Here is a 144,179-nt window from a genome sequence, read left to right as displayed (position 1 = left end):
ATACTGCGGGGAAGCTTTCTGTCTTCTTCTCTGTTGTTAGTGTTTCTGTGTGGCAACGCTACAGCGTCACACACGCTCCACGCAGGCCTGGAGGATGTACTACAGCTGGATGTCTACTGAGCGCACCAGCCAGCTGTGAGGTTTTTTTTTTTTTTTTTTAAATCTACGCCGTAGTGACTTTGTGACATTGTATATGTTTTATAACGTTATCCACCGCTCCATTTATTGATTATCCGCCGGCTTCATTGTAAACAAATGCACATGGCCAGATAGCCATGGCTTTGAATTGCAATCTGTCAAAATGACGGATGGCCTCAAAAATTTTCCGTCACCGTTTTAAAAAAACGGTCAATGACGGAAAATATCCGGTTAACGCGACCCCTGCTCTAAAGTATTTCTCAATAACACTAAAATAACAACAATTCTTGAAGTTTCACCATTAGGCCTACTACTTATGCTACAACTTCCATTGAATTTTTGACCAGTATGAGGTAGCCTGACTGTGCGTTCACACCAAAAGCTTCCAAAGCGTCAAAAACGCCGGAAGTCAATTCATTTTCAATGAGCGCCCGGCGACACTGAGCGTCCAAAGCGTCAACAGAAGTCGCTGCGCTTCCAAAGCGTCCAAAGCTTCCAAAGCGTCCAAAGCTTCCAAAGCGTCACCAGATGAGAAGTTGAGCCGTGGTTAACTTGACTAACTGATCTATGACGCGGTTAAGGGGCAACCGGCGGCAGCCTGTCAGAATAGAGATGTCCGTCGGCTGCCTTTTTTTCCCCCTTTTTTTTGTATTTCGGCTCCCCAATGACCAGCGCGATCGAACTTTGACGTCAGTCACCTGACGAGCGGCCAAAGCGGCTGAAAATAGTTGCCATTTTGGGAGCTGTCTTGTCTGACGCCCAGCCTCGAGCGTTTTTGACGCTTTGGAAGCTTTTGGTGTGAACGCAGAGTAGGCCTAATGTTTTACTATGATTTATGAGTCCAATTTTGTCTGCATTGTACATGCACACAGAGGTACACAATATACATTGCTGCTGCTTTCATGCTATTTCACTTGTTGGCAGTAACAACCCAAAAAACACAGCAAGGCCCCAACAAAGGCGGGAAGAGAATAAGTAAGCAAGTTAACATGACTGCATGATTTAAAAATATATATATATTTTACAGGATGAAATAAAACACATTTGTCTCCTTATTATGTAATAATTCATGTCTAATTTGTATTTCTGTGAATTTTCAGTTTGTGGTTATTTTGATTTTGAGACTCTCTATTTGTAACTAAAAGCACAGCCACAACACTACGGAATAGCAAGTCCAATGTCCACTGCATGACGTAAAGGACTATACTGAACATTTTTAACATAATAAAAATATTATATTCATGCTTCAAATCAACCTCTTTTCAGCATTTGGAAATGTTCCTTAATATGATTTCTGTGAACTATGAAATAAAGCTGATGGAAAATCAAGTGCAAGCCTCTCCTGATGTGTTCGTTCAGATAACTTTCCTTGAAGGTTAGCCAAATTATTAACTGAAATGTACTGGTGCATTGATGGGCAGAGGCATAACATTTAACAATACTACTTCCCTTGATAAATGAGACAACCAGATGTGATTAAGACATCTCTGATTGTGCTGTCAGTCTTCCAAATGGACAGGCCCTCAGTGTTCACCCCTCTGCCACTCCAGTCCAAATGGCTGGGTGTGTAGATGTGTCTCCACATTTCCAGCACTCACTCATTTAAAAGACCCCTTCGCTCATCACTAAATCTTCCTCGGCCCATCTGGAGATAGGGCTTTATACAGGACAGAAGTCCACTCAGGCTAGCCATCACCTTTACTGTCCCCACTGATACGGCATGCCATTAGCATTAACACCCGCCTGCATGCAGAGAAATCGAAGATGAGCTTGAGATAGCCCAACACTATCTCATGCATCTTAGTGTAACTAACAGATTTAAATTAATATTTTTATTGTCATATATTTATACTATGTATTTTGTTATATCAGTCTTCAGACATTCTGCTATTCCCAGAATGTATCATTTCAATTTCTTTAAAAAAATGCTGACAAAGCATTCTTACAGGCTGATTAAATAAACCAACACAGATAAGAGGCATAAAACTATGGTCTACAAAGTCAACTAATAATTCTCTAAACACAAACATGTACTGATGGTTTCATCACTCGCCAGTCATATTATGTCTCATGCAAGTATGGTTACGGTAAATAATAGTTCAAAAATTCACTTTCTGGTTCGATTTTTGTGCACCTAAAACCTATGACCACATGTTTGTTGGAAAAATGTTCTAGGATTGAATGATGTAGATATTAAGAAGCACAGCATGTACATTATATACGTACCAAGATGCTCTACATAAACTACATTTTGCCCAAAGGATATACATCAGTGCCTTTGTGTTTGTATGCATGTGCATCACACTTAAGGGGGGCGTGTGTAAATGACAGCAGCCTTTTTTTCTTGGTTTATTTTAGAAATTGTGTGACTTATTGCACAATGCTGGCATCATTTATTATTTGCACACTGTTGTTATTTGAACTTTAATACCCACAGCAGATTTTGTTGATAAATGGCATGCCCATATGTTGTTTGTTCACATACAAACTCTGCAGAAGAGCCATTATTCAAATTAAGCCGAACAAGCTAAGCTGATTAATTATTATGACATTATGTTAGGTAAGAAAATCAAATGAAAAACAACCGACGTTGCCAAGTTGGTCAGATGAAACAATACCAAATTCAATACAATGAAAATGATCTGTATGGTCAAAACATGTGGCTGGCATAAAATTGCCTAATACACAAATGAGAACATGTCCTCCTTTCCTCCATCTTTCTTTGTAAGGCTTTAATATAATCATGCTATTATTATCCTATTTTATATGTCAGTAACTTTAAAAATAGCTTGCCAGTGGTCTGTTTCGCTCAGGTTTAGCTGTTTCAATACAATTAGGGATGCCTTAATAGATATTCTATTCTATGATGTTGGCAGCATTCAGTTGACAGTTATTTCATAATGTCTGTCTGATTAAACAGATGCAACACCAGCACTTCAACTTGTCTCAGCAGGGGACAGTGAGTGGTTGCCAACCTAGAAAGCACACCTGGACAGCAAACTGTTACAGTCAAACCCTGATTTACAGTTGTTTAATGAAATATCATATTCAAAATAATTATTTTAAATATTACACTACAACGGGTCAGAAAGTGCTCCAAAACAAATTTAAGAAAGAACAAGCGGAATCGCCTAGCTAGCAGACTGCAGTGGAGAGATCTTTGCACAGTGGATTACAAAACTGATCGCAATGGCTTTTTAAAATCAAGCATTAGAAGGACACATCTTTTATAGTCAGATGAAATAATACAAAATTCAGTCTGATAAAAAGATCATGCACAGTCACAGCCCATAAAACTTATAGAAAGGACTAGTGCATGAGGACTTGTTATTAATTGCTGTGTCAGCGAGTTATGTTAAGCCATTTACAATTTCCCCACCGTGTGGTGTCACATCACATACCCACCAGGAGCTTTTATGATTTCTTGCCAGCAGCCAGTTGTTCAGGTCCTGCTGTTTCAATAGTATTAACAACATTAATTAATTAATTAATTGATTTATTTATTTAACCATAACACCAATGAATTTGAAACTGGGTGTGGCTTATCCCATAAATAGCCATGGCGCTGCCAGTGACCAAATGTAAATTGTACTGTGTAATGGCATGTCATGCCGTGTACAGACTAATTAGTGATGATTACCTCCTGTAAAACTATAAGTATAAACCATTACAGTAGAAATGAGACGAGAAGAGTTTTCTGTATGAGATGGATGAAAGAATACAAATGAGACAGATGAGTACTTTACAACGATCCGGTATGTTGGAAAGACAAGTGGCCAAGCAGGCAGCAACATGATTAACCCTGTACTGGTGATGGGAGTCAGTGAGTAAGTGAGAAGGTGAAGGACGGGAGAAAGAGTGACAGCGGAGGAGTAGAGGATAGGGACCGAGAAAGTGTCAGCGTTGCTTTAGAAGGCAAAGAGAAACACAGGCTGACAGGTGAACCCGTGAGGATTGACCGGCCTACATCCAGCTGTCAGTGAGAGCTCATCTGGCACCAGCAGAGCTTATGTGTCAAACAGGAGAAAGGACAGGAGGATCCCTGCATATGGCCACGCATGTACAGCTGTGGCCCGGCCCCACACTAAGCAGCTTTAATGAGCAACATGTAACAACAACAGAGGACACAAGGACACAAGAGTGATTATCATCTCACACATGGTGGTATTCAAGTGGTTGCTATGCCAGCGCTGTGAATCCTTTTTGAGAATGAACACTGCTTGAAATCTTCATGCAGTTTCCATTAACGGGGTCTCACAGAAAGGATTGTCATCAAAAAGTATTGATTTCAATTTTAAACCAAAATAATCTTTTGTGAATTGTAGATAGATGGAAAGGGGAATGAAAATCTCCCCCAAAGCTGTAAAATTACTTTATCTGGGGTTAGAGGTTTTTTGTTTGGGGATGCTTTTTTGCCATTAATTGACAGGAGAGTTACAAGAGAGAGGAAATGGTGAGATAGAGAGAGGGAATGACATGCAGCAAAGGACCTATGGGGGAATCGAACCAGGTGCAGTGAGGACTACAGCATCTTTAGTGGCTATGAGCTATACGATGCTCCAAGGTTAGATTATTTTTTAAGACAACTGTTTCGACATGTTTACAGACTTAAAAGAGGAGGTGGGTTTAGCTGTGGCAGTAGCTGCCTGAATGCCTATCCATTGCTAGAAAAAGCTGGTTTCGTTCAAAACTGTTAAGCCTTCAACTTGCACCTAAGAATGTGTGCCAAGCCATTCACTCATGTTTTAAGTTGAGTTAAATGTATAAGAAACACTATCAGTTAAGTCATCTGGTGTGGATGAAGGTTACCATGAACAAATAAAGCAGAGAAAAGTGTTATAGCAGTGCACAAAAATTTGTTAACATGTTATAGTCTTCTTTCTGTATAACGGTTAACAACATATTATATTCAAACCGGCGGCCCCGGTTCAAATCCCGCGTCGAGCGGCCCTATCCTGTGTGTCATTCCCCCCTCTCTGCCTCCCATTTCCTGTCTCTCTCTCAACTCTCCTGTCCATTAACTCTTTCGCGACCATTGACGAGTAAACTCGTCAAAACCGTTTTTTTACAGATTACGATAATAGACACTCTCAGGTACCCTGTGTGTGAATATGGTAGTCCTCTGATATGTAAAACTGTTTTAAACTAAAATCAAAACATAATGTTTTTTATAAACTGTGTGATCTTGGTTTTGTTTGAGTAATCGGTCTCCTTGAATGCTGCTCTGGGGACAGCGTGCAGCGCTGTGCGGCTGTCGGCTACAGTGTTGCGACTTTCTCGCTGAATCTGGCGACTTTCCAAACCCTCTTTTGACAAAAGCGACCGATGACAAATCTGGCGAGTGTTTCCGGTGCTTTTACAAACGTTTCTGGTTTGGAGACTCGGATCTGAAAGCCCGTTATCTCTGCTGTTTTCACGGTGCAGCGGAGCGGGCGCTCTGCAGCGGGGGCTGTGACCGGCCGCCCCCGCCCCAGAGCACTCAGCGCCGGCCAGTCACACAGCAGTGTCACGGAGCTGCTGCGCTGCGGCCAGAGACCCACACCGCTGCACCGCTGCTCTCCAGGCTGCCACACCCCCCAGATTTGCCTACAAATATATTTATTTAGCCATAGAAATGATTTGGGAGACATGCCACACTGCAGATTACCGGTAAAATGAGCAGATTGCCACTTGACACAAAAGTGCGTTTTTCTCTGAAACTAGAGCGGGAGCTCCGTTTTTGGAGAAACCCAGCTCTCTTCTTCTACTTCGTACTCACGAACGAAACGGCGGAAAAACTCGCCGTTTTTTCGAGGAGCACGTTGGAAAGTCACTCTTCAACCACGTGAAGACCGTTTGTTTCTAGGTGATGTAGGAGAGTTCGGTTCGAAAAAGGTAAACAAATAGCCAAAAACACGTGGTCCTGAGCGGATGTGCTGAGGAATTAGTGTGGTCGCGAAAGAGTTAAAGGCGAAAAAGCCCCCAAAAAATATAAAAAAAATTAGATTAATCTATTATGTTTCTCCTGTGGTGTGGGGTGTATTAAGAGTCAAATTCTCCCGACAACTGGCTCGTAAAATGGTTGGGGGTGACGATCGTAAATATTAAACATGTTCCGTTTCGATAAAAAGTCTGAGGGGCGGAGGGGAGACAATCCTGAGTCACCGACTCGGCGGAATGTGACATGAAATTGAATGTAACCAATAAAGAAGCGAGCTGACTGAAGAACACAGCACAACAAATCAGTGTGGCTCCATCAACAAATAAAAAGTAAAAGAAAAGTACTGTACGTCAGATCACGTTTGATTTGATCACACAAGATTTTTTTCACATTCATGGATCACCAGTTTTGGTGTTTTTGAAAGATCAATAACCTCTGCACTACAAGTTTGTTCATACAGACCGAAGAATGTTTGTCTTTACAAAGTCTCCCACTCATTTTAAAACAACAACTTCATATGTTCATCATGGTTGATTAATTATTATAGTTTTACAAAGACAGTGCTTGAGCTGCAAGTTTCCTGTTGAATGAAAGAGACAATGACCAAGTCTTTCTAAAACAGGTGTCTGTAATATGCATTTCCTCAATACCATGATTTGTTCCCATTTCTGTGTGTCACTGCTTTCTCAATTAAAAGCTATGGAGATAGTGTGGTATATCTGGGCAGAAGTGTGCAAATTACTCATCAAACAGCACTGCAAATTTATAGAGTTGGTGCTTCATTGTCTATGGTCAATATGGAGGCTATAGTTTGATGTGCTGTTTGACTTCACCAACGATGCCTACAATAATACCATGCTCACATTTCTTGAGTAAATATACTCTACTGCATTCTGGAAAAAAAACGCTGCTGCAGTTATGATGACTTGAATGGACTTCTAATGCCACCAAGTTCATAACATTACTGTGACAAAGGATTAATAGGTTGTTTTCAAACAGCCAGCTGGGAGACTTGCCCTCTTGGTCAGTAAGCCATCATTTGAAACAACGACAGTTGGGAGGCAATTAGGCAATTAATGAACAATGAAAATGGTGTTTTAAGGTCACAAAGAATCCAGTTGAAAACCTTGGCAGGCAAAATGTACATTTCTTTTGTCCATATACTATGAAGCACCTTACTGTAGCTGGGGGTAATAGTAATGCATGAACAACAATGTGATTATACACGAAACAATACCGATCTAGCTGCTCTTTCTACACAAACTCAGATAGATAGATAGATAGATAGATAGATAGATAGATAGATAGATAGATAGATAGATAGATAGATAGATAGATAGATAGATAGATAGATAGATAGATAGATAGATAGATAGACATCCCAAAGGAAATTCAGTAACTCTGTTTCACCTTTTTGGTTTTACACCAAGACATATGAGAGCTTTTCCATACGAATGATTTGGATTTAGCCTACTTTTATTGCTAAATCTATAGCAAAAACAAATGGCAATATGGAGCTTTAATGCAGGGGAAGCAAGTACAAGCACAAACTACAAAGGCCACAATTTGGGTGATTATTAGTGAGAGCAGTATCTGCTGCCAGCTTGGATTTTGTCTGTTATGATGCAATCCAGGGGACAGAAAAGTATTGATACACCAAAACAGTCCAGACATAATAAGTGACTTCAACACTGTGAGCAAAGAGAAGGAGATTGTGCTGCAAGAGTGGTTTAAGAAAATTGTATGACCATTTCAATTGTTTTCCTCTCTGCCATGAAAACCTGTCATCACTTGCATCTATTACTGTCTGAATTCAAACTGATGGAACTCGCTATTCTCCCTCAATAGGAAAACTACACTTTACGGGACAGGTCTTTCAGACTCATAAGATAGAAAATTAGACTTGTACCAGAGGTATTTATTGTGGCCAAATAAATGTTCCTGTTATACATCACTGTCTAAAAATGTTTTGAAATTCAGATCAAGTGAGGACACTGACACGATCTTTCTCCCCATCTGAAAATAATACTACTTCTAACAATAGGCACTAGCCTCTTTTCCAATTTGCACCTTAGTGTGTCAGGGTTCCCGTTGTGCATTAGTTCACCAAAGCTGACAAAAGAAAATTGATCACAAGTGTAAGCCCTATACATAAACTAGTTTAAACAAATGGTAAGACAAGATCAACAGACCGGTGTTAAAATGCTCATTTAGTCCAACTTCAAACATAAGAGTAATATTTAACTCAGCTGCACTAAACTACTAAAGAAAATCTGATTTAAATTACATTTAAAGGCAATTGTCACAAGTGCATTATTACTTTCAATATATTGTTGTAATAAAAAGTCAAGTCAGAATCCATGTCTGATGGGGGGCATTTTGGAAACTGTAACCAACCAAAACAGATTAAAGGGATAGTTCACCCAAAATTCAAATTTCACTCATTATCTACTCACCCTCATGTCAACTAAGAGCTGTGAGAATTTTCAGAGTCCTCCGTTCCTTCTCTGAGTTACGGGGGGGTCTGCGCAGCAGTATTTGTCCATATAATGGTTGTGAATGGACACCAGAGCTCTTCGTCCAAAAAGACACACCAAAAAACATCCAAATACCTCCATACTGCTCGTCTGTAATGTCCCTCTTGTATTGAAGCCCCGACATGAGAAATTGTTCCGCCGGTCAGTGCAAATCACGTGAGATTTGCACTTACACAGGCAGAGCAGTGAACTGAGACACTGGGAGCTTCTGCTACAAACAAGCTTAAAATATAGACTTATTTAATTTTTTTCGGAACAATTTCTCATGTCGGGGCTTCAATACAAGAGGGACATTACAGACGAGCAGTATGGAGGTATTTGGATGTTTTTTGGTGTGTCTTTTTGGACGAAGAGCTCTGGTGTCCATTCACAACCATTATATGGACAAATACTGCTGCGCAGACCCCCCCGTAACTCAGAGAAGGAACGGAGGACTCTGAAAATTCTCACAGCTCTTAGTTGACATGAGGGTGAGTAGATAATGAGTGAAATTTGAATTTTGGGTGAACTATCCCTTTAACTTAACAAAATGCTGCAAAGTTTCTCTTTCTCACACACACACACACACACACACACAGCACAGCACAAATGTATGATAGCCTAAAAACGAAAGCCATGGTGACATCTTAGTGTTAAAAAAAAACACATGTCTTACCTGTGGCAGGCACATGTTGGTGCTGAACCTCCTAAGAGCAGTTGTCTTCAGTTGTGCATTTTCTAGCTGAACCAACGGGGCCTTCCTATGGAGGATTGTGCGTCTGTGGTCGAGAGATCCACGTTTCTCAGGGTGTAGACTGGCGTCCTGATGTTGTTGTGGACGCTCCAAATATTGAGGTATGTTTGAGAGCAGACGCACTGCGATCAGATGTGAGAGGATGCGCTGTACTGTCCACATCCCCTGGCTTGGCTGTCAGCTGAAAAACTCTTTGGCAACTCAGTACTCTGTCTCAATTATAGGCGATCGTGACAGGCCCATAATATGGTCCACAGCTTTCACGTCAAGAAATGCATCACTCTCTGGATTCAGTGCAACAAGTGCGCCGGTGGACTGCTTGAATCCACCGCGCTCCCCAAACATCAGAGCAAACCCATCGTTGACCCGACTTTTACGACTTGCTCCATCCGACTCGGTTTAGCTCCAACACAGTGGCCCAATTCCATTCTGCCCCCTAAAGACTCAGGCTCTGAACCATAGAGTAGCCTAGACGTCGCATCGGCTGCTGGGACGCAAGAAATGCGGCCGCCATCTTGAACCGGTCAGTTGAGGATGAGATTGAACATTGGGTTGTATTTTGTGAATCAAATATTTATTTATTCTCTCTCACCTGATATGAATTGATATATATTTTCATTTTCTCTGATATATAGCTTTTATCTCTATATAGGCTATTTATTTATTTATTACAGTCCGTTATTTCTGTTTAGAACCATAGACTGTAAAAAGAATGGACGTAGCACCCGTGACGTCACCCATTGGTTTGGGGGAGTCTGTTTTGTGCCGCTACTACGGGGGTTTGAACCGCGCCATGTTGGATTCTACTTGCCATATTTGGAGCGGTGCGGCCGTTGGCCGGCCGAGAGCCCGCCCACTGGCCTCGAAGCAGCGGTCGCCGGACCTGTCACTCAACGGTTCTGCGCCCTGATTGGCCAGAACTTAAACCCTAATAATAGTAAAACGGTAGAGTTTAAAAAAAATTCTCCCCCCTCAGAGTGTGTGCGGGGGTAGAAACTATCGATTGAGACCAAAAAAATAAAATGTACCAGGCTGTAAATATGTTTTTTTAAGCTGTAAAATCGGCTATTTTAACATGGGGCTCGATTGGAGTTGCTCCCTTCTGGAGCCAGCCCCCAGCGACAGCCGGGGGGATTGCAGCTTTTTGAATGCGGAAGTGAGCTTCACTTCTCAGACCGACAACTGCCCCCTTGTTTAGAACACGGCTCTCTTGAATACTCGATTCTGATTGGTCAATCACCAATATTCTGCGGTGTTTATTTCTCGATAGACCGTCCGCTGAGCGGACCGTTGCTAAGGACAACATAGCAACGGCCGACTCTGCATGTCCGGTCACGGCCGCTGTTTCGCTGAGCCTCCTCCCGTTCGTGCCATTTGAAGCCTTTGATAATCAATCAGTGGATCGATGGATTACCATACACGTTACGATGTATTTTGTGTAGTCGTATCTGTCATAAACAAGAGATTATGGGGTGCGTTTGTGTCGCGGAGCTACAGAGAGGAGAGGAGCTGTGACACCGGGTCAGAGGTTCTGATGCAAGTTTACTTTTCAGCCACGATGTGGAAATAAGGAGCCTCCACTCTCCCTGTAACAGGTTACAAGTCATTTGTCTAACATCACAATTAGTCCGAAGCTGTTTAATGACGGTAAAAATGAAACATAAAGTAAATATCCTGCATACTTTCTCTTTTCTGTGCTGCGCTGGTCAGAGCGGCGTCCCGAGCAACGGTCTAATTTTACATGAATAAAATCTATTTTTATCATTATTTTGTGTTACATTATTGAATGATTTAGTTGTAGGCCGTGTTCTAAGCGGGATAATGTATAGTTGGTCGGTTGTTATGGAGAAATAAACCCCGACAGGTTGAACCGACCAACTATACATTATCCCTTACATAATGACCGTTGTCAAGTCTAACAGACTGTTGCTAGGCACGCCGCTCTGATCAGCGGAGCACAGAAAACAGAAACTATGCAGGATATTTACCTTATGTTTCATTTTTACCTTCAAAACAGCTTCGGACTAATTGTGATGTTAGATAAATGACTTACAGGGAGAGTGGAGGGACACAAACACGCCCCGTAAACCTATAATATCTTGTTTATGACAGATAGGACTACACTAGCCTAATAATCCATTGATCCAGTGATTGATTATTAAAGGCTTTGTTGAAAACAAATGGGAGCGAGGCTCAGCAACACAGTGGAGAAGAGACCAGACATGCAGATGTGCTAATGATCAAATTTATAAATCGATAAAAGTAGTATTTTGATCTACGTTATGTTTCAAATTAATTATTTCACTCGTAAGCCGTGTAATAGGCGGGATAATGTTTAGTTAGTTATTGATTAAATGCACTTAATTGCACCTGCCAAACAGACTACGGTAGGGGGGCAGTAGGCTAAGCTTAGCTCACTGACTTGATGATCTGACAATGGAACAGCCCCATATTATATTAGATCCATGAACAGCCCTCACACACTCACGGACTCGGATTGGAACTGGGCCAGTGTCTGTTCATCGCTTTGCGGTCCTGTAACTGGCGCTAACCAGCACACAGCAAAAACAAAATGCTGCGTCCCCGTGTTCAAGCCGCCTTGTGTTACCGTTGTGTTACCGCTAGCCTGTTACTGCTGGGGCTAGCTGCGCAGTCCGGTGTTATCTTCCTGTTGTCCTCCACAGCTAGCAGCAGGTGCATCATCACGGCTAATCAGAGAGAGCAGCTTTTAGCTCCTTGCAACGTTGTCGGGCGCACTCCCTCCCTGTTCCGCGGAGGCCTCGAAAGCAGCATTTCTGTCCGGCCGGTATTTTCGTAGTTGCTGGCTATCACTGAAACATACCGGCCCCTATGACCCCAAGAACTGCTGCACACTGTGTAGCCTACATTACGCGCTCACTCTTGACGTAACGTAAATCCTGCCGGTAGGTCATAGGTCAGTGAGCGTACAACCTAAACAAATATGATTTACTGGGCAGGTTCGATTTTTTTTTTTTTTTTCGTTTTAATTTTGAATTAAGTTTCATCTTTGATTTTTTTTTTTTTTTTTTTATGAATTAATAATGCAGAGTTTGGCTTAGGTTGCAGGTTGGTGGGAGGTCAGTGAGCGTACAACCTAAACAAATATGATTTACTGGGCAGGTTCGATTTTTTTTTTTTTTTTTTCGTTTTAATTTTGAATTAAGTTTCATCTTTGATTTTTTTTTTTTTTATGAATAAATAATGCAGAGTTTGGTTTAGGTTGCAGGTTGGTGGGAGGGCCAAGGGGGGCAGCATAAGTCACTGCCAGTGATGGGAATAGCAGCCTTATAAAATATCGGCTACTTTTTTCAGTAACGAGTAGGCTAATTAAAGAAGTTACTGAAGTCACATCACAAAATGTAATATACGTCCGTTTAAGTCTACATTGTATAGCTACACATTTTTTTTCAGTCCATCAACTAGTCGGGAAAAAAAGCCATTTATCTAGAACTAACCAACTCCTCGTGACGCTGTGGCAAGAGTGAGTTTGTTAGTTCAAGATAAACGGGAGGGCGGGTTATGGTTCAAAGTTCAAGGTTCAAGGTTTTTATTTGTGTCCCAGTAGCCTAGGTCAATTATTGTTGCAGCGAGTAGAAAAAAAAACAACCCAGAAAATGATGGGACACAGGGGTCTAAGATGTTTGTGTGACAATCACCAACTTTTCAGAATTGAAAACAGATAGACTCAGGTATTGCTTCTTCATCTTCTAGACATTTTCTTACAAAAAGCCCTCTTAATCACAAATGTGACAGTCCAAACACAAGACAAGAAAACTGTGACTGGCCATGCAACTGCAGATGATTAGTTAGCCTAGAACATACAGTTTCACATGTCTCTTATTTGTATCATACACGCTTGGTGGAAAAGACATGCTTTCTTTTTAACCAACATGGCTGTTTCCAGGCCATGTAGCCTAACAGCTTGCATTCCACTCCCAGTGTAGCCTTTGTGTTTACCCGGAAGGAGGCATATTTCTTTTTAACATTTCATCATTATTTTCTTCCCTTTTGTGTGCAGTGATTGTGTATTAAGCTGAGTTGGGTGACCAACACTCAATACCTGTGTATCACACACAGACTTTACAAAGGCAACCCAATCAAATTCTGCAGAAAACACTGAATACTGGCACCTCAATGCATCCTATGTAGACATACTAGACAAGTAGGCTACTGAAGCCTCAGCCACTGTTCTGCTTACAGTAGCTGCTCATTGTATGCGTCCTGTGTCACACAGTGTTGGGCTTAGAACATTTTTTATTTACTTTCATTTACTCTACATATTATAGACATTCATTCTGTTTATTGTGCTACAGATTAAACACCTTATCCCACAGATTTAATATCATGACAAATCCCACCCCCTTTAATGCAGGTTAACACCCATGCCACAGATCAAATACACAATTTTCTTTCCTGCCAGCTGTGTCTCAGTGGGCCCTCACACCAGGAAAACACAATCAGACTCAGCAAATCTGTTTACCCGGGTGAATCCACCATCTGGCAAATAGATGTGTGCCAGCGGGTAGTTCATGCTAACTTGTTAACTTCTGCCTTGCATTAAACCATTATTTACATGAAAGACATTGAATTGTATCAAGTCGGAAGATCTCAGGTTTGACAAGTTTGAGTGTTGCCCATCATGGTCAGCAATGTAAGTGCTACAAGGTGTAGCAAACACCTCCAACAAGCAGTTTCTAAAATTCAAACACAGCTGAAAAGACCGCACCGCATCTCTAGCAGTGTCATAGACCTTAATTGTTGTCCAAATAATGCAGTAGCCTACAGTGCCAAAAGTTGTGTGTGTGTGTGTGTGTGTGTGTGTGTGTGTGTGTGTGTGTGTGTGTGTGTGTGTGTGTGTGTGTGTGTGTGTGTGTGTGTGTGTGTGTGTGTGTGTGTGTGTGTGTGTGTGTGTGTGTGTGTGAGTGTGAAAGAGAAACTTTGCAGCATTTTGTTAAGTTAATCTGTTTTGGTTGGTTACAGTTTCCAAAATGCCCCCCATCAGACATGGATTCTGACTTGACTTTTTATTACAACAATATATTGAAAATAATAATGCACTTGTGACAATTGCCTTTAAATGTAATTTAAATCAGATTTTCTTTAGTAGTTTAGTGCAGCTGAGTATATTACTCTTATGTTTGAAGTTGGACTAAATGAGCATTTTAACACCGGTCTGTTGATCTTGTCTTACCATTTGTTTAAACTAGTTTATGTATAGGGCTTACACTTGTGATCAATTTTCTTTTGTCAGCTTTGGTACACTAATGCACAACGGGAACCCTGACACACTAAGGTGCAAATTGGAAAAGAGGCTAGTGCCTATTGTTAGAAGTAGTATTATTTTCAGATGGGGAGAAAGATCGTGTCAGTGTCCTCACTTGATCTGAATTTCAAAACATTTTTAGACAGTGATGTATAACGGGAACATTTATTTGGCCACAATAAATACCTCTGGTACAAGTCTAATTTTCTATCTTATGAGTCTGAAAGACCTGTCCCGTATAGTGTAGTTTTCCTATTGAGGGAGAATAGCGAGTTCCATCAGTTTGAATTCAGACAGTAATAGATGCATGTGATGACAGGTTTTCATGGCAGAGAGGAAAACAATTGAAATGGTCATACAATTTTCTTAAACCACTCTTGCAGCACAATCTCCTTCTCTTTGCTCACAGTGTTGAAGTCACTTATTATGTCTGGACTGTTTTGGTGTATCAATACTTTTCTGTCCCCTGGATTGCATCATAACAGACAAAATCCAAGCTGGCAGCAGATACTGCTCTCACTAATAATCACCCAAATTGTGGCCTTTGTAGTTTGTGCTTGTACTTGCTTCCCCTGCATTAAAGCTCCATATTGCCATTTGTTTTTGCTATAGATTTAGCAATAAAAGTAGGCTAAATCCAAGTCATTCGTATGGAAAAGCTCTCATATGTCTTGGTGTAAAACCAAAAAGGTGAAACAGAGTTACTGAATTTCCTTCGGGATGTCTATCTATCCATCCATCCATCCATCCATCATCTATCTATCTATCTATCTATCTATCTATCTATCTATCTATCTATCTATCTATCTATCTGAGTTTGTGTAGAAAGAGCAGCTAGATCGGTATTGTTTCGTGTATAATCACATTGTTGTTCATGCATTACTATTACCCCCAGCTACAGTAAGGTGCTTCATAGTATATGGACAGAAGAAATGTACATTTTGCCTGCCAAGGTTTTCAACTGGATTCTTTGTGACCTTAAAACACCATTTTCATTGTTCATTAATTGCCTAATTGCCTCCCAACTGTCGTTGTTTCAAATGATGGCTTACTGACCAAGAGGGCAAGTCTGTGTGTGTGTGTGTTTTGATTTTGCTCTTCAGTTGGACAAATGGGTTTACGGCTGAATGTCAGAGAAAGGGAGGTCGGGATGAATTCGGAAGGGAGGCAGTGAAGAACGGACTAAGATAGCCTATTGTTGACAATACAGAATAAAAAACCTTATCTTTTCATTTATGTTCATGTGCTGACTGTGTTTGAGGCACCTATACCTGGATTAACTCAGATCCTGTTCCTGTGGATCAGCATTGGACATCAATGATTTCTTGTCTTTCTTTCCGATTGGGTTATCACCTACTGTAACAGGTTGCAGGAAAAAAACAATCTGAGTTTCTATGCTGAGCTACTAGACTGCTTCTGCTTTCAGTGCTACAAGATTATATAGTAGGCTTGGGAGCAATGAGGGAAAGATGTCATATGGGAAATAAGCTGCAAAAGTGAGCTATGCCTGAAGTCAACTTAACAAGGAGCTGTACAGAATTTTCTTCCTACAAATTTATGAGCACAGCAGACAGGATCTTGTATTACTTCCCAAAATCAGATCTTTCAAACAGCACAGTTTTCTGTGTAGCCAGGGACAGAAGATTTGTAGCAGTCACCTTACAAGAAAAGGACAATTATAATAGTTATTTTGAAATATGAGAAAACAACACCTCTATTGAGATATAATTAAGGGAACAGCTTCATTGTTGTTTTATATAACTGATGACGAAAGAGGCTGACAACAAAATTAAACTTAAAAAATGCAGCTGCAAGATGCTGACTCTACCAAGCTAACATCCTGAGTAAGGAAATGCTTCCAACCAGCTCACTGGTGATCAAGCTCATGCAATTTTCCAGTGAAATATCATTATGAATCACAGAGCTGAAATGCAGTACAAAATCATTGTTTTGTCAAACAGATACAAAGTTGATACTATTTCTACTGTACAGTATTGTGCAAAAGTTTTAGGCAGGTCTGAAAAAAATGCTTTAAAAATGGAAGCGTTAGGCCTACTAGTTTATTTTCATCAATTAGCCTAATAAAATGCTGTGAATGAACATAACAGAAATCTAAATCAAATTAATATTTGGTTTGACAACCCATTGTCTTTAAAATAGCATCAATTCTTTTAGGTACACTTACACAAAGTTTTTGAAGGAACACGCCTGGAAGCTTGTTCCAAACGTCTTTGAGAATAACCTCAGATCTTCTGTGGATGTAGGCCTCCTCAAATCCTTCTGCCTCTTAAGTGTAATACCAGACAGAGATCGGGGCTGTGTGGGGGCCATACCATCACTTACAGAACTTCTTGTTCTTCTTTTCAAGAAGATAGTTCTTTGGCTGTATGTTTGGGGTCTTTGAGAATAAATCTGGGGCCGATCAGACCTGCATGATAGATAAGCAGTCTTACTTTACAGCATTTTTTCACACTAAAACCTTTGTACAGTACAGCATGTATAGTTCATAATATATTATGATAATGTTTGGAATTTTTAAGTTTTCAGATGTAAAAGCATAAAAAACACAACTTATATACAGGTGTTCCTTTTTTACATTTAACAAGGCAGCTCATCAAAGATTATTGACACATGTCACAGACCCAACAAACTCAACAACAACAAAAAAGAGGCATCATGACAAAAGCATGTTACAAACAAAACAACAGCAGACACAATTTCAGTATTGCTGCTTTCACTCTGCTCAGAACCAACAGGCGTACAAAGCTGGAGAGGCAGCATAGAAACTGCAGCCCGAGAAATGGCACTATAATCAATAGCTTCCCAGGCCACTTGTTAAAAATGCCATTTCCATCTCCAAGTCGCTGAGAGGGCCCTTTACCAGGAAAGAGCCACATATCATTCTCTCTAGACAACTGGCGGGATGAAAAATAGGGGACCACTGTCACTGACCAATATTGATTATGAGTGAAAATGTGATCATTTCGTATTAACTCACCCCTAGGAGCCCTGTTCTGTCAGGTTTGCTGGTGAAAATTAATGCTTTCATATCATGCTTAACAAAAATATGGGTCCTCGCTCATTTCAGCCTCCAGACAAAGAGCCAATCAGAAGAATTTAATAGCTTCCACAAGAGAACATGATGATATGAATTAGATTTAAGCCATTATTTAAAACATTTGTTCCTACTTTAAAGATATTTATTATTGCCCCTGACACCACTTTAATGAAGCTCCAGACTTGGCATTTAAAATATCAATTTCGGATGATTAGAGTTGTCATTGTTAAAAAGAGGAAATGTGGAAGCGGAGGGGGCTTTGCTGTGCAATTGAAATGTCTATAAGGACTAGATGAGGATAATGGTGCCCATATGAAACAATTTGTTAATGTGTGACAGTGAATTGAAGCCCAGCTATCAGGGTGAACTGTTAAAACAACGGCATTTAGAAATTCTAGTACAGAAGCTCAATTACATGTTAATTTTACAGGCTAATTTAAACATTCCCCTTGAGTGCTTTCACAACTAAGTTAGCACATTTCAATCAAACTTTGGTTCATTTGCCGGTTTGGTTAAATTTCTTTATGGGTGTGTAGACTCTTCTATGGACTGGGTCTGATTTTACATGCGCTTCACTGCCATTAGTTTGTGTGTGAAAACACAACAGAGCACCAGGATCTCATAATTCATATGAGTATTAAGCACAAATTCAAAACCACAACTACTATTAAATCCACGTGTTGAGAATCCTAAAGGAACCAGTTTAAGGAATAATATTAATTTATCATGGGCTAAAAATCCTTCCTCAACCTACACTTATTACAAAAACACCATTCTAGTGAACTATGAGAAAAACAGTCTGGTTAAAGGTGTACAGAAAAGAAAATTGAATTTGAGTCCACTCTGGATCATAGAATTAATGTGATAACTCATCTTTCAGACGTTGTAGGCCAAACTTTGTGAAAAATTCTATTTTTGAGTAAATCCGGGATGAAAGTGTGTATTTTTTTTTTCGCATTGGATAATGCAGGCGCACGGATTATACGTCAGCCTGTACACGATTCACCAGCCACTGATATTGGATCCGTCATTCAAACGTCTGAGACACGCACACACACACACACGGAGCTCGGGCTCGCCCCAAGCTTTGAATATCCCGCCCGCTCGATAACGACCAATCAAATTCGTTTTCCTTACTCGGGTAAACTCGTGTTGCAGCTCGTGACAACTCGGCGCGACAAACAGGACAAACGGCCATTTCTGTACACCTTTAACATGTCCTTTCTTCTTCAAGTTTGATGTCAGCAAATAACAGCAGGCCAGTGTTACGAACTAACAGCTACTGTGACCTTGCATGACAAAGGTTACAGCAAAATACATTTAATAAACAAATAATAAACCTAGAAACCTTAAATATATTATAAAATCTAAAAGGGCAGATCACAGATGTAATACAGTACACATTATAAGGAACTTCATTCCTTTGTTTCTCCAAAGTGCAGCATATGAAAATCAGACTGCAACAAAGAGAAGCAAATGAAAAGGACTGAATATTACAGTGTCAGCATGACAGGAGAATAAAGGCAGCATCAAGTCATTTTGGAAGCAGTCTGACTGGCCCTCTCTCAGCCCCTATTAAGCAGGGCAATGGGGGTTCATAATTACAACATAGCCTAGGGACAAATGCACAAACCATGTACCACACTTATTATTGTTCTTATTGAGGGCACATTTCCACAAAAGCAAAAATAAAAAAAAGTCATAAACATTGCCCTATAGGAAAATGGCCTGTGGTGTTTTATTAGTTTAGAGTGTTTTTTCTCCCATTTCCTATTGAAAATTCAATAAATCTGTATAAATTCACACACCGTCACACTCAAACTGCCTTGTGTAGCTTATCCTTGCAGGCGTTTTGTCCCAATCTCAGACACTGGCTAGTCAAGAGATGGCCACAGCAGTGATATTGCACTCTGTGTCATTATCACAGACCTTATCAGGCTTCATAAGCACTTATATTCAAGAAGTAATGCATTAAACATAGAAAAAAAAACACAAAGTAATATCTTTTTGTTTGTCTCAGAGCAGAAACCATATGAAAAATGTAATATAATGGTCCTTCTTGAAGACAGAAATACTGTGTATACCAGTCAACAAAAGCACAAATTAATTAAATTGAATGCCAAAGTCAACATTTTGTGTCATTTTTCTCTCTTTCTCACAAAATAAGTATGCATGTTCACTGAATACAGATTGAGAATTAGTTTGTTGTTGATGAATGACGAAATGATGAAAAACAGCTATAGATGATGAAGACTGAAAAAAGGAAGGACACAAGAAGGACTCACTTGAGTCCTCTTCAGCCTAAGATGGCTTGGTAAAAATGTGCTGAAGTGTGTGTGGGTAGATGTGCCAGCTCTGACAATAGTCAGGTACATCAACTATGCAGTCATAATCCCTCTCAGGCTGCTGGGGACCCACTGCAGTTATGAAGGTGCTGCTCCATACAAATGCAGTCGATTGCAGAGTACCTGGCAACAACAAACAGATGTCACAGAACACCGTACTGTCAATTTCTCAAGACAGGTGGGAATCGCTCTTCAATCGGTGGCACCACTAATCAGGCCTGCCAGTGTATTATAGTATACTGAGACAAGCCAGTGAGAAATATCTTTTCATACTGTAATGTTTAGGGAAGGGACGAAAGCCCTGTTACTATCAATAAACAACTTTACCAATCCTGCGAAACTGTTTTGGTTCAAAATTTCAAGTCGGCATGTAAAATACTCAGACCCACTTCAGGGCTTTTAGGAGATATTATGCCCCTTTCCACAAATTAAAAGAGTTCCCAGGTGTCTTAAAGACATGCCTGTGACATGCTTCAGTCAAAATACCCCAAGGATCAAACATCACAGCTCTTTTCATCCAGTCAAAAAGCCTTGTTCAAAACTGCTGGTTTCAGTGCCTGTCCCTTTAAATCCAAATGAGCCACTGCTCACTCCGGCCGCCGGGTACAGGTACTCACAGGTAGGGGTTGTGTTATGCAAATTCAAAAATTAATGACATCATTGGATTGGATCATTGGATGGAAGGCAAGTCAAACACCCAAATATATGTTAAAGAGTAGAGTTGTCACGATACCAAAATGAGTAACCACGGTACTATACCAGACAAAGTATCACGGTTCCGGGTAATATCACGATACTGCAACCTTTTTTTATTATTATTATTTTTATGAACTGCAATGTATTTGTACAAGTTATAAATACTTATTAATTACTTATAATGTTGTTTGGTGCATGATAAACATAATACTGGTGAAGTAGGAATTAGACTGAAACAAATATTTTTAAATAAGCAATAAAAAACTAATAAATGAAGTTAGAATTTATATGGTTGAAAATAAATAACCATTCAGTCTCTTGCACATTAATTTATGTTTAACAAATATAAATAATCAACTTAGGATAAAAACAAATCCACTGTCTTTTAAAAAAAATCTATTTGACAATAATGCTTCTTCTCCAACATAATAAATCATAGAGGACAGAATATAATGAACAGGAATTCATTCCCTGTGAAAACTATATTTTTATGCATTTTCTAGGTGATTTATACTTGGAAATCCTTTCACTCTTTATTCCTCAGCCTGTACACGGAGCATATAGCCTGATATTAGCCAATGAGAAAATAAACAGAGCTAAATTAATTTAGTGCCACTGACGACGACGACGACGACGCCACGGCAGACCCGCCGCTCGCGCCCGGTGCTTCTGCCGTGGTCAGTGTGTTGTCTCGTGCCGTGCGCGCGTCTGGGCGAGACAGAACTTTAGCTCGTTGTTTGTTTTGAAGCGAATTTCTATCGAAGCGGAGCTGTCTCAGCTGTCTTCGTGGAGTCCGTTCTTGCCGGCATGAACCACGAACAGCCAATCAGATAACAGACGGGCGGACCCAGCGTGCGGAAACGTCTATCATATCCCCGGACATCACCAGTAACAGGCAAACAGCCAATCATTCAGCAGCTGTGTAGTTAGGTTGCAGTGGGTGCATGTGGGTTTTGTTTACAAGGAGTGCGTGCAGTGAGAAGCCGGGAGGAGAGGAGAGGCGGCCGCTATGGCGGAAACTGGCACCGGTAGTAGTAATCCACGGTAGTACCGTCGTGTAGAATTTCTAGTATAGTAGTAACCGTTACGTTTTGGCACCGCGGGGTACCGTGGCTACCGTGGGTATCGTGCAACTCTATTAAAGAGCCTTCAAAAAGTGATACTTCCATAATACTGCATGTCCCCTTTAAAGCTGTAAACCATAACCATCCACACCATATCACCCAACATCTCCTAGCCTTCCCCCCCAACTCTTGTTCTTCCAAATGGACAGCAGAATAAAACAGCCATGGTGATGATGTGGACAGTTTAGCTGACCCTCTTTGGTTACTGTACAGATCTCTTTATCTGCAGCAAGCATGTAAAATTGAACCACTGAAAGTCAGCAAAAATGAAACATTCAGCTTATGTTAACTCACACTTGATTTTCCCCAACAGACATTTAGAAACAGTTTTCACTCTACCTTTTAATCAATCAGTATCACCCCTAAAACCATGTACACATCCTTTTAAAGGAACCAACCATGCTGCATGGTCAAAAGTCAAAAGTTTGGGTCTCTATCAGGGCTTACCTTTTTTATTTATTTTTTTATTTTTAATAAAGCACTGGGCCATTTTACCCCCCAAATTACATCAGAGTCAGTACACTGCCAATGAGAAATATTTCTGAAGTGGACGAGAGGCAAAAGTACTTACAGCCAATTAAGTGCTCACTTCAATGCTGCATAACTCCAGTAGTAGGTTTAAAATAAATCATCACCATAAAATTAAATTTGAAATTTTGTCGTTGTTTGTGTGCAAAGCCTTGGCTTTGAGCAGAAGTGCAAACTCCACAATGACAACACTATCAGCAGTTCACCAGAATCTCATGAGCCCATCACAATCTGTGACAATGAGTTTTGGCCAAGAATGTCAGGATTTTTTTCCCCAATCCTTTTTTCTCTTTTTTCATTTAGCTTGGCATGCCATGAAGTAAAGTCTAATTAAACAATCAAGCCCATGCAGTCTAATTCCCCCTCTGTCCTATTGACTTTGTCACAGCACTCATCCTCTCCCCAGTATAAAGTCCCATGTCTAATGCCAGCCAGGGAGAAGGGCTGTTGTCACACACTGTTTGTTCTCCTATCTCTCTTCGTCTCTGTGAGTACAGAGTCAGCATCAAAGCAGCAGTCGTTGAGCTCTGAGAGAGCAAACTAAAGCTTTGAGTGTTGAGTTTAAGCTAAATTGCTGAGCACAAATATGACTGAAGTTGTACTGCAGACTTGCATCTCTAAAGTGTCTTATAATGACTTTCTCTTTATGTAGAGGATGCAAGAAATGAACCATTTGACACAGTGCTCACTCTTCACAAGGTGCAAGGATACACTGGCACATTTATGCAAAGAAACACACTAAAGCTATTCACTATGTTGCCCACAGTTAATATCAATCCAAACAAAGTTACATAAAGTTAACCAAAAAAGAATCCAAGTCCATTATTTGACCTGCAAGTTGTATCACAAATCAATATGATTATATCACATAAATGGTGCTGTTGATCCTGATCCTCTGAACCTGTTTTAATGTATTTTTTCTAAAACTGTCTCTTATTTACTGGGAAATATTTAACTCTTTTTATTATCAATTGAACCAAGTAAAGTTGTAAAAGTTTTACGGTGGAGGGATTTCATGTGAGGTACCTTGTAACCATAATACACATGTTTAGAAAATCAACACCTGAAGACAGAATGAGAAGCCTGTCAAGTGGTGAGTGAAAGTAAATCACATGGGGATAATGGTGCAGTCTCTCCTGGAACAAGGCATTCGTAGTGTTGCTGTCAATTGTACCCATGAAAATTGACAGGGGTGGTTGTGAAAAGAATCTAAAAAAGAGCTACAGACTGAAACTAAAACCTTGCCTACTTTCTAACCTCCTCACATCCGGCTGAGTATTACATAAGGGTGGGTAAAAAATTCCAATTGTGGGTTTCAGTAAGTCACAATACTTTTTGGCCCCTACATCCAATATCAGAACAGTTCAGCTGAAAGGGGTTCCAGGCACTGTTCATCCACCCAGCAAGCACTTTGGTTGGAGCACCATATAGTACATACAGACTGAAATACTGCTTATGCTGCCATCTAGCAGTTATGGTGTGCTCCTTACTTTGAGACACCAGAACCACCCAGATTTAAACCAAATATTAACCACACCACTAACAGGGTTTCTGCTCATAATCATCACAATGCATTACAATGCAATGTACCAATACTAGTCAGTAGGGCAACAGACACGGATGGGTTTCAGCCCTAACTGAGGGTTTGTACAGTGTCTTGATGCTTTAAGATCATGGTACCCAGGAGCTCATCCAGTCTTGTAAACACTCTTGGCATCTGTTTCTCATGGGAAATCATCAGGCAACTCCAGGCAGTTCAGAGAGTTGTCCCTAAAAAGGTTGCTCAAGTTGACAAGTTCCAAAAGAATTTCTGACACCTACCCCAGGTAAACAGTCCAGTGTCCTGAACCACAGCTGCTAAACTTCAGATATCTTTAAATGGGGTCAAATTGAGTCACTGGTGACATTCATACAATGTACTGTACAAGGACTTGCATGCAACTTTGATGGGCACTTTTGGTCACTGATAGACTTGGTTTGCAAATACTGTCTCATGTCTCTCAAAGTCAAATATTTAACAATAGCCTAGATAAATAAAATATGTCATTTTGTTGTGCTCTGTGGTGGTTATATTGAAAAAAGTCTACAAAAATGTGTCAGCGTCTATTGATCTGATGTAATAATTCAAATAACATATCTGTTTTATTCAATATCCTTTTCGTTGTTTAGGCAACACTATTTACAGTTGTGTTAACAGTTCATTGATGCACTGATGAAAAACTTGTCATCTGCCAAAAAAAAAGGCTTTATAGAAAACCTATAAATTAAGTTTTTGACAAAGACAGTGGGTTGACTAGTTAGTAATTTATAATTAGTAATTAGTTTCAATAGATGTACAACATACATTAGCATCAGTTCTGGGAAAAACGCCTACACTCGCCTTTTATATGAAACTGCCTGGTCTGTATCTGTTTACCTGTGAAATGCTCACATTACTATATTTCAAGTCCTACAAACTTGATAACACATTTTGCACTTACAGTAGTTTAGCAAATCAGTCACTTCTGATTCAAGAGCAGTAGCTGTTGTTAGTGTTGTTTATGTAACACTGCTGGTGATCCTTGTTTTCCTGCGAGCTGTCGTGGTTTCTGCTTCAGCATGCAGCGGCTGCAGACCACACCCTGCCTCTCTCAGCAGTGGCATTGAGTATGCACATATGCCAGCCCTGGGCATCAGCAGAGAGATGGGGTAGAGGGCTGAGAACACTCAGTTGTACTACTCAGGATGGATGTTTCCCATCATGCAGCTCAATCAGCCGCCCAATGATTCATTTCACAGACACTTGGGTAATTATAGGAGTCTGCTCTTCACCTCTAGGGATGAAACTGCATGAGCGCAGCCAGGGTGGGTGGTGGTTGGTGGAAGAAGCAAAGATAGAGTGTTAAGTGAGTGAGTGAAAACAAAGAGACAGAAAAGATGAGGGTGAAGACGGAGTAGGAGACATAGTGAAATTAACTGAACTGATGTCAGTGGTCTTGCTCAGGAAAAAACTATATTTTCATTGACTCCAAAATGATGCAAACTGATCACTCCTGTGTGAGCCCTGAAAACCATTTAACAGCTAATTTGACAGAACAAACAAAAGCAATGAAAACATACTGCACATGACCCTTTAGGCTGGAAAGTAAAACAAAGGCTGTAAAAAGGGCTATACGGTCGGGCAGGAATACAGATGCATGATGAAAGATTAAAAATATCTTGTGAAGAACACAGGTGATGGCAAGTGTGCAAGCTCCCCCTACTGATGAAACCAGGGAAGCACTTTTACACCACATACCCTCAGCACAAGTCATACATGGATTATAGCATTTTGGCCTCCAGCATCCAATCTGTAAATCATAATGGTATGCTCAGAATATGTGGCACGTTTTTGGAATCATGCAGCAAACCAACGGAACAATCAGCAGGTAAAAAAAGAAGAAGATACATTTCCAAGATTTTCATTAACTCAATAGTCTTTAGTGAGTTCAATGGAGTCTACAGTGGATTGATTTGGATGACAATAATTGCATGGAATAAGTGTGCGGGAGACTGGTTCCAAAAAAAAAAAAAAAAACAAGGTTGTGGGAGCAATCGTTACACAGCACTGAGAATGTAAAGGGAGCCCATTGATTCTTTTGTGTTTGTTTCCAAATGTGAGATATTCATAGTATATGTGTATTTAAGCGTATCAGATTGAGCTGGCTGTCTAATTCTGCTCAGTGGACTGTTTATAGTTGTTAATGGCCCAATGTTTTCCTGCCAACTGAATTGTTTGAGGCAACTGTAGTCGCACTGCCCAGTGTACTGTATGTAGGAGTCTGTGTAACATCTCTTACATTCAGTTCCAACAGCATCCAATGTTGATATGTCTTGAAGCAGATACTAAAATGCAGTCCTACAGTACCTTTCATTGTCAGATACTTTGGATAAGGTAAAAAAAAAAAAAAAAAATAGCCTTTATTATTTGTAATAAAGTAATCATCAGTAGCTCTGTGACAGACACTCACCTTATCCATTTTAGTAAAAACTAAGTTGTACCTCCACAGTTAATAACCAAACGTTATTTATTGTATCACACTTAACAGCACTATTTCAGTGCTGAAGTTTAAAATAGTTTGTTTTAGCTTAGATGGGGAATAATTAAATGTGCATGTTCTTGGTACTGTATGTCTAATGAGATATTTCTGAACTCAAAAGGTAATTTTAAGATCAAGTAACCTGAACAGTTGTCTCAAAATAGTAACATGTATTTTCATGGCATGTGTTTGCATAGCCTAAGGTATGCCATAAATGTAAAGCAACAACTAGGATGATATACGTCTCTTTCCTGTGTTTCTCTCTACCCCTCCTCCCCATACCCCTTCCCATCCTCCTCAAGCGTTTTCTATCCATGTTGTGACGATTTTTTTATAGCCTCCAGTGCTGTGTTCAGAAATGTGATGCTTTGTTAGAAATTCCAAGGCTATGGAGAGCAGGTGCAGGGCCATTGTGACAAGCACAATTTATCGGCTGCTCCCAAGCAAGGGAACACATTCAATAATGTGCTGGGAAGATTAATCCATCCCCCACACCGGGCTGGGCTCACAGGGTGCGGCTACAGAGTAATTTACACATGCAGGTAGCTCAACTCAGCAGTTGAGGCCTTTAGAGTTGTAAAATACCTGTATATTAGCAGTTCCAATCCATTTAATGACACTTTAAACTTTCTGGTCTGACATCATCATAAATTAAAACTACAAGGCACAAGCCACATAGACTAGCCTATACATTATTTCACATTTTTTAAGCATTATTGGTACTAGGACATTATAGGTCTATATGACTTCTAAAATATGCTCCTTATGCACACTGTGTCTCAGCATAGTTCATTATTATGAGGTTTGTGTTTGTGTATGAACAAAGACCAAGGGAAAGGAAAATTGCTTTACAAGCAAGTAGACTATTCAAGACAGTGGGATGTTTCACCAAAGCTCTACTTTTATCCAGAGATAAATAACAAACTGCTCGTCCACATCATATTGCATAAGTCTGAGGGTAAGCCGCAGGAGTCCTCCTTGCTGAGGGCGACAGTGCTACTTTTTGCTTTCTTCCATCGAGGGAAAGGATAGAGGAGGGTGGATCATTGACAGGCAGTGAGAGCAGCATGCAGTTAGACAGACATGATGTACAGCTCTGCATAATCAGCTCTCAGCCCCATTAATCTGGGCAGACTGCAACACTTGATGAGACCGTGATGCATTTGGTGAAAGGTCCCTCCCTCAGATGTCATTTTGAAGAACAGCGTCAGTGCTACCGCCAAAGCAGGAGCCATAGTGACGCGGCCACACCCCTTACCACAACACCCTCATGCTCACAAACAAAAATGTTATAACACAGCTAGGACATCTCGAGCATTACCACTCCAACACCACTGCTAAATTTATAATTTAACTGGGGAGCATGAAAAAAAAACTCACATGCACAGTCAGCATTAAGAAACTGAGTTTCATTTCAGATATCAAACAAATCTCCTTAATGACTGTATCTCCAAGGTCATTCAGTGATAAGCACAGGATCCCAATGAGATAATGTGCTCTGGTGTATTGAGGTGTAGGGGAGAACAGGGTCGAAAGTAACATTTTTCTAATAAATGTAATTTAAAAAGCTAGCGTTACAGAGAGATACTTTTTAGTTGTTGTGATCACTAGCTCATATTAGTTCTCTATCAATACCAGGTGTTATTTTGTAAAAATGTGAATGGACGTCGGTGTAATTTGACTTTGAAGAGAAGTCTTTGTTACTTTCGTCCCTTATGGGGGGGGGGGTCTGGAAAGACCAATTAACCAAATATTGTGTTGGTCAAAATATAGGCTAGAACTAGTTACTGCTTGTGTATGTTGATTTTAAAAAGTTGAATTTACACTTATGACCCATTCTGGGTAAGTCTGGCTAAGATCCCCTCCCAAAGTAATGCTGAGAAACTGGTAAGCTTCATTATTTTGGTAGATTTTTACTTTTGTGAATGCTTATTAATGCTCATCTTATCAAGCTCATGATGTTACAGCGTCTTCATTTCTTATTTCAAATTAGCCATAATGGAATGTCATGACTGGACTTTATGCTTCGTATGTCAGTCCACAGATTGAAAAACATTAGGTCCCTGTTCATCATTCAAACTGAGAAACAATCCTGAAATATTGAAATCATGTTACAAAGAAGCTGTAGATAACATCCAGGAGCTGAAGGCATTATATATATATATATTTATATATATTATATATATTATATATAAAGGTGATAGCTACAAGTTTAATTCCTTCTGGTGAGTAGGTGTTCCACTTTTCTGGAAGTGCTGGAAGTGACGTAGCCTACCTTCATGACTGAGAATCTGCCGAATGCCTACATTTTGTGTAGTTTACGACTGCTCCAATTGTTCTAACCGAAAAAAAGGAAGGGGGGTTTTACAGAGTAGGCAAGAATTGTTGCCGTAAAAAGTGGATTTTAAACCTACGTCTGCGGTCGGGAGGAGCAGAGTCTGCAATGCCTGTGTCTGTAGCGACCACAGATCGTCAGAGGTATGTTAGCTAGCTATTTTTGTGCCTGTGTTTATAGCATTAGTTTGTCGTCATGCTCATTAACATATGACATTCTCTGTCCCACATTTGGATTGCTAAGAATGTGTCACCCTATCTTTTTTTACATGTGATGGCATCAGCCACTTGCATTGCTGTTTGTGCAGGAAGCTGTATCTTGCATCTTTACCCCAGCTTCAATGGGAAAAGAACTGCCCCTAAGAACACGATTCTGAGAAATTATTTTTTTAAACCTCAAATGCAGTTTACACCATGGGAAACGTGCAATCTATATCAACACATTTTGATGATGTTCAATATAGCCTTCTAATATGGAGTAGCACTTTACATTAATTAACATGTTTATCCCTTAAAGCTCTCTCCCCGCTGGTTCTGAAGTAAACTGGCAGTATGCTAGCAGTCGCCTGTGTGTGTGTGTGTGATCTTGTGGTAAACATCCTAGCCTACATACTAAATTACTTACCCTGCCATGCAATTGCAATGAGCTGTTTCACTTGATCTCTGAGAGTGGTTTACCTTGAAACATAAACGACTGTCAGGCTAACTTCGTGGTTAAGATGTGTTGCATGTTTGTTGACATTATAGTCGCTGCTGCTAGCTGCTAGCATCTTAACACAAAACAATATAAGAACAAACACTCAACCTGGCGAAGATCCAATGATCATCGTGAAACCGTGTGGTACCGAGGTTGTGGACCCACTCGCTGACAAAAAAGTTATATGCCTCCAGACTATTGTAGACTTTCGTCTGCTGTTTGGTGTACTGTAGTAGGATGTCTGAAGGAACAGAGAGTTTGTGATATCAACAGCCTCGATTGTCGGCAAATATTTAAGTTCTGTCGAAAACTCACTCATCTTCATGAGATAGGTGCACGTCCAATATTTAATTAATCAATTGCTTGTATCTTTGTCTCGAAACTGGATCTGAATCTGTACAATACGGTTTCCTCCATAGATGTATTTTTTTTTTCATTCTGAGGTAAGTACATGCCTGTTTCAGCTCAGGGTGTTTCCCAGCATCTCCAAAGCACGCTATAGTACATCCACTTATTGACCCCACTGTTCTCTCTAACTTTCCACCCATTTCCAAACTTTAATTTTTATCAAAAGTATTGGAGAAGGTAATGACTTGTTTGTTTTGTTTTTCCACAATGTCGTTAAGATTTTATGCTCTGTAAGGTGACCTTGGGTGTCAAGAAAGGCGCCTCTAAATTAAAGCAGAAGTAAGCGATCCGGTCGTTTTGGCTAATGCTGCGTTCCAGGCAGGCTTTTGAAACCGTAAATTACAGCTTCAAGTCACAACTTACGATTTTGTAGCGTTCCAGGCAACCCACTCGTGTTTTTCCGACCTGTTTTACCTGTGAAAGTCACTATAACTGCCACTCGTAACTTCCGACCCGTGAACTCGTACCAGATCGAACTGGTACAACTTCACAGGTCGGAAAAACACGAGTTACGAGTTTCCTTGAACGCACCATAACAGTCCTCGTCCCTACGTCACCACATTCACGGCGTCCCTTGGCTGCACACACAGCCCTGCATGCCGTTCTCTCTCCTCATTGGATAAAAACTGTAGGATACAATAAATGTTTTCTCCTCGGCTCAGAGCAGAGCAGAGGGACTGACAGACCCGTGTTTCGGTCCAAACGCTCTATGTAAGTGATTGCTGTCGGAAGATATAACTATTTAAGACTTATATTAACACAAATATATCACTTACTTCTGCTTTAAATGTATTATTATTGTTATGTTTGACACATAATACATTACAATTATTATTATTATTATTATTATTATTATTATTATTATTATTATTAATCAGTAGTTATTGTTTTTAGAGGACAAAATAATATTTTTCAGAAATTTTAGTCTGGCTTCAGGCCACGTCATAGTTGTGAATCTGTCCTAAGTTTTCAATGACATTGCTTTAACTGTAGACTCAGGATGGTACTGACCGTGGACCTGACAGCATTGAATTTGACACTGTAGAGTATTGGACCCTGTTGTCACATTTAGAAGTGTGTATAAAAAGTACGGCCCTCATGCTGATCCAGTCCTATCCGACAGATAGGAGTTTTTCTGTTCAGATGGGCTTCTCTTCTACTGTGGTTCTCGCTCTCTTGTTTCTCTCCTCTCATCAGCTCCTTCACTCACACAGCAGTCAGTGAACTCAGGTGACAGAACAACAACAGTCTCTGTACAGATCAGTTGGCGATGCTGCTGCTGGGTTTTTAAAATTAGCGAGTTTGATTCTCGTGTTGGACGTCGCGCTTGAGTAGCCTACTATTTTTTGTACCAGATGAAGCGTAGTTATTATGTAGTCCCTAGGTGTGCCATTCACAATAACACACCACCTGTACAGTGAGAAACAATTGTTGCCTGATGTGATATTAAAAAAGTTGATTAATTGGGATACGAACATGATTTGTGACACCACAGTTTAGAAGCCAATCCTGGTCCAAAATTTAATAAGTGTGATGTGTGATGTGTAAACCTGAAGTGTACAATACAAATGCCTACGATTGACCATAGTGAAGTAGATTAGGATACACATTGTCCAGCAGGTAAACTTATAGGCTATGTGAACAATGTTTGTTCAAACAATAACATTGATGAAATGGATTCAAGATAAATTATCGCGTGGTTATTTGCTTTGCAGTGAATCGTGCAATAGAAATACTTTTTACTTTTAATAATACTTTTGAGTAAATTTCAAAGCCTGTACTTTTTACTTTTACTTGAGTAGATATTTGGATCAGTACTTTCACTTTTACTTAAGTCGTTTTTTACACAGGTACTTTTACTTCTACTCAAGTAAAGAAATTTTAACTTTTGCCATCTCTGATTGTTATGCAGATAATGTGCAGGTCTATCTCCCTCTTCGAATGAACTATGAGGACTCATTGAAACCTTTATAAGCCTGTCTTCTTGACAGGCTTGAGTTGGATGAGCCAGAGCTACCTTAATCAAAATGAAAATAAAACGGAGGTTACTGTGATTAAAGGTTCAGTTCACCAAATCCGTACTCTGGCAAAAGTAAAGCCTTATTTAACTTTTAAGGACTTGGAGGGGGTAAAACACTTGGAGAAACCCTGCATGTTAAATCTCTTGCAACACCCCATAAAACTTTTCACAAATTTCTTTAACAAAAAGGTAGTGACCACTGACCTTAACATACTCCCCCACCCCCAAATGTCTTTGTTACTCTTAAGCTCTCCTGGAAAACCACTTCAAGGGCACAACTTTTATGGTATCACATTTTGTATTTTTCAATCTGTAAAATGGAATGAATATTTTTATCCCTGCATTTTTTTGTTGGAGAGAGTTGGACTTAATGGGGCTTGGTGTGTGTAGGGAGTCACAGGCGGTGACTGTGACTTAGTCCACTGGGACTCCATTTGCTCTGTACTGGGCAGTAGATGTGCCATGGCTTTTATGGCCACTTGTAATATTTCATTAATCTATACATTCATAAATTAGAGCACAGGAGATTAAAAAAAAAAAAAAGGTCCTCTAAATTAACACTGCCACAAAAATCCTTCCAGCATGATGTCTTTTGACTCAGTGACATTAAGGTCATCAAAATAAGCATGTGCAACCAGGCATCCTAAATGATGGTTTTTATAAGATAGCTTTGAAGTCATTTGTGTTGTAATGGAGATACACCCTGCTGTGTTGTAGGCTTTTTCCATTTGACTACAGCAACCATGTTTGAGATAATTAATTTTAGATGACTTTGGCTTCACTCTTTGGTTGAAAAAAGGAGATACTTGAGGCCATACGTTTCTACTTAACAGAAATGTTTTGTGAAAAGAAATCTTAACACAATTTAAGTGTAAATCTACACAGTGCACCCATGACACAAAAAAGCAGAACTAAAGTGAATTCAAAACTAGACATTACAGGAACAGATTTAATCAATGAAAGAATATAGGCTATGTGACTTCATTGTACTTCAATGATTAAAGCCTTTGCCCTTTTCAGTGGCTCCCAGAAAGGTACAGTGAATTATAGCTCTTATTATTATTTTTTTAAGCAATACTGCCATCTAGTGTGAGAAGGCATAATGGACGCCTCAACAAATTCCCAAAGCAAAACCATACAGTATGTACTATTATAAAAGAGAAAGGGTGCTGATCACTGAGAGGACAAAGGAAAAATCATGTTGTACAAATCAAACGTTAGTAGATAATGATTTTGCCATATGGTTTCCTTCATGAATGCATTTTTGCCCAAATGTGAATGTACAAATTCAGTCAGTGGTCAACATTTATCACTAGGTTTCTGATTGGTGAGCCAGTGAGACAAATTAAAATGTTAAATGTTACTAATATCATGTGTTTACATCTTATTGTGGAATAGAGGTAACCCCATGCATGTGAAGTGTTTAACAAACTTTTGTACAACCCTTCTAGCCTTTTGTAGTTTATATTATGATCCATATAGAACATGATGCCTGTGTGTTAGTCGGTCAGTATGTAAGTCAGGGCTCCCAAGATTTTCTTTGAGCAAGTCTACAGTTCTGTTTCTGCTGTGTCACCACACTTCCACTTTGAATTTCTGCCATGCTCCCTTTATGTTATGAACATTGGCTTAGGTGCGGAGGTCAACTAAATGCCTCCAGTAGAAAATAACATGACGATCTTAGTACAAATACACATTCTGTTTTAACCTCCAGCTTGTTTTCTGGATATCAGCACATCATAACTTATAGGAGACTGGGCTGCCAGGAGGTACAGTTACAGGAAGCAACATGCTCCAAATGGATGCTGCCATTCTGAACAAGAATTGTACTCATGACATTACAATGCACGAAAAAGACTAGTAGCAGCTCCTGTGATGCTTCATGAAGATAAAGTTTTGTGGATTACATAATAAAGATAATACATAATAAACAGTTTAGTGATACATGTTGTTTGTTTAACATGCAAATAATGCATGCCAAATGAGAAAAGTACTTAAATGGGGTTGAAAAAATATTAAAATCTAGGGCCCTAGTTTGCTGGCGCAGCGCAGGTGGCGCAAGGTAGTGCAGCCGGTCTAATGCAAGTTTCGACCAGCGCAGCCTAGCGCAAAGTCAGATTGGGAGATTTGTAGATCGCGCTGCGCTGAGATAGGCGTGGCCACGCAGCAGGGGGAGGCGTCACAGATTCAGCTTGGTGCAGTGGAAGTTTTGTGCGAAAATGTCTCGCCGAGGTTGCGCTGAAAGCTCGCAACCTCCAACCAGGTCTACTCTCAGCGCAGGGCGGAGCGCAGCAGGTGCAGTGGAAGTTTGACTGACTGACCTGCAGTGCACACACGTCACCAAGACCTCACAGGCAGATTTCCACAGTTCCAGACACATCTCAATGCAATAAATATCCACAATAACCACTATTTAATGCAACTAATGGAATCAACACGTGAATTTATATCTATATAGATTGTCCCGTCACATCTGACGTCAGATCAAAGCAGAGATCAAAGGCTGTGGCACGCGTAATGGAAACTCCACCTGAATTAACACAGCAGGGACGAACTGGCACTGAAAAGCAGCTGTGGATGTCCCAAAAGCAGGACTGAGGGTGGATGACTGCATGTCGCTGCCGTGTTGAGATACCACTCTGCCCTTGTGATGATCGCTTTATTTATTTATTTACTTATTAAATCATTAATCAGCATCAGGCAGCCGTAATGAAAAACAAAACACAAATCTTCATCTCTCTTAGTCCACCACAGCCTCGGTATCAGATAGTCAGTATATAGCCTACTACAGTATACTATCTCTATCACAGAAAAAAAAGAGAAAAAAAGAGACGGACAGAGAGAGAGAGAGAGAGAGAGAGCGTCCTTTACACTGATTTCATCCGTTACGCATGGTGTTTGTTTATGTTGTGATTACACCTCTCATCTTGCTTACACAGGGTTTGAATAAATGTGAGTTTCTTTATTAGTTAATTAGTTGTTGTTTCTTACATTGGGCAGGGGTTCTCAGTGTATCAGATCAAACCTGATTAAGGATATTTGTATTATTATTAGTAAACTCATTATTGGTCACTCTGAGCTCGGACCTCCGGGGAAACAGCTGTTTCCTCCGGGGAGAGGTTCGGCCTCTGGCATCGCTGTCTCCTCCGTCCATGTCCAAGTATAAAATGACAAACTTGCAGTGCGCATCGCCCTCCGCGCAGTTAAAGGTGAGGAGAGGAGCTCCTTTGATTGGTGAAGATCTGACTCGGCTGTGTCAAACCCACTCCACGCCTTTCTCTCCTCCTCCTGTCTCCCTCCCGCCCTCTCTCCTCCCTCTTCACCGTTTGCGCCGGTAGGAGGGACGAGGGGAGGGGCTGCGCTGGTCTAAGTCTGACTGCGCGGCCCACCAGACTTGCGAAATGGACCTGGGCCACACCCCGTTGACGTGGCGAAGCTGCGCCGAGGTTAGACTTCACCTGGTCTAAGAAACTAGGGCCCCTAGTGTAATGAGTCTCTTAGTCTCACAGTTTTAGCCACTTTTTATTGTGTAAATGTGAAACACTACATGTAATATAATGGCTGTAAAACTTTATTTTCCAACACCAGACTTAAACGCATTTCAGTCTTCATTCATTGCGAGGTCACTCCAGTACTCAATATCCATTCATTCTTGGTTATAAAAAATCTATCTGCCAGGTGGTTGGCAGGCATCCACAGCTGCTGATAAGGGAGAGTTGACCTTTGGCACAAAACAGGCAGCTGAAGTACCTCTAGTGATGTACCCAGAGTTGTCCAGTATATCTGAGAAATTATTTGCATATGAGTCACATTGTTTAATCATCAGTTGTGACTGAATTATCATAACTAGATATATAAGAGTTATGACAGCCATACCACAGACCAAAACAGCATTAACACAGAACAGTTTCTATATTCCATACTAGTAATTGACTGGATCTTTTAGCCTGACTCATAACGTGTGGTGGGGGACAGTGTTGCATTTCACTGGTATTTACTCAGCAGTTCAAAATTGTAATTCTAATGGAGTAGTTGAGCTACTATTGGTCACATCTGTGTCATTTTTCTTCATTTGTGAACTGGTGTGATGATAACTTCCTGGATATTCAATAGTATTATCACTTATATTATTATATAAATTTTAGTTATTCATAGCAGTGCAAGTGATTAAATTATATCCTTAGACCTATCATTGAGACACAGCTCAATTAGACATTAGCCTACTCCTAGGACCCTCTAAGCACTTTGATGATTGTAAGCACTTTATCCCATGACACGGTTGCACTTTTGTAAGTACTGTCCTACTACGGCACTGAATCTGTATTGTTATCTATTATACTGTAAACTGACTGCTGCTATTTTATAACATGCTTTTTGTTTTTATTTATTGTATTTTGTACCAGGGAACATCTATGTATGGGACAGCGGATGGAAATTAGCCTGTGGCTACAATCCGGCTTGTTTACGATTTTATGTTTCGTTCATGAACTTGCACTGTCCCACTTCAAATACATTGAATTGAATTGAATTGAATTGAATTGAATTGAATTGAATTGAATTGATCTAAATGTGACAAAAACGTTTGGTTATCAAACATAACCTCAGTTCTTAGAATAATATTCACTCGGTGTCTCGCTATGGGATGCAGCCTCCTGCAGCCCTGATAGAAGCATTTATCTCAATCCGCCAATCCTGATTGGCCGGTGGAAGGTGTTCATCCGCGTCACACACAGTAGTCCCACCTACTATAAATAGTGTGTGCGGATAACGCCCCCTCAATTCAATAAGCAAACCTCTTCTCACCGCCCAGCAAGAAGGGTCGTCTGGCGAGACACCTCGCTCATATTATTCTAAGAACTGAGGTTATGTTTGATAACCAAACGTTCTTCTTCATAATATTCAGTCGGTGTCTCGCTATGGGATATGGTAGCTCCCGTATTGCCAGACAGTTTATCGAACAGGTACCGGCCAGTGGGGAGGGTCCCTGGGTTCCAGTTAAGACTCCAGGACCGCGCTAGCCACGCACGGCCCTGACACGTCAAGCATGTAGAACCGAACAAAAGTCAGAGGCGAGGACCAACTCGCTGCTGAACAAATGTCCTGCACAGACACTCCCCTAAATAAAGCCCAGGACGCGGCCATCCCACAGGTAGAGTGCGCGCGCAAACCCTCGGGTGGCTGCAGACCTCTGCTCTTATATGCCAAAGCTATAGCCTCCACCACCCAGTGGGCGAGGCGCTGCTTTGTGACTGGCTGTCCCTTTCGGGGTTCAGCCCAGGAGACAAAGAGCTGATCGTTCTTCCTGATGCTCTGTGTCCTGTTCATATAAGAGCGCACAGCTCGAACCGGACACAGCATGTTTGCTCGCTGCTCACCTGGAGGAGCGGTGAACGCTGCGAGCTCAATCGGGGACCATGAACCCACCACCTTAGGTACAAAGACCGGGTTGGGTTTCAGAACCATACGCGTATTCCCCGGGGCGAACTGAGTGCACACAGGGCTCACAGAGAGCGCATGGATATCACTCACTCGCTTTGCAGAGGCGAGAGCCAGTAACAGCACTGTCTTAAGGGACAGGTGTTTGAGACTCGCTCCCAGCAATGGCTCAAATGGGGGGCCTTTAAGCCCCTCCAGAACCACCGCTAGATCCCATGGAGGCAATAGTGGTCTGGAGACAGGGAGAAGCCTGCGCGTGCCCCTCATAAACCGGCACACCAAAGGGTGTTGCCCTGCTGATTTGTCCCCAAATCCTATATGGCAAGCCGCTATAGCCGCCAGATAAACCTTAACCGTGGAAAAGGCTTTTCCTTTATCAATCAGGTCCTGTAAAAACGACAGTATCACTGGCACAGAACACTGAAAGGGGGTGTGGTCCCGTTCAAGACACCACCGCTCAAACACTCCCCACTTAGAGTCGTACAGAGACCTAGTGGAGGGAGCTCTGGCGTTTTGGATAGTGTTAACCACACTCGGAGGGAGCCCGGCAGTGGTCAGATTGAGCCACTCACGGGCCAGGCCCACAGTTGCAGTCGCTCCGGGTGCGGGTGGAACACCGTCCCCCTTCCCTGCAACAGCAAGTCCCTGCGCACCGCATCCGATATATCTCCGCCAGCCAGTGCATCGCTGGCCAGTGTGGAGCTATCAGGATCAGCTTGTGGCTGTGTTCCCTCACTCTGGCGAGAGTGGGGGGTATCAGGGCCAGTGGGGGAAACGCATAGAGCAGCTTGTGCGGCCAAGCGTGCGCTAGCGCGTCTACGCCCAGGGGAGCGTTCAGAGTGCGCAGAGAGAAGAACAGCTCGCACTGAGCGTTTTCTCTGCACGCAAACAGATCTATCCTGGCGCGCCCGTAGCGCGCCCATATCTGCTCCAAGACCTACGGGTGTAGCATCCATTCCCCGTATATCGGCGCGCCCCTGGACAGCAGGTCGGCACCTGCGTTCAGGGTCCCCGGGACGTGAGTCGCCCTCAGGGAGAGAAAGTGCACACTGCTCCAGAGGATAAGTTTGTGTGCCAGAGTGTGCAACAAACGAGAGCGCAACCCGCCTTGACGGTTTATATATGCTACTGTCGTTGTGTTGTCCGTCCTCACCAGGACGTGATGGCCCGAGAGGAACGGGAGGAAGTGTTTCAGAGACAGAAACACAGCCGAGAGCTTGAGAAAGTTTATGTGAAGACGTTGGAGAGCCTGGCTCCAGCGTCCTCTCACAGGCCTGCCCTCGTAAATACCACCCCAACCGGATAGGCTGGCATCCGTGGTGATCACTTTCCTGGACGAGACAGTGCCCATTGACACCCCTTGAGACAGGAAAGACAGAGCCCGCCAGTGGCGCAGAGCCGTTACGCAATCCGCCGTGACCATTATCTAGCCTGAGTGAAGCAACCCAGCGCTGAAATTCCCGCATGTGAAGGCGGCCAAGACGGATCACGAGGATGGCTGAGGCCATCAGACCCAGTAGCCGAAGACACAGTCTGAACTGGACGGACCTGTGTCGACGGAAGTGCACGAGGCAAGCTTTGAAAGTTTTCACTCTCTCCTCCGAGAGGCGAGCTGTGAATGGCACGGAGCGCAGGGATAAACCCAGAAAGATTATCTCCTGTGTGGGAGAGAGTTGGCTCTTCTCCGTATTTATCACAAAGCCCAAATCCATTAGATGTTTTGTCACAATGTGTGTGTGAACCATGGCCTCCTGTTCTGACTGTGCCAACAGGAGCCAGTCGTCCAAATATGTGGCCAGCCGTATGCCCCGGCGTCTGAGCGGGGAGACGGCTGCCTCTGTGCACCGTACGAAAACCCTCGGGCTGAGAGACAGGCCGAATGGAAGAACACGGTATTCGTAGCACACCCCCTGAAAGGCGAATCGGAGATATTGTCTGTGAGGGGGGTAAATGGGAATGTGGAAATACGCGTCTTTCAGATCCACGGACGAAAACCAGTCGTTCGGTCTTACTAGACGCAGCAGTGCTGCGTGTGTCAGCATCCTGAATTTGTATTTCCGCAGAAATTTGTTCAGAGCCCGCAGGTCCAGAATAGGGCGGATTCCTCTCCCCCCCCGTTTGGGGACGAGGAAGTATCTGGAGTAAAAACCTGACAGACTCTGTGCGGGAGATACGACAGAAATTGCTCTTTTTTCTAACAGAGAGAGGATTTCTTCCTGTAAGACTCGAGCTGATTCTCCCTGTGCTTGTGACTGTATTACGCCGGAGAAACGGGGAGGAACAGCGGCGAATTGGAGCCTGTATCCCCGGGAAATTGTGCGTAACACCCACGGTGAAGCTGCGATTGCTTTCCAATTTTCCTGTTTGAGGGAAAGCGGAGAAGCATAATGCAGTTCCTGCTCCATCACAGGAGGTCCCAGCAGCGGTGCTGTGGCGCCCTCTTGCGGTAGAGCGGGGAAACAATCCCCGAGCTGTACTGCGTATGCGTGAGTGGGCACCGCAGGGACAGCCGGGCATGTCGCTCTGCTCCGCGGGAACGGTGATTCCGATCCCGGGAGCAGAGCTGCAGAGGGCTCGGTGACCACACTGCTCATAGACAGGATATTTTTGTTTGTTTGTTTTGTTTTGTTTGTTTTGGCTTTTTTTGTTATCTGCACCCTCGGCTCGTGGCCTGGCTGTGACAGATTTCTTTTTATTTTCACACTTTTGGGAACATGTGTGTGTGTGTGTGTGCTTGTGGACATTTCCCTCGGGGCGCAACAGCGCAAACCTCCGAGGCGATGTCTCCCCTCTCGCGAACCAGCTCTGAAGTGGGCAGCAGCGGCGCGGGACGCACACGAACAAGCCAACGGGGAACGACAGGATGTTCCCGGAGAGAGGAAGGCTGTCAGGCCGCTCTCTTTTTCTTTCTCGCCTGGGGGACCGAGGCCGCGGCGTTCGGGGGCGGCGGTGGGACTGCGGTCGGGGCGGGAGGTTTTCGGTGCCAGCCGGCTCCCGGCTCCCTCTTCGGCGGGGGGGGGGGGGGGGGGGGGGGGGGGGGTGGCCCGGGCTGTTGCTGCCGCTTCGGGATTCTGAAATGCGGCGGCTGGGAAGCAGCAGCAAACGGTTTGCGCTGCACCGGTGGTGAAGGCGTGGGTGCTCTGCGGGGAAGGCAAAGTTTCAGGGCTTCGTTGTCCTTTTTCTTCGCCTCGCACCTCTGCTGCATCGTGGCCAATGCAGAGCCGAAGATGCCCTCCGGGACGATTGGCATGTCAATGTCAATGTCAATGTCAGCTTTATTTATATAGCACATTTAAAGGCCGGAGGCCAGCCAAAGTGCTTTACAGGATAAAAGTCAGCAATACAACGAGCAATACAAGGAAAGCAGTATAATAAATGAACAAATAAGCAATACACATGAGAAGAGTAATACAGTATAAATCCAAAATACAGTGACTTAACTCAGCCAAAGGCCAGAGTAAACAAGTAGGTCTTAAGGTGCGTTTTGAAAGTAGCGAGGCTCGTTGCAGACCGCACAGAAAGTGGCAGAGAGTTCCACAGTGTGGGAGCCGCAACTGCAAAGGCTCGATCGCCTTTGGTTTTAAGGAACGATCGGGGAACGTCCAGAACCAACTGGTCGGATGACCTCAGGGCTCTGGGGGATCGATGTACATTAATAAGGTTGGACAAGTATTCTGGGGCCAGTCCATTCAGAGACTTAAAAACAAATAAAAGAATCTTAAAATCAATCCTGAACTTAACCGGGAGCCAGTGAAGGGAGGAGAGCACCGGTGTTATATGCTCGCGTTTCTTTGTCCTAGTTAGGAGCCGGGCTGCTGCGTTCTGCACAAGCTGCAGACGGTTTAGTTCAGATTGGCCGATGCCGACATATAGGGAGTCTTTTCAAGATCAGCCCTTCTAAGATAGGGCTTGACCTTAGCTAAGAGCCGAAGCTGAAAGAAGCTGGCCTTGACCACAGAACTGATCTGCTTGTCCAATTTGAACGCCCCATCAATAATAACACCAAGGTTTCTAGCCTGGGAACTTACGTAAGGTGCTAGTGGGCCAAGGGAACTGGCAAGGACCTGGACCAGGTCAGGGTGACCAAATAGAATGATTTCTGTTTTGTTTTCATTTAATTTTAGGAAATTAAGGTCCATCCATGTTTTAATGTCTGCCATGCAATTGAACACTGTATGGAAGGATTCTTTGGAGGTGGCCTTTACTGGTAGGTATACCTGCACATCATCCGCGAAGCAATGGAAAGTGATGCCATGTTTCCTAAATATCGACCCCAGGGGTAGCATATAAAGGGAGAACAGTAACGGGCAGAGGTGGCAAGTAACGAAGTACAAATACTTCGTTACTGTACTTAAGTAGATTTTTCAGGTATCTGTACTTTACTTGAGTATTTATTTTTCTGACGACTTTTTACTTTTACTCCCTACATTTATATGCAAAAATATGTACTTTCTACTCCTTACATTGTAAAAACAAATCAGAAAGGACCAAGGGATCCAAATTTTTCTTTTTTAAAACAGGCTGTACTGTGGCATGCTTGAAGGAAGCTGGGACGCAACCAGAGGTGAGACACAAGTTAATAAGAAACAGAATAAAAGACCCAACTGAGCTGAAAACCTCCTTAAACAGATGGGATGGAAAGTATGTCGTCCCGCTCCCTGTCAGACAGGGTAGCGAGGCTGAGCCATCTCGCTCGCTCCTGAATGACGAGGGTCGCCATCACCTTGCCCGTGGCCTGGACTGAGACACGCTGGATGCGGAGGGACAAATCGGCGATCACCGCCATTTCCTCCCACGCGTCGGGGTCCTGCTCGTTAGCGGACGCCCCAAACAGCTCTGCCTGGTAGGCAGTGAGGATGGAGAGAGCGCTGAGAGCCCTGGCCGAGAGGGCGGCTGCCTTGTACGCCCTCTCGGCTAGTGCAGACTGGAACCGCTCGGGCTTCGTGGGCAGCGTCGGACGCCTGGAGGAGGACGCGGATAGCTGGCTCGTGCTGCCCGGGCAGAGATGCGCAGCTACGGGGGCTTCCACCGGAGGCATCGAGAGGAGACCCTGGGCTTCCATCCCCTCGCAGTCGAGGGATGCTGCTCCCGGGATGGGGCTCCTGTTGCTGTACGGGCAGCTACTCCAAGTTTTGGACAGCTCGCCCAGCAACTCGGGGAAGACAGGGAGAAGCTGTTTCACCGCGCTACGGGCCAGGGGGAGCCGCTTGCCTCCATAGCGGGACCGGGTGGGCTCCGCTATTGCAACCGGCCAGGGGACCTCCAGCTTCTCTGCCGCACGTTTACACATGTCGAGCAGGTCCACATGGAGGGAGGGAGCTGGAGAGCTCACCCCGCCTTCCTCCCTGGTGGTAGGTTGGGACAGCTTCGGCTTTTCAGCCGGGGCTGGGGCCACGAAGATGTCGTCTTCCTCCTCGTCCTCTGATATGAGGAACGAGGCATAGTCGTCATCCTCCACAAGGCCGATTTCCAGCATGTCTTCCTCTGGAAAAGGGGGGACCTGGAGCTGCTCGCACTGGGTGGCCCAGTCGAAGCCGGTCTCCGGGACTTCCCGAGACATGTCCACGTCTTCCTCCGCGGTTGAGCCTTGGTCAGCGGTGGGGAGAAATGGGTCACGGTCAGCGAGGCTAACTTGGCGGGCTAGCCTGCGCCTGAGGCTCTTCACTGTGAACACTTTGCAGTTTCCACAGGACCCGGGAATCTCGAGGGCTAACCTGGCGTGGTCAACCCCCAGACAGGTACTACACACCGGGTGGGTGTCTTTCCCCGAGATTTTGTTCCCGCAGTCACAGGGTCGAGAGTCTCCTCTGGCGTGAGGGTCTTTAGCGGTCGCCATTTCGCCGACGAGCTGGAGTGCGCACGGGAAAAAGGGGGGACCGTTGCTAACTGGTGTGTTAGTGGGGGTCAAGGAGAGTAGCTGGCGTGCTAGCTAGCTCGACCGACTCGAGCGTCCGTGGAGGGGAGTCGAGAGAAAAAATCCGCCGTGGAGGGGCTGGAAAAGAAAAATCTACCGGTCCGGTCTGGTGTGAATGGACAGAAAGATAGACACTGGAGAAACACTAGCGTCCGGTGACGGAAGCTAGCAAGATCCGTCTTGTGGACAGTTAAACTAATGAAGCTCCAATGTGAGATAAGCTCTCAAGGTGAGAAGAGGTTTTGAATTGAGGGGGCGTTATCCGCACACACTATTTATAGTAGGTGGGACTACTGTGTGTGACGCGGATGAACACCTTCCACCGGCCAATCAGGATTGGCGGATTGAGATAAATGCTTCTATCAGGGCTGCAGGAGGCTGCATCCCATAGCGAGACACCGAGTGAATATTATGAAGAAGAACTAAGGAGTTAATGATCGATTTCAGGAGGAATTGCCCTAAGCCAGTAGCCAGCACCATCCATGAGATGATGTTGAGATCGTTGAGACATATAAGTACTGAGGAACCATGTTTGACTCCATTTGATATTTGATATAAAAATTTTGAGTCAATCGTTAAAAGGGGTCAACAAAGGATATATCTGTTGCGTAAACTGAATTATTTTAATGTTTCTAAGAGCATTTTGTGTGGCTTTTATATCATTCGTTTATTGAATGCCTTTTGACTTTTTCTTTTATTAGTTGGTTTTATGGATTGTCAGTAAAGGAGAAGAATAGTCTCAGCAGCACTGTCAAAGTTTGCTCCAAGATAATCGGAGTTCAACTGACAGACCTGAACTCCCTCTGGAAAAAACGAGTAGTCCAGTTGATTTGAGTTACTGCTTGGATATTTTGTTCTCTCACCCACCAACAAAAAGTGTCCTTTTAAGTGAAAATTTGCAGTTTATATAACATCTCATACAACATCTTGAAAACATTACAATAAAACATTCCTTTTTAAGCTCACACTGACATGACACCTTTATAAAGTTATTCATCTTTGCCACCAATGTGACTTGTCATTGTTCACATCTGGCACTGCAAACTAAGCATACGGAACAAGCTCACTCTCCTGACTGTGTCTCTGCAGCAGATAGTTCACCTTGACAAGAATACCATATCCTCAGCAGAAAGCACGGAAGCATGAGAGGCAGAAAAGCTTTTTTTTTTTTTTTTTTTTTTAAAAAGGAAAACAGTAAAAGGAGTGGCATGGCACAGCAAATTCCTGATTCCATTTGAACACAACTCATTAATAGTCTAACAATCTTGTAATTTCTACAGGTGTAACTATGTAATGACATGACTTGTTGCAGTATGTTTGTGTTTGAGTTTCTTTAAGAGCGATTGACAGTTACAAGTTACAAATTAATCTGCTGAAAAATTAAGCTAAACAATGTACAAACAGAGAATTTATAGGAGTACCTGCAGACTTGCTTAATCATGTAATTATCCAGTCATCCAATCATGTGACGGCAATGACATGCACAGAATCATACAGATATAAGTCGTGCTTCAGGGTCAGGCTGGTTTCAGCTTAAAGAAAGGTTACATTAGTTCAGATAATCACTCTTTACAACAGTGGTGAGCAGAAAAGAAATCGTAGAACAACAAAAACATGTTGAACTTGAGGTGGATGAGTAGAAAATCACACAAGGTTCCACTCCTGTCAGCCAACAATAGAAATCTAAGGCTGCAGTGGACACAGGCTCTACATAACTGGACAGCTGAAGACTGGAAAAATGCAGCCTGGTCTGATGAATGTCATAGAGGTTCAGAATTTGGCAGCATGACTCCATTCAATCAAGCGGTGTCAACAGTACAGGCTGCTCCTGGTGGTGGTGTACTGATGTGCATTTTGTTAGCACACTTTGGCCCACTTAATACCATCAACTATCTATCTACATTTTAATACCACAATCTGTGTATTGTTCCTGATCATGTGCATTCCCTTATGGCCATAATGAACCATCTTCTACCTCCTATTTTCAGTACCTTTCCCAGCATGAAAATGCACCACGCCACAGAACAAAAGTTGTTTCAAACTGGTTTAATGAACACTGCAATGAGTTTGGTGAATGGACAGCAGATCAGGATCCAATACTACACTTTTGGTATGTGGTGGAGTGGAAGAGTGAATGTGGAGCTGATAAATCAGCAGAAACGGTGTGATGAATTACAATAAAGAGGTATTATGGTGATAATCCGAATAAAGTTCTGGTTGAGTGTACTTAGTTACTTAAGCCGTTTTCCCACTAAAATTAGCGGGTCGACGCGGGTTTTTTAAACGCGGGTCGACCCGCTAACAATCGGCTTTGATTTGGCCCCTTTCCCGTTGACCAAAATGAGCCGAGTCTGACCCCCCGCTGAGGGATCAGACAGAGCATAAACCAGTCGCCCCGCTCTCATCCGCGGTGCAAGAGACACACACAGTCATGCCACAGCCGCCCGCCGCGGAGTGTCCGTCCGCCGAGGCAGACTCTCTGGCTGGCTGACCTGGAGCACCAGGACCGCGGAGGACAGAGAGTCTGCTGCGGCCGGATGACGGACGTCCGCGGCACAACACGTCAGTTAAACAGACTGTCGCTTCTTTTCTTTTCTTTTTTTCTATCGTTTTTGGTCAGTGTTCTCTGATTTTTTGATCCCAGTCTCGGATGAGAGCAGAGCGGAGCAGAGCTTTGTTTTGGTACGTGATATGAGACGTGACCGGCGCGATGACGTAGCGTCACGTAACGTTCAGTGTCATCACGTAAATTAGCGGGTCTGGCGTTCCCACTGCAAGCCGTTTGGAGCCGAGCCGATTAAAGGCGATTTTAACCCGCGTCGCTTGCCGAGTCGTTTGACCCGGGTCGACGCGGCTCGGTGCGCCTTTCCCACTGCCACCAAAAGCCGATTGTTAGCGGGTTTAAACGGGTTTTTTGGCCAGTGGGAAAGGGGTATAAGTTACATCCTGTAAGTACACCCACCATTTATGTACATGTTAAACAATTTGTGCTTAACGTTACAGCAAAAAATCCAGGACAGTTTGAAAGCTGAAAATTGTCGACCTGCAAATCATAGTCAATTAATAGACAATATAGATCTAGGTTTTTCTTGCTAGATCCTGGCTTCCCAGAATGATGCCACCCACTTCTTCATTCCACTGCATTTGCATATTGCTGCCAACAATGTTTAAAGAATTACCCTCAGATACTGGCAACATTAAAATGAAGCATCTTTCCAAATCTGGTGTTGAGTTTGTCACACATCATGTTTCAGGTTTGAAAATCCGGAGTTTTGAGTCCTTCTTTGTCTGAGAGTAACTAACAATAATAATTCACATACTGTATAGGCAAAAGCATATGACAGCTTATTTCTACATTATTTTTTATATGAATAGTACCTGTTAAGTCATTATTCTAAATGTCAGGTAAATGTTTCATATGGATATATCGGTGGCTCTAATTTTACACTGGCCTGGCACTATCCCAGCCTCCCACAGGATTCACCCTAGCATATGCCAATGCCGAGGTCCTTTAATCAGAGCTCATTTCATATGGGCTGAATACACTACTCCCCATTCTTGTGCATTAACCTTGTTGCTGCCCCTTACCACCCCTGAAAGTTGGCACCAGTGTGCTGCACGTGTGCTCTTGTGTGTGTATGCACATTTTGAACCCTTGTCACTTGTTAGTGTAGCAATTCCTGCCATGCTATAAATAAAACCAGTCACAGGGAGGGACGGAAGCCAATGGGGTGGTTTGACAGCAGAGGGCATAATGGCCTTGTCTCCCTAGGATATGTGGATTAAATATAAACTGATTTTCTACCTTATATAGGCCTACTGCATCTTTGCATATTATACACCTGTATATAATTACTATGTTTTTGTGACATTAATTTTACTTAGTCATGGTTTTTAAGTACTCTATATCAGTCAGTCTCCACAGACTCCTATATTACAATAATCAACTTTATGGTAGAAATAAACATGTCTGCAGCCTGGTCCAAAACAGTTTTAGTCTCTACAGTACACATAATTTCCTCCTGGATGACTACTAGGATGGGAGGTGAATATATACATAACTCACTAGTTTAAATTTTATTCAGCCTTAAAGTTCAGCACAAGTGAGGGCGTGCAGTGTTAAGTGACAGGTGTGTGAGTGTATCTCTGCCACGAACCAGCATGTACCAAAATCTCAGCTCAAAACAAACTTGTCTTTGCCCATAAGACAGGAGATTGGCAGAGTCAATTACAGGCAATATAGCAACAGCCCACTTTCAACATAAAAAATGCTTTTTAAAAAGCTATGGCTGACGTCACAGAGGCTACATCCATCTTTATTTACAATCTATGGGCCACACAAAACATCTTATTAAAATGTCTTACCCTGACCCTGGGCATCCAGCAAGAGACCATAGAGAATCAGAAGGAGCTGGAGGGTGGGAGAAGACACACCCAGTGGGACCACTGCATCCCACACTGCTCTGGATCCTTGCAGCCATGGCACCATTGGACACTGTGGGGAAATAAATAAATAGTGAGAAACAAACTATTCACATATTTGCAAGCATTTCCATTTTAGTTGCACATTTCTTAAAATATTTTCGGCAAAGGCCCATTAAGGCGAGACACTACAGGCAAAAACACTGTTTTTTTCATGCACTGATCAATTTATTTTTCTTCCTTACAGTAACATGTATTCTTTCAGAAAAGTGGAAAGTAATGGTAGAAAATCCACATTAAGGTGGGTATTTTACTTAATTTTGTCTTCTTTCGTCAGTAGATTTCTCCTGAATTCACCAAAAGTTAGCATGCTACTGATTTATAAAACATTTAAAACGTGGCGAATTTTGGAAATGTATGCAAATTAGCGCATATTTCATTAGATATTGCCTCATTCACATATTTAAACATAAAATTTGACAAAAAATATTTGTCTTTATGTAAGTGAAAAACTGGGAAGTTTCATGGTGATATCTGTTAGTTAAAATGTTTACCCTATTCACCTGTAGTATCCCCCCGAAGCACAAAATGTAAAGAAAAAAAAACATGCAGAACTACAGAGTTCATGAGGCCAGAAAAAGATAAATCAAACCTAATTCACAAAATGTTGGCTGAGAGCCATCTTCATGGGAACTATGTACCCATTTGACTGATACCTTCACTATTTTGACAGGTCAGTCGGTTAGATTTTGAACCATTAAGAGCTTCCAGCTTGTCACTTCTGCCAATTATGAAAACAACTAAAGTGAAATGTGGGTAAAACTCAATCCTGTCACTCTAGTAACTGATGAATGCTGCATGGGAAAATGTACTAAGTGCTATCACTCACCCTGACATTTCACAGCAGGCTTTCCAATGAAAAAATGAAATCAATAGGTCTACACTTTTTACACACTAATTTAAATTCACATCTTGACATGAATAGAGATTAATTGTTTTGCATTATTGGATACATAATAAAACCTGTTTGCTATGTTTTCCAATACAACACTATTCAAAAAATAAACATTCTATTTGATCACCAGCCTTTACATACCATGCACGGTATAGCATTACATTGCTTTTGCCACCCTACAATAATGGCTGTTTTATGGTATTAAAACTTCAAATCCATAATGCTATAATTATCAGACACTGAACTCTAAACAAGAACTGTGTGAATGTGTGATTATATCAGGGTATTTAAAGTAACATTTCTGTCCCAAGTTTGAGAGAAGCCCAGTGCGTTAATAAACAAAGAAGCAAAGAAGAAGTGATCAGTGGCCACTACTCAGAAATTTCAAACAGGATTCAAATCATACTGTTTTATTCAAACAACCTAGGCAGGTTGAAGCAAAGCGACTGCATCATGCAGCAAGTTTTTAGATTTATTGTATCGTTTATACTGACACATGATCACACAGTACCTTTGGTATCATCTACATCATTGCTGCATTTCTTTTTTAATTAAAGGTGTACAGAAATGGCCGTTTGTCCTGTTTGTCGCGCCGAGTTGTCACGAGCTGCAACACGAGTTTACCCGAGTAAGGAAAACAAATTTGATTGGTCGTTATCGAGCGGGCGGGATATTCAAAGCTTGGGGCGAGCCCGAGCTCCGTGTGTGTGTGCGTGTCTCAGACGTTTGAATGACGGATTACGGATCCAATATCAGTGGCTGGTGAATCGTGTACAGGCTGACGTATAATCCGTGCGCCGGCATTATCCAATGTGAAAAAAAAACTACACTAAAATACACACTTTCATCCCGGATTTACTCAAAAATAGAATTTTGCACAAAGTTTGGCCTACATCGTCTGATAGATGAGTTATTACACTAATTTTATGACCCAGAGTGGGCTTAAATTCAATTTTCTTTTCTGTACACCTTTAAACATTCTTTTTCCAACAGAAGATTGGGTTTGGGCTTCAGATTGTGTACACAAAATGTGATAAATTTGCCTGAGAATCTTTGAATTTTGCCTTGCTAGGGAAGGCTGCTGTTTGGTTTCCTAAAATATCAACATCTAAAATACAAAAACAATATCACAACAAGAACAAAACTCCACAGTTATGTTTTTCCTTAAATATGCTGGATATCAGTGTGTTACCTTCCTCTATAGTTTTCCAACCAGTAGATACACTGACTAACCAAAACTTAAAAGAGACTTATTTGGGGTGAGAAGAAGGGAGGGATAGTGCCCCCTACTGTTTATACAGGTGTAGATGTCCAAATTAACTTCAAACTGAGAGATGACGGATAGCTGTAACAAGTGGTCACATGACTCTGTAGCTAATATTGTCCGTTTGCTGGTATGCACCATGTATAAGTGATCATCTTGTAAACAGAGAGCCATTATTAGTGGAAACCCAAGTTACTCAGTGAGATTAGCTGTCAGGAGACAGAAAAGCTGTTTGATACATTTGGCACTCCTAATGAGTATAATGGAGAGGCTATGGTGTAGGTAGATTCTGTAACACCAATGACTTATTTTTATAAGGTTGTCATTTAGTCTCTAATTTAAAAGTTTGTTTGTGGGTTCAGTCAGAAACTGCAAAAAACATTGCTGGCAATTTGTATTATATACGAGAGGTGAAACAGAAAAAAAAATAGTCAGAGGAAAAATGCTAGCTACAAATCATTTTTAATGTGAAATATGACTTGAGACGTGATAATCAAACTCAATTTGTTTAAATACATTCCCCTGGATAACTTTTGAAATAATTTGCAAAAAATATTAAATGGGTTTCAATATATTGCACATCTCCCACGCTGCGGTAAAAGACTAATGAAAAATTATGAATAACTAATAATTTTAATGACAAGGTGACTGTTACATCCCCATCACCCCAAACACACAAACGCGCACAATACCTGAACTGTATCTGCAACTCTGTGCTGTCCCTGCTGTATATCCCCGACTCTCTTCTCTTTGCCTCTCCTGTACGCTCACAACTGGCACAGCTCTCCTCCTCATCACCAGCCAAACAGCCCATCTGTGAAGACAGAGGGAGGGGAAAGAGTGGAAAAGCAAAAAAAGAGAAAAGGAGAGGAAAACCGATGGATGAAAATGGGAAGAAAAGGAGAAGACTGACAGATTGCTTTGATCATGTAAATTGTCAGGAGCTGCATTCTTGGTAAGTCAGAATGTGCAACGAGTAAAAATGGCTGAGGTAATTAATTTGATTTCACATTCCCTCCAATGCCGCAGTTTCCTTTGTATTCATCAGTGTACATTTCAGCTTTTGAGTTCCAAATCTCAAGCCTGGCTGCTTGGCACTTAAATCACATGCAGGATCGTACTGAAGCACTAGAAAGCAAACCTCTTAACTGGACTTTGGAAAATCACAATGCAGAAAAAGTATTAGCTACGAAGAAATGTCTTCTTTTATCACAGGATGAAAGGTAAATGACAGTCAAATGATGCAGCCTTAAAAAAAAAAATAATTAAGAAAAGAAGAAAAAAAAACAGTACAACAGCGGTAAACAGTGTTGGTCCAACACTGAGAAATGTGCAATGTCAGTCAGACTACCATATCTTCAATACCAGTGAGCCTCTTACTTTCAAGTTATTTACATTTTGCAGGCATGTGAGCATCACCATCAATCACTACACTGGACATTGGAAGTACCAGCACCTGACATTAGCCTACTAGTACATTTTGGTTCACAGTGACATGCGATGTGCGTTTCAGAGACACATACATAAAAGTAACTTAAAGGACAATTCCAGGCAAATTCAACCTGGGGCTATTAGTTTCTTAATATTTTTAGGCAGGCGCGGCGTTATGGGTGGGCCCAGAGCTATAGATATAACAGAGTGGCGACACTCCCATAGGACTCCGTTGTAAAAAATGGCGGGCCGACTTCCGGGTTATGGAGCCCTCAATAGTTCCAAACATTCCTCCCGCGGCGCTGGACCACGTCTGTTTCTATGGCTGCACAGCAAGAAACTACTGAGCTACGTTGATGAAATACCGACCAATTTTAAGTCATAAAGTGGTAATAATCTTTCCCAAGTACAGTAACCATGTTGACTTAACAAAATAAAAATTATTAGACTGATCGGTTCATTGAAAAACATTTATTTATTTACGTAACTGTGGTGATTTCAGTCCGTAGCCCAGAAGCAGTCCTGCTCACTTTTCATTCAAACAAACTAATACCACTGACACAGTTGTTAATTTTCATCAATAAGACCAACATTAATCTCTTAAAAATAATTTAACCAGCCAGCAGTAAACCTCTAAAAGCATGCGGATACGTTACTTGGCTCGTTTCCTCCGACGGGAGGAGGACGGTCGGCCCGCCGGCAGATCAGCTCAGTAGAGCGGCTGCTGCTGCTGTGACAGCCGCTGCCCCTGGTCCCCGGTCGGGGCTCACACAGACTCTGCACTTCTCCCAGAACAAACATCGGTGCAAGTTCCCAACAAACGTTATGAACTGACCACACACTCCGGATTAAACGGTGACTTTCTTGCATGAAAAAAATATTAAAACTGTGACGTGTTGACAGCGCTAAAGCCAGGTTTTGGCAGCTTTACTGCTATGGCTTGGTTGCCGCGAAATGGCGATATCGATGCTAATTTCTGTTAGCCCGTCTATGAGGTTTTGCATTATACGTTAGCATTAAGCTAACGGGCTTTATGTTTAGTTGTGATACTGGCTGTGTGTGTTTTGAACGTTGTTTCAAACTGTGTGGGTTTGATTGAACATCTTTGATGCTTAAATGTATATATTCCCACTTAATATATTGCTTTACTCCTCTTCTTATGCCATTTTTACTGTAGGGCAGGCTAATCTTCACTTTAGAGTGACAAATAAAACCTTGAAGCAAGAAGATTTTGCCTTTTGTTTGAAAACTGACATTGATGTACATACAGTAATTCAGTAACAGTTGTAAATACACCTTTGTACGGTTTATTTTTTAATATTTACCGTCCAAAAGCAAGCTCAGTGCTGTCTGTCCCATAGCAGAACATGACAGCGGCAGCCTCGTTTGGAACCGAAGCGGAAGCAGGAAGTAACGGCTCCATGGGTCCTCAATTCGAAAAAAGGCTCCGTAGAAATGAACGAGACTGCAAGATTTATTTCGTGATCCGTTTGAATTGTGCCATGACAAAAAAATATGTCCTCTACCTGTTTAAAACATCACGTTTCATGCCGAGAAATCAGCAGTTTGGTGTAAACCTATTGTAAAATAAAATTCCGAAGAATCCGTAACCAGAAAGACTACAAGTCGCGTAGGTGACGTCACACACCAAATGCCGCCCTTTCCCGTGTCAGTTGGTGACGTATTTTTTGTGGGACACAGATCTGTAGTCCGTAGAGCGTCGTCACACAAAATACATTCTTCTGTTGCCGTTTTACGATAAACTGCTGATTTCTCGGCATGAAACGTGATGTTTTAAAGGGATAGTTCAACATTTTTGAAAATTGGCCCATCGCCATGATCCCCCTAGTAATAGCAGTAGGTTCGTTACCTTTAATTGTTGGTCCAAGCTGCTTTTAGCGGCGCAGCTACACTACGGAGGCTAATGGGATTTCTTGGTTTTGCTCATCAAACTCAGCAAATACACAACCAAAAAACTCAAAAATGCTGTGGTGGACAAGTTGTGACCTGCACATTCACCACGCTATGAGATAATAGCGGAAAGTTGCGAGATGGAGTTGTTTTAGAGGCAAAGTCGGACTTTACACTCTAAACGGCTGCTCGGCGGAGTGATTTCAAAAGCGCCTGTTTACTGCAGATACGTCCGTATACTACGGCACTGGCTGAGGTGCGCACACTGTGTCCCTCCGACCAGTGGTTCACTGAAGAAAGTAGTTCCGAGTATTTGCTTCACTTCTCTTAACTTTCCGCTATAATCTCATAGCGTGGTAAATGTGCAGGTCACAACTTGTCCACCACAGAGTTTTTGAGTTTTTTGGTTGTGTATTTGCTGAGTTTGATGAGCAAAACCAAGAAATTCCATTAGCCTCCGTAGTGTAGCTGCGCCGCTCGGTATTCTTCTCCCCCGATCTAAAAGCAGCTTGGACCAACAATTAAAGGTAACGAACCTACTGCTATTACTAGGGGGATCATGGCGATGGGCCAATTTTCAAAAATGTTGAACTATCCCTTTAAACAGGTAGAGGACATATTTTTTTGTCATGGCACAATTCAATCGGATCACGAAATAAATCTTGGTGTCTCGTTCATTTCTATGGAGCCTTTTTTCGAATTGAGGACCCATGGGGCCGTTACTTCCTGCTTCCGCTTCGGCACTCTATTGGGAGCTACATGAACCACGTGACCGCGCTGGCGGCGACATCAAAGGCTGTCGCCACTCTGTTATATCTATCGCTCTGGGTGGGCCTAACGGGCCTGGGCCCACCCACTTGTACAACTGGCCCATCCAAAATGACAGGGTGAACATAACTTTAGTTAATCTAAGGTTTAATTATTTATTTATTTTTATTTCACATAACTTAACCACAGGTTTAAATATGTCAGCATTTTATTTTATTTGGTGATTTTCATTTAAGCAATGAGAGGGATCTAGTGCTGTTGTACTGTAGCACGGGTGTGATTCGCGGCCGAGTGCCGCAAGATGGGAGCGTGCCTATGTTCCCTCAGCCCTATGTTCCCTCAGCCCTATGTTCCCTCTGGACTCTCTCTACCTATCTGGACTCTGTCTATCTGGCCTGTCTAGCCTCTACCTGGTATTTTTACTAAACTTAACCAACTCCTTTCTTCATTGCCTAAACCCAACCAATGGTGGGACCAAAGGGCTGTGGGAATAGGGCCCAATTTTCAGTGACAACAAAAGTTAGAAATGAGGGAACATAGGGCTGAGGGAACATAGGACCTAATTTTCAGTGACGACAAAAGTTAGAAATGAGGGAACATAGGGCTGAGGGAACATAGGGCTGTGGGAACATAGGGATGACCCCCCGCAGGATAATCACACCCAGGGAGGCAGAGGGCAGGCTACGCTGCCTCATTGCGTAACTCTACTGAGTGTGAGCGGCACGTACATTCACGTTGCTTTCGTGAATTGTAAACAAACAGACGCCCCCTTGGTTTTAGCTTCCAGCAGTTTAGCAGCTAATTCAACAGCAGTGATGGATAACTGTACCGGAGAGGCTCAACGTGAGCTTCATTTGAGGAATAAACGGCAGCTTTTACCTGACGGGAGACTGACGCCTGAGCTACGGTAGCTAACAGCTAGCAGCTTTTACCTACTTTTCCTCTCTCCCTCCCTTTCTTATACACGCACACACACGGCCCAGGTTGTCTGTCATATCTGCTGTAAACCTTGTAATAACAGCTTGTTGAGTACAGTTAACGGTTTGAGTGTGGATTATTAATTGTTAACGGTTTGTTTAATGTGAGTGGTGGTCATCGTGTCCTGATGAGTTGGGTTTTAACAGCTGAGCTGATAACGTAACTGTGTAGATGGCGTGGATTGTGATGAGAAGGTGTTGCACATATTTTAAGACTTAGCCTATCTGTGCAAACCATTGTGCAAAACCTGTTTGTTGTTCCTTTTTGCGTGATAAGATGATTTGCCGAATTCTTCTTCCATTCCTGCAGCCTTTTGTCTCAATGTTAACGATGGCAAAATGTCGAGATATTTTATTACTTTATGAAAATAAATGTCTGTGAGTTAAAAAAGAAGTGGGCTACGCATTTCTGATTTGATTTTGCTTTTCGTGTATTATAAACACATAATTAACAGTGAGAGCGAGAGAGAGAGAGAGGGGTCCGCTGGGTGAGCTAGATTAACTTTTAACAGGAGAGAGAGCGGCGCACCGCGCTGTCAAAGCTCGTCTCAGCCATAGGTCTCAGCAGATGTGTGCTTTCAAGGCAATATAGACACGAACGAGTCATTCAGGAATAATTTTCAACTCTATGTATTAGTGTTATTTTTTCCTAAGTAGTGGCCCATCCAAAATTACTGTGGCCCGTCCAAAATTGAAATCCTGGCGCCGCGCCTGTTTTTAGGTCTAAATGAATGAATCCGAAGATTTCTTTTATTGCTCCTGTTATGCAGTAGGCTAGCTAGTTCTGTGTCCCCGGCGCATCGCCACAGCAGCGTCAGACGTCAGATCAAGTCAGAAAGTCAAGTTCATGCGATAAGTGTGCTGGAAATGAAATATTAGCTGTTGTATGTCCATTACACATTTTCCTTTATATTCTTAAGAACTCCGCATTAATTTATAAAAGTGAGATCATTTCGGCTGTGTCTAAATTTGATAACTTCCCTCACCATTCAGAAGTTGATGTGGTCATAGTGTTACCAAGTCTGCATGCCTCAAAGTAAAGGCATAAGGAGGTGATTTAATAACTGCCACTACTAGTTCTGTTTGAGGTTGTTCCCCCAGCATCTTTAGTATAAGGGACATGATTTAAGATGATTTTGCCTGGTTCATAATTAATACCAACTGCAACACTTATTTTGTGTATACAAATACCTCTTCTCTCCACTTCTGTTTCTCTGTGCCTGCTGTTTGTGAAGTCATTTCCCCTCTTTTGTTCTCCTTATTTTTCTCTGTCGTCCTGTTTCTGCTTTACTCCTGTCTTTTCGCCTTTTTTGCTTTTGACCTGCTCTCTTTCTCTTTTCTTTTAGTTTTTGGTTCATTTTTAGGTGCGGAATATTATTTGGATTCGGCAGTTTATCTTAGTGATCCGTGCTTTGCCCATCTCTCCTCAGCTAAATCCACATTCATTTTGGGACAGCCTCCATGTGATCCTCATGCTCTTGACTCTTGCTCTTTGAAATAAGTGCCTTCAGAAAGTCAACACTGCTTTGGACGTTGTCATTCAGATGTTCTGTCAGCAAAGCATTGCAGAAGTATCTAAAGATGCGACATGCAGTCTTCAAATCGACTGTTGAATACCTTTATTGTCATTCATACCAAGGTATAGATCAAATCAAATCGACTGTGTTCTGCAGCCTTGCAAAAATGAAGGTTGAAAACTTGGTTCATTTTTAGGTGCGGAATATTATTTGGATTGGTCAGTTTATCTTAGTGATCCGTGCTCTGCGCATCTCTCTTCAGCTACATCCACATTCTTTTTGGGACAGAGTGGTCTGATAAGGAGGTCCTCTGGAAGTTGGAAGTTGATGTCTGAGGATATGTTCAGTGCATCTTCCTTGAAGTGAACCATATATTTTTCTGATGAATTCTGATGGCCTGTGATTTCTTCTTTTTGAGAATGTTTTGTTTCACAACCCCAAACCAATTCTCAATATGGCAGCCAGTTTGTGTCTCTAGTTTGGCCTTGCTCCAGGTCTGCTTCTCTGTGTTTTTTGTCTCCCAACATGGCACCACTCCAAAGAGGGTAAATGGCCATGTAGTTGTCCAGAAGAACTTTTATTATGTTGGGGGCAATGGTAAGGATCTGAAACATGGACACTTTCCTGCTCTCCTTCTGACGCTGATCTTACTTCCTTATAGATTCTTCTGAATTCTCTTGAGTATGGAGAGCTTCCAACAAGTGTTTTGACAGCCCTCCCAATCTCTGCATCCTTCCACCTGTACAACTCTGCCTCCATGTGATCCTCATGCTCTTGACTCTTGCTCTTTGAAATAAGTGCCTTCAACTGCTTTGGACGTTGTCATTCAGATGTTCTGTCAGCAAAGCATTGCAGAAGTATCTAAAGATGCGACATGCAGTCTTCAAATCGACTGTTGAATACTTTTATTGGCATTCATAACAAGGTATAGATCAAATCAAATCGACATGCAGTCTTCAAATCGACTGTGTTCTGCAGCCTTGCAAAAATGAAGGTTGAAAACTCTCTGAGAGACTTTTCATTGGTCTTCCTACCAATGCTGCAATTCACTGCCTTAATGATGTGAGCAGACCACAGATGAAGCACTGTGAAAGGTTTTATATCTGCCCATTTCTGTTGCCTCTGGATAATGGAAAATGTTCTCTTCAGGTATGCACCCATGCTCTTCTTGTTGAATGCTAGTAGTACAGCCTGAATTAATGCCCAACTATAATCTGTCTCTACCTTATGCACCCTGAGAGATGTATATTTCGACAATTTCAAAAGAAATTGCATCAGCCAGAAAGTAAGGGGAGGTACACTGTGCTCATTGGATATCATCTTGGTGACTGGGAGGGGCAGGGCATCTTGACCATGTCCTGGCAAGGCCATAGCATAATAAAGGACTCTTCGCTTGTCTTCAGGAGGCTTCGACACAATCCCCCCAGTGGCATCCAGGTACTCTGTGTATATGTGTATCGCAAGGGGTTCACTTGCAGATGATGTACATATCCTGGCATACTATAATTCCTTTATTATGTCTTGCATAAGCTGCATTTCTAGGAGAACATTGTCATGTAATTTTCTGCTTTTCTGCACTTCTGCAGCGATTACTCTATGTTCTTATTGAGACTTTTTGTCAGGTTTCCTGACACAAGTTCTGAAACTGGAGTGGTGCGCAGTCTCCTGTAGTATTCTGCACTCACTCCTGTGACTACAGATTTTGTGATTTTGCCCCTGCGAATATTGGTTGCTGGCCTGAACCGTGTCTCTGTTTTCAAATGTTTAATTGCATGACAAATAACAGCCATTCTTATGTTGGGCTGATGCCGACTAGGCTTGTTTTTCATTCTAATAATGTACCTTGCCTGACAGGTGGAGAACTTGCAAATGGCATGGAAAGTTAAATATGGTTGAAATTGTGAATTTCTTGGCCGTGGATGGCACCTTGATAAACACTCCATCACTCTGATCAGATCTTCCACTTTTAGGGGACACTGGACTGTCAGAGCCTTCTGTCTCTTGTCCTTCTGCGATGTCCCTCTGACTTTCTTCAGAATCATCATCTGTAACACAACAGCTTTTTTCTTGCTGTGCCTCTTTCCAACACCACTCATGCCTTCTTTTAGTGCAGACTCTGGATCACTCATGGAAACATCAGATCTGACACTTTTAGGGGACACTGGACTGTCACAGTCTTCTGTGTCTTGCTCTTCCACCATTTCCCTCTGACTTTTGGCAGAATCTTGATCTGTGTCCTGGAACACTGCATCTTTTTTTGCTGTGCCTCTTTTTAACACTTCTCACCTCTTATTCTGTATTCACCCTATCTTGCTCTGAGTCACTGAATGGAAAATATATATGTTTCCACCAGTGGGTGGCCTTTTGAAATACAGGCCTGTGCCTTGATCTTTTCCCTAATATCACGCCGATTGTATGTCCATAGAGAGTGGAGCCATTTCTTGTTTTTTTGATTTTCATTTCCAAAACTCTTTAGGGACAAATTTGACCACACTTCTGAACAGAATGACTGGTCTTGATTCAAAATATCCAATGAAAGGAAATGCTCTCCTCCAGCTAGTGTCCAGAGATCATCTCTGGAGGATCCCTTGCCTTTCGTTTTTTTTTTTTTTTGGCATCTCTGTTACTGCTAAACACAAATATAATGAAAGTGGAATAATGTTACGAACATCAAGAGTGAAGAGCAACACTGACAAATTAACACACCAAATAAACTAATAATCATAATCTGGTACTTTTGCCAAAGTATTATTGTACCATAATTGGGCTACTCACTATTTACCACACAAATAAGTATTTTCTAGCCTGGACAGTCTATTTAGATTTAGCTTTCTATTTACGCCCTGTCCAAATCAAAGTCAACAGAACATCGACATCACCCCAACTGCGCAACTTATGAGCGATACGACAAATAGCTATGATACTAACAGCTGAGTCTGAAATGAACACACAGATCTGTTGCTGATGACACTGACCACACACACACAGGGGGGCAACTACCTATGCAGACACTTCACTGGTGCGACCCTACCAAAAATAAATAAAAAAATAAAAAAAATTTTGATGTATAAATCTTATTTATTCAAGGACTTTCAATGATGTAGTCATCATCAACTATTATCACTTTTTAACGGTCACCCAATCAGAATCGAGTATTCACCCAGACCATGGTATAAACATAAACTAGCATCATCATTGTTAGTATCTTTAAGAATCTTAAATCTAACCCCTGCCTCTATTCAGTAAAGTACCAATCCTCTCAATATCATTATTGTACAAAATTGTCACGTATAGGGTGGAACACAAACTAACATTTGAAGACAACATTTGAAATAGGGAAAATCGAAAATATCTACTCACCAAACACATGTGTGACATTGCAAAGTTGGTTGAAAAAAATTAGCCTAATTTTTTCTTACACATTTCTGTTACAGTGATCCCTTGAGCCTTGGGGAGGAACTGCACCCCTGTAGGAGGATGAAAAGTAGCTGCAGCTATAGTTTAGAGATAAGCTATCGTGTTGTAGGCCACAGATCAAATTAAAGGCCAAAAATTAAAGGTGAAAAAGCCCACAAGAATATACCATCCACACACCAAGGAAATTCACAATTTCACGCTAAATCAACAACAACCTGCAAAAACTGTGGAAAAATGTAATTCACAATGCATTTAGAAGAAAAACCCTAGCTTTGTCCTACATTTTACATACTAGCATGTCTATGTTCCTGGTAGCAGGAAAAGAAATGCACCATCTAACTATATTGTTTGTAAAACCTGCTTTTGTCTTTTGTTCACACTAGCTTACACAAACCCATCACACATAAACTGTGCCCAGGTTACTCAACTCCCTCTAACATTAACAGAGAAAATATTGATCCCAGTGTCCTCAATGGTAGTTGCAGTGATACTGTATCAAGTGGGACGGATCTGGGATGTGATTTTCAGGAGTCAGGACTAAACCACTAAAAACTTATGCACGCCTACAAGGACAGACAGACAAAAATGCAGGGATAAAAATATTCATTCCATTTTACAGATTGAAAAATACAAAATGTGATACCATAAAAGTTGTGCCCTTGAAGTGGTTTTCCAGGAGAGCTTAAGGCCCCGTCCAGACGAATTCGTTTTTTTCGAATCCGGATAAATACTTTATCGGATTGGCCTCGCGTCCACACGGATCCGGCGTTTTCAGGGGGGTGAAAACGGTATTTTTTGAAAACGGGTCCCAGAGTGGGAAAATTTGAAAACGCCGCCCCAGCGTATCCGTCTGGACGGCCAATACGGACTTTTTCTAAAACGATGATGTCATGCCCCCCGCCGCTCTACCTGTAACCTGAGACACACACACACCGCTGCAGCAGCTGCTGCACACTGACAGTCTGTGCACGTAACGTAACAACAACAACAACGGCCGACTGCCGTCGCGTCGCTAGACGCTGCAGCTGAATCGCGTCTGTTTAATCATCACTGATCATCATATTTACTCTGACACGACTCCATGTCAACATTTAATCCCATGTTTGAGTTTGAATACAGCGGGGGACTTCTTCTATTGAATTACAGCGGGGACTTCCCGTCTTCTTCAGCTGTTTTTTAGCTGTGTTTATGTGTGGCAGCGCCACACACGCTCCACACACGCCTGCAGTATGTAGGTACTACAGCGTTTTGGGTCGATTTCACTGGATCAGTGTGGACGCAGATATTTTTGAAAACGATGCCGTGTTTACGGAGATTTTTTTCAAAACGATTAAGAAAAAGATCGGATTCAGTGAAGCCGCGTTTTCGTGTGGATGGGGCCTAAAAACGTATGCACGCCTACAAGGACAGACAGGTGCATAGGAGAAGACAAGCATGGTCAAACAATTAGATCAAAGGAAGCTCTTGCACACTGTCTTAAGTTAAGGAGTCAGGACTAAAAAGTCAAGACTGTCCATGAGAAAACAGTACTGTAGGTTTAAGTTAGTTGATGTAATATTCAAGCTCGTTGACCACTTTTACTTATTAGTAAGCACTTTGGTAATCAGGGGCGTCACTAGGTTTTAAGGACAGGGGGGGCTTAGCCCCCAGTAGATGCACAGGATGTGAGCAAATGTAGTGCGCAAGCACAAACTTTCACAATGGCCCAGAAAAAACACAATATTTAGAATTTAGAGTAAATTTAGAGTATTGAATCATGGGCTAGTTGAATCTAAGAATTCAACTACTTTTGAATTTTACTGTGTAAAAGTAGATGCTAAAAAAAGTGAACCAGAGTAATTTTTCAGGTGTTAGACTATCATGGATATGTCCAGGTGGACTGGAAAACTAATTATATTTCACTAGTAGCCTGTGTCATAATGGTTATACACTCCATCCAAATACAGCTGTTTTTGGCTCATTTTGATTTCACCCAGACCTCCTCACATTTTCCAATTCAAATAAGACCAGACAACAGAAATGAAGTGCGACTCCAACTGGAGCAGATATTTATGGTAAAGAGTGCACATTTCACCCTAGAAACCCCTTCATCTTCTACACAACCAAGAAATTTCAGATTTTTTTTTTTTTCTGAGCTGAAATAGACATTGGGGGGTTGTGCAAATGACTGACCCTGAGAATCATTTTAATTTGAATATTCTGCTTTTATTAGTAGTTTTATTTGGACTAGGTTTAAAAATATATATATATTTATACCTAGCCTTTATTGTTATTATGCTGTTTTTATATATTCCTGTCTTACCTGATCTTCTGCATCTTCAGGGCATGTCTCTGTCTGGCCTCTCCCTACAGCATTTCTCTCCCTGTCTGTCTGTGCTGCCTGCAGTGTCACCAGATATCATTAGTATTTTAAATTAATCCATTAAAGCAGAAGTGAGTGATCCGGTCGTTTTCGCTAATGCTGCGTTCCAGGCAGGCTTTTGAAATCGTAAATTACAGCTTCAAGTCACAACTTACGACTTTGTAGCGTTCCAGGCAACCCACTCGTGTTTTTCCGACCTGTTTTACCGGTGAAAGTCACTATAACATATAACTACTATATTACTATAACGGCCACTCGTAACTTCCGACCGGTGAACTCGTACCAGATCGAACTGGTACCACTTCACGGTCGGAAAAATACGAGTTTCCTTGAACGCACCATAACAGTCCTCGTCGCTACGTCACCACATTCACGGCGTTCCTTGGCTGCACCAAGGGGGCAGTTGTCGGTCTGAGAAGTGAAGCTCACTTCCGCATTCAAAAAGCTGCAATCCCCTCGGTTGTCGCTGGGGGCTGGCTCCAGAAGGGAGCAACTCCAATCGAGCCCCATGTTAAAATAGCCGATTTTACAGCTTAAAAAAACATATTTACAGCCTGGTACATTTTATTTTTTTGGTCTCAATCGATAGTTTCTACCCCCGCACACACTCTGAGGGGGGTGAATTTTTTTTAAACTCTACCGTTTTACTATTATTAGGGTTAAAGTTCTGGCCAATCAGGGCGCAGAACCGTTGAGTGACAGGTCCGGCGACCGCTGCTTCGAGGCCAGTGGGCGGGCTCTCGGCCGGCCAACGGCCGCACCGCTCCAAATATGGCAAGTAGAATCCAACATGGCGCGGTTCTAACCCCCGTAGTAGCGGCACAAAACAGACTCCCCCAAACCAATGGGTGACGTCACGGACGCTACGTCCATTCTTTTTACAGTCTATGGGCTGCACACACAGCCCTGCATGCCGTTCTCTCTCCTCATTGGATAAAAACTGTAGGATACGATAAATGTTTTCTCTTCGGCTCAGAGCAGAGCAGAGGGACTGAGAGACCCGTGTTTCAGTCCAAACACTCTATGTAAGTGATTGCTGTCGGAAGATATAACTATTTAAGACTTATATTAACACAAATATATCACTCACTTCTGCTTTAAATAATCTGTTTTTACTGCTAAATGTTATTTTCTTTAACACAGCCAAGCTATAAAGTACCAGATGCATGTTACAGTAACACATTACACACATAGGCTACACAGCACACACACACACACACACACACACACACACACACACACACACACACACACACACACACACACACACACACACGGCGCGCATGAGACAGACAGAGAGAGGAACACACACAGGAGTGTTCAGGATCCCCGTTTAAAAGTTTTCCCCACCAGAATCTAGCCGAACTTTGGAGCATTATTTAGCCCGTTTTCTGACAAGCTATCATGCTATGGTTGGTACCAACAGAAGCCTCGCATCTCCTGGTTTCATATATGTATCTTCGCTCTAGCTTTAAAACTGATCCGTTTACAACGCAATTAATATTTCACATGAATTCAAATTTTATCGCGGTCATTTTGACAACACTGCTATTTAGAGATGTAGTAGCTTACTGTCTGATGCCTGCTAGTCCTCTTTTAGCTACAGGTGGACTGACTCTCTCCCTCTGTTGACATCAGAGCTCCTGCAGCCCGTCACTCATAGACTGTAAAAAGAAGCCGTCACTGCAGGCTCGGAGCGGAGCTTCAAACAAGCCGCCGCTACATGGGCGCAACCAACTCACAGCTGGGAGGGGGGGTGGTCACACACTCAACAAACTAATTAAATTAAACAAATCAGAAACAACAAGAGACAAATGCGGTGACAGCTGGGGTTCTTCAAAGGAGAATATATGTCACATATATATATATATAAAAAAGTCACATAATAAAAGAACACCAAATTATTTGGGGGGGCTTAAGAATATTTTAGGGGGGCTTCAGTGATAAACCAACAGTATCTTAAAGTTGACTACAAGCTACATGTCTTATTCAAGCTCTCCATTGTTCATTGAAATAGCTCTTTATTGTTCATTTAAATTAATTCCAAAGTCAGAACATGAAACTTACAAACCAAAAACATTTCAGGCAATTACAAAACATTCCTTTATAGTAAACATACAGATTACATACAACTTTTGCTGTTAATTAAGATCCTGCCTCTAGCTGAGAGACAGGACACGTCTCCTGACTGCACCAAGGATGATTAGGAATATTGTTGGAGCTGCCACCACGGCAACACCGGTGGATATCTGTGGGAAATTAGTTGACACAAATGTAAATTTAACAGAAAGTCTTTGTTGATGTACCTGCTGCTGTAATTTTAGAGCTGGAAACTACATTAATTCAAACATTTTTGTACTTCTTCTTGGGTAAAATCTTGATTGCAGTATTAGTCTAGGCTACTTTGGCCAACTTCATGTCACTAACTTTTTCGTTAAGATCTAAACATTGATTAAAAATGTATTTTTGATACATTGCACTGACCTTGATAACAGCACTGTAGTCTTTTTGGAATGACTGGAGATGCACACTGAATAGGGCAAGGCTACAAGGCAAGTAGGAGTCTGTGTCTTCTGAGTCTCTGCATCTTTTGGAAGAAAATACAGAATCATTTTACTTACAGATTTACAATGAAGACAGTGGGCAGCACTTTGACAACAGATACATACACATACACTTTGAACACACCTTTTGTACAAAGCACTTAGAAGCAAACTCTTGTCTGCTAGGTAGAGCTCTGAGAGGCCCACTTCAGTCAGTATTGACAGAGGCAGCCTGAAACCCTCGTCAACGAGGACGCCAAGGTTGTACCATCCCTGTAGACGAACAGTATGACGTACATCAAGAAGCCGTGAAAAAACATATGCGCACTGCAAGAACATTGATTTAAATGAGGCAGACCTGTGGTTCGTCCCTGAGTGCTGCCAGTTTGTACATCTCTGCTGCAGAAAACAAGTTCTTCTGTCCATCAGCCTGTCCCTCATACATCAGGTCACCCATTCTAATCAAGGCTGGAGGAATGAAAGAATTAGAGGTACAATAAAATGTGTTCAAATATTTAGATTTCATAAATAAATCGGGATTTACCATAAGTGTCAGGATTTTGACTCTGGATTGTCAGGTTGTAATATCTCAACATACAGCATGATGCGAAAGTAGGGTCCAGAAAACTTTGCTATTGACACACAATGAACACAAATTCCAGAGGCAGAGAAATGGTCACATGACATCCACAACACAGCTATTATGGAGAAATGTCAGATGTAGGCTACATTCATAGGACTCACTGCATTTTGTTCACAGAGGTAAGCCACATTGAACTGTGCGGCTGCGTACCCCGACTCGGCAGCCACCAGGAAATACAAAAGTGAGCTCATCCTGTTTAGAAGTTAGAACGTCAATTTGCTGCAACTGGCTTGATCTGGATAAGGATCATGGCAAGTGTGAATGAAATATAGTTTACATGTCACTCTTGAGATATGAATCCAAGGCTTTCCGTAAGACACTGCCCAGGTATCCATTGTGCTCAGCTGCCCATTTTGCCCACCTGCAGGCAGTTGAACAGACATAAACAACAGTCATGACATAAACAAATATTCTACATCAATTAAATGAATAAAAGCGTAAGTGACTAACAATACAGCATCTAATGGACGTCGGTTGACATAGCCGGGTATCCCAGTGGTCCAGTAGTCTGCGAGTAAAACTGCCCCCCTGACGTTCCCTCTCTCTGCTGACTTTCGATAGAACTTATAGGCCATATACTGTGGGAAACACACATTTTTAACTTTCTGATTCAGTCATTCAAGACTCGTGCTTTAGTATACCAGGAAAAAGATAAAGCTGAGTTCACCTGGTCAGCAGCTTTTCCTGGATACAGACCCTGTGAATACATGACACCAAGATTCAAAGCAGCATCTGCACTCTCAAGGAGATCAGCTTGTTCCCACAGCTGTACTGCTTGCTTGTAGTCCTGTTCAAACTGCTCATAGTACCAGGCCAGGGCATTGATTGCAGGAACAAAACCCTGTGGGATGAAATTAGAAGTAATATAGGGTGTGCAGACTAGAAAGCAGGCTGATGGCAGTAGTAATGCTGTGATTATGTCAGAACCTGATCCATCGCTTTCTTGAAGAAAGTGACAGCTTTTGGAATATCCTTTTCAACCCCATGTCCCTATAGGAAAAAAAAAACTTTTTTTTTTTTCAGATAATAATGATGTAATGGATATTAATACCACCAAAGGAGTTGTTAGACATTTAGGAGGATCACATCACTGTAGAACTGTAAATCTGACCTGCAGCAGGACTACACCGTAGTCATACATTGACGTTGGGTCCCCCCATTGGACTGCTCCCCTTTCGTAGTGTTTCACAGCCTTCTGGATGTCTGGAGACACTCCCTGCTGACCCCAGAACAGCATGCGGGCAAGTGCTTGCTGCAAGACAATTGCAAGTCAGTTTGAAACGAAATTGCATGATAAAATACTCTCACTTTGTTCATGTGACCTTCTAAGACGCCAACTTAACATTTTCGTAGTGTGAACACACAGTCAGAGGCTGAATGTCTTAAAATCCATCATAGGTTTGTTTTTATTACCATGACCCTACTGTTTTCAGCAATGACAGGGTACCTCAGCTTCAGCTGCTCCCCTGCGTGCCTGTAGTTTCAGCCATTGGAAGATATGATGGTCCTCATTGGTCTGGAGATTCAGCACCTCATCATTGTTAAGATAAACAGCCTCAACATATGTCTAGAAGAGGGAAAACATGTAAAAGTCAAAGCATTTAAATTTTCTTTTGTAGCTGAATGAAACATAGGACATTTTTTCAGCACTGTAATAATATCACATTGCTCTGTTATCTATTATGTGTATGGAAAGCAAAGGTAAGCAAAGGAGATAGAAATATGAAGATTATACCCAGAAAAGGGGGAGCAGAAGATGCATAACCGTATCACATATGAACTCATGTGTATCTGAAAAATCCACAGGTACATAAAATGAAAACAAATCTTTGAGATTAGATGAGTATGAGCTGCTTCCCAGCCTCTGCAGCACAATTGTTGTATGTCTGGCACTACTGGCATATATTGATATAAACACCGTAACATTTACTCCTGAACATTTATGTTACAGTTATTCATAGGCTCAATATCATTCAAATTATATTGTTAATTACACTGCAAATTTAAGATGTATAGAGAATGAAGACATGCATTGAAAATGTTAATATAAGTTATGTGAGTTGTGCAAAATCAGTACTATCCAGTCAGTTACCTGCTCTGGTGTGGGATTATGACGGTCTAAAGTTGTCTGTTTAGCAATGTTTGCATAATATGCATAGGCCAGGTCTGGGTCAATGGGGAGACCATGAAGCCCCTCGTGGTGCAGGTGCCCAAGATGCAGAAGTGCTAATCGATCATCCTTCTGGGCTGCCAACAGGGCTAGTAGCCAAGCCTGCACCAAACACAAGAGCATGCAAGTACACTGATGAATTGAAGTTGTTCACCACAGGTAGAATTTTGCTATGATCCAGATCCAGAGCCAAACACACACACACACACACACACACACACACACACACACACACACACACACACACACACACACACACACACACACACACACACACACACACACACACACACACACACACACACACACCTTATTGGGCTGTTTCTTGACTCCCAGGCCAGTGCTGTAGAGCACTGACGACAGGTACAGAGCTCTGTTATCAGCTAGGCAGCCAGCTTGGAGCAGGAGTGGTAACACTTCACTGACCACTCTAGTGCTGCTTGCTCTGCCCAGCTTATGAAGTGATAAGGAGTACAGCGCTCTGCCCACAGCTGGCAGGCTCATCCCTCTTCCTCCTGTACATCAGCAGTGGAACTTGTTTCAGTTGTTTATGTTAAATAACAGACATATATCATCAATAAATAGTGAGTAAACAACCCTTAACTAGCGAATAATACTGTAATATAATACTGTAGAAAAAATTGGCAATTGTAGCAATGTGAATAAATATGACTTGATAAATATGACTGAATGTATGTTTCCATTTAAAGGAATCTGGTAGGTTTGACTATTCAGTGTAAGTATAAAATAAATCTGAAACCAACTGATTCAAAATATATGTTAGATACAGTAACACTGTGAGACTGTGTGGAATATGATAACCACGTTCTTTAAGTTACTTAATGGAAAATCAAGGGGGGTGGGGTAGGTAGATATTTAGGTGTTAAGAAAATGCATATTTTTATTACCAGTGAAACACAAGTACCAATTGTGAGAAGTAATCCCCTTTACACAGTTTTAAATCATCAAGCTTATCTTGTAACAGTGCTGTAGATAGTTCAAGTGTCTTATGTTTTGAACGGGGTGATGAGCCGCAGTAGTCAGATAAATCAGTTTACCTCTTACCATGTTTGAAAGCAAAGAACTTGGACAGTTTTACAGCTTGTCTTCTGTGAGACACAGTTGCCTCCCACTGACCACATTGTGAATTTGATGGTTGTCCGTCCTTTATAGCCCACTTATGGAAAACATCAAAACAGGTATCTAGAAAAAAAAATGCACACAGTTTGTTTGCAGCATTAGTGCAGGCTGCAGAGAATATTTTAGATAGTCATTTTAGCACCATCTAGTGGATGTATAAGGCCATTACCAGAATCCGTCATCTGCTTGGCCAGGTGAGAGTAGCGCCTGAATTTCATGTTCAACTCCAGACGAAATGCTTGACAGTTGTGCAGCCATCCAGTGAAGTTCACATCCTTAATAACATTTGGAATCACACCTTCGGACTAGAGAGGAGAGAAATCATCAGACTCTAATGCAGCTGGGACAGATAATAATTGTGGGCGGGCAGCTCAGCTGCAGTGTATTACCGTGCTGTGAGGTGATATTCTGTTGCGATAATAGACCACTGGTCCAAAATACCCCTCCACACCTTTGACATATTTTCCTCCTCCAATCACAAAATATCCCTCTGTGTCATCCAGCACAACAGTATGTCTCAGCCTGTAACACACAGTGTTAATATAATAGACAAGAGGGACATTTAAATGCATTTCTGTTTCTGTGTATACAGGAAAATCACTTTTGTCATGTTAAGAGAACACTTACAGATATTCTGTAGATTGAACCAGTCTATCTTCCTGATGCAGACACACCATGGAGAGAGTAACCTGAGATATAAAAACAATGACAACTTTATCTTTAATTTATATTACTACTATTATTAATGATATTGATTATCAATGAGAGACAACTCACTGTTTGGCCCTGCAACATCAAACTGATTTGGCACCACTCACTCAGAGGGACTTTGAATGGAGAGAGAAATGCAGAAGATTCCTCAGACTCTCCATTTACCTGGAAGTGGATCTGGCCTGTCCACAGGAGACACTGGTCTAAGTCCCGGTTGGTTAAATGAATGAGTATCTGTGAGGTGAGTGAAAAATCTGAACTATACCTGTATTTGTGAGGAACATTGTTGGAGTGACGTAGTTATTCTGAGAGTCGATATGATGAAACACTCCGCACACCTGTTCCTGGCAGTGTGTTGTCACAAATATCCAGATAGAGAACAAACACCTGTGGAAAATACATGTGGACTTCCTTAAGTGAGGCAAAAAGATATGACTGTATCTGTGTAACAGTGCACAAAGTGACTTTTGTCTCACCATGGAAAAGAGACAGCTTTAACACGCAGATACTCCAAAACCTCACTGCTGTGAGGGTCCAGGCTCTTTGTGATCCCAAAGTTTTCTTCAGTTGACGCATATATTGAAGACAGCAAATGCACCGTTTCTGCATGACAAATATATTTTATCCCATAACTCTTATTTAAAAATGGATCGATATGCAAAATTGTTCTTATGATTTTAGGAAATGCATGCCTCTAACACTCCCCTTGGACTATGTTTGGTTGAACCTGAGCTGATTCATCCTTACCTTGCTCCAAAGAGCATCGTCTCTTTAAAAACCGTTGAGTTAATTGCAGCATTTCTGTGCTCCAAGCAAGGCAGAGTTGATGCTGTTTGACTGGTCGACTAAAGAAGGGCTTAGGCTCCAGAGCTGCCACATCCTGAGCTACGATAAACCCCTCAGTGTCATCAAATCCACTGTATCTGACCGAGGCCCGAAGCATACAACTCAGCACCCACTGAGACTCTGGAACAATCCCATCAGCTTGATACACCATCCAGTCTGGCAGGTTCAGCTCCACAGTCCTAACTTTAGGGTCACCGGGGATGCAGCTCCACCATCTTAGCGGGAAGGTGGAAATGATGCCAGTGTCAAAAGATACAACACAGTCCAGCTGTACTGCAGCAGGCACATCGCAAGAGTAAAGTATTTCCAGGTGATGGTCGGGCAGAGGCTCCTCTGGAGGATTCAGGATTCTCACCTCGTCTAAACCCCAGACAATCTGTTTGTGACATAGGGCACATACAGTTGCAAATACTCATACACAGAGTTGCCAATGACAGCTGTGAGGTAAAAGCAGAAGGGGATACAATTTCAGAGATCACAAGATAAAACCTTCTCCTACCTGCAAAGTAAGGCAAAACAGATAGCAGGTGCATCTGGACAGTGTATAGAAACCCATGGTCCACACAGTGTTGTCATTAATCTCTCCATTAAGAGTTTCGAGCTAAAAAGGAACAAGAATACTCAAGGTCCGGACCTCATCCTGCTCCACCTCAGTTATGTTGTAGGTTAGGTAAATATTGAACAGCACATTGCTCCACCCAATCACTATACACACAGTGCAGTTAGGGTGGAGCTTTGAGAATCAGACTAAATAGCAATACAGTATTTACATAGAACTAAAGGTAAACTGACTTAGTTCACCTGTTTGGCAGATTGTACTTACATTTTAATTTCAGTTGGAGCAAACTTATTGAGTCCACTGTCATATCTGATGAATGTAATGTAGGGGAGAAAACCTTTAATTCTACAGATTTAAAGGTGTTGTACTTGTGCAGCATGTGACTTGTAGTGCAATGTCTATGAAAACTCAGCTCATCTTTCATTTCAAAATAGTTTATTGCTATCATGCAGGAGTGCCATAAAAGTCGAGACCATCACAGAAGATGCAAAATTATCATTTTCTCTGTACAAATATACGGTATTCATAAATAGAAGCTCAAAGTAAAGAGAAGAGAGAAGAAAAAAAAACAATAGGGGTGGGAAGGAAAGAGCTTAAGCCGATCCAATCTTCTAACCCAATATAGGTTTTCGTTACAGCAGTTGACATGCATCAACATTGCAGTGCATTATACTGGGAGCAGACGGACACACACAGACACACACTCATTCACTCAAACACATTCAGATGGCATAATCCATTTACAGCTGTCGTGCAAAAGAGGTACAAATGCCACTTTAAAAAAGTACCAGTAGGAAATTGTTTTGTTTTTTTTCTTCAGCTGGTTCCTAAAATAACATATTTAGACATGTTTTAAACATCCAAACCACCTGTTACATTATGAGGTTGGGGGAGGCCGACTGTCTTTTGCAGCACTTTTTGGTTGTTCTTTGATCAGGAGCACCCTAATTCTACTGGTGTCCGTACTACTTCAGTAATCATCTACAACTACGGATGCATAGTTCTGTGCTCATACGAAGCTGTCAGTATTAAAACTGGCGAAACTTTCTTTGCTGTGGGAATCTGAGGATAGGAGTCATCTGTAACAAATGTAAACATATCGCACTGATGATGCTGTTACAGACAGAATACCCTTGGACATTCAGTGTTTGAACTCTGGATATATAGTATATATACCTCATGTGGTTTTAGGTTCTGTGTAAAAAGGGGCTCAAATGGCCAAACATACTACAAATACAAAGGCCTCTGACAGGAACAGTGATTTGGCACTTTTGACACAATTGGTCTTCTGCCTCCCCAACTTGTTGAACTTCCATACAAGGTAGATTACAACTTGAACATTTCTATCTCCTACACAGCAATTTATCTTTGCCTCGTAGTTTAGCCCTTACCAGCGCCCATCCTTCACTGAAAAACTGCCGTGAAGATTTCATTAACCACCTGAATTATCGTTAAAACAGAAACGGTAAGACACAGGAGAGCAGGAGCCAAAATCCAGGTTAAACTCACACCATGTTTATCAAATCAACATTCAGAGGAAAAGGTTGGATTCCATTTATCTTGTACTGGGCAAATCCTAAAAAACAAACAAGACATCACCGTTGACTTTTTTATAGCTGACTAAAAATAGGCTTTGATTATTTTGTTATATATCTTATTTTTCATAGTATATACTGCAGGTGGACGAAGCACACTCTTTGTCCAAGTTATATCCTCATGTTTAAATTCAATACAAAGACGGATAAGAATTCATTGTCAAGCCGTCTCTGGAATTTTCTAACTGCCTAATGTTTAAGATTTTGGTAATTCAATTTTTTGGTAACTTTTTGGTAATTTCAATTTGTAACATTTTTGACCAACAATGAAAGGACACCCACATCCAATGTGGACATTTTAACCAAAACATCAAACAAGTGTTGTCATTGTCAAACAATTGTTTGTGTCCTGGCCCAAGGGGGATACGTGTACGCCAACGATTAACCAATGGTGAAACTTGGCTTTTTTTTTTTTTTTTTTTTTTTTAAAGCTTGACATGTCAGCACAGTTTTTCTCTCTTACACTCTCATGCTCACATGCGCTCACTCTACATATCAAAACCCTAAATTAAAATGCTGCAACTTTGTGGTCCTTTTGTTACATTGTAGGGAGATTTACCTCTTGTCAAACTCGCATTTGTAGAAAAGGTGATATCACTCGGTGCTCTTGGTCAAGATCCAAGGCTGCAAATTATTATTGTTACGGCATTTTTAAACCAAACAATACTTGGCACATTTTCTTTGACAGCCGAAAGTGAAATTTGAGTCACACTTACACTGGTCCGAGCTTTCACTACTACACTTCTGTTTGAGGATCTTCTCAATGTGTTATTATAGACAACAAAAGACAGAAAAACTTGTAACCATCAATAAAAACAAAGTACTCAGTGAAAATAAAGGAGTGCACATTCACTTTGGATTTGTAGGCTAGGTGGTTAAGTAGCAATAAAAGAAACATCAAGTGTTGTCTAAGCAGGTTAACGGCAAGAACCAAGCAAACACTAAGAGCATTCGAGTATCAGTCTAACAAAAGTGAAGACATGCAAAATGTTTTTGTTTTTTTTTGATTGTAGAACAAGAAAGAAAAACCAACCGGGAGACATGTTTCCCTTTGAGACTGGCACAATTTCCTGCAGAATAAATAATACTTTACATTCCAATATACAAACCTACCCATTCCCCACATATTCAACATTGACCAAATAAGCAGATAAAACTCAACAGCTGTTTGCTCCCACAATCCATAGTTTGTCAGTAGGTGCTGTACCTACACAAAAATGCAGAGGCAACAAATTGTGCCGTCATTTTACCATTAATGAACCCCAAAAAACTTGAAACCTTTTTTTCAAAAACAGACTGGAGGAACACAGTCGGACAGCTTTGAAAGCCTGTAGTTCATGTAGCCCTTATTTCTTCTGTTTCTTGAAGATCTTGAAGGTGTGTTTCTTGCGGCTGGCAGTGGAATCTGTGTCTTCTCCTGTTGAGCCACTGTCCTCCTCCAGGGGGCTCTTCTTGGAGGACAGCTGAGGGATGCGAGTGTTGCCCTTTGGCCCAACGACTCCAAGTTGCCCCCCTGTAGGTGATGGTGTGTCAGGTTCAGTGGAGTTGGGGCTGAGGGAGCGGGACGACTCTGACAGACTGTTGATCTCTCCCAGGCTGGGCGACTTCTCTATGCCATACACCTTCTTCATGAGTATGGGACTGTCGGGGATGAACTCTGCGGGACTTCCCTCGTGAATGCGGTTGCCTCCGTTGGGAGTGTGAGCATGCAGTGAGACAGTATCCTCTGTGCGGCCAGACAGGCCGTGCATGAGGGAAGTGGGCTTGATTAGGTGGCCTTTGGAGCTGTAGGCAGAGAGCCGATCACCAACTTGAGAGAGGGACAGGGAGGAGTCAGAGTCGGAGCGATTTAGGTCCCTGTGGGAAAGAGAACACAAAAAAGTTCAAGTTAATGGGAATAAAACAAACCAAATTGTATAAAGTAGCAGCCTTGCATGCTAGGGTATATCTACACTATGCCTGCAAAGCCATGGACACGCTGGGCACAGCCTGGACACTGGGACTCCACACTTGTTAGTTGTGCAGGCAAAGAACACCAGGAACACTGAGAGAGGTTGAGAAACAGTAAATGCATAGATTCTGTAATGGCTCGTCAGGTGCAGTTATGTGGAAGCAAAATGAATAAATTGAAACAAGGAAAAAGAAGGCATGACAAAAATGGACTGTGAAAAAAAGAAAGAAAATGAGCTTCGGCTGAGATACATGTGTTAAAATCACTGAAATGATGGAAGATGGCGAGAAATGACAAAAAAAAACACACATGCGTTGTGTGCAGGGAATTGGAAAGAGGCAGGTACCCGAAGCTGTCGCTGCACGAGGAGCGCACTTTGGAGACATCCGAGAAGGTGAAATCAGGAATAGGGTCCATGGGCTGGAAAGAAGTGTGATGTAAATGGGAGGAATGATGGGCTACGTTGCCACCCATAGCATTGGGTAAGCAGGAGGAAGAGCAGGACAGGGACTGAGGGTTTGCGCTGGAGCTAAAGATGATAGAGGGATGAGACACAGCCGAGGAAAGAGGGGACACGGGGAGAAACTCGAGATGCCCAAACGACTGGCTGCGCGACTGTCTGAAGGAAGCCCTAGACCTGGACTGGAATGGGGTTCCCTCTCCCTGCTGCCCCGTAAACAGGCAACCCTCTACCAACCTCTGGGAGCCCATGGCCAGCTGGGGGTCAATGTGGCGTTGCCGTAGGGACATCATACTGGGAGCTGTAGACACAAAACAACAACATTATCAACAACCACACGATAAAGACAAAGTCTAACGGACAAGGGGGATCGAGGAGAAATGACCACTTGCTTTTTGGAAAGAGATAATTATTGTTTCTCATTTTGTTCTTTTGTCAGTTTAAACAAACTCAGCTGGTAACATAAAAACAATAATTAGCTTTTTCATCAAAGGTCGTGTCCATTTACAATTAAGGTAAGTGACCACTAAGGGGAGGGAGCTAGGGTGCACTGAGTGGTGACGACACTAAGAGGAGGGAGTAAATGTGGCAAGCAAGCAACTGAGGCAGGGTCAGGGTGTTCACATAGTAACACAGCACAGAGCAGCTCTTCCCTTCCAGCTGCGTCTGTCTGCCAGTTAGAAAGCATTAGAGCTTTGTATTGGCTTTAAATCAGGGAGAGGCAGGGATGTGAAACCGACGACTGAATTGGGGGCATGAATGAATGGCCAACCAGGATATTTCCACATGGGCTGACAGTCTGAACCAACGGACCACAGGTCACTGGCTCGCCTTTCCAACAGTCGGGTGCCATCTGTAGTTAGGCCAATGAGAAACAGTGGGGGAGCCAAAATGCCAGGAAGGTGGTGGGAAGGAAGAGAGGGGAGTGAGATAGGGAGTGCAGTTAATGTTGATTAAAAGACTTACTCACTGTTGCAGCCGCAAAGGCACTTTACAGTACAACTCTCACCTGTAGTTAGTCAAACCCAAACCTCATAATGTGTCAAGTTTTATCATAATGAGTCAAATATACAGCCCATAAAAAGATGGCTACAAAGAATAATGGTCATCAGTCATGTCTTGTCTTTTTGCCTAATTAGATAGATAATGATGTGTGAGATGTGTGTTTTGTGCATAGGGATTTGATGGGCAACTTTGTGTATTTTCTGAGTCTTGTAGTCAATTTAAATTGTGCACTGACTGCTTCTAATACATTTCCCTTTGTTTGACCAAAAAGCACATATTTTAGGACACAGCCACTACAAATAGGTCAGCACAGAAACTTGTTCTCATTAAGAAGTATATTTTTCTTAACAGTTCAGTTACCAGAGGAAAGTCACAATAGTCTTCAGTCTCCATAATGGACTGAAGGTCAAGTTAACATTTTTTATCAAAAATGAGAACATACAAAAGGCATTCAACTGGAATGGTGTGTACAAGAACAAGACAATTATGTGAACTTACATGGCACACATTATACAAATGTAAAACAACACTCATTCAATCATAGTCATGTGTGACCCTCAGAACCTCCGTCACCAGGGAGGCCACAAGGACAAATTCATGTAATTGTAGAATTAAAGGTCCAAATACTCATGTGGTCTGATTTTTGGATTTCCCCAGCAGGGTCTTGGAGGAGTGTTTAGGGGTTCGTTTGCTAATCCCCACTGACGGGCCGACAGACTCGGTTGAACTCTTACATTGCAGAGTTCCAGGCATGATGTCTTCGTCCATGTCGTCCATGTCGTCAGACATGGTGAAGTGCTGAGGTGTAGCTCTGCCCCCCATGAAGCTGGCATCGAGGTTGAGGGCTGAGGCCAGCGAAGGAAGACCCGGGTTGTTGACGATGGTAAAACCAGTGAGGATCTCTATCTGCTGCCAGCGGTGAAGCCTCTCCCGCAAAGCAGCAGTCACCTCACCCAGGGCTTGTCTAGGAAAGATGAGGAGAAAGCAGCAGGAACAGAAATATGTGGAAAGGAAAGCGGATCTGTTAATTATCAAGACATAATATTTAAATCTGACATGAGAAAGCAAAGCCTAGGTCAGTTATTTTGTTTTAGACAAAAGAAATGTAGTTTTGTCAAGTTTTCAAAAGTTTTATGAGCCTCACTTTGCTGCAAGTATTTTGTGGTCCACATCATCCAGGGAGGAGCTGTGAGCCACATGGAAGGTCCCGAAGAGAGTGTTCCTCTTTTTCTTTATCTTCTCTGCCTGTGAAAAAAGACACAAAGTGCAGTCAGTGAATATTCAAGAAGATAAATCAACATTTTCACTGGAGCATAACTGAGATTTATTACTAAATCGCTGTGACTATGTTGTGGTGATCAGCCATATTGAGCTGGTTACGCGGCACATTGTGATTCTGTGTGTCTGTCTGTCTCCCTTCATGGATTGAGTCCTGTGGCTCCACTCACCCATTTCCCATTTATGTTCTCACATTATTTTTGTCCAAAGAGGCATCTAGAAGTGAACTGGATAATTTACAAGACTAACTAATAATAATAATTTAAAAAAGCAGAACAGTAAGAGTGACCACAGCTCCCAGTGCAGCTACCAGTGAGTTCATTTCATACATCAATCATGTTTTACCGCATAAGCAGGAAACTAGTCTGCAGAGAAAACTATGTGGATAATGTTGTATAGCTTCATTTTCTGCTCTGGTTTTATCAGACATTCTGATATGCTAATTTAAGTCCCCATAGCCTAAAAGTGTGTGATCAGCTCAGAAGAAGTAAAGTAAAACAAGCAAAGCCACTAAAATTAAAATGTGTTTGTTGCTATATTTTTACCGCTCCACTGTACAGTTTGAATTCTACTCTGTATAGCTGGAGTACAGAGTGAAATAGATGAATAAATGATCTGTTCACTGTATAAATACAATTCATGCGAAGGTGTTTCTATTTAATCTATTATTCTACATATACCTGATCGCAGAGACACAGGCAAGAAGGATTTTAATCATACAGTCACTCCATCTTGGCTGCTTTCACTTTGAATGTTTTCAATTTTACTGAATTAAAACCTGATATACACAACCAACTTGTTCCAGTTAGTTCAGTCTCACATTTTAACATCTCTGATGACTTTGCGTAGCCAATGCCTTGGAACATAATTGATGGATGTTCAATAGAAGGAAGTAAGGCACTATGATCAATGGCTTACCCCTTCTTTGGCTACCAGGAGCTGCCGTTCAGCGTTTTGTTTCTTGATGTTGTAGTACTGCACCTCCACCTCGTGGGTGAGCTGCAGCCACTTCTGAAGAGACTCCGGTGGTGACCAGCTACTACGCGACTCCAGCTCCTTCTCAGCTTTCTTCAATGCCATGCGCACCTACAGCAAATGTCAAACATTAGGAGACAAATAGCCACCTAAAAACAACACAGCCATAAACTTAGCAACCTAGCAACCCCTTCAAGGCCATGATTATTATTTCTATATTTAGCATTTTCAGATGTTTTTAAATAGGACGTTTTGCAGCTAAAAGCAATAATGCAATGAAAGAAAAGATGGGAATCTACTAATCCAACCAAATGGAAAGTATTCCTCGCCACAGAACCTCCAACGTGTTGTGCAACACTGACTCTGTCTAGAATGTTTCCAATTTATCACCGTGAGAAAAAGAAACACCTGTGACACAGGGGTATGAACTGGATCACCGTGGTAGTCCTTCAAGCAAACACTCATGTGTTTTTCTTACTTGTGTGGGCTGTGCTGTGCCAGCCAAATTTATAATGGACAAAGACTTAAGTGGGTGTATTTATATTATAACCACTGTGAATCTGATAGACCTAAACATACTGTGCAGTTGCCACCTTTGAAGTTTATAAAACACTACTCACTCACTTTCAGTGCTTCTCCTTTGTGCTGAAATTAAGTTTTTTTTTAATTAAAAAATAAAACCCCATGTCTGAATGACATTTATCACTTTGCATGTACCTGTTCGAGCTCTTCTTCTGCATACTTTTGGCGACTCAGTTCATTCTCTGTGCCCTCACGCAGCTCTCTCAGTCGTTGGGCCTCCTGCTTTGCTGCATTGATCTCGTCCCTCAGCTTCTGCTCGAGGTTCACCTTCTCCACCTCTACCGTACGGTGCTCCTCCTGGGCGATCTGCAGCCTGAGGACAAGGAGGGGAGCACAGAGAAACAACTATCCTTTTAATTTGAGTACCTCCTCAAAGCAAGAAATCAGCGACTGTTTAATGAGGCCAGACAAAGAAACAAAGTGTGAGGACAGTCATGACGTGTAAGCATGTGAGTGCCCTGTGTGGAATGCAGGACTTGCATCAGTCATGCATCACCGGAAACAATAGGCAACATGTAGAGAACATGGTCAGTCATGGTCAGCTGTTAGACAACTCACAATATACTGACATCAGAGAGGGAGCAGGGCCAAGAATGGGAACAGCTGTCGTTGTGTAACTTTAGAACAGTACAGTGCTCCTGGAGTGTCCAGATATGTGTTGGTTTGTACGTAGGATATTTTTAGACGAGCTTCCTAAAACAGCCTACTTTTATAAAAGGAGCTTGACACTTATGACATAATAATTGTGCCATGGGCACACACCGTTTTAATGGACTGTGATTAGTGACAAGACCAAGACAAGACAAGAAATATCAAATTATTTTGAAGTTCTTAGAAATAAAACTTTTTACTTTGATCTGTAAAACTTGGTGAAAATACTGGCAATGCAAATAAGGGCTTTTACCCAAATGGTTCTTCTCAATCAATCAATCAATAGGAACTAATGACAAACAAACAAACAAACAACAGAATTCTGCTTTTAGACTGACATTAAAAGGGCAGAGAGTAATACCATCTTTCAGACATTAGGGAGCAGCACTCCTCTCCTGACGGGTTTAACACAACAGCAGAGGGGAGGCACAGAAGGGCAAAGAAATGAAAGTTGATCCAGACAGCTAGCTACGGAAAGTGTAGCTGGTGGGCAGTCCTGCTAATGCTTTCGACCCTGACCTCTGCCATTCTCTAGCTAAGATTCAAAAGCACTGGCAGACCAACAATGTCCAGAGAAGACGCCAAACGTTTCATCTGACCTGCATTGCAGAGCTCACAGGACGTAGACACAGTGTCTCTGTTGACGTTGCAGAGGAAGGTAAAGAACAACTCACATGTTTGTATAGTCTAATATTATTACATCTGTATTTATCTTATTTCCCTAGATATCATTCATTTTGAGTAGAAAGCAAATTGATTAATTAATGTGTTTCTTAAAGCATTGTTGTCCTTGTCAGCAGTCTTTTTTCAGGATGTCTTTCTGCACACACCACACCCCAGTCCAAATGTGGGTGAATTATCACTTGAGCTGACATGTTAAGCGGTCATGCTTAACACCATCTCCCACCAGTGAGACAGAGGCAGGGTCAAACAGTGCTGAAAAAGGCACCCAGGAAATCCAGCTCTAGTCAAAGCCTCCACCCACTGTCTCCCAATAGAGAAGCCATGGTTGGGCCAGGCTACTTGACACCAACACAGGATCTGCTTGAAGGTATGGAAAGAGAGCAGCTGGCAGGAGGGATCAGGAATAAAAGCACGGCAACAGACAGAGGGCATACCTCTCTCTCTCTCACCTCCTAAAAACAAGTGCTGTAAGAGACGCAAGTCTCCTCTTGCAAGTCACACTGACCTACAATACCAGATAACGCGTCTCCCGCAGCCGCAGCACGTGTTTGTCCAGGCCGCGACACGTATGAGGGGATCTGATTAGAAATGTTTTATATCTACCATCGAATGTCTGAGAATAACCATCTGCTTTTGGTGACATATACAGAGGCCGGCTTGACTGATTTCTGCTCAAAATTGTCTTTTGTTTGTTTATGACTACACCAGCATCTACATTGACTCAGTATAATGAATAGACTTTTTGAACGATCATCCTTGAATTTCCTTTGGGATCAGTAAAGTATCTCTAAGTCTAAGCTTTATGGGACATCTTCTACTTTATGAGAAACAGGACCCAGACATTTAGTTTTGTCCTTTCTCTCAGCTCCTGTTCAACACAGATTAGATTTAAATGTTGCTTGCTGCAGATAAATTATACTGTAACGCTGAACCAATAGCCATAACTTTGAAATATGAAATATCATTTAAAAAATCCACCATTGATACAACTAACATTTTAATGAGATATTACAGATATCTTTTCTATGTTCATTTTGGGAACCTGAAGAGTATAATTCATTGTTCATTGTTAGCTTTTAAGACTCTTAAGTGCTCTCGTGTTTGCAGTGGCACCACTGATCAACGTAAAAGGCCACAGAGGCAACACACAGACTGGCCTGGCAGTATATCAAAGAATTGAGGTTTGACCTCACTGGACCAGCCAAATGAACTGAATTCAACAGGCAAATCCCACAAAAAATACTTTCCACTCCCGTGTTACAACAACAAAAATGCACCTCATATTTATCATGTAAAGTGGACATACAAAAAGAAAAGTTGTTAGTGTATAGAAAAAGAAAAGAAGAGTCTAAGCTAAGTGAACAAATCAGTCTTCTCACTCTTGTTTACAGTTTGTTAGATCATGCTGTTGGATCAAGTTCGGAAAACTTGTTGGCTAAACAGTCAGATGACACAAAGAGCGACTCCTGTCAGTAGTCCAACGTCTGAAAGTTTTGATGCCTACAACAGCTTGTCTATTCCTGTTTAGTGTCACCAAGCATCGAGCCAGGAATGTTACGCAGACATGTGGCAATGCCTGCGGCTGCTCCTTGCTCTCATCAGTGAATGGGACCGAGTCTCCCCCTAGGTATTTCTACTGGCTGACATGATGCTACAAAACGCTCACACTGAACACCAACTGTCACTTTATGAAAGATTATTTTTTTCTTTTCTTAATAACCCTTTTTTGATCTAATTCAACAGACGTAGAAATCCCCAATCAATAATATCAAAAATATCTATGGCACACAAAACATTAAATCTAATTTCACTGGCACTATCCATGCACCTTGTTAAGGGCTTATCCTTACAAAAGCTCAAAACAAAACCTGTCCAGTAAATGAGATGAGGCTGTGTTTAGAATCCTTTAAAGGAATCAGAGGAGACGGTGCATATTTTAAATGCACATTCCCAGCATTCCTTAAGGTATTAACAGGACCAAAATAGTTACATTTGTCTTCATTTTCCCTTTATTTATTCCTCATGACAATGCAGACTACTAACATGAATTTGGCATCATTTGGGGTGCTTTGTTTGAAAAGATCTCATTTAATCATTAAAGCCGCAATGGCCTGGAGCCAGAATAAACCAGGTGAGTGAGCATGCTGCATTGCATGTCAGAATAGAAAGGTTGCTACACCGCAGATGCACACCACAGGAACTTTGTCAAAGGATTATCCCAAAGCTTTTTGGAATAATGACTGAACTGAAAGGTACACCAAGGTCAACCATTGAATATAAGAGCAAAGATTATTATTAATCAAAACCCTCATCCTAGAGTGACTCGTTCATCTCCAGGACAGGGTCAAAGTGACAGAAACACAAGGGGGGCAGTTCAAACATTTTTAAAGGCGCCCGTTCCAACCACTATTGCAGAATGATCAAATTCTCAAATGTAATTCCAGTAAACATCTTCAAAGCAAAATTCCCACAGGACAAGTGTGTCAGGTAACCAACCACCTTAGCTGGTTCCTCCCACAGTGAAAGTAGAAGCTCCATAACAAAAAACAAAACAAATAAAAAAAAACATTAATGCTAGTCACTGAAGAGGCCCCTCTGTAATTTATGCTTTTCATCATTTCCCACAGGTTATGTAATCATCACAGGTGAAAGCTAACAACTAAACTGAGAACTAAAAATCTCTGTTCATCACCAGTCCACCACCGGAATCTGTATTACCGCAGCCCTGTGATTTTATAGCCGTAACTGGGAGCCGGCCAACTGGGTGTCCGCACCAAAGTGAACTGTGACATGCACCAGCATTTGTTAAAGCCTGCCTGCTATTGTTTGGGAGAAAGTGGTCTCATGAATGGAAAACCACTCATGTAATATCCATATCAATGGCTTTGATCATAACTGCTCAAAGCAAAGATGCATTTACCTCAACAAATTGGACATGCTGCAATAGATCATCTACCTCCGCCTAATGCATTTGTCCTTTTGTGATTGCCTGCCTGCCTGCCTGCCTGCCTGCCTGCCTGCCTGCCTGCCTGCCCCCCCCCTCACAAGTCTGTGTGGAAATGCAGTTTAAGTGCATCCTGTTTGGGAGATGTGGATAGATTGCATGGGAGTTAGCTGGTTTTATAGTTGGTTTTACAGTCAAATATTGACATTTGGGGGATAGAAAGGAGACAGTTGTACAGAAATATTAATTACGTGCAGTTTTCACACTGGCTTAAACACCAGCCAGAAGCTCTTCTGTGTGTGTCTCAAAGGTTTTTATCTAATCCAATGGTTAAACATGATTTAAATGTGACTCATTTAAGTCATGTCATTTAGGCTAATTTGTCTGAAGTCCAATTTCCCAGTCTCTTATTAGCCATCAGTTCCTAACTTCCCGTTTTAGCACAGTGTGTTGCCGTGTGAGAAATTCTGTGAAAATAATGACTGGAGTATGATATTGTTATGTACTGTACATGGCACCAAGAAAAACTATAGGCAAATTCTAAACAATCAAGCACACCGTATTTGTATAGTGAAATAATTGAGTCTGACAAGATCTGCTGCAGTCTGCCTCCCCTTAATCAGTGCCTGTTTCAGCTAATACCAGAAGAAATACACTTTCTTAAGTAAAACCTTAACCACTAGAAACAGAGCAGAGCAATCTTTCACACTGAATGCTTTAAAATAAGTGGGTGAGGTTGTTGTTTGGACTGTCATGTTCTCTCAGCAAAACCCAAAAAGCTGTTATTACAGTTAGGATTATCTCAGTTGATAGTAACACATGTTTTGAATTCAGTAAATGTTTACAGATAATTACTTGACAAGTCATTTGCACTAGGAATTTAGGAGTGGTAACTCAACACATGTACAGCATGTAAGCATGGCCGTTAGGTTGACAAATCATTAGCTAGTCAAAGTGAGCTCAGTAAGTCAGGGAGTTCAGGCAGTGAAAAATAAAGTGAAAGTACAAATGTATTTGTCTGATGTTCTCAAGTTCTAATGTGGACTCAGAAAAAGCCTTGTCATAATTAATACTGTGTTTTGTGAGGAAATACCACTGATGGTATGTGTGCACAATATTGTGTGTGCAGTATACTGGCTTGTTGTGTGGGTGGTAGGGTTGGGCACCGAAAAACGGTTCCAAATAGGAACCGGTTCCTAACGTCCGGTTCCGGAATCGTTAAGAAGCCGTTTGAATTTCGATCCTTTTTTCCGGTTCCTAAATGTCCGCACTAGTTTGTTTGTTTTACTCCGCTCGCACTAGTTTGAAGTAATTTGACCCGCCCCGCACCACCGCATCTATTTTCACAACCCGCCCCGCAGCTATTAAATGTCAGACAGCGGCTTTTTACTTTGAAAGGGTAGACCGAGGCGCTGTGTTGCCGGTAGCTTGTCAGTGTGGAGCTCGTGAGGAGTGGGAGAGTCACACAGTGCAGCGCGAGTGCAGCAGCTGCGGCGGCCGCCGCCTCTCACTCTCCCCGGTCAGCTCTCTGCTCTCAGTGAAACCAACCCCGCTCTGCTGATGTGCCCAGCCGCCGTCTCACCCGGTTCCCTCACACCTCCGCCGGCTTTCCCGTCAACATCAACGCGCCCCTGATAACACACTCTGGACTTCATCATCAGTTTTTTTTGATGACCCGCCCCACCGCGCCCCGCACCGCAAATAAAGTAAACATTTCTCGACCCGCACCGCGCATCACTAGTGTACAGACCTCCTCAGCCTGAGAAGGCAGACATGATTATCTTCTTAAACAAAAACTGTTTTTGATTTGTCATCATGACTGCTTGCCAAGTTTCAGTTTCATAGTTACGTTAGGGACCCTCCCTTTTAATTGAATATCATAGTTGGCTAAATCTATTTTTGGAGGCCTTTTGGAGGTCTTACAAGCTGTGTAAGATGTATGTTTGAAGTCCAAGCATGCATGCAAAAATGGCCTGTGTGAAGAGTTTGTCAAATAAAAAAATATCCTGTGAAATAAGTTGTGACCTGTTGACCTGCACCTCAAAGAATCGGAATCGAGAATCGTTTAGAACAGGAATCGAAATAGAGAATCGGAATCGGAATCGTTAAAATCCAAACGATGCCCAACCCTAGTGGGTGGTGGGAAAACCCCTCACTTCTGTTGGAGATCATGCAGACTCTGCTCAGCTCTCTGTAGGCCGTCCAGGTCTTTCATCATCTTCTTCATGTGGTCCTTCGAGTAGCGATTCTGGATGTAGGCAAACCAGCAGCCACCCATGCCTATGACTATTGACACAACCAGCATGAAGTCCTTCAGGTGGTTATGTCTATTCACTGTGAGAAACAGAAAAAAATAAAGAAGAGAAGGTTTATTTTAGGAAAGTAATGAACATCAAAATGATCTACAGAGGAGCTAGTGCATTTCAGACAGGAAATATATCAAGGAGAAAAACTACCTAACAAAGAGGAAGTCTCACCAGGCTGTGGTGTGAACTTGTGTTTGAACATAGCCTAGCATGCAAATGTTATGTGTGAGTGACACAAATAGAAAAGTCAGTAGCAGAAGTTCAGGTTGCGGTAAGAGGGGCTGAGAGCAAAAGACCACGATAAAACTAGCTTAACACAGCCTATTTTAATCTGGTAACCAATGCTAGACAGAGCATGAACTGAAAACCAAACAATGGCAACTTTAACCGTCAGGTACAAATGAGAGACTACGAACCAAATACTCGCTGCAATTCCTCAAAAAAAAAAAAGGAATTAGGTGCGTATATTGCCATGTTGTCATGCCATTGAAATTCATAGCCACTAGAAAGCAGGCATCACATTTGTAAGAAGCCCCATTGTATTTCGTATTATTAAACAGAATCCAGAGTCTATTGAGTCAGGCAGGCAATGCTATGCAGCACCTGACACAAAGCCTGAATTTCAGCCAGCTACAACAATGAAGCAAGCTTTTTCTTGCGAAAGCTGCAAAGGGGTGTGCAGGAAAGAGATAACAAAAATGTGACTTTTACTTCCTGGAGTGACGCGAAAAGTAAAAATTCAGTCTAGGCCAGTGTCTCTTTACAGCAGGATCTTATGCCACCTAGTTCTCCATAAACATCATCTTGTACCACTGGCTGCTGTCGACAAAGAGCCATGTCAAATCATACATGGCACATGAACCTACATTTCATCCCCCAGCATACACCTCTCTTTTCATGAGCCCTCTGTATATTACAAGCCACAACACCAAGTCCCCAGCTTGTGCTAAATGGTCTTTTCAGGAGGGCTGTATATATTCGCATAGACTTGCTTATAAAGCCCAGAGCTAACACAGGTTCATCAGAGTTGAGGATCTTGCCTGCTGTTGTGTCAAAGTAGCTACACGACAAAAAAACACTACTGGAGTCTCTTCTTTATTGTAGTGAGTAAGTAAGAACTGCACACCATGTACAACAATTGAGGTCACAATATATAACTGCATATGCATGTGTGCTATATTTGTCTGGGATCTGCTTTGTGGCTGAGCACAGATGGTTAAAAATAATTTCATTATTTTCTAATGATTAACTGTTCTCTTGGTTCTTTTTCTCTTTGAACACTATCTGTCAAAAACAGTTCTGTCTTCTATTAAATTTGTCAGTGACACACGGTCAAGACAGCATTCACTTACACCTTTTCAGGAAAACCCCCAAGAAACCATGATGGACAGAAAATCTGGAAAAAGCTGGACCCAAATGTGCTTGCGTTAATTATGTTTGTTCATTAGGTTGGAATCAACCTATTGTGAGACGTGTCTTAAAATGCTGCTGCAGTATACAGTCAGTCAGTCTGATCATTAGTGGGACCCACTGGCATTGAGAGGCTGTCAAAGCCAGACAGGCCTCGCTTATGTCTTCCTTCAGGTGTGTGACTCCAACTAAACAGCCATGTTGACACATGTCAGACACAGACCCCTTCACACTGTTCCTCTGTGCACTTTCTTTTCAATGCAAACGCCTGCTTTCTATGACGGTTCATTAGAATTTCTCTTCACCAACGATTACATACACAAGCTCTCATCAGTACTCCTCTCTCAAATATGCTCCCTTTCACTTCCCTTTTCATCCATCTTAGCTGTTCTCCAGTTAATAAAAACACTCAGCATCAAAGCTTGGGAAGTCTCTGCCCACCATTAATATTTTGTTGAGCTGCAGCTACTATTTTTTTTGTTATTTCATAGAAGAACACCTCACATATCTATTTCATATCATATATTTGTGTAGCAGCAGGACAAATGATTGCAAAGATGAAGATCTAGCATCAAAACAATGCAAATAAAGTTTCATAGAATTAATTAACCGTAGCCCCGAGAGATACGTCTCATCTTATGCAACCAATAGCCCAAAATTTGGTTTTCTGACATTCACATGACAGTGAAAAGCACCAAATTTCTCCCAAGTAAAAGACATTATTGTTACGTTATATTATATCATGTTATCTATCCATCCAATCCATCCATCTATCAATCTATATAATAATAATACTACAACTAAAAAGTTGATGATTAACATTCTACTCTAATATTTTTTGTATTTTGTTGTCTCATCTATTATATTAGCCTATATATTATTTTAAAGCAGCAAACTGTTAATGTTATGGATGGTTGGTGTGTAAGGTGCAGAACTGCAAATATTTCAATGGTCAAATATTTAATTTTCTAATAAATACCTGATCAAAATAAACCTGTTGCTTCAAATCAATGTATTGGAAACACTGTTGAAGTAAAAAACTAAACAAAGCTCTTGTCCTCCTGCTCTTTTCCCTTCTCATAAGTTGTAAATTGAGTTTATAGCTTGACATTTTTTTCAAATACCAGCTCCAAGATCGCCTCTTTCTAAGCCGAGTAACACTAATGGCATCAGTATGTGCTTTTACACAATCACTGAGCTTTTGACATGTTATGCATGAAAAAAATGACTAATTTGAATTTTGGCAGTCATTCTGGGAACATGGCTTCCCAAAGTCAACAAAGAATGCATGACATGCTTCCAAGAGGGAAGGCAACTGAGGCACACCCCATCCATGAGATATTACAGAAAATAACACAAAATACGGACAAACCGGCTACAGAACTGGAGCAGTGATACTAGAGAAGGAGAGGCAGAGGATGAGTGGTGTGCTTATTTGTCTGAGCACGCAGAGGGGTGTGTCTTGAATACAAAGCAGTGTGTTCTCATCCTCGGCCCACTTCCTCAACCCATGAATCTGATACAGGTGTTAACAGGCCTTTACTACATATAGAAAGGCAGACTACAGTCAATAAATGTGTACGGCAGAGAGTAAATGAGTGAGTGCAATAAATAAACTAACAAAGGCTGACCACAACTTGTCACAGGGACCATGACCTGATGAGAAATGAGAGCAGCAGACAAAAGTGGTCAGGATGTTGGTAATGCTGGTAAGCTGTTCATACACTCTGAAAACTCAACTCACTGCAATCATTTCAAGAGAATAAAGGTGAGGTGTTGAGTCAGTCATTGGGAAATGTTTTATGTCACTCTGAAACATGTGAACCGGTTAGGCAATGAAACTTCAGCGAGCCTTGAACCAATATATTTACAGAGTAAGCACTGGTTTTTATTTGAAATGACTACACTGGGTGTGCACAACAAAATTCTCCCAATGGGTTTTGATTTAATTGAAGGATTTGAAAACTTATCATCTGTTTCTAGATCTGTAAAAGTAGAGGTAATGAAACTGCACCCACTTTCTAATTTCTGTTCAGGGATTTGAACTATGTGGAATAGGCCTGCACAATATCAGCAAAATGTCTCATTTGTGATCACACTTCAATATTGCAATGACGGCATGACTTGCGATAAATAAGCAAATATTCAGGAGTGCATATTAACCATACAGTTCCTGTGTCTTTCTGAATACAACTCAATATGCTGTAGTACATATGCCAGGCCTGTAGTGGTGCTGTAACACTGCCACACAAATACACCAAAGACAGAGAAGAAGAGTGGAAAGCTAGCACGCTGTAAACAAACTCCAAACATTATGAGTCGACTAAACACCAGAAGTTGTGCCAGTACAATGTGCTGATTGATGCTGCTCGGACGCATATCAGGCGCTGTATCCTCCGTTGTTGTTGTTGTTGTTGTTGTGGTGGTGTTACGTCTAGCGGTGAAGCTCAGGTTACAGTTATGAGAGTGAAGTGAGAGTGAAGACATGGCGCCTGTAAATAACACGTACCGTATTTTCCGCACTATAAGGCGCACTTAAAAGCCTTTAATTTTCTCAAAAAACGACAGTGCGCCTTATAATACGGAGCGCCTTATATATGGATCAATTGGTTAATTGGTTGATTCATACTCAGCTCCATCTAGGGGATGCATAACGTAACCCCAATTTGACTGCAGTATCTTCTATTCTACCGTAGATGACCAAATAATCGCCCGTGTGCAAATACGCGCCTGTGCTCTAATAGCCGCCGGGGTCCGAGCTCATTTGGCATAATAAACGCCGGTTCAATTAAACGCCCGGGCGATTAAGTGTTTACCATAGTCTTGCACAGAAAACTAAAGTTTTTTTTTTAACAGCGCTTCACTGGCTCTCACCTCTTCTGTCAGTCAGCCCCTCCTCTCGCTCTCTCTCTCTCGCATGCAGGCGCGCGCGCACACACACACACACACACACACACACACACACACACACACAGGCGCGCTAGACTGAGGGATATAGGGATATAGATAAATGCGCTAATGTACAGTGTTGAAATTACCGCGATCGACCCCCCCTTCCGTTATCATTCATAACACTGCTCTGGTCAGCTCCCTGTGTCGCGGTAACACAGACAACTGTCTTTTTATTTATTGTCTGATGTCAATAAAGATGCGTCGGGGGAAAAAGTAGTTTTGTTCCAGTGGTGCTATGGTGAGCTCCTTGTTCTTTGCATGATGGTCTGGTGCTGCTCATTGCAAAAATAAATTGTAGCCTGTTGCAAATACGCGCCTGGTTCTTATAAACGCCTGGGGTCCAAGTCGATTTAGCATATTAACTGCTACTAAATGGTCATCTACGGTATGCGCCTTATAATCCGGTGCGCCCTATATATGAAAACAGTTCTAAAATAGGCCATTCATTGAAGGTGCGTCTTATAATCCGGTGCGCTTTATAGTGCGGAAAATACGGTACTCATCGCATTTCAGGCAACCTTTTGCAATGTGTTTATCGTGCATGTCGATACCGCGATGGCGATGAAATTAAGATTAATTGCTCAACCCTAATCTGGAACATATCACTGATTTATGAATGAATGTATTCATCTGAGCTGAAAAATAAAGTAACGTCACTCACTCAGAGGTGCTCCAAACAGTACGGTATCCAAAGATTTCAGCTGCAACTTTTGCACATGGGTGCGATCCAGAATCTTGAGGATAGAGAGCGTCAGAGTGGTGTTCTTCACAGCAAGCCTGAGAGAAAACAGACACAGTCCTTTTCTAAGAACAAGAAAGCACTTCGGAAGCAAAGTGTGTAATTGAATTTTGAGCCATGTGTAATGTAACCACTTTAAATAATCATCTAAAACCAACTAATCAGACTCACAAACACAATTAGATGCATTGATAGTATCGAATAGTGGACAAATTGCACTACTTTGACAAATGAACACACAGGACTTATTTAAATTTAAGCCAAACTAAAAAGTAATAAATTAAAATCAATCATACTAAAACGCCTGTCTCCGTTCCTGTTTGCCTGTTTTTTGAGCATCAAGATCAATACCACCACAACGAACCCTCAATTTACAATGTCACTTGCCTTGGCATGGCACTTCCATTGAAGTTCATCTTGCGAAACGCATCCACGTACTGCGGCAGCTCCACATAGGTGATGAGCCACTCCACCACCTCATCGACTGTCCAATTGTACACTGAGGGGAAAACGGAAGACAAAAAATATACAGTCACATTGCTCATCGATTCCCATTCCTCATTGTAGAATTCAGTGATGTGGTTTCATGGCATCAGTACGCTGCATACAGTGCAGTGAGATTTGGCAATAGGATTTTCATTGTTTTGCTCTTGCCCCACAATGAAGCTTTGGAATGAAACATTTTTTTTATGGAAAGCACAGTCAAGAGAAAGACAGGAAATGGGGAGGCATGCAGCAAAGGGCCACTTGATGCGGGATTCGAACCAGGGCCGCCTGCATTGAGGACTGTAGCCTCAACACATGGGGGCTGCTCTTATGAGTTAAACACAGCCCCAAGAGCTGACTTTCCTCTTAGAATATTTCCACATTTATTTTCAGTGATCCTTTTTCTTTTTTAGACAGTGATCATCATTGAGAACAAAAGTTAACCCCAGAAATCTGTAAAGGAAGTTTTTCTTGGGGCCAAGCAGTCGGTCAGATGACCTCGGTCCAGATGATCATGTGTTTTACTTTCTGAAGAAGTAACAAAGGGCAATAATAATTCCAAGAAACCAGCAGGGATTGAGGATTATCAGGAAACATACTGGTGATGTCTGTGTCGTACACGTCAGGCAGTAAGTCAGTAAGCCCTTTGAGACAAACTGTTTGTAAAAACGGGCTATACAAATAAAATTGCCTTGCCTTACCTTGCCTAACAAAAATGTGCAACAAAATATTAAATGATGACTGCAGCACAGAGTGTGTCATCTTGCCAAAACACTGTCCGTTCCTCTAACATCCTCTCTCTACATATAATGTGCATCTGTACAGGACTAGCCTATACATAACAACTCAATGCACAGAACCAAAAGAACATCAACATGTCACTATCACACTTTGTAGATACACCAGACATATTAAATGATGATTTGCATCTGTATTCTGAATGATCTGTTAGGTATCTGTGGATTAACAAAAATTGGCTAGCCCACAGTGTCAACTGGGGAAGGGAAATCCACTCCCCGGCTACTGGCAGACAGTCAACAGTGTGGGTTGCCTGTGTTAATGTGCTGCTCTCTTGAACAAAAAACCCAGTTTCTCGGCTCAAACCCTCTAGAGCCTTGTCAAGAAACTGCAATGCAGTGTAAGTCAGTACTACGAGGGGGGGGAAAAAAGAGGAAAGAAATGCAGCCAGAGGAAAGAGTGAAAAAACTTGAGCGCTAGATACAGTGCAGCACATGAAAAGTGCTCTCAAGGCATACAAGATAGCACAGCCAAACAGATAGGGTGAAGGAGGTGAGGGTTTGTATGCAAAATATTGTGCTGACAGATTCAGTGTCTGCTCTGCCTCTGGCTGATACGGATAAGTAGCCAGCACTTTGCTTGACATGACATTTGGCCCAACATGTTCAGTCACAGGGAAATACTTGGTGTAGTTCTTCGGGGCTGTAAATCACGGGCTCCAGGAGTGTTTCATTAAAATTAAAAACAATCATTAGTCCAGTTTCCTCTTTCAACCAGTATTAGCAGAGTGTGTCAATTCATAACATCGTGTGTAAAAAAAAAAGATTAATTCTCTACGGTTCAGACTCAAATACAGAGGTTGTGAAAGAAAGGCTTGTTTGTCTGTGTGGTCACTGGAAGCCTTCGGGAAAAAAAGAAAAACAAGGCTGAAAAGCAGTACCTTCAGAGCCCTTCCATGCTTTCCACAAGTCCTCCACGCTAATGAACTGGTCGTCCCCATGGAAGCTGTTGTGTTTGGCCTTGGGGTCATGGTAGTTTAGATCTTCTCTCAGGAACTGCAGGATGACAAGGCCATTTGTAGTGGTTACAAAGAACTACTCTTGTAAGTGTTCACGGACAAAAGCAGCAAGAACAGTTACAGGCTTCAAATCTTAGAAATGATAATTTCTTAGAAAACTACATTTCTGCTTCTGTGACTTGGTCTAAACAATGTTGCAATGCAGAGTTCATAAGTACAGCTGAAATGTTTAATATTTATTTCTTCCAATTCAGGAATTAAACATCATCTTGACAGCAAATGCTGACAGCCTAACTACCTTCATAAAAAGCATGAAGAGGTGGAGGACAAAGACCAGAGTTTCATACGGTGCTGGAAAATTGCTGTTGTGGAGTTTGAATTTAGTGTGAACTGCTGTGACCTGTTTCATCACTGTGGGCTTTATGACCTCCATAAACGAAAGAAAAAAAAACAATTCTTGTGGTTGTGCATGTATTTGCTTCACCTGCTACGGAAGAAAGATAAAATTCTATAAATACATAAACTATCCATGACCTGGAAATTACTGAGCATTTTCCACTTCCTAGTTAATGATCTGGAAGAGCACCGAACTTTGTGTTAATAGTTATTCTACATTACAACACATGTGCTGGGGGGGGCAGGGGGTTACGTGATCCATATGACTGGTTTCTGTATGACATCTGATATCTCCTTTTGAAAATAAGAAGGTTGCATATTACACAAAAGACACCGTGACGCATAGTAACTGGCAGAGCGCAACAAAATTTACGGCCCTCCGGATTCCATTCTCGCCCCCATTGAAGTGGTAGTAGTCAACTGTTGCCAAAGGAGCCACGCCACTCGTTGCCCACTATGTCGTAGGCTAACTCAGGAACTGCGTTGTTTTGTTGTTTTTTTAAACCAACCCCTACACAATATCTTGCACTCCCACAAAAGCCATCTCGTGCAACATGGGTGGAAGACAGTAATAAGTCATGACACCTTTCTTTCTTGATAGATTTGCGTGGGAGGGTTTCACTACAGGGTAGAGAGATGGTCTGTACTGCAGGTGAAACATCACACTCGTGAAATATACATTCACTAGAGAGTTTTAGCAGGACCTGTATAATGTTGTCAAGGCTCAAAGACTGTCCTTAAAAGCCAGACCGAGACTTTGATCTCGCTTATAAAGAAATCAACCATCATCTTTATTTAATCACTGTATGATAACAGGAAGCAGGGCTACTGTCTTGAAGTGCTCTTCATTGTTGTGAGCTCTCTCTCAAAGTGGCTCAAAGCCTCTACAGATATGAGCGGCACTGCACAGCACTTGATTCCTTGCCTTTTGGGTATTTGCATGCCAAGTGCCTCTTCTAAAAGCAGAGACAGCTGCAGTGGTGATGTTGCTTGTTTTGGTCTGGTGTGAGCTGCATGACACAGACCGGACCAAATTCAACTGAGGCTCCATAGAAGGCCTCCTCAAGGCCGCAACCTGCAGTTTGGACTAGAGCTCAGGATGTAAACTAAGTGAACTAAAGGCAGTGTCTTTTAGGCACCAGGGATGTCTGAGAAGCAACACACCACGCTGTTGCACATTAAATTACACTATCGTGAACATTATGGTGAACAACGGACAAAAACCAGCGAAGAAACAAACACAATTTTTCATGAGTTTAAAAAAACACACCACACATAGTCTGCACAAAGTGAGTAGAGACTCGGCTGTCCTCCAGTTAGTTAGAGCATTTTAAGGACGCTGCAGGGCTAAGAATAACTGACCATTTAGGCAGAAAATCCTATGACAAGTCAGATGACAGCAGATTAGAATAATGACACTTGAAAGCCTCTTCAGACTGAGTGAAAACCACCTCTTAAAATGTATAAATCAAAATATCCCTTTCAACAGAGCATCAGTTCTTGTGATGTGTTGGATTTTTTTGGACTGATACTTACGCCGTCTGTCTCTACCACGTCTACATTGCCGTTTGCGTCATCGTCCATCTGCTTGTGGATACTACGGATAGCCTCGTAGCTGAGAAGGGCAATCTCATCCTTGCACAGCGGCTCATCGATGCGACAAAAATCTGGTGGAGAAACAGTCATAACAAGAAGGTGTTAAGACTTTGAAACTCGTGGGTCAAAACAGAGTCATCAGAATTATTCACACATTATTCACATTAATTCATGTGTGATAAAAGTTTCCATGTTTAATGGTTTAATCAGATAATGTTCCGTTATAGCCAAATGTTACTGCTTCAACAACACCAGCTTCAAATACAATGTCAAGTACTACTACACCTTCAAGTTGATTTTACAATTAATCTATGTTCATAATAACTTTTAAACAAAAGTTTAAGCACTCATGTCACCTCAATGCCACAATAAGTATTTGGAAGAAAAGTCAGGATGCAAAGTTTTCCGCTGGATTGCCCTCCCTCTGCCTCTCTCTCTTGCAGAGATAACTGAACTGAAAGATCCCATGGCTGCAAACAAAGCCTTGTTTATATGAGGCCTTTCACTCAATGTGGGGATGGTACCAAGAAGCCAGATACCATGACTGCCAGACTTACTATGTAGACAAAAACAGGCCAGGGTCCAAGGTGAATTATATGTTTCAATCTATCATCAATCTAAATTTCACAGTCTTGTTTTATGTTCGAAAACCTCATCATTAGTATCAATATTGTTAATGTTTTACCATATTCAGTATTCTAGTCTGGCCTCAGTATCATGAAAAAAATACCAATGTGCAACAGTGAACTGTAGATAAAACAGAAATGAATGTTTCTATGATAAATAATGAGGTAATTAAGCAGCCTGTAATTTTTCTAGTGCTCCCTGTCTGCCCTGTTTGCTCTCTCTACTTCCTGACGGATAACAAATCCTCTGCCATAGATCAGAGATAATGTCGCCACTCCCACTGAGAGGAAACTTTCTTTGACATGTATTGTACAAACTGGCAGGAGCTGTGTTAAAGGGCATGGTAGGCCACCTGTAATTGTTAACAGCTAATGTAAGTATCAAAGAAAGCAGTGTGACTGAAATGAATTTACTAATCCCTCTGCTACTAATCTACTATTTGACACATTTAAAGTTGCTGTTCAGTGTGGTGCTATTATCTTAGTCAGGATGCTACTGCAACCTTTCCCCCTGCTGAATAAAGTTATTTAAGAGGCATGTCAAACACAGCATGCTTTATTGTGCATTTCATTGCATTATACCCACAAAAGGAGAAGGTGAAGACGACGGTTAAGTGGGAGGCTGGCTTTGCTCTGCAACATGAGAGGATGGTTTGCACTTTCTAACCGGATGTGAGCTTGGTTTTAACTGACTGTGAGCCACAACATAAAATATTGGACGGACTGTTGCTGATCACAACAACAAGGTTGGATAAAATGCTACTTTATTCTGCTTCGCTAGTCGATGAATATGTTGTGGTTAAACACAGCAGACCTTGCTTTTCACATGCCTGCATTATGCTCACAACAATAATGGTCCAGCACAGGTTCATATATCTCTTCTGATGCAGCATCGCCATTAATTACAAATCACCCACACAGTAGTATTTATCAGTTTCCAGCGGGTGGTTTGTATTGTGCTGGCATTTACAAAATGATTCCCCTCCCACAGATCAACTCGTCATATCAAACCTATTTTTTTTTCTATTCCCCGACCAACATGTTATCATAGGTTAACCTAGCAGTCAGTAAAATGAAGCAGAAGATAAAACAAATCTCAGATAAATCTCTGCAATAATGACTGTGTTTTAGTGCTGTGAATGGTGTTGTAGCTCTGTATTTCTCTACTCAAAATGACTGAACAGACACACTACTCACTCAGCACTTCAGCCTAAACCAGAACTAGGATGGAAGGATGCACAACCTGAACTTCCGCATTGTGTAAAGTTAATTTTTGAGCCACACTACTCACTCAGCATTTCAGCGGCAGAGAACCTGCACAGCCACATACCAAAAAGGTAATCAGGCGCTCACACACACACTCATTCACATTCACCACGTTAAACAAAGAATGACAGTTACCCTAGTAAGAAACTACCACCTGCAACACTCTCATACTCCCAACCTGGCCCTTTCTCATTTGGCTTGCAAACCTCCGGAGACACAAGATAAGGTATTTACATACCAGTCAGCCTGCCTTATTTAAGAGCGAAAGTTACGCAACTCATTCTGTGTGCCTGTGTGTAGATGAGGAACACACTCCTCAACTTTGCCAGTTGCAGTGGCTACTATGTCCTGTTTCCATTCAAAATACCAGTTAAGCTTTTAAAAAAAATAACTGTTACAAGTAAATTCTTCAACACACCATGGCCCCTTTGGACTATTGCAACATGCTTTAGGGAAAATTGCTTCAAGTGCAAAATGTGTGTGAGAAACTTGGGACAATGTCTCAGCAGTTCCCGTTTAACTACACAGCAGTACCAGCAATAGATCATGATCAAGCAAGTTCGCAGCACTGGGTGTTGTTGCTAACACTATAGAGAATGACGTGACGTTAAAAATAACTAAATATTAATCTTAGTCATGGTAAGTCATAATCAGTGAAATAACTTGCCTTGAAAACTAAAACTTAGTTTTAAAAAAGCTTGCCTGTGTTTAGTTCAGCAGTGGAGCGGGTGAGCTATTACAACAGACCTCCACTGGCCTCACAATGGTAACGTAACTCTCATACAAATTTTGGTGACACACATTATAAGCGCAAAGACAAAAGATTAGTGTCTATGTTAGATCATTATTTCATCCTATAGAGTAGTGCGCATTCTTAATGCAATGATTAAGGCCCTTTTTTCAGTTTAACACAGAAATGGTGTAATTAAGAATAACAATTTATTTTGCATGTTGTACAGCCAAACACACTTACAACGTACTGATCCTACTTGATTTATTGGAAATAGTCTAACAGTTTTTTCATCACTCATTCAGAGTTAACTTAAACCCCTCCACATGTACTTCACTAACCATTAGATCAATTATGCCTGTTGAAGTAGGTGGCTTGATCTTAGTTGGAGGGCTTAATGTTGAATGCCAGCCGGCCTATTCTCAGCATGGCTCTATTTAGTGCATGCACAATCACAAAGATGTGGCACCAACTGTAGCCTAATACTCTTCTCTACAGCTCGTCACTTTGACAGATGAACAAAAATACACTTTTAAAAAGTAACAACAACAAAAAAAGCAGCTATGATAGTTTTACTCACCTGACACCCCGTTTTCAGCAACCTGACCGTCCGGTGTGGGTGGACTCGTTTTGTCGGTCCAACTTTCTCCAACGAGGCATAAGCAAAATATCCACAAGGGCACAAATTTATTGAACTCCATGACTGGTGTATGCTGGAAAGAGGAGAGAAAATGTTTTAATATTTTTGCCACAGCGAAACCACAGCGTTTCTGTAATGGTTGATCAATTAAACAACTTAAAAATAATAATAATAATAATAATAATAATAATAATAATAATAATAATAATAATGCATTTGCTGTGTGTCACTAAATATTCCCCATCTTAGTGAAGAGATCACATCAAGAAAGCACGGCTAGTTACATAAAGATGCCCTGCAGCAGCTGCAGACACATGCTATCACTTCTCTTCTTCCTGAATGAATCAATGTCCACAGGAGTTAGCTTCCTAATGCCTGGTTTTAAGCTCAGGAGTTCATTTAAACCTTAATTTACAGACTAAGCCGAGTTGTGCTCTGGGGTTCTTGGCAGCAGACATATGTCACGTCAGGGAGAAACATAACAAGATTATCGAAAGTAACATCAGCCCTGTTTATCTGCGTCTGCTTGTGGCTGGGTGTCTGACAATCACGGCTAGCTAAGCTAACCACCTCGGCTAACTGGGAGAATGAGTAAAATTAACAACACAAAAGGAGAGGGTTACATTAAAGAGCCCCTCCTAAGAAAGCATTCATACGAAGTCCTTCGTGATATTGCGGGCACTTTCTGTCGGCGTCGACTTGTATTTTCTATAGACGCATGTTAGCCGACGCTGACGTTTTAGCTAACCGCAAGTCAGACAAGGTACGTTGATAAAAGCGACTGTAGTTTTAGCTAGGATAAATGGTAACGTTATTGTTATTATACTACTGAATAAAAAGGAAATAAAGTTAACCTGTCGGGGGCACCAGATGTGTAGTTTCAGCTCTGTGTCAACATTGCAGCAGATGCCTGGTTCCCCGGAGTTGAAGCACAGCGAACTCCACCTCCTCTTGAAAAAAAATGTGTCGGTCTCTCTCAGCGCGACCGAGGGACTGAACCGAAAAAGCCGCAGAATGTGGACGGACTTCGGGCCTCGTCTTCTTCTGCAGCACGGAGCCGCCGGGGGCCGACAGCCAGTGTCGCCCCCTACCGTCCGGAGTGTAAATCGGGTATCTCGTTGAAACGACTTGCTGAAGCGTGCCACCTAGTGGGCAGTTGAAACAATCACACCATTGCGACTATATAAGCATAGACTGGCTCTGCTGTAAGTGACATTTTAAAGGGATAGTTCAACATTTTGGCAAAATCGCCATAACACATAGGTAGGCCTACAATGTGTAGCTGTTTGTAGTTTAGTGGCTGGCTAGAGGTAGGCTAAAGCCAGGGGAGGGTGCCACAGAATCAATGTGGTGGTAAGAACACCTTTTACTCCTGTTACTAATATATGGTTAGGGTTAATGATTTTGCACTCTTCACCCACACGAGAGATACAAGCTCGAAAGATACATGCTGACTTTGCTTGAAAAAAATCCTTTTATGGGCAGAAACCATGACCCTCCCAATGTTTAACCCAAAGTTACGCCCTTGCCTGTCAGTGTACACTGTTTGATATGCGTTTACAGTGTATTCATACATACAAAGTTAAACATTTTTAACAATAAGTTATGCAATTTGGTGTATATAGCCTACAGACAACACTGGAAGGATGTGGGAAGCTCATTTTGGATCTACAACTGATTAGGTGCATGACTGCCACAATATCATTGTCTGTCAGACTTGTCCTAAAGTCGAAGGTTTTATATGAATTAATCCAAAATAAATGATGATCTTCCTTATCAATACAACTGCGTTAAGCATCTCACACATTCACCCTTCTTCCTTTATGCCTTTTGTACTGGAATAATTTATCGTAACATGCTGTGTTGCTGACCTCTTGGCCAGGTCGCCCTTTAGCTCATTAAACAAAGGTTTAATAACAAAAAAAAAACCAACAACAACAAAAAACAGTATTTGTCTGTACTTCCTGGATTTCGGAATACAATTTTCTGTATTGTTTTTTTTTTCTACATATAATTCTTCTGTTGTAGAGATAAGTAAGATTTGTCTTGCTTCCCAATGAGATTTATTGCTAGTGCTTAGCCAGAAGTTGCATCATCATAATTGGATTTGAAGAGGGAGCCTCAGAGTACTGTGGTTCTATGACACTTATATCCATTATTTCATATTTTCATTATTATTATTATTGAATAAGGATAGGGATCCTGCATAGTGCTATGTAAAACAACATAACCATGTATCATGAGTGCTTTTGAAACTATGCATGACACAATACAGTGATTTGTGTTTGTGCAAGTAGGCCTACCATACTATCCTCCTTTACACAGTAACATAAACACTGTAATAACTGTTTTATAGTGTACAAGCATTTGTCACGCCAATCTATACTGTATGTGTGGGTGTGTTTGGGCATGTAATCATGTTTGAATTTATTGGATTGGATTTTATAACATCCTCTACGAAACAGGGAATTCATACCAATTTTTAGCATCCCTGAATGTGTGGGTTTTCATTCAGTGGCCTTGGCATAAGCAGCGTGTGATCAAAATACTTGCTTTAGATTAAAAAGACAGCCTTAAAGCCATATAGAGGCCACATTTTAATTTTCAATAAAGCTTTGATATTGCTGAAACCGGGATAAAAAATGTAATCTAAGCAGCTAATGACAAAGCATGGACTTAATAGTTGTCCCAATAATGCATTTAGAATATACCACAGTTATTATACGTGATGGGTTTTCTGAGGAAATGTGAATGTTGTGTACAGTATCAAAAACCATGGTTTCTCTGTGTGGACACTTATATCTGTGACTCAAAACTGGGAATGTTTGAGGAACACCCTGATTTCTACTACATATTTCACTCTTTACTACACGTTTTAGACTTTTCTCGTTAGTTTTTCAAAATTAAAGCCAAGTATATTTGAAAGAACCGTTACTTTACTTTGGCAAACATTAGTATAACCACATTGCACATTATACAAAAGTTAAAATTGCACATTACATGTCATACTGTATGTAGGCTAGGTGAAAACATCAATGAATAACACCCAGAGGCATGTGTGCTTATCTCTTGTTTGTACTTGTCTGACATCTACACCTCCTAAAGATTTGAGAGCCATCATCATGGAAATATATGGAAAAGGCCTTCATCCCACTCTTCCTCTTGAGCAGGATCAAGGCTGTTATCATCGGGTGGTTGAGAGGTTGTATATTTAGCACTTGATCCTGAGGTTTCTAGTCAGAAAGTTTTATCTTCAGAGGATGAGATGACCATGACCTCCCGGCTTTTAAAGTCCCACACAGCTGTAAGATGGAAGGCCATATTGGAGAAGACAACAAGATACTCAAACAAGGCAAACAATGTATAACCTGTGAAAAAGACAAACAGTGTTTTAGAATAGATATCTATGTTTTGGTCAGTATTTCAGCTATAGATGCCATTACTACAAACATTCTTCAAAATGTACTATTCCAACAACCTTCCCAAACTGATTCAATACTTACTCCCTGATTCACAGTACACGTTGTGTTTCCAATAAAAGAATCCAGCAAAAGCAAGGAAGGATATGTTAAGAAGTAAAAATCGCACTTTCCAGTGATGAGACTTGGCATCCTGTACAGGAGTAAAAATAATAATAAATATATAATAAACATAATAATAAACAACAATTACCAAAATAGAAAACTGCAAATGATGCAAGAAAATTTAATTTAAAGTGTGCGATTATCTCACCTCAGGGCTCAGTGAATACTTCTTAATGGCCTTCCACAAACGGCAGGTTATCAGCATGTAGATGAGAGAGCTGATGATGAACAGGACAAAGCCTTCCTTATGTACAACTAAGGATAAAAAATATATACACATACATGGTGTAACTTATTTTATAAAATCATTTTATAAAAGGCACTGTGTTTTAAATTATCTCAAAATATGGATTAGGCTACTCACAGTATGTCTCACTGGATGATACATAAGTAAGGAGTAGCAGGCCAAGGTTTTCAGAAATAGAAAAGGCCAGGTTCAAGCAGCTGAGTAAACTTTCAGGGAACTTCGAGGCAAATCGTGTTTTATAAAATTTGAAGTAGGTGAACGCCACCAAGAACCTTGGTGCTGAGTGCAGTCCGATGCAGAACCGCCATATGTGGCACTCAGGACTAAGGCTTATTGAGGCACTGATGGATGGCAGGTAGTTAGGAACCTAGAGAAACAGAAATGATTGGGTTTTGTACCAAAATATTTGTTTAGGATTTAAATCAAATCTAAAGAAGTGGTGACAGGAGAAAACAAAAGGAGAAAAACACATTTCTTGTGATTAAACTACAGCAGGGCACTACACGTGGTGAGAAAAATAGGCTACAGTTGGTTACATTTGCAAAAAAAATCAACGTTAGCCTACCTGGCAGTGCGTACCAGTGGAGTCCTCAAAATGAAAAACAGAGGATATGAAGACACAGGCTATCAGTCCAAGCAGTGGTAGGCATACAGTTATCAGAACACACGATGCAAATGATATCCTGATGACCAGGGGCCTCTCATGCCCCAAAATATTGGATCCTTGTAGCATCTTGGTCTGAAATGGTAAGCAGGTGTTATTTTTAAACACAGAGCCTTTAAGCCCATACCCTAAACCATCTCCAACACAGTCTAAGCTAGGGCAAAACACATTTGGTTTTATGGAAATCAGGAATCAATAGCCTATTCATAAATTTAGAAAGTAGGCTAGTGAACATGTCATGTTAGACAGTTTATTGACCATGCAGTTATTGAGGACATGCATTTACTGAACACATTATGTCTGAAGAACGAACTGAACTCAACCTACCTGAAATCTGTTTAGACACGCAGCTGGCTCGTCAATATCGTAACGCCGTTACGATTTACATTCATTAGCCTATCAGGCTCCAGCACGCAGCTGAATCATGAGCAGAGCTCTTGTAAACTGGGGATCATGACCCACCTAATGGAAATCCTTGCTGCGACATGTTGGCATCCGTTAGATTACGGTCAGATTGATGTTTGCAGCGTCCGCGTTGAGCGACAGACAGCAAGAAGGAAATCTAGTAGCTAAGTGTGGAACAGCAGCACCCGGAAGCGAAAGTAAGAGCAGGATGGCAGTGATGAGGCTGCCACGTTTATACGTCAAAATGATGCTCAGATGCGAAATAAATGACGTTTCGTAACGGAACGAACAGAGCAAACAGCTGAGTTTCCAGCCTGGCTGTTGTCAGAGGACGGAGCCGAGAGCTCTCCGTGGTGCTGAACTGGAGCAGTGAAACATCTATTTCCTATCATTTATTTCCTTCCAAAAACATGTCGTGTGTGTAACAGCTGTTTACGAATTCAGTGTGTGTGCGGGGTTAACATGTAGCTAGATGTAGCCTATTAGGTCTTGTTCCTGCTGTAAATCCGCTGCCCCGCCTCTCCTTTCTCTTTCCCACACTCGTCTGATCATTTGTGCTGGATGAGGCTGGATCTCAAACGCATGACTGATCACTGCTGAATTCACCACAGTTTTTACTCTTTTTTTTTTTTTTTTTTAATTTTCCCTCCTTTTCGTCTTTTTCTGCTTTTAATTTTTGTTTTTTGTTTAGGCCTATTTGCAAACCTGTTTGGTAGCTACAGAGCAGCTCACATGATCTTTGGATCGAGATAACTTGTTTCAACAAAAATGAAACGTCGGAGAATCCAAACTTTTATTCGGTTACTTCTGTGTGTCAGTATTTTTCCACGTAAGTTTCCATCCATTTTACTCGAGGTTAAAATACGGACTCATAACTCGATATTTCTTCTTGCATCTAGTTAGGCTATTGACGATGAAAGATAAGTAGAAAGTTTGCAGAATTCAAATTCTCATCTCATTTTATAATAGCCCACCGTTTTTACATTTAATCATCATTTCTCCTTAGATTTTCCTTGCTCTTCCATAAAAGATGATACTCACAATCTGCAAACTTGCAGCCAGTTGTTCAGGGATTTTGCCATCATCATAATCCCATAGACCTTCTTTGTATCCAGCTCAGGGTTAACATCTGGCTCACCCAAATCCAATGCTGACATTAGAAACAAGCCCCAGTTAGAAGATAGGCTATTGTTGCTATTTTTAAAAGTAGGCTATCAAACATCTGCTGTCATGATTCTCCTTAATTTAAAAGTATGAGTGAAGAAATTCTATGAATAGAATAATTATGTTTGTGAACAATATTTTTTTAGATGAAAAAAAAGAAGAAAAAAAAAGAAGGAAAATTCTAACTTTATTTTCCCATGATGTAAATGTTAAATCAGAATTTTAGGCTCATTTTGATTTCCACATGCTGTGTATCCTGAGGATAAAGTGATCAATAAACACACACTACACTGCAGGACACAGGCTAAACAGAGAAAGATGTTGCTGGTATAGGCCTACATAATGTCAGATTTGCCTGATCTCTTTCTGGAGCTTTAGAGAAGGGCAATCTAACCTAACATCCCCTTTGCCCCCTTCCACCATCTGTCATGCAGCCACATTACCCCTCATGCACTGTTTCTTATCACCTCAGTCTTCTCAGCACTGAATGACTCTGACCAGAAAAAATGGTCCCATCAGAATGTCCTAAATTTTGTCATTGGCTGTAAACTGTTTCTTTCCCTGTCTTAGCCTGCTGGTGTGCTCATGGGAAATATGCTCAGAAGCTGCTGAAAGATTTATTCACCAACTATACTAGTGCACTGAGGCCTGTGGAGGACACAAACACCATCCTGAATGTGACCCTGCAGGTTACACTGTCACAAATTATCGACATGGTAAAAAACCAGTGTACAAGTTCTTATGTCTAAAGAATGGACCAGAAACAATGGTCAATTAATTGATTAGCCAGAACACATAATCTGAAAATTTCATAATTGGTTCATTGATTCAGTAATATTTGAGTAATAATAATAATAATAATAATAATAATAATAATAATAAAAAAGTGAATATGTGTGTTTTGGACACTTTCCCAGGCTTCAACCTCCTCAATACTACTTAGTCTTTTGATTAAACAAAATGTAACGGAGGTCCACTGGTATACCGTTACCTTGGGGTCTGAGGAGATTGTGAAATTTTTGAAATTCTATACTAAACAACATCAAAGAAAAGAAAAGAAAAAGATTCACTGATTATGTTAGTCCAATCCTGTGCTATTTTAATGTGTCATAACATTATTGTTTACCTTATGTATTTGTTATTTATTTTGTATAAATTTCAATGTTTTACAGGATGAGCGAAACCAAATTTTGACTGCATATTTATGGATACGGCAAGTGTGGGTTGATGCACACCTCAGATGGAATAAAGATGATTACGATGGACTTGATACCATCCGTATACCTAGTAGTTATGTATGGAGACCTGATATAGTCCTATATAACAAGTAGGTCGGAATGGTATTGGGTTAATCATTCAGTGATTAACTTACTTTGGCTCTTTTTGGTCAGTATATGAGGCACAAGCTGAACAGTCCTTGAAGCTATTATTCATGGGAGTGTCCAGGCCTCTGTCTGCTCTTTATACACCAGTAATGTAACTACTGCAGTCATCCAAAGGACATTGAAAACAATAATAACTTAAATTTAAACTTAAAATCAGAGGCACCACTTTTCTGACAAAAAAGGAGGAACAGGGAAGAACAGGGTCAAGGAACATGCTTTTAAGTCTGAGTGATGCCTCTGATGATATCACATTGATTATGATGACCCACCAACAGGTGACATAGGATAGCCACATGCTAACACATGAAAATACAAACATTTTGCATTACTGAAAAGATATAAAATGCAGACATAACACTGATGAATGAGTACAACTCTTCAAAATGTGTTGACTCTTCTCTCAGTTGTACTTGTGCCTTGGTATCCTGATCAATTGTCTCTCTCTAAACATTCTCCACCTGCTTCCAGGTAGTTCAACTTCTATATATCAATTAGCTTTTGGTATGACTGTGAACACAGCTGCTCTAATTTCAGGTTCCAGACAAGTTTTCTTTGTCTTCCAGTGCAGATGATCATTTTACTGGCCCTATGGACACCAATGTGGTGATCCGAGACGATGGCCAGATCATGTGGGATTCCCCAGCTATCACCAAGAGTTCTTGCAAAGTGGACGTGTCTTTCTTCCCCTTCGATGCTCAACAATGCAGGTTCACCTATGGCTCCTGGACCTATAATGGTAACCAGCTGGATATCCTAAACGCCATGGACAGTGCAGACCTGGCTGATCTGGTGGACAATGTTGAGTGGGAAGTGCAGGGTATGCCAGCTAAGAGGAATGTGATTCAGTATGGCTGCTGTGCTGACCCTTACCCGGATGTGACCTACACGCTGAAGCTGAAGAGACGAGCATCCTTTTATGTTTTTAACTTGCTTATACCATGTGTGATGATCTCTTTTCTGGCTCCACTGGGCTTCTACTTGCCCGCTGACTCTGGAGAGAAGGTGTCATTGGGAGTCACTGTGATGCTGGCCCTCACTGTCTTTCAGCTGTTGGTTGCAGAGATCATGCCACCCTCTGAGAATGTACCTCTTATTGGTAAGGGCAATACATGAGTGTCAAAACCCAACACATGCACTGCAAAAACTCAAAATCTTACCAGGAATATTTGTCTCATTTCCAGTCAAAATGTCTCATTTCTAGTCAAAACGAACCTCATTCTACTTAAAATAAGACTCATCACATAAAAAGTAGCTTGTTTTTAGACACTTTTTACTTCTTTCAAGCAGATTTTCACTTGAAATAAGTAAATCTGACAGTGGATCAAGTTTTTCTTTCTTATTACAAGCACAAACAACTTGCTTTCACTGGCAGATTTTTCTACTTATTTCAAGTGAAAATTAGTTTGAAACAAGTGAAAATTATCTAAAAATAAATTAATTTTTAGGTGATGAGTCTTATTTTAAGTGGAAAGAGATTAGTTTTGACTAGAAATGAGACATTTTGAAAAGAAATAAGACAAATATTCTTGGAAAGATTTTGAGTTTTTGCAGTGTGTTGTTACATGTAAGTAACAACATGTTTATTTTTTTCTTATTTTCTCCCACAGGAAAGTATTACATCGCAACAATGACCATGATCACAGCCTCCACTGCCCTAACCATCTTCATAATGAACATACACCACTGTGGTCCAGATGCCAAGCCTGTTCCCAAGTGGGCCAAGAAAGTAATTCTGCAGTACATGGCCAGAGTGTGCTTTGTTTACGAAGTTGGGGAAAACTGCATGTCGCCACAGCCGGAGAAACAGGAGCCCCCGCCTGTAAAGAACACCAACTGCACCATGAATGGTCAGGCAGGGCCATGTAGAGAGGACTGTGTCTTCAAAATGGAGAGAGGACAGGAGGCAGTGACCGAGGAGAGGGAAGACATGGATCAGATGATGAGTCCTTTGGGCTCAATTGGGAAGAATCCTACCAACCACTACACCACTTGGAAAAATGACATTTTCATGAGCATGGACTGTGGGGATTCAGGGGGTCAAATGAGATGCAGGAAGGGAGGTGTGAGTGAGGGAGAGAGAAAGGAACGAGAGATCTCCTGCTGCACCCAAAGCAATGATAGGCAGCTGCTGCGTAATATTGAGTATATAGCCAACTGTTACAGGGATCAGAGGGCCACACAGAAAAGGACTGGGGAGTGGAAGAAGGTAGCGAAAGTTTTAGACCGTTTCTTCATGTGGATATTTTTCATAATGGTGTTTTTAATGAGCCTGCTCATCATGGGCAAAGCTATCTAACTGCGGGAATTCTGAAAAGAATTTAATGACAGTGTTAACTTGAGCGTGACAAAGGTCATTACAGGGTAGTAAATGATTAATGGCTTATCCAATAATTCACATATAACATTAACATTAAGGACTAAGTCACCACATAACCTCCTGCATTCCTAAGTAGAATTCATTTTTGATAAGTGTTTAATGGGTTGTTGACAACTTGCTTTACCTAACTTTTGTTTGAATGTTGTGTGAAAGTTATCAAGCCCAGCCATGAAATAGAAAGTCTGTTGTCAAATCACACACAATTTCCTGTTGTATTTCCACAGTTTTGTGCTTTCATTTTTTTTTTTTTAAATTATGCTCTGATTAGTTTCTTTACAACATGTATTTATTTGTATCAGAAATTATAGGTCAAAGGATTCACAAAAGCAATAAGAGGTGTTGAAATTCACTGACAGTCTTTTTTTTTTATTAGATGAGTAAATTATGTAAGATTGTATGTATGTAACGATAAATAATTTTACTGGTGTAGTTCATAAGGCTGGTGATGAAACAAATAACATTCCAGACAGAAAGTTACCCAAACATGTGAAAATGATGTCTCTCAGGAACAGTGATGGAGTACTGTCCATACACAAATGTAATTTAGGACATAGAGAATACAGTATGTCCCTGTATCATAACTGGTGTTGCCATATATGCACCCATATTGTTATCGCATCTATCTCCTCTAAGAAAATTTGAGTAAGATTCCCAGTAGAGATATTAAAAATGTCAATGAATTGTTTATTTATTTATTTTCTTAAACTTTCACAGGTGAAATGGGACGGATTCATGTGTTCTACTTATAGTAGTGCATGACAGTTTTTTTCAAAGAAATGAAATAATACAAATTCATAGTAATAAGGATAATACACAATGATCAAAAACAAGAAACAAACACACAAACAAACAAAAAACAACAACAAACAGACAGTCAAAGAACAAAAACAATAGCAAAAAAGAAAAGAGAGAACCATGGTGTTTCCATTGTACAGTTGGTATGTCAAAACTAGATAAACACAGGTCCCAAAACTTGGATGTTACATACATACAGACGCACTTGATAGGGAGGGGGAAGAGGGTGGGGGGGGTTCTGCTCAATTAATCAATCAAATTCTTCAGATTCTTCATTAATGCCGAGTATTCGACATAAATTGTTTATGATATACATTTCCATGAAAGTTTGTAAAAAAAAAAAAAAAAACACACACGCACACAAAAAAACAAGATTGGGCATTGTATTACATCAGTTGCATCAACAACTCAATGAAAAAGTCAATACACATCCAGAGAGGGTTCTTTGTATGAAATCAGAACAACCCTCAGTGTAACCCACATGGATTATCTGTTAAATCCCCTGGATCACAGCCATTTGCTTCTCTCTTGATCTGCATTATCCCTGGTCTTTATGGTGCAAAATGGGCCATAACTCTTTAATCTGAAGAAAACAGACCGAATGCTTCATCAGCAGTACAGTGTATTACCTTTGAAATGAAAACGATTTGAAAAAATGTGCACTTCCACATTCAGCGAGGATGAGAATTGTCTTTTAGACAAATTTGATATGGGGGATTCAATAATCAGACCACTGGATCTTAGGAGACCTCTGGCTGACCTTTCATCACAAGATCTATAGTCTACTACGAGGAAACACAGCCTAATTTCAGCAAGCAATGTGGAAAGATGAGGGCAGTAGTTTTTTTGTGAATACAATGGTACATATCAGTTCAAAAGTATCTACTGTTGTTACAATTGTACAGTGTATGCAGAAAGGCCACAATGTAAGGGAGATTATAACATCCAGAGTCACTAAAATGAGATGAGCTTACAATCTAACTGTGTATCTGACCAATCCTCTCATCAGAATCAGAAGTGATAGTAAACAATGATCTAAAATAAATTGAACTGTTATTAGGACTCATTGTGATTCATTAACATTTGACATTACACAAATATTTTTCAAATAAAATGATTGTGACTGCAGTGTTATTAGTCCTGTATAGAGGGACATAATGACTCACACAGCAGCGGAAAAGCAGCAAGTTGAAAAATGTTAATTCACCACTCATTCATTCATTAAAGGAAAATGCAGTTACTGTAATTTCAGAAATTTGATGACTTTGTTAATGTTACTCTGTCTTTATTATAAGAGTACTGAAACACAATCTCACTCACTGAAAAAAAGGTGACTTATTACAAGTAAAACAAACATCTTAGTATATACAGACAGGCTTTAGAACAGGTCTGCCATGCTTTGTTTATATTTCTCTATACAGTATGTTTTATGCAGAAGATAGAAGGCATTAGGTTGGAGACACATTTCTTTGTAATATTTGGATAATTTTATCGCGTAATGATCTTGTTTGCATTCCATAAATAATTGGATTTAAATTAGCAGGGACAACATGAAATAAAATATATGCAATCTTCCTTAAATCTGGGTGATTTGGGAAACGATGCAGTATGATGGTTAAAAATCCTGACCAGAGCATGATTAGATACAGAACAAGGTGGCTCGCACATGTTTGCAGAGCTCTGTTGTTCAATTCTTTGTTTTTCTTGATCCAGCAGATGAGAGCTATTCTGAAGTAGGTGACAGCAATGCCTCCAATTGAGCAACTAAACAGCAGCACAGTGAAAAAGAGTCCATAGATATTGTTGATGGACACATCCTCACAAGAAAGTTTGAACAGTGATGCATTGTCACAATAAGCATTTTGTACAACTGATCTACAACGGGACAACCTCACTGTAAGACCGATCAGAACAGACACAAGCAGTAATGACACCCCCCATGCAGTTGCTGACAGGCCGATCACGGCCTTTGTAGTCATGATGGAGTTGTATCGTAAAGGGTGACATATAGCCACATATCTGTCAATTGCCATAATGATGAGAATCATGTGTGAAGCTGAACCGAATGTGTGGCTGTAAAAAGCTTGAGTCACACACTGGTTGTAGGTGATGAATCGTTCAGTCGAAATGATATGAGCCATCAGCTGAGGCAGTAGGACTGTGTTACCTATCAGATCATTGACAGACAGGTTACAAAAGAGGATGTACATCGGCTGGTGCAAACTCTTCTCAGTGATGATAAGTACAAACACTCCAATGTTTGAAAAAAGCAGGGAAAAGTAAACAAACAGCAGTAAGAAAAACAGAGGGTATGTGAACTCTGGAGATATGTCAAACCCTTGGATCTCTAAGATGTCACTTGAAATTGTCATGTTTCTTTCCATTCTGTTTAAGTCAATGGACAACCTGGAAAAGGAAAAAAAAACAGTTAGTAGCTTAATAATAGTGATGGTGGATAAAAGAAAATCGAAGCTGACATAAAATGTATCTGGGAAGCATTTAGTGTCACACATCAGGCACCATTATTGCATTTTATATTTTTTATCCATAAGGACAATATGAAAAAACTCTAAATATTACTAAGAAATTAAACTTAAACATTATATAATTAAACAATTAATGCTGAATATGTAATACTTACGTTTTAAGTATTGATTTCTGTCTCCTTCTGTATGTGCACCAAAGTGTTCTGCAGTTAAAAACATGAAATTAAACATTAACATTCAAACTGGCAGTACTCAGCACCTTAGTAGTTTAATTGACGAGGAACATTGTCATGTAAATATATCAAATAAATGCAAAACACAAACAATAAGCATGCATTGTCACATTTATGTATGTTGATAGGCTAACAGTGATAGAGGGTATTACCTAGGCGGTAGCAATCTGGACTGGCTACAGTAGATCGTGATCTCTTTTATCTTCAGCCTGAGGGACATCTGACAACAACTTGCTCTCTCTCACAAGAGTGAAAGTGTTAGGGTTAGATTTAACTTAGCCTCCTGGAACTGTAGATTCCCAAATGGACAGATATGGAAATCCTTGCACACATGTGGGTAGGTGAAGCCCCTAAAGGTCAGATGCCTCCTTAATAAATATGACATCACATGTATTTTTTTTTTTTTTTTTACCATATCTCACTAATGAATTCCAGCCAGTGCTTTACAATAACTATGAATTGTTCACACAAAGGTGTGATCACAAGGGGGCCCGTAAGCCAAGCCCCCTCCTGTGTTTAATGACAGTGAAACATACATGCTTAAAAAGGTTACATGCTGTCATTCCGACATCCCACCATTCCGACAACCCACCATTTAAATATACCACCATTCCGACATAGCCCTATTTCGACATGCAAACGTCCCACAATTCCGACAAGGCTTTCAACATAAGGAAATGTGCATTATTTAACAGGTGACTCCCTCCTTTAATACATGCTGATAGAGGAAAACCCACATGGTTGTGCATAATTATGCAGCAGAGCGCAGACAGGGACTAGTCTGCCTGTCTAGCCACTACCACTAAACTTAACCAACTCTTTTCATCATTGCGTAAGCCCAACCAGTGCAAAATCATTTTTTGGGAAAAAAAAAGCTATTAAAGCAACATTGCGGAGCTTCAGCTCAGTGCTTCCACCATCTGGTTGAGAAGCGCTATCGTCTGACGCGGTGACGACGACGACCGGAGGAGAACCGTAAGTTTCGCTTTTACCCACCACGTCTCTCCCTCGACGCAGAGGGGAGGGGGGGATGAGGGGGGGCGGTGTTTCGTACCCGTGCAGGGAAGTTACATAGTGCAGTTTCAGCCGATGCGACCCGGCTCAGACTGCAGCGGCAGCACCATTCATCCTATTAACCATTTTTCTACCATTGCAATGAGTCTGGAAACATTATTTTAAGGCCGAAAAACTCCGCAATGTTACTTTAAAGGAATTGTCGGAAAGGCAGGATGTTTAATAAAAGAAAAAAAAAATCATTAAGCAAGCACCGCATGAAGCTAGTTTTACTTGCATACATCTACCCAGCTGGCTATGCCTATTATAGCTAATGCTAACTGAGCAAGTGAGCACAACAAACTAAGCAAAAAATCTTTGGCATCACAGCTCCACCCCACATCACAAAGTTTTGTTTGTATCCTATGGTCATTTTTAAGCGGGGGGCAACTGCCATTCCGACATCCCACCAGTCCGACATAAGCCTCTAATTGTCTAAATGGCAACACTTAATTTTGAATTCATGACAAGACTCATTAGGCGAAGCTATGTGTTTCCAGTCTTAATCTGCTCAGTTTTGTTTATCCTGTATCCACGGCAGTCTCAGATTTTGTGAGTGCAGCTTTTCTGTCAGCTCTCACCAGTCTGCCCATTCTTCTCTAAAATCTCTCAGCTAAATGATCAGGGTTTAAAATGGAAATGGTTTGAAGTTAAAAGTTGACAGGCTTTATTCAAGTGCAATTCTTTCAGATGTCTTAAAATTGCAATTATTGATCTAAAATTGATAGAATCAATCATTAACAAAGTGATGTCAGCAAAGACTAAAACGCACTCAAATCACTTCATATTTATTTATTTGTTTTTGTATATTTTGTGGCTTTTTATGCCTTTATTAGATAGCACAGTTGAGAGAGACAGGAAATGGGGAGTCAGAGAGAGGGGGAATGCCATGCAGGAGGGCCGTCCAATGCAGGATTCGAACCGGGGCCTGCAGCAAGGACTTTAGCCTATAGGGCGCCTGCTCAACCTACTGTGCCACCACTTCACATTTATTTAAACATTTTTTATTCAACGTTTCTTTCATGTTCACATTAGAAAATTGTAGGAAAAAGATGATTCAAAAGTCACAATATGGTCTAGAGAGGATAGAGTGAGTTTTAAGTGCATAAACACATTAAATTAATTTTAACTTTAATTCATTGTGAAAGTGAAAGTGAAAATCACACAAGATTACATACACTGGAACCAATTTAAAAATTTCAATTTCAATGTGACATCTATAAGGTAAAGACCACAGACAGTAATTAAAAGTTAAAGTCAATTAACAAAGCAACTCCAGGGTCCATCATGTCCATTTCTCCTGGGTTAGACTAATGTCCTTGTGTCCTAACGGCCCTTTTGTGTCTATAAACAGTGTCTTGGTTCCCAAAGGCCTGATGTGACCACTTCAGTTCCATAGTTTTTCAATTATTATTTTCCTCATGTTGTCTCGAAGAAAATATGAGATGGTCAGACAGTATAATATTAACATGTTTATATATATAATATGTCTAATCTATTTTGGTATTCAAAATATTCTTTAAAACTTGAAATATCATTTTATAAACCAATTATGACATATGGGGACAAACACGCTTTTAGCAAATACTATTTTGTGGTACATGAAATCAATGTGTTAAAAGATTTAACATAATAACATACTTGAATAAAGATAAAGAATCAAAAAAGAATCTAATGTTTATAATTTGTTATGTCTCGTGGAACCTCACTGGCTACAGCTTCCCATGAGTGTTATTTAACAACATCCTCATCATTAGCAAATAACAAGGAATGTCATTATCAACTGGAGGCTTACTAATTGTCAAGGGATTAATTGTGTTGTGAGACAGTTAATAACACACCATCTAATCATGCCTCAATGGAGCTCTTCTGACAAAGTAATTAGGAATCTGGCTGATGTAATTCTGTAAACTTGTAGTGTGTTCAGTTACATGATATGGTTGCAGTAGCTCTTTCACTGAAAGATTCCTGGATATGATTATTTCCACTATTCCTGTTAGTGTGCAATCATCAATACAGTCTTAATCTAATGCAAATTAATGAAAAGAGGATAAGTTCGGGTCAAATTTCTAAATCCAGTCAGGTCACACCAACACCGTAGGTTGAAATTTGGAAAATGACCACCTGCTCTGCTGGATCATGATGCATTCAGTGAATCTGATCATTAAGAAAAACCTCATGTTTAATTACCTTTGATTTAAAAGTTTATAGCCTATTTGTAATTTGTATGATCACTACTACAACAGACACAAATATGTAGTGTCCCAATTTCTTTACAATTTTGTTGAAACCAAGACTCACTGAGGATTCAAAATAACTTTGTACTATGAGTCAACAGTGGTTACAGACAAACATTAGGAACCGTTGTGTTCAACAGCACTGGTCAATGGTCAAGTAACAAGAACAACACGTGGGTCACAACCCACATATTGCTGGAGAAAACTTGTTTCTCATTTTTACCTGGAATGGAGAAATATTGGACCCTAGTTTTGTGGCACGGCACAAGGTGGCGCAGCCAGCGCAGTGCAAGTTTCGACCAGTGCAGCATGGCGCACGGTCAATTTGGCAGTTTGGTAGACCACGGTGTGCTGGGTGTGGTGGCGCAGCAGGGGGAGGTGTCACAGATTCAGCTTCGTACAATAAAAGTTTCGTGCCAAAAAGCCACGCCGAGAGTGAGGCGAAAGCCTGCCCTCTCCAACCTAGTCTACTCTCGGCACAAGGCGAAGCACAGCCGTTAGCTGGCCAATGTGCAGTGAACAAACACTATTTAATGCAACTAATGGAATCAACACGTGAATTTTACATAGATGGTTCCGTCACATCTGACGTCAGATCAAAGATGGTTGGCACGTGTAACGGAAACTCAGCCTGACTGAATTAACACAGCTGAAACTGTGATGCAAACTAACAAAAAACTAAATAACTATCATCTCTCTCAGCCACCCACAAACAGCCTCGGCATCAGATAGTGAGTACTGTATAGCCTACTCAGCATCTCTCATCTCAGAAAATAAAAATAGAAAGAGAGAGAGACCATGGCAATGTGTCCTTTAAGCTGAGATGCTTCTGATTTCATCCCTGTTACGCATGATTTGTTCATGTTGTGATCAGTGTACACTTCTCATCTTTGTTACACAGGGCTTAAAGCAGATATCAGTGGAATGTTTTTGTTAATATAAGTCCTAAATAGTCCTATTTTCCGTCAGCAATCACTTACATGAAGTATTTCAGCCTAAACACGAGTCTCTCCGTCACTCTGCTCTGCTGTAACCCGAGGAGAAAATTTTCCTTGTGGGATACAAGTGTTATCCAATGAGGAGAGAGAACGGCATGAAGGGCTGTGTGTGCAGCCAAGGGATGCGCGTGAATGTGGTGACGTAGCACGAGGACCAATTGATGCCTGACAAGGGCGGGGGCTGCTAACTCATGGTGCGTTCAAAGAAACTCGTACTTTGTGTTTTTCCTTCCTGTGAAGTCATACCAGTTCGATCTGGTACGAGTTCACGGGTCGGAAGTTACGAGTGGCCGTTATAGGGAACTTTCACAGACAACAGGATGGTAAAAACACGAGCTACGGGTTACCTGGAACGCTACCAAGTCGTAGTTGTGACTTGAAGCTGTAACTTACGGTTTCAAAAGCCTGCCTTGAACGCAGCATTAGCCGAAACGGCCGTGAAGCTGATATCTGCTTTAAATATGGTTTACTAAACATGAGTGTCTTTATTAGTGTAAAATGTGTGTGTGTGCGTTTTTTTGTTTGTTTGTTTTTTTACACTGGGCAACGGTTCTCAGGGCAAACCTGATTAACGATATTAGTAACCTCCTTATTCAGTCACTCTGAGCTCGGATCTCCAGGATCAAAGCATCTGTTTCCTCCTGGGAGAGGTTTGGCTGTCTGGCGTCGCTGTCTCCTTCGTCCATATCGAAGTAGAAGATGAAAAATTTGCAGTGTGCATCGCCCGCGGCGCAGTTAAAGGTGAAGAGAGGAGCTAATTTGATTGGCGAAGATCTGAATCGGCTGTGTTAATCCCACTCCACGCCCTCTCTCCTCCTTCTTTCCAGTTACATCATTCCGACATCCCACCACTCCAACATCCCACCATTTATTTATTATATTATTTAGACATACCACCATTCCGACATACTGCGATTCCGACATGCGAACATCCCACCATTCCAACAAGGCTTTCTATAAGGAAATGTGCGTTACTCAACGGGTGACTCCCCTCTTCAAGATCATGATAGAGGAATACCCACATGGTTGTGCGTAATTGCGCAGCAGAGCGCAGACAGGGACTACCGTAAAACTTCAAATAATGGCCGAGTACCAATTAGCCGCCGGTCCCAATTAACCGCCGGGTGTAGCAAAATATTTTTTATATTTAACGCCCATCACATATGTATAAACGCCGGGTCAAATATTGTTTTTCTGGTTGCCAAAAAATATTCTATGCAAATGTAGCGGGTGTCTCTAGACATTAAAGTCGTCCGAGGACCGACGAGACGCCTCTGGGCTGGTTGCTCCTGCCCGGTCTGTCCACTCATCTCATCCGCACTTCAGCACCTGTCCTTGGGCTGCACAGTGTCGGCTCAGCTTGCTCCTTGTTTTAAATGACTTGTTACTCCTTTTAAAAGTAGCGTAAACAACCAATTCTCTGATTATATGCGTATTTAGTTAGGCTATAGGCCTACGTTGCATCATTATTAGTTATAGGCCTACTTTATTCCCTCAAAAAAAAAAAAAAAAAAAAGTGTGGAAGAGGAGCGGGGCACTTGCAACTTGCGGCAGATCAGAGAGGGCGGAGGACCGACATGACGGGGGGTCTCTGTCTCCGGACCGGAGATCCAGTTGTTATATCTGGTGAGGTTTAGGTTGAACACTATTAATAAACGCAGGTCCCTAATAAACGCCTGTCGATTTGAGCGATTTAAGCAAATAAACGCCCGGGCCTTTATCTGCCTGTCTAGCCTGGGGACGGCTCTCCATTCCGACACACCGCTGTTCCGAAAACCCCCCACTCCAAAACCCCACTGTTCCGAACTGATTGCGTCCGTCAGTCCGTTCGGAGTGGGGGGGGGTTTCGGAATGGATGGGTTTCCCCAACAGCCTTTTTGGAATTGACCTTTCGCAAAAGCTCCGCCCCCCTTAGTTACCGTTGCTAGCCCGACAAGCTTCTCGATGCTGCCCGAGTGTAAACAGTGTTTTTATATTGAGCGTCTTGAGGCATCAGAGTCTCAGAGGCATATGAGCGCTATATTTATGAATATTAATAATCACTAAACATTCTGACACCACTACAAAATTGCGTGGTCACAATGTAAACATAATGATGATCAAAATACGTCTTTTATCGATTCATAAATTGCATCATGTGGCGCATCTGCAAGAGAATACGGGTAACAGGATATGGTGTCGCACACCGAGACCAGAGCTTCTTCTTTTCTTTTTTTCTCCCCACCGAGAGGATTCAATCTATGGAAGTACACTATAGTAGGCAGGCTACACTGTTTCCTCATACGTACAGCTCCTTCTATTTTTTAAAATGGCCGCAAATACACCGCTGCATGTCTTCTGTTCATTCATCTCCTCATAGCGCTGTTTGTTATTGGCATTCACACACACAGAGCGAGAGAGAGAGAGAAGCGCACATGCTGCAGCAGTGCTTGGTGAAAGTGAAAGTTGTAAGGTCCGATCAACCGACCGATTAATTTCTGTTTTAATACAATCAATCATACAATAAAGTCAGCTATAGCTCTACATTTCCAAAAACTAAGTCAGTTACTATGTGTATGTACAATAACACCCTGATGTTAAAGTGACGTTAGTAGTAGTCCATTACTCTTTATCTGTTTAATCCATAGTTTTAAAATGCTCTAAATCAGTTTCTTACTGTACATCAAGAATGTGTTCCTTGCTGTCACGTGTTAACAACCATCTCATCTAATCTTCATTTGTTATGAATAAATTAAGTAAACAGAGGGATACCTAAAGACAACTGATCCCATCACATTAAGTAATTTGAAGGCACACTTTTTCTAATTAGTTTGGACCTAAAATTAATTAATAATAATAAAGTCTTTTGTTTGGGTGTTTGTTTTTTGTTACTTGAAAGTTCATATTTTTCCTAGAAAAAGACTATGGTTTCTTTTCTTCTTCTTTAAAATAATAATAATAATAATGTGCCCTAAATACCTGCAGGATGGCAAATATATGTTTATCTTTATGATTCTCCACAAATTTTACTTTCAGTCATCCTGACATTATTCATCTTGGCAAAACCCTTGACAATCCCAGAGGCAAGAGGTGACGTAAAGAAATTATGGTAATGGTCATGGTGACATCAAATAAAGCAGGGCGGGCAGTAGAGTCATTCAAAGCACTTTATGTAGCACTGCTTTAACTGATATGTTGTCTAAACTGTGACTTCTTCATCTTGAGACAATTTCAGATAATACATTATCATGACTGTTTTTCTCTTTACTAATCAAAGCAAAAATGGACAACAAATCATTTGGGTTCCTCTCTGAGTTAACCCTGGATCCATTTGTAATTCCACCTGGCGGAAAGTACCCTATCTTTTTTCTTGGTCTTACAATCTATTTTTTTGGCATCTTTTGCAACCTGACCTTGTTAACTCTGATCATTTTGAAGAAGAATCTTCACAAACCCATGTATTTCATCCTGTTCAGTCTTCCACTCAATGATCTGATAGGCATAACTGCAATGCTACCAAAAGTACTTTCAGATATTGTTATGGAGACAAATAAGGTTTACTATCCTCTGTGTGTTTTACAGGCATTCTTACTCCACATGTATGGTGGTGGGATCTTGTTTATTCTTGCAGCAATGTCCTTTGATCGTTATGTTGCCATCTGCATGCCATTACGCTACAACTCTGTTATGACTCCCAGGGTTGTAATTTGTATTATCGCTCTAGTTTGGGGTCTTGACTTTGTCTTGATTGTATCACTGTTCTCTTTGCAGACAAGGCTCCCAAGGTGCAAATCTGTCATTATGAATGTGTTCTGTGATAATCCATCTCTACTGAAGCTCACATGTGGAAACACGGCAGTCAATAATATCATAGGACTGTTCAACACAGCAGTCATGCAAATTGTGAGTGTGTCTGTTCAGGCATTTACATACGTGAAGATTCTCATCACATGTGTGGCTACAAGGGGGTCTCAGGCAAAGACGAAAGCTGTCAACACATGTATTGCACAATTGGTCATATTGATTATATTTGAAATTGTGGGAACTTTTACAATTTTATCTCACAGATTTAAAAACGTATCAGCTGACTTGCAAAAGATAATGGGGATGCTAATATTTCTTGTACCCCCACTTCTAAATCCAATTGTGTATGGGCTGTATACAAGTGAAGTAAGAGGCACACTCCTGAGAGTCATCAAAAATAGAGTATCTGGCTAAATTTCTACATGAGGTGACCAACAATAATTAATTCCATCTTTTTTGAGCTGCATTGTTCCATCTCAGGAGCACTATAACATTGTAAATACTATTTTGGAAACAACAGCTACTGTGTTTGGAGCCATAATGAATGACTTTGAACATTAACTAAACACACTTTCAATAGTTTTCTTTGATGCAGAAATGTTACATTCTATACAGAAATCATGTTTTTGGAGTAGAACAGGAAATATTATACATTTCAGTTTTTCCTTTGTATCTTTTTTTTTTTTTTTTTTAATTAATCTTCCATTTAGCCCAATGATAAAGGATTTAATGTAAAGACTATTTTGGTTTCAAAACTGATAATGATGAGATGAAACTGTTTGATTGAATTAATTGATTATATATGTTTGTACTAGTTAGCTAGTTAGTAAGTAATTTATATTTATATTTCAGTGCAATGGTGAATAGCTGAATTGTATTAGATATTAGACGCATAATGAGAATTGTGTAATATATAATTATTACATTTTTATTTGATTAAAAAACTTGAAAGTGAACCTTGTATCCGTCTTCCGTTGGTCTATGCACCGTTGCAACCTTTTGTGTGTAATGCAAACAACTAAATCAAAATTATTGCTGAAACCCAAACACACAAAACAAAAAATGATTGCTGAAATCAAAACACACACACACACACACACACAAAGATGTGTTGATTTAATGAATACAATAACTGAAAGACACCATAATTCCAACAAGTGTATTAAATTGTAACATATTAAATTCAGTTGCATAAAGATTGGATACAGATACCGATACAGACAAGTTGATTAATCCCACCAGGGACAATTGGTTTGAACAGCTTGCATACTGACATGTAAAGACACGAGTACACACAATAAGATAGAGGTATAAGGTAGAATGAATAAATAGAAGGATCGATAATCAATACATATTATAGATCAGACAGTACAATTGACATTGAATCTTCTCTTTTTTTTTTGAAGATGTTACATCGAAAGGCAGTTAGATTTCAAATAAGGGCCAAGGGCCTTGCCAAGGCTCATACACTCTTAGAAATAAGGGTTCCAAAAGGGTTCTTCTACAAGGGCTGAGGTTCTACCTGGAACCATTTGCTTCTGAAGAACCCTGAACCCTTGAAAAACCCCTTTCTTCCTGTAAGAGGAGAAAGGGGAGAAATGCATTGTAATGAATGTAATGTAACAATAGGAACGTATCAGAAGTATGTTATAGGTCTTTATGATAATAACATGAGTCTAATGGATTTTTTTTTAAACTACAACTTTGTGTGTCCCTGGAAATACATAAACTAAAAGACGTGTCCCTTATTTAACTGATATAGGACGCACTTTGTCCTGTATTTTTGAAAATCCATGTTGGGCGATTTTTTATTAATGACCCAGTGCTGCTGCCGCTGCTGACTCTGCCTGTCTGGAATGAGCTTCTCATTAGAGTTTTCAGCCCAAGCCCGGCCCGGACCCGACCTGACCACGGGCCGGGTTCGGGCCGACATTTCACATCAATATCCGCGGGCCGGGCTGAGCCGGCATGCCCAGCCTTTGATCAAGCATTTTTTTGTTGATTTTTTTCATGACTTTATTAGCCCAATTAGTTGGACAGGAAGCTATGCCATAATCAGCAATATTTCATGTACTATTTATTTTCGTAAAATAAGTGAAAGCGAAAGTGTGCCATGTTGCACAAAGTAAAAAAAAAAAAAAGCATCACGTCTCCTTCACGTGCAGCAGCGGCACGCACGCCACACACTGACTGCAAGCAGCACCGGTCTGCTCATGCAGCAGCAGCAGCAGCTGAGCAACATGAAGTTTGAGAATATAAAGAAAAAAAATAAAGTCAGGAGAATTAAGTTTTGTTGTTCCGAAAAAAAAATTAAATAAGTCTATATTTTAAGGTTGTTTGTAGCGGAAGTTCCCAGTGTTGCTTTGCCTGTGTCTGTGCAAATCTGGCGCGATTTGCATTGACACCCAGTTCACGGCTCCACAAATCGCGCAAGATTCCGGCAGCGCAACACTGGGAGCTTCCGCTACGAACAACCTTAAAATATAGACTAATTTAATTTTTTTCAGAACAATTTCTCATGTTGGGGCTTCAATACAAGAGGGACATTACAGACGAGCACTATGGAGGTATTTGGATGTTTTTTTGGTGTGTATTTTTGGACAAAGAAAAGTGAGGCCCATTCGCAACTGTCATATGGCAGTGCAGTGCTGCGCCGAGCCCCCCTGTAACTCCATGAAGGCACAGAGGACTCTGAAACTTCTCCCAGCCCATAGTCGACATGAGGGTGAGTAGATAATGAGTGAAATTTGAATTTTGGGTGAACTATCCCTTTAAACAGCCCAGTCACTGTGTATATATATACAGTATGTGTGTGTGTGTGTGTGTGTGTGTGTGTGTGTGTATATATATATATATATATATATATATTGATTAATATTGATTGTTGTATTGTATTATATAATATTCTTCTGTGATCTGCCAGTTTGTTAAAACAGTTTTCTGCAGCCATGATGCAATGTGCTTTGTAATCTCATGGGTTATCTCTGTGTTTAGGGTAAATGACTATAAAGGACAGTCTTTTTCATGGCTTCTTCCAACACAGACGAGGGGAGGGTAACACACTACAACAGGTAATAGACTAGAGTTATATTTGATTCAATGGACAAGATGTGATTTAAAATTGTTTGTTAATAAGGACATATCTTTCAGGCGACACTCCATCAGTTCCTATCGGAGGCAACAATATAGCAAGACTGGTACAATTATGTATGCAAATACATCTTCTGAGGTAGTACTAACACTGGCAACACTGGACATACATACTTCTAATATTTATCCAACATTTGTATTTGGAACACTTGCCTATCTAATTATTGTGTTTTTAAATTTGTTGGTATTTACAGCAGTCATTGTGAGTAAAAAGCTACACAAGCCCATGTATATCCTGTTGCTCAACTTGCCAATTAGTGACACAATTGGGGCTACATCTCTTTTTCCTCAGCTTCTTTCAAGCATTGTGACACAAAACCGAATGATTTCCTTTCCTTTATGTGTATTTCAGGCCTTTTTGGTTCATTTTTATGGTACAGGAAACTTGCTGATATTGTGTGCCATGGCATATGACAGATACATTGCTATATGTTGTCCTTTGAGATATAATACTGTCATGACTCCAAATACTTTAATTAGAATTATTTTTGCAATATGGCTCATAGATTTCGCACTGATGGGCACATTGATTTGTCTGTTTTTGCGATTAAAAATGTGCAGGACAAATATAGTGGATTTATATTGTAACAATCCATCATTATTGAAACTGGTCTGTGAGGACACCTCAGTGAACAACTTATATGGAATAGTTGGCATATGCGTGCTTCAAGGTGGATCACTGCTGATAGTAGTATTCACATATGCACAAATTTTGAATACATGTGTTATCACTAATCAGCAAGATGCTCGGAGAAAAGCCCTTCAGACCTGTGGCACGCATTTGGTTGTTTTCTTGATCTTGCAAATCAATACTCTCATTACACTCATTGCTCATCGGATTAAGGGTGCATCCCCATACATGAGAAGGGTTCTCGGTGTGTCCATTTTAATATTTCCCCCCATTTTGGATCCAGTTATATATGGACTGAAAACTCCAGAACTCAAGCAGAGCATTCAAATGTTCCTAAAACGAAGCATTTTTTCAACTAAGTTGTAACAGCTTTTCAGGGTTGGTCACAATTTATTGAAACATGATTAGAAACATTATGCCTTGGGTACAGCAAGGGGCAAGAAAATGTTGAACCCTACACACACACACTTACTTGCATTTGAGTGTGCTTTTAAAGAATAATGTGTTAGAAAATAAAAATAGATCTCAATTTAGATAAGCTACATAATGAGAGGCCGACCTAAACCCGGATGAGATGTAACCTGAGAATGACCTGAAGAGAAACAGTCACTCAAGTTCACTCAAGTAAGAAGTTTTGTAGGAATAATGATACAAAATCTGATTATCATGCAGGCCTGGTCAGCAGCTACTGTAAGAGTTTGTTTAAAGGGATAGTTCAACATTTTTGAAAATTGGCCCATCGCCATGATCCCCCTAGTAATAGCAGTAGGTTCGTTACCTTTAATTGTTGGTCCAAGCTGCTTTTAGATCGGGGGAGAAGAATACCGAGCGGCGCAGCTACACTACGGAGGCTAATGGAATTTCTTGGTTTTGCTCATCAAACTCAGCAAATACGCAACCAAAAAACTCAAAAACGCTGTGGTGGACAAGTTGTGACCTGCACATTTACCACGCTATGAGATAATAGCGGAAAGTTAAGAGAAGTGAAGCAAATACTCGGAACTACTTTCTTCAGTGAACCACTGGTCGGAGGGACACAGTGTGCGCACCTCAGCCAGTGCCGTAGTATACGGACGTATCTGCAGTAAACAGGCGCTTTTGAAATCACTCCGCCGAGCAGCCGTCTAGAGTGTAAAGTCCGACTTTGCCTCTAAAACAACTCCATCTCGCAACTTTCCGCTATTATCTCATAGCGTGGTGAATGTGCAGGTCACAACTTGTCCACCACAGCGTTTTTGAGTTTTTTGGTTGTGTATTTGCTGAGTTTGATGAGCAAAACCAAGAAATTCCATTAGCCTCCGTAGTGTAGCTGCGCCGCTCGGTATTCTTCTCCCCCGATCTAAAAGCAGCTTGGACCAACAATTAAAGGTAACGAACCTACTGCTATTACTAGGGGGATCATGGCGATGGGCCAATTTTCAAAAATGTTGAACTATCCCTTTAAGGTTGTTGAAGCATCACAAGCACTGTGAATGGTAAATGTATGTTGAATGAGTTGCAAAGTGTGTGTGTGTGTGTGTGTGTGTGTGTGTGTGTGTGTGTGTGTGTGTGTGTGTGTGTGTGTGTGTGTGTGTGTTATTAGCTTTAAGTATATTAAGCAAACAAACACACTAACAAAATCTTATAATATTTTTTCTTGAATATTGTAGGTAAAACTGAATTCCTGAATCACTGAAGGTTCAGAAAGTATGAACAACAAAGCTTACTGCGCTGTGGAGAAGTTATGCATCTCTGTGTTTAATGATTATATTGTACATGTTTGTATCTTGTTGTACATGTTTTAACCTAATGTTTGTGTGCATGTTCATTTGAGTTTGTCAGAATTGTTGGAACCTCTGCAGAAGAGGCACAGGAATACACTCAATAATCATTGATTTGATGCTGATCCAGTATGATTAGCCTATTGGTCAGGGACCGGTTATATGTGGAATAATTAAGTCATAGAAAGGCCAGGCTATTGTGATGTTCTGTGGGCCCTACTGGGCTGTGGGCTCCTAGAATTGTTTTCACGTTTCTCCTCCATGGCCCTGTTTACCTTATAAAAGGTTTTCAACTGTTATCTATCTCTAACGATAAAAATGTTGTAATTGCCCGTATCACTATTTAAAATGTGTTTTTTCAAGTTATTATGTGACAATGCAAAAGTGATTTCTTTCAATGTATTTGACATTTCAAAAGTCTTGGTTGGGGAGAAGCCCAAAACATATGAATTCTGGCATATTTTGACTTTCATCATGTCAAAAAATAAATAAATAAATAAAAACAAAAAACATATTTCATTGTCAATTAAGACACTCACAGCTTTAACAACTTTGCCCAATTTTTTCCCCTGTGTGTGTGTATGATCTGTGTGTGTGTGTGTGTGTGTGTGTGTGTGTGTATATATATATATATATATATATATATATATATATATATATATATATATATATATATATATATATATATATATATATATATATATATATAACTTTTGTATTATATAATTAACTGAGAGCCACTGTAGAGAGGTTGAAATAGGTGTAATACTGGTCATCTATTGGGTCATTTCAAGAGCCTAGCTGTAGCAACAGTTTGTAAACAGAAAAGAAGAAATTTGCTATAAATGTAAAAAGAGAATCATTGTAGCCCAATATTACAATTATTGGCAGATTCTAATAACAATCATATAATCTCACAATATTTTACATTTACATTTATGTCCTGTCTTGATACCAATCTAAGTTTAGGTGAAAGAAGCAGGAGCTGGGTGCTATCCCAACATGTGCATCAAAAGCAACACTAAAATTGCAAAAAAAAAACAGATGAAACACATGGACAAGGCACTAAATTATATCACTGGGTGAAAATTATACAACACGATAATCTGGATTTGAGTTTTATTTGTGTTCAGATTAATGACATTTTTTTAACATCTATCACTAAATAATCATGTTTTTGTCACTAAATACCCACAACAATCCCCACACCAAGTGTGGGCTTTATGTCACAGACCCAAGGCAATGTAACCCAGAAGACATCATTTAGGATTAGTCATCTTCAGTGCTACCACTGGAGGTTGCCAAAATTTGATTTATGGTATTGGGCAATACCCTGCAATGACATGATCAGCACTATTCTGCTTGACTACCAATCCTGGCTATTAATCCAAAAGTGATGCTTCTTTATCCACAACCTCTTATTACGTTTTAATGAGATCACAGCTTCAACACAGCAGGGACAAATCACATAAATTCTGAAAAATATTAGAAAACATGCAGAATTAAATCCTCCTGAAGTGATACTAATCTTGTGTGGACATCTTCAAAACCTATACGTAGTATATGGATTCTTACGGTGCCAGAGTGAAACGCTATGTCCTAGAAATAAAATCCCCCCCCCCCCAAAAAAAGGGGGAATTGTTTCCGCCACAGTGGCACAGGGGCCACATTTATCCACAACAATAGTCATATAACAGAGGTGAATGGAAGACACATAAAGCCCTGGACTTTGACTCTGGACACCAAGGTTTGGTTCGTGGTTTCCTTTTTTAGTTTAAAAAAACAAACATGTATCAAATTAATGTAATAAAGTAAAGCAGACATTTAGCCAATTTCCAAAGCATGACACATACTGGATTTGGGCAGCAAAATTTGGTTAAGACTAAGGAAAGATTGTGGGCGAGGCCCTATGTGCCACCAAGGCACGAAGTGGATAAAGAAGAAGGAAAGATTGTGGTTACATGTTAATAATTATGCTAATGTAGACAGTTCTAAAAATCCTCAAAATGTTATTTTAACAACAGAATTTTCTTGGAGTATGTCTCTTAGTCAAAATAAATGTGGCTTGTTTATGACACTGTGTTGGTGGTGATGAGGTAATTATCAGTCATATTCTTCCAAAGTCCCTTGTGAGTCAGTGACTTCCATGACAATCTAAAGATAAACTTTATGATAACCCAGAAAACTCCAGGGAGCTGCCCACCATTCAACAAAAATCATGTCTATATAACTGGTAGTTCTTTTGAAGGTCTTGCCAGGTCTTGTTGGTCATTGCCAGCATTGCCAGTCCCTGGTAGTGATGATTTATTTATCTTAGAGGTAGATGGGTGCACTGTAATCTGTAAATGTATTTTGTGTATGTGTGAAATGTATGAAGGGTAAACTGTTGGCCTTAATCTGTTTTATTCTGTCCTTAGCAGTTACACTTCATATCATTATCTCTTTGTCTGGATATGTCACCGCTGTGTTGTGGCTGAGATGATGTGCATGAAATAGAAAAAGTGTTATTTGTTAAAGAAATTACTAATAATTTTTTAATGTTCTCGGGAGACAGAGCATAAAAATGGATAACCCGTACAATACATCATCTACTTTAGTGCTAAGTAGCTTTGATCTCCCTCCTGAAAGTGTCATTCCTGCTTTTCTCTTTGCAACTCTGAGCTACATGATTATACTCTTCTGCAATCTTATTCTCATCCTCACTATTGTACTGAACAAATCCTTGCATCAACCCATGTATTTAATTTTGCTCAACCTTCCTATCAATGACCTCATTGGCGCCACAGCACTCTTTCCACAGGTCATTAAAGAAATACTGACCAACAGTAGGACTATGCAATACTCTGCCTGTGTTGCCCAAGCTTTCTTTATCCACATCTATGCCGGATGTACAGTGTTTATTCTGACTGCTATGGCGTATGATCGATACATTGCTATATGTTGCCCTTTGAAATACAACACAGTTATGACAAATGCTCGCATTATGATGATAATCACAGTTGTATGGATAGGTTGCTTAGTTATGATAGCTGTTCTCTTTCTCCTGCTTTTGCGTTTACCCCGCTGTCGATCTGAAATATCTCATACCTACTGTGACAATCCATCTTTGCTGTCTTTAGTCTGTGCCAACACAGCCATTAATAACATTTATGGGCTTTGTATGGTTGCTTTTACACAAGTGATAGCTAATGGAATGATTTTGTATACATATCTCCAGATCCTTGTTGCATGCTTCAGATCCAAACGAGCAGACACAAAGACCAAAGCTCTGCAGACCTGTGCAACACACCTAATAGTTTTTCTCTTGTTGGAGTGCCTGGGGCTTTTCACCATCATATCATACAGAATTAAAAACATGTCACCACATTTAAGGAGATTTCTGGGGGTGTCAACATTAATTTTCCCCCCCACATTGAATCCAATCATCTATGGACTGAAAACAAAAGAAATTAAAGAAAAAGTAGTGCACTTCTTTAGGAACAAAATCCTTCCATGCTGATGTCCTGGTAGTGTCTTTTATGCATTATGTTAGAACTTAAGAAGTGTAATTTTCATCTCTCACCAGCAATGTCTTTTGTTTTGCTACTTTACAAATACATTCTTTCCAACATAATTTATTTTAGCTAAAGAAGAAACAACGTTCCAATTGAGTTTCTCGAAAGTAATTTTTCCAATAATATAATTCCCTTATTGCCTCAAAGTGCTTTAAAAAGCAATTGCAAATACTGCAATTTGCAAATAATTAAAATTCCCTCCACAGGTGCACATCACAAACGTGTTTACAAATAAATCTCATGAGTTTGTCTCTAATAGATTTTAGAACTGGCTTCAAAATTAAGTATTTCTCCTAACTATTGTTGTTATTTAGTTACATACCATTAATGTTTCTGATTTTTATGCATAATGATTTCAGATGCAAAGCTGCTGCACTTCTCTCAAATATGTTGGCAAGTAAACCTGTGAATCCAGTGGCTCATCAAAGTTTGCTGTTTGCATGTTAATATATTAACAAGCTGTTCAGTTGCTGCATTTATGTGTGCATATTTTTGGCTGCCATAAAATTGTTGTAAAATTTTGATTTCCAGTTTATTAGACGATCACTACAGTACATGAAATCTGACAATGGAATGATTGTAGAATTATGTAATGTGTGCACCTCAAATGAGGTAAAAACTAAACTAAGTATCCTCTGTCCAATGATAAACAATAGATTATGGTTAACTATTACTGAACGAAGAGCACTAGATTAATCTCTTCATAATCTGTCCAGTCACAATAAATACAGCAGATGGCGCCACCTGTACACAACAAATTCAACCATACCAACAGAAAGCACATGAATCAAACCCTATGGATATGTTGTGTTTTGTGTGGTTTGCTGCCCTCTTGTGTCTTGAGGTCAGTACGGAGGAAGGCCAGTTTTGATTGCAGTTATTTACTCAGTCAAAAAGATATGTGATGACATAGCCCCATACACACTAGGGATAAGACAAATAGGTCCAGATTAACAAATTTCTTAATTTAACATGCACATGGACAAAACCCTATTTACTGAATAATACGCAAGCTAAAATAACTGTAAATAACAATATGTTAATATTTACTTGTCCTTTACATCCTTGTTTTGGCTTTATGTCCCTTTATCTTCCAGTACAGTGCATTTGTGTTTTATACACTGTGTGGTGTAGTGGAAACCAAAGGGAATCAACTTTGAATTCACATTTGTACAATAACGGTTATTCAGATTCTTACTGAGATCACTAACATTCTTTATTAAATGAATTAGATGCTGAGATATATCGTGAAATTTAGGTTATCAAATAAGTCTGTATAATCATGTGTATATATGAGGATGTAAGAGCTTGGTTTTTTGGGCTATGTTACAATTACAGTTCATAAAACTGAATAAATAAAGTTGACTGAAAATCTATCTTTGCACATTGTCACCCTTCACAGATGCACTTGTAGTATAATTTCAATAATGACAGTAGATACTATACGATCAGTGGCGGACTGGGACAGAAAATAGGCCCTGGCATTTTTGACAGAGAGAGGCCACACATTATACACACACACACACATATATGTATATATATATATATATATACACACATATACATATATATATATATATATATATATATATATATATATATATATATATATTGCTTGAAATAACAGCAATATGAATGGAAAGCATAAGGAACATCCAGATCTGGACGTTTCTTATGCTTTCCATTCATGGTATTTAAAAACCAGCTGACAGAGGGAGAGCAGCCTCGTTTGGTGATAAGAAGAACAGGTTCTTTAGTGTAGAAACATGAGGAGAAAAAACATGCAGGTTTTCTGTAACATTATAACTAAGACTGCGCCACCCCCCCTCCCCCTCTCATCTCCCTCCCCAGGCTGAATGAACAGGCGATTGGGGGGAAAAAACAAACAAAAACAATTGCTAGTCGAAGCGGTAAAAGCGTTAAAAGCATTGCGTGTTAACGCTTTAACTTTGACAGAGTGATCATAATGATGGGGAAAGAAAATGCATTATTCAAACTCAGACGGTGGAGGGATTCGATCCCACACAGGAGCAAGATTTTGATCACAAGACGAGGTGCTTTACCAATTGAGCTACACGTTACACTCACTCTGCACTGTCAACGGCTGAGTGACAAGTGAGCTTGCGCATCTATGGGCCTGCAGGCGTGTTGTTGCCACCTATTGGTCTGGACATGGAACAACAGTAGATGATAAGCAAGAGAAAAAAAAACTGTGACGGCTGCGCAGCGGCCGGCGGCGGCCGTCCTGCCGTACCGGCCGTTCTGGTATTCTCCAGAACGTCCAGATGGCCAGTCCGCCCCTGTATACGATGGTGTCTGGTCTATTAGCTGGAGGAGAACTGATCCTGTGATTTAGGAAAGGCACAGCTGACCACCCTCTTCTCATCATAAAGACTGTGTAGCGATTCACAGTTTTACATTCCTGGTTACCCATATTTCTGACAACCTTTCCTGGTCCATAAACATCATGGCTGCTGAAAAGAAGGCACAACAGCGCCTGCACTTCCTCCGAGTCCTGAAGAAGAACCAGAACTGCAAGCTACCGAAGGCTTTCTACCGCTCTGCAGTTGAGAGCATGATCACATACTGCCTCATGGTATGCAGGCTGACATGAAAGCTGTGCAAAGCTACCGAGTTAGGGCCACGGGACTATCGCACCGAGCTGGCCCCTACAGCTATGAAATAGCCGGCCAGCGAGCGATTGCATTAAACAAAGACAGATGAGAGAATATATAATAATAATAATAATCAAAATAAAACACAGCGATTGGCGAATACGATAGGCCAGTGTGTGTGTGTTTGTAGCCTTTGTGTTTATCTAAACAGAGCGCGGGAGAGATGAACACTCACACACGCACACACACATAGGCTACACATACACATTAACAACACACACACAGCTGAGGTGCAGAATCGTCAATGCAATGTGTGGGTGCGTTTGTAGCTTATTTGTGTAAACAGAAAGCGAGAGAGATGAAAGAACACACACACACTATTGATAGACTTTGTTTCAAATGTGAATGACTGCTCATTCTCAAGTGAGAATGTTAGTGTGAAATACAACACTACACGTTGTTCAATAAAAAAAACATTTGTACAAAGAAAGCCTATCCACTTTTCCATGTGGATAAGAGTATTAAAATAATGATTCAAGGGAAATTTAGAATAGAAAATAATGTGCGATTAATCGCGAGTTAAAGGACAATTCCGGACAAATTCAACTCGGGCTGTATTTTTCTAACATTTTAAAGACCCCCTCCCGTGAAAATCGTGTTTTTTGTGCTTTTCACATGTTCCTGTGGCATTTTTCTTGTGTTAGAGGACATATCAGCAGAAAAGGAAGTGCAAAATTGCATTTCTGAGTTTTTCTGCCTTCAAACTGCTGTGAACCAATGGCAGACGCAAACTGGCAGTTTCAGGGAGACTGGAGCTGACGTGTCACAGCTCCAGGGGAGGGCACTAGTGCTACAAGCTCCCGCCCCGCTCTGCATCTGGCTCAGAGGTTAAAGGCTTGACAGCTCGGTGTAGCTGTCAAGGTATAATAGGTATAGCTCACCTGGTAGAGCAGCTTGCACCGTGAGCAAGGACTATGTTCCAGTCTGGGATCGAATCCCAGTGTGCAGTTTTACGCTAAACGCACTGAATCGGTAATTGTACAGTTTCCAGCTGTAAGCGAGCGGGGGGGTGGGGTGCAAGGAGGTGGCTGGGCGGGTGCAGAGCAGCGCAGTCTCCGCCCACCCTCCAGAGGTGCATTGCTAATGAGCTGGTTTTAAAATGACCAAAAAGGGTCGCGGGAGGGGGACTTTAAGTCTAAAATAAGGAATCTGAAGATTTTCAATTTAATTGCTCCTGTTTTGCGGTAGTTGTGTCTGTCCCTGCATCGCCATGGCAGCAATGAATGGGAGCGGATTGAAATTTGGGATTCATCAAACCAAAACCTGACGGGAAAAAGTGCGGACATTTTTTTTGACCCTGGCGTACCGTGATTTACACCTTTTTTGAGGAACAGGAAGAATTGGCGACACCGTTGCTGAGTCAGAGAACTGCAGTGTGAGAGGGAGAGAGGAGCGCGGAGTACATTTAGAAGAGCACAGTAGGATTTTTTGAAGTAATTGCGGTAGTGGTGGACCGTTGATGCTGGCAATCCAACCCGCTCTATAATAACACTAGGCTATATGTTAATTGATAAACAGAGCGGATTGAGGATTTTGCTTTTTTGCTTTTACACACTATAGTGTGACGTCTCACAAGGATTAAACCCGCCAAGTTTAAAAACACCGGCAGCAGCGCAAACAGATCTGCAGCTACTGAGACTGTTATTATTCTGTCACCTGAGTTAACGAGGTGCACATGTGTTTGGAGCTGACGAGAGGAGAGAATAAAGAGCGAGACAACGCGGCCCTGAGGAGGAACAGTGAAGGACTCAACTGTAATGGAAAATGACCTAAACCGAGTCCAGTAGAGCTGTAACTGTGTAGTGGAAAGGCGTGCAAAGTAGGGATGTGGAGATTCACCGATTCATATCGGTGGTCCGATATAAACGTATGCGATGCGACTGCACCGGTAGATTCAGGGTACATCGGACATAATTTATGGTTGAATTTGCGATGCATCTCTTCTAGCCTTCTACATCGGTAAATTCCATGGTTAAATCGATCATTTCATTTTCCGAGGCAACCTGAATGCACCACCGCAAAAGCCGTGCGCAGCCTCCTGCCCCTGACAGGCAGTAGCAGCAGTAGCAGCAGCTGTAGTCAGAGCCGCCAAGAAAAGTAAACAGTCCGAGTGAGGCGGTGGGTCAATACTCGGCCGTCACCGGCTGTAACTAGGAGGGCCAGGTGGTAGGTGGTAGTGGCTCTGGTTGTAGTGAGCTGGGAAGCGGTGGTAGCCGCGGATGCTAAGCGCTAGTTAGCGGTAGCGGTTAGCATCTGGGACAGCTAGCAGGGCTAGTACAGTAGCTCTCCTACTCTGCTGCACGCAGCTACACCTGAGCTTTGTCACTTGTTGGAGAGAAAACACAGACTCTCCACCCAGAAATGTCCTGTGCACAACAAAACATCTGTGACTTGTCTCTTTTAAGTTGTTTTGTGAAGCACTTTGTAAACTTGTGTTTTTAAAGGTGCTATATAAATAAAGTTATTATTATTATAATATAGGAAAAGACCAAACTGCAGAGGTGCCACCACACAAGACTAGCCCATATGATTAAGCTGGATTTCATTTCCACCATTTATTTCCTCTAGACTGTACCTTTCAAATATGATTTGACAGGTTTTCCCTGTAAAAATTAACCAAATATAGGCTACATGCCTTAAATTGATACAGAGAGTAAAGCAGAATGGTATTGAGGTAATAAACTTGATGTGGGAAGAAACTCTCATATCACAACTGTATCAAACATCATATCGAACCAAATCTCTTTGTAATTAAGTCATATCGTTATCAAATCGCATTTGAATCGCATCGCATCGTGAACAGGAGTGAATCGTATCGCATCGTATCGACAGGAGCTTGAGTGTATCGTTAATGTATCGTATCGGTGGCAGCGTATCGAGATGCGTATCGAATCGGCCTCAGTGGTGGAGATATACAACCCTAGTGCAAAGTAATGGTAACTATCGTGGAAATCCTGCTTGTTTTAACATCTAGGTGTAAAAAAAAAAAGAAAAAGATTTTCTGGGATAAAGGGGCAGATTACGTAAGATTATTCTTCTTTCTGCTCCTGTTTGTTGAGATTTGGGAGGTTTTTGTTTTTATTGTAGCTTATTAAAATGCAAGATCATTTTTCTGACTGATTTATTGCCCGATATCGCAGTGTATGTAGTTCCGCTTCTTTCCCCCGCCCTCCGCCCGTTGTCACTTTGTAGCCGCTCCACAAAGCGCATATGGCTAATTAATATGCACGTGCTGACCATATATGGCGTTCTAGGGGTGGAGTAAGAGGTGTGTTCACGTGTGCACCATTCTTGGGTCCGGTGTGATTTATCAAAGGGTGTACGCCATTTTCGTCTTTTCGCCATACGCAAAAATTTAGTAGCAGTTTTACACCCTCTTTGATAAATGAGGCCCCAGGTTGGACCAGCAAATGGTGGGACAGTTTCGTGGCAGGGGATGTGGTTGATGAGGAGTTGAAATTAAACTTTAACATGTCTAGGGCATGGTTTCAGTGTGCCATTCCGATGGGCCGCCATTCCGAACATTTACTTTCATGTTTTAGAATGCCGGCCCGTAATTATTTTTGAAAAAAGGCCGCCACTCCGAACCTGAAAAAAGTTGAAACCTCTGGGGTCCATGATCACGCCGGCGTGATCTGATCACATGACTTATTCATCGTGCTATAAAAGAAAAAAGTAGGTCACCCTGAGCGCTGCCATCGACTTCACTCGAAAGTGCAGATTTGAAACTGTCTCCTAGTTTTTATTTGACTTTGATAGACCATGTAAAACCGGATATTTGATAGTTTTAAGTTGTTTGTAAAAAAAAAAAAATGTTTTTAATCCTGAACGTAAAGAGGGGGGATGGGAGCGGGTGTTGCATTTCCGCCCAGAATATCGTCATTTTTTGTCATTTCACAAAACGGGAAAAAATGGTTGAATCTGCTGATACTACTTTGTGTGATGAATATACCAGAGACATCTGACGTCGATTGGAGGAGGCGCCAAAATCGCTCAAAAAGAAGCCAACCGCGGGAATTAGTTGTGGGAGTTAGCGGCGAGAAGACGGATTGATTTTTTGAGCAAGAAGAGCGAGTGTTTGGAAGTAAAGAAGACAGAAAGAGAAGAGGACTGAGTTTTTGGGGCGGACATGAAGTCTTTGGATGTCCATCAAGCCCTCAGGCTGTTTTTTGAGGATGAGGATGAGGAGGACGGTTTTTCACCGTCGCCATCCGAGGAGGAGAGTGGCGGTGAGGAGGAGGCGGAGGTGACAGACCCGTCCTTTGTCACCGACGACGTCGCTGGTGATGAGAGGTAAGTCAAACTAATCATAAATATTTGTAGCTTCTGTTATGTTTACTGCTGTATTGTAAACGTTATAAACACGTCTAATATGTATATAACATTATATATTTAGGGAGGTTTATGTGTAACGTTACAGATAAAGCAGGGCTGAAATGATAAATACAGGGATGGTTCAGCATTTTATTTCCCCCTTCATCTAAACTCACATACTCATTTATTTACTTGTCTGTCTTTTTTTTTTGTCTCTCTTCACATTTTATCTTATGGATATTCGTGTTTGTGTGATGTGATGTGACATGATGTGTGCTTGTGCGGCTTTTTTTATTGTGTGGTGTATGTCTGGATCCGCACTGACGTTTCCTTTGCAAATGAAGTCCCTAACGGAAAAATAAAGTAACTTTGACTTTGATTTGACATACTCATTTCAAAGAGATGGATATACTGCTTTTTCTGTTGTTGTTTTTTCTGTGTTTCTCTGTTTATTTTGTGTTATATTTTATGTTTTAGGCTATATGTTTATTTCTAGCTATGTATTTATTAGTTGTACGGTTTTCTTTTGTAAACTGAGTATTCACATTGAAATAGGGAGCCAGAGAATTACAATTTTAGTGCCCACATTTGAACTCACTATCCATCTTGTGCATATATGAAACATTACCTGAACAATCTGTAATTTATATTTATTTGTTACACGGCTCTATTGAATGCTGCTCTCTGATTGGTCCAGCGCTGCGTTCTGCGGTCTGTTATTTCTGTATAACGGACCGTCGTCAAGTATAACAGACCGTTGCTAGGGACAGCGCTCTGATCAGCGCAGCAGAGAAAAGAGAAACTATGCAGGATATTTACCTTGTGTTTCATTTTTACCGTCATTAAACAGCGTAGGACTATTAGTGATGTTAGATAAATGACTTGTAACCTGTTACAAGGAGAGTGGAGGCTCCTTCCACATCGCTGCTGGAAACCAAACCTGCTGATCAGAGCCTCTGACCCGGTGTCACAGCTCTCCTCTCGTCTCGGTGGCACCGCGGCTCCGCGACACAAACGCACCCCGTAAACAGTAAAGTTAATCTCTTGTTTATGACAGATACGACTACACACAATACACATCTTAACCAGTCTATGATCTTAACACGTGTATGGTAATCTATCGATCCACTGATTGATTATCAAAGGCTTCAAATGCACGACCGGGAGGAGGCTCGGCAAAACAGCGGAAGTGACCGGTCTTGCAGATTCGCTAAATTATGCAATTTTAAATCAATGAAAGTCGTATGTTGATCAGAATTATGTTTCAAATTAATTATTTCACTCGTAAACCGTGTAATAAGCGGGATAATGTATAGTTGGTCGGTTGTTATGGAGAAATAAACCCCTTCATGTTGAATGAAACCTCCATACAACCTGTCGGGGTTTATTTCTCCATAACAACCTCCGAACTATACATTATCCCTTACATATTTTGTCATACAGATATGAGGATAGTGGACCCTCTACCCAGAGAGGGCGTGGGAGGAGTCGTCGGATGAGGTCCAGATCTCCACGGGCTCAGCCACTCCATCGCTTGGAACCCTGGAGAACTGAAAATGACCTTGACACTGCTCCACAAAATAGCCGCTTCATGCCACGGAGAACACCAGGAGCCCAGGTGGACACTCACGCAGCCTATTCACCACTGGACCTGTTTCAGCTGTACTTCTCCCCAACCACAGTGCTAACACTCTGCACCAACACCAACAAGAATGCAGCAATGAGCAAAGAAATGGGAAAGAAGTACAGATGGGCTGATGTTGATGTTGAAGAGCTGTACAAGTTCATCGGGCTCCTTACATATACATCTCTGGTGTCACTGCCAAGCATCAAAGACTACTGGAAACAGAACACCATTACATCCGTGCCGTTTCCAGCTACAGTGATGGCGAGGGACCGTTTCAGGGCTCTGCTTTGGAATCTCTACCCCAGTGACCCAGAGGAGGACAAGAAAAACGATGAGAAGAAGGGAACGCCAGGTTATGAGAAGTTGTTCAGGATCAAGCCCCTGATTGATGATATCCTCAGCGCCTGCCTGGCACATTATCACCCGAGGGAATTGGCTGTGGATGAAAGAATGGTGGCCACCAAGGCAAAAACTGGTATGACCCCAGTTCATGAAGGACAAGCCAATGAGGTGGGGGATCAAGTTGTTTGTGTTGGCTGACTCAAGCAACGGCTACACCGTCAATTTCAGCATCTACACAGGGAAAAAAAAACACACACAGTACATGGGCTCTCGTATGATGCTGTGATGCACCTGATCCAGCCATCATACCTTGGCACCGGCTACCATGTTTACATGGACAATTTCTATACGAGCCCACAGCTGTTCCTTGACCTGGCCAACCTGAAGTTTGGAGCCTGTGGAACTTACAGGGAAAACAGGAAAGGGTGTCCTACTAGGAGAGAAAATGCGGTGGACATTGCCACAACAAATGCATTTATTCTGCATTGTGACATTAGTGCCGAGAACCATGTGAAGCCCATGTCCCACAAGGACTTTCAAACTGAACTGGTGTCCCAGCTCTGTGGGGTGAACAGGACGGGCATGGCCACCAGGAGAAGAGCTGACCACATCCCAGTTGCCATTTCTGTGGTCACAGATGCCAGCCAGAAAGCCACACAATGCCGCAGAAGCTGTGTGCGCTGCCACCAGGTGGACAAAAAAAGGAACCTCACCCCCTGGAAGTGCCAGTCCTGTGATGTGGCGCTGTATCTCGTTGTGGACAGAAACTGCTTTGCAGAGTGGCACAGATAAAAATCACAACACAACACAACACACACACACAAAAAAAAAAACTTTGCCCAATTGTATATAGTTTGAAATATTTTTTATATAGTTTGATTACATCTCAATTTTACCTCTTATTGAGACTCTGGGAACTCAAAGCACTGGTGTAGCTCTCTGTATAATTTTGCACATAGTTTATTTTGAAGACTTACAGGTGATATGGTAAAAAAAACAAAAAAAAAAACGCCTGTAGATATGCATGCTTTTTATGCTAAATATTTGTATAAAGTATTACTTTATTTCAATTTTACATTTATATGTTCATATTTGCAACTTATATTTACTTCAAGTTCCAAAACAGTTCATTGAGCATGTTTGTGTTTTTTTATTGTAATAAATAGTATATTTTTTCAAATCGGATTTGATGATTTCTGTGTATTTTTGGGCCCAATGTGTTAAAAAAGTACATCAAAGTGAAAAAATAATGATCAAATCATATAGATGAAGTTGTGCTGAAAAAAAAGATACCAAGCATGGTTATGTTAAACATTTTTTGTGTTGCATATAAAGGCAAAACCAAAGTATTCAAAAACGGCCAAAATGGGCTCAGACCCCTAAGGGTTAAATGTGCTGTCGTAAAGTATGTGAATTGTCTGCTGTGGTAGTACAGTAGGTAGAGCAGTTGCCTGCCACATAGGTGACTGGGGATGGAATCCCGGAAAAGGTGCACATAGGTATATTTTTTGTCTTGTATATTATATATTATAATAATAATAATACATTTAATTTCTAATGCACTTTTCATCAAACAAGATCTCAAAGTGCTACAAATTTAAAAAGTTAAAAGCAAGGTGAAGGAGACAAAACATACTCAATAAAACAAAAAGACAAGGTTAAAAATCATATTAGTAATTAACAATCATAGGCCTTTCTGAATAAAAAGGTTTTCAGGCCTATTTTAAAAGAGTCCAGGCTGTGGATAGCCCTCAACTGGATTGGGAGGCTGTTCCATAGTCGTGGTGCGGCCGAGCAGAAAGCTCGGTCTCCCATGGTGGAGAGCCTGGTGCTGGGGACTTGGAGGAGCAGGGTGTTTGTGGATCTGAGGGTGCAGGTGTAGTCTACTTGCCAACAATGAGTACCCGGAAATGTTGAGTACCCCAAAGTTTTATGTTAGAAATAGATAGTATGGGTCCCCAGTATTCAGAAACTGCCGGATGCTAACTTATATATATTGGGCAATTAGCATAATTGACATAATTAGCATAAATTAGCATAATTGCCTATATGGGCAATATTTCAACAAAATTGACTTGGCTGATCTGGGCAATATTGGAGTGGTTTTAGGGGTTATTGATGATGCTGAATCCATTTCTGACATTTTCAAAATTCAATATGGCTGTCTAAACCGGAAGTGACCCAAAATCAAAATCGGCCCACTGGTGGTTAAAATCTGGTCACAAACTGTAGCATTCTTCCAGTTATTGAAATATCTTTGATACAGAAGGCAGGGTCATTCTTTTTTTCTAAGGTAGTTTTTTGATGGTTTAGGCTTTTACACACTCAAAACACAGAACCTTTTTCAAGGTTAGACTGTAGTGAAGCCAGGTGTACTGACTGTACCAGTTTGTCTGAAACCGCAACAACTTGTTTGGGAGTTGCTGTAGGCTACTTGTATGAATTTCGGATCAGGCTGGTATGGCTTACTCCCCAAGTCCATGATGCTGCTACAGCGACTTGCTTCAGGGTCAGATTCACTCACCGTCTCCTGAAGAGAAAGCAAATCAATATTAGCAATTGAACAATTATTCTTTTTCATTATGTGTTATATAATAACTTACAACTAAGTGAACATGTAAGTTACTAGTTTACAATGAATCCATCATAGAATATGTTTAATTGTAGTACAAAGACCTCACCTGAAGCCCTCAGGGAGAAGTAGCTGGACGATCAGTCCAGCTACTTCTCCCTCATCCTGTCCGGAGTTTCCAGCTCCAACCCTAACCCTTGTCTATTACTGTGTGGGAGATCTCCAACAACGGAGTCGGGGAGAAAGCAAGTGGGACAGATCTGCCCAGTCCCTGAACAGCGCACGTTTCACAGACAAGCCGCAACACAGAGTGTAAACAATGTCACGCGGTTCAGCACCCTACAACTGCTGGAGGGGAGGGTCTCGGAACAGCGGTGTTTCGGAACAGCGGGGTGTCGGAGTGGAGGTGGGTCGGAATGGAGAGCCGTCCCCATTTTAACCTGACGGTTAGCCTACAACAGTTAACGTTAGCCTACAGCGGTTAGCTTGTAAATGCATTGTTAACCAACAAAACTTAATATTATTCTCCATCTCCCCAGTAATGTTACCTAATGTGGCTTGTAGGCTACCTTTTCATTTTAAATCTAAGTTGCTATACTGGCTCAGGAACTGCCCATTGGTCCGACCTCCCATTGGTTCGACCTCACGTTACTCGACGACAAAATCAACCACAAGTCGGACCAATAGGAGGTCGAACCAATGGGTGGTCCCGTTAGTTCGAACTGTCATCGCTACTTTCTGACAAGCTCTTCCATTGATAGGAGCATGCAGCTTTCTCTCTCTCTCTCTCTCTCTGTGTGAGAGAGCAAAATAACCAGAATTACTGAAAGAGAGAGAGCTCTCAGAAACACACAGAAACGCACATCACACACGCGGCCCAGAAAGGAGCCAGATCATGTCAGATCGCGCACAACCATCATGCAGCCGCCGCTCCTGCTGACAGCAGACTGAGAGAGAAAAAAAAGAAGTAAATTTCGCTTTGGTTAGGTTCAGGCAATGAAGAAAGGAGTTGGTTAAGTTTAGTAAAAACACCAGGTAGAGGCTAGACAGGCTGGAAGCATAATGAGCGTTATATGTTATTAATATGAAGTGCTTGTTTTGCAGTTAATTATGCACATGATCCGTTTGATCCCAGAAAGGAAAAAAGGATCAATGCGCAGCCTCCGTTTCCTTTCTGATTGCGTCCGTCTGTCTGTTCGGAGTGGGAGAGAGAGAGAGAGAACCCAATCCACCTGTCTGTATACCTGTCTGTAATGTAAGTTTGATTTGATATGAATGTCAAGGTTTAATTATGGACACTAATGAGCGCACAGCAGTGCGTAAAAGTCGTGCGTAATGACAGCCTCGTTGGTGAAACACAATAAACTGCACCTCTTCTTCCACGTGTGTCTTATTGACAGGTGGAGCCTATATGAATAATTATATAAATGCATAGTGAACGGTAAAAATGGAGAGTTGGACTAATGCTAACTAGTTCTGTTCGAACTAATGAGGACCTCCCATTAGTTCGAACTCTCATTACTCCGATTGTCGGACCAATGGGAGTTCGAACCAATGGGAGGTCGGACCAGTGCCATGGACCCACTGGCTCGTGTCAGGTTGAAAAAACAGGAAAACTGACATTGCGTGTTCGTTTATTCCAAGAGAGGACAAACAACGACGTTCCGGTTAACTATTTATTAAATTGGATCATCAAAGGAGATCAGATACAAAAAACTCTCCTGTTCAGGAAATCGCAGTCTGCAAGCAGTTAGCTGCAACCACCATCCCAAGAGAGCGAGAATTCTCTGTCATCTGCAATTTGCATCTGGCCAAGACAAAGGCGTTACATTAATTTTAATAAATTTGCACTATGTGTGTGTAATTAACTCTTATTGGTCAGAAACAGGTGGGGAGTGGCTGTGGTTTAGACTTAGCCCTCCCTTTGTTGGTGCCCTCTAGCTGGCACAGGCCGGTCCCATCTTCCCAGCACACGAACCTCTGGGCCTGAAACACAACAAGATCCTCCAGTCCCTACACAGACATAACTCTCATATCCCAGGTGTCTGAGGGGTCAGGGCAGATAATACAGACCATTAAAGCTCTTCCTCACAATGCTGCATTCAACCGGCCACAGGCCTCTCATCCTCTCCTCCCTTTGGCCTTGGAGATGTTTTGATTTCACTGTGGCTCTGTGTGCTCTCAACTTTGCCTCTGAATGATCAAACAGGTTACTGGTATTCATTGCAATATGAATTAAGCTGAACACAAATCTATATGGTTTGCTTTAAACTCAGGGGGTTAGTCAAAAATACAAGACACAATAGGTTAGTTAAAACATGAGACTAAACTCTACTACTACTACTTTAAGTGAATGCATAAACAGGTACATGAAGGCAAATGTTTCACACCACACAGGATTAACTTGTTTAATTGGGTAAAATGAGTAAGTGCTCAGTCTAATAAAACAATCATCAGTGAGATATATTCAGTGTTGATCAGTACTGTCAAAGTGGATAATATGTGTTCAGTGTTAGTTCTGATGATGAGGTAACTGTGTGCAGCTTTGCAGTCTCCAGTGTAGAGACACAGGTTCAGCTTTATTTCATCAGTCAGTAAAACATTGGTGTTCTGTTTTATTTATTAATCAGTGAGGCACAATATCAACTTCAGTTAGTAAAAGGCAAACATTCAATGTTAAGACAATTTTCACCCTAACACTCGTTAGTTCACTAGCTAACGTTACCTGTTCACATAACGTTACTCTCTGGTCAGTGAAAAAACATCTTATGTCCACTGACTCCCTTGCTCTTTTGGGTGGCATTTTTCATCATATCTACGTTACAAAGTAGAAAACATACTTGTTATACACAGTGTTACACTGTGTGTGCTGTGCAGTGAATTATGACTTGAGCCAGATCGCTGGTCTCCTCCAACCGTCGCCGCCTCGGTCTGAAATAACTGCCCTGTATGTGAGCTGCTCCCTTTTAGCCAATGAAAGTTAGCATAACGTACGAGCCACAAACGTAGCACTCGTTCTGTCCTCTGGGGCAGTTTAACTAGGCGGGCGGGTGATTTTGTCCAACTCAGCCAATCACAGCCCAGAAGCCCAGAAGCCCCATCCCGCATGTGCAGGTGTATAGGCTAAATCAAACATATCCCGCTGCACCATAGAGCTGAGCGATTGGTGTTTTTTTTCTTCAAATTGTGTGTGCGCGCCATCCAAATTGCACCAAATTCAACAGAGTCCTGGCAATACACGCAGTAAGTGTCACATACATCTGAATGGATGTGTGAACAACAGACAAACAGTTGGTTCAATTTATTGGTAGGGACAAATCTGCTCTCTCAAAATATTGGCATGGACATGTCCATAGGTCCATACGCAAACCGACGCCCATGCTAATAACTAATTCATTCATTCATTCAGGTCTGCAGGGCTATAACAGACCATCTTGGTCCAAAATACATCAGGCTGCCTGGGGGGGGGGGCAACGGCAGCGGCGCTCGTCTGTGGCGTGGAGCAGTGCGTCTCTGAATGCAGCGGAGGCAGCTCCGTGACACTACTGTGTAGGCTGACTACTTGTGAGTGCTCGCGGCAGCGCCGCTGCTCGCTGAAAACAGCTGTGATAACGTGATTTCAGGTCCAGAAACGTTTGTAATATCACTGGAAAAAGTCGCTAGATTTGTCGCTAGTTGCTTTTGACAGAAAAAGTCGCCAAGAGGGTTTGGAAAGTCGCCAGATTTAGCGAGAACGTCGCCAAGTTGGCAACACTGATTCATCGATGTAGTGATGAAATGGCCCGGGAGCGTTCATGGCGCTCCAGGCGGACACAAACGAAACTGTGGCGGCTGATTAGTGGAAAACACTGGTATAGTAACGTTGTGCCGTTTCCAATTCAGCCACAGTGTCACTGTCACAGCATCAGCTGCACTGCTGTGGAGAGTTGATACGCGCTCCCACACCAGCTTGGCTGATATGGCTGCAGTAACCCCGACGGCCGCTGCGGCCGTTGTATCGCTAGTGAGTTTTATTCCTCGATCTTGCCTCAAGCTCCTTTAAAGGATAATTTCCGTTTTTTACAACCTGGACCTTATTTCTAGCATAAAATAAGATCATTTTACTCACCCAGACAACTTTGGTGTCATTTGGAGTTGTTCTGACGAAATTAGCCCCAGTGGAGCGGCGCGTATATCCGTATAATGCGAGAGCACGGGGCACGCAATGCAGCCTCTAAATAACACATTATCCGCCGCAAAACTCGTTCAT

General features: G+C 41.3%; 8 protein-coding genes across 11 annotated transcripts; 4 read left to right on the top strand and 4 right to left on the bottom strand.

Annotated features, from left to right (window-relative positions):
* Window positions 1-64,340: 64,340 nt before the first annotated feature.
* Window positions 64,341-70,940, bottom strand: LOC310995561 (protein sel-1 homolog 3). Its single transcript, XM_083984652.1, has 23 exons — window positions 70,807-70,940; window positions 70,209-70,683; window positions 69,938-70,064; window positions 69,727-69,848; window positions 69,528-69,643; window positions 69,378-69,439; window positions 69,140-69,272; window positions 68,920-69,055; window positions 68,676-68,813; window positions 67,920-68,125; window positions 67,533-67,712; window positions 66,888-67,007; window positions 66,552-66,692; window positions 66,368-66,430; window positions 66,108-66,281; window positions 65,891-66,018; window positions 65,718-65,801; window positions 65,542-65,632; window positions 65,342-65,429; window positions 65,156-65,265; window positions 64,943-65,070; window positions 64,739-64,841; window positions 64,341-64,503 (listed from the first exon to the last, which is right to left on the bottom strand). Exons 1-23 carry the CDS (start codon window positions 70,861-70,863, stop codon window positions 64,414-64,416), a joined length of 3,072 nt encoding a protein of 1,023 aa, XP_083840778.1. The 5' UTR covers window positions 70,864-70,940; the 3' UTR covers window positions 64,341-64,413.
* Window positions 70,941-71,332: 392 nt separating this feature from the next.
* On the bottom strand, window positions 71,333-98,878 carry stim1a (stromal interaction molecule 1a). 4 transcript variants are annotated; one of them, XM_083984826.1, is made up of 14 exons: window positions 98,749-98,878; window positions 97,835-97,967; window positions 94,573-94,703; window positions 92,563-92,677; window positions 90,786-90,897; window positions 90,321-90,436; window positions 85,148-85,325; window positions 78,848-79,025; window positions 78,074-78,241; window positions 77,022-77,122; window positions 76,612-76,841; window positions 75,645-75,725; window positions 74,759-75,173; window positions 71,333-74,318 (listed from the first exon to the last, which is right to left on the bottom strand). In XM_083984826.1, the coding sequence occupies exons 2-14, from the start codon at window positions 97,953-97,955 to the stop codon at window positions 73,808-73,810; spliced, it is 2,457 nt and encodes an 818-aa protein (XP_083840952.1). In that variant the 5' UTR covers window positions 97,956-97,967; window positions 98,749-98,878; the 3' UTR covers window positions 71,333-73,807. The 4 variants fall into 4 exon arrangements, with proteins under 4 accessions (XP_083840952.1, XP_083840954.1, XP_083840953.1 ...); XM_083984828.1 differs by having other exon boundaries at window positions 75,110-75,173; XM_083984827.1 differs by lacking the exon at window positions 75,645-75,725.
* Window positions 98,879-101,131: 2,253 nt separating this feature from the next.
* On the bottom strand, window positions 101,132-102,458 carry LOC310995600 (post-GPI attachment to proteins factor 2-like; the record flags this gene model as incomplete). Its single annotated transcript, XM_083984695.1, has 5 exons — window positions 101,132-101,262; window positions 101,398-101,506; window positions 101,627-101,733; window positions 101,843-102,092; window positions 102,291-102,458. 5 exons carry the CDS (start codon window positions 102,456-102,458, stop codon window positions 101,132-101,134), a joined length of 765 nt encoding a protein of 254 aa, XP_083840821.1.
* A 1,104-nt stretch (window positions 102,459-103,562) lies between these two features.
* chrna10a (cholinergic receptor, nicotinic, alpha 10a) lies at window positions 103,563-107,639 on the top strand (the record flags this gene model as incomplete). The annotated part of the gene is made up of 5 exons (XM_083984831.1): window positions 103,563-103,623; window positions 104,529-104,674; window positions 105,131-105,285; window positions 105,907-106,439; window positions 106,951-107,639. The coding sequence occupies 5 exons, from the start codon at window positions 103,563-103,565 to the stop codon at window positions 107,637-107,639; spliced, it is 1,584 nt and encodes a 527-aa protein (XP_083840957.1).
* A 2,324-nt stretch (window positions 107,640-109,963) lies between these two features.
* LOC310995286 (olfactory receptor 52N5-like) lies at window positions 109,964-110,899 on the bottom strand (the record flags this gene model as incomplete). The annotated part of the gene is made up of 1 exon (XM_083984299.1): window positions 109,964-110,899. The coding sequence occupies one exon, from the start codon at window positions 110,897-110,899 to the stop codon at window positions 109,964-109,966; it is 936 nt and encodes a 311-aa protein (XP_083840425.1).
* Window positions 110,900-118,783: 7,884 nt separating this feature from the next.
* Window positions 118,784-119,719, top strand: LOC310995719 (olfactory receptor 8G17-like; the record flags this gene model as incomplete). Its single annotated transcript, XM_083984843.1, has 1 exon — window positions 118,784-119,719. The coding sequence occupies one exon, from the start codon at window positions 118,784-118,786 to the stop codon at window positions 119,717-119,719; it is 936 nt and encodes a 311-aa protein (XP_083840969.1).
* Window positions 119,720-122,510: 2,791 nt separating this feature from the next.
* LOC310995718 (olfactory receptor 52B2-like) lies at window positions 122,511-123,452 on the top strand (the record flags this gene model as incomplete). Its single annotated transcript, XM_083984842.1, has 1 exon — window positions 122,511-123,452. The coding sequence occupies one exon, from the start codon at window positions 122,511-122,513 to the stop codon at window positions 123,450-123,452; it is 942 nt and encodes a 313-aa protein (XP_083840968.1).
* Window positions 123,453-127,409: 3,957 nt separating this feature from the next.
* LOC310995385 (olfactory receptor 52E4-like) lies at window positions 127,410-128,345 on the top strand (the record flags this gene model as incomplete). The annotated part of the gene is made up of 1 exon (XM_083984436.1): window positions 127,410-128,345. One exon carries the CDS (start codon window positions 127,410-127,412, stop codon window positions 128,343-128,345), a length of 936 nt encoding a protein of 311 aa, XP_083840562.1.
* Between the last annotated feature and the right edge of the window lie 15,834 nt (window positions 128,346-144,179).

This window comes from Trachurus trachurus (assembly GCF_905171665.1).
Source record: "Trachurus trachurus genome assembly, chromosome: 13".
In the NCBI taxonomy this organism is placed as follows: domain Eukaryota; kingdom Metazoa; phylum Chordata; class Actinopteri; order Carangiformes; family Carangidae; genus Trachurus; species Trachurus trachurus.
Note: the sequence above shows the minus strand (reverse complement) of the source record. Positions and strands in the feature narration are given on the sequence as shown.

Coding starts and splice junctions, on each gene's coding strand:
- LOC310995561 (XM_083984652.1), bottom strand. CDS start 70,863: ATGGGTTTCTATACACTGTCCAGATGCACCTGCTATCTGTTTTGCCTT. Junction 69,849..69,937: donor AAAGCTGTCTCTTTTCCATG/GTGAGACAAAAG, acceptor TATTTTCCACAG/GTGTTTGTTCTCTATCTGGA. Junction 68,126..68,675: donor GTTCTTTGCTTTCAAACATG/GTAAGAGGTAAA, acceptor GCTGATGTACAG/GAGGAAGAGGGATGAGCCTG.
- stim1a (XM_083984826.1), bottom strand. CDS start 97,955: ATGGAGTTCAATAAATTTGTGCCCTTGTGGATATTTTGCTTATGCCTC. Junction 79,026..85,147: donor CTGCATGATCTCCAACAGAA/GTGAGGGGTTTT, acceptor CCTTGTCCTCAG/GCTGCAGATCGCCCAGGAGG. Junction 75,726..76,611: donor CATGCCTGGAACTCTGCAAT/GTAAGAGTTCAA, acceptor GCCTAACTACAG/ATGGCACCCGACTGTTGGAA.